Source organism: Hesperophylax consimilis, chromosome 4, assembly GCF_061612785.1.
Source record: "Hesperophylax consimilis isolate HC1 chromosome 4, BYU_Hcon_1.0, whole genome shotgun sequence".
In the NCBI taxonomy this organism is placed as follows: Eukaryota; Metazoa; Arthropoda; class Insecta; order Trichoptera; family Limnephilidae; genus Hesperophylax; species Hesperophylax consimilis.
In genome coordinates, this window is record NC_142839.1 from 14640484 (window position 1) to 14784662 (window position 144179).

The 144179-nt window shown below is 33.9% G+C and overlaps 1 protein-coding gene across 1 annotated transcript; it reads right to left on the reverse strand.

The window, feature by feature from the left end:
* Window positions 1–505: 505 nt before the first annotated feature.
* Window positions 506–89757, reverse strand: LOC149424254 (uncharacterized). The gene is made up of 7 exons (XM_089631237.1): window positions 89035–89757; window positions 72984–73290; window positions 28014–28287; window positions 26367–26531; window positions 3781–3857; window positions 2673–2774; window positions 506–1865 (listed from the first exon to the last, which is right to left on the reverse strand). The coding sequence occupies exons 1-7, from the start codon at window positions 89234–89236 to the stop codon at window positions 1433–1435; spliced, it is 1560 nt and encodes a 519-aa protein (XP_089487363.1). The 5' UTR covers window positions 89237–89757; the 3' UTR covers window positions 506–1432.
* Between the last annotated feature and the right edge of the window lie 54422 nt (window positions 89758–144179).

Sequence of the window (144179 nt, forward strand, 5' to 3'; positions counted from 1 at the left end):
TTCTCGTTATGTGTTCTATTGAAGTTCTGTTATTATTTCAACATAAGCCAGTTGTGTCACAGTACTTGGATGATCACAAAACTTCAATATTAACTAAAAATTGATGAATTGTTCAAATTCTGTAAAACAACCCGTACTTAGTTACAATTTTTAAAATGTCATCGGCTCATCTCGAGCAAAGGATTTAGGGAAAAAAACATAAATAAATTTAAACTCCAAATTCTAGTAATATACATAACGAACATTTATTTTGTCATTTATAACACTAAATTATCTAAATCTTTACATGTTTATGCAGGAATCATTTTTTGTTTCATTATAAATTACAAATAATAATATAATATATTGTATAATAGTTTTAATTAACGATTTAAATATTAAACATATATTCTTACCAAGCATTATTTACAGAGAGCCACTTAAACTTTCAATATAGAATTGTCTAATTGACAATATGTACAAATTACTTATTCTCTTATAAATACTTCTTACGGTTTTAGGTAAGTACACACACTGTGATATTTTTATGAAGCATTTATGCGCGTTGAACAATTAAATTAATTTATATTTGAATAAATTATTTTTTGCTGAGCAATAAGATAAATCAACATTCAGATGAAAACTATTAAGAAACTGTAAATATGAACACAAACATTAATTACTTTATTTAGTAGTGTGTTTTGTAATTGGAATAGTTGTAAACAATTTCGTTAATTTATTTTGTATGGTATAAATAATAAATATATCACTTAACATATTCTGTGTACGGCTTGGACTATACAGTTATCGTCTCGCCAAAAGCCAATGCAGTTAGGAATATGTATTGACTCAAAATAATAACACAAAGTAGGTTTTTCTGAGAATAGTTTACAATTATAATATTAAAATTATATCACGAAAAGTTAACTTAATACTGATGTTCAAAAATATGAGAATTACCTAACGAATTTATAGTTTTATATTACAACATTTAAAGCTAGTAGCTTTTTACACAATAAAATGTATGTACAATATAGTTTGGGAGATTTTTTCCGATTGTCGTCAGAGGCGCTGAGAACAACAGTGATGCAAAGACATACCGCTGATAGCTCCGTTGTAACCAATTTTTAATTATCATAAACAACGCATCATCAGAAAGAGATGCCACAACGGAGCTCTAAGCGGCACGATCATACTTTTTTCAATGATCACAAAGAAATCGAATCCGACTACATTTTGAAAAATCTTATTTACATTTTTGTAAATAATTTATCTTTGTTTGCATACAATATTATGCAGCTTTCTTTCTGACATTATCGATTTTATCATCACAAGAGTCTATTAAAAACATTCCTATTTATTAAATAAAATGTAGAGTTCAAGTCTAGACAACACAGGAGCGCCTAAAAGATCCTCGGCGCGTATCACAAGGAATCATCTGTAAGTAAGTGGCCTAGGTCGGGCTCTGGGGCGGCATGTCCCGGTCCGGCGACGAGGCCGGGGAAACACGATCAGACGTGTGCGGAGCGGGCGCGGGAGAAGCTCTGCGCTGCGGCGGATAGGGGGAATACCTCAGGGGCGCCGAGAGCGGCGGCGGCAGCGGAGGGTACAGCGGCCGGGGCAGCTGATGCGCCGCGAGACATGCCCACTGACCCCAGAGGGCGCCAGCCCCACCGGGCAAGCCGTACAAGCCGGGTAGCCCTGGTGCCACCATCTGCGCGTAGGGGCCTGCAGCCGCGGCCGCTGCCCGCAGGAAGAGCTGTGACCGCGCGGCCAGGAGCGCCTTCTCCTCGAGGGTGAGGTTGTTGTTGTGGGTGTCCAGCTCGAAGGGCCGTAGAGGGGCGCGCAGGTACTGCTGTTCAGCTAACATTGACTCCATCGTTTCCCTGAAAATATCAATAAATTAGTGATCATCCTTTTAGATTGCCATTGTCAAAAATGATTTTTTTAAATTTTACTTTATTTTCGATTCATAAACCATTTCCGCATAAAATACATTTAAGAAAAATAATAATTAAAGAAAAACATAACTTTATGAGTGAAATTGAGAGGAAAAAAAGTACTATCGATGACCCGATTGAATGGAGGTATCCTTTTTTTTTTTTTTTAATTAAGGAGAAAAAACAGATACAGATATCAATTGACAAAAATATATACGAAACATCAACTAGAGAATTTACCTGCATCCAAACATTGACAAAAATATATACGAAACATCAACTAGAGAATTTACCTGCATCCAAACATTGACAAAAATATATACGAAACATCAACTAGAGAATTTACCTGCATCCTGAACCTATATTTTACCTAGCACCTTGGGTGAACTTTAATAACCACTTATTAGGAACTATTGCTAAACTACACATAACTCAACGAAAAGAACCATAAATTATATTTGACTTTTACACTTTTGAAAAAAAAAACTTCAATAATTATTCAGACGAAGTTTCTTTTTGTACAAAGAACAAAACCTTAGTTATTTGTATATAAATGTAGATAAATAATGTTGTAAATAAAAATGAGACGAAAACAAAGAGTGGTTAGATTATGGTTGCTTGCTTAGGTGTTAGATGTTAGACTGAAGAGTTTGGAATGAAGAGCGAGCGCAAAGCTTGGGATTTAGGTGGTAGATAATCCAGAAGAAGAAGAAGCTCGGGCTGTGTAAGAAGGGATAATGAAGGAGAGCTTACTTAGGATAGCCTGGGGGGAGGTCTGGCCAGGGGCCCGGAGGCTGCGGGGGCCCGAGGGGGCTCTGCCACCAGGGAGGGCGGTAGCACTGCATGAAGCTTTCACTTGAAAATAAACAATTCACGAATGTGCTTTTAAGCTCTCAATAATGGCCAGCAGCGAAGTGGCGGGGTGGTGCATATTGAAATGGAGGAAGAGGGTCATCGGTGTGGGGAGGGCGGAAGCTTGAAATGATTTGAGACTATCGATTGCTTTCTAAGGGAGCGGATTTGTATGTTTACTTTTATGACTTTTATATCGAAAACATTTATATTTTATAAAAATAAATTAAACTTTCAATTATAAAAATAAGAGAAAAAATAATAAGAATAACACATATCTAATTATATTACGATTTTATGAATATAAACTGAAAAAAATTATAGGTGTTTGTGACTTGTCATTTAAGTTAATAGTTATTGTCGACCGATTTCAAAAAAACCTTTATTGTTAAACTTTCGTACGCACTAAAGTTGGGTTCTTCCAAAATCCACCATCACTTTTAGTAAACAAAAGAAAGTATTTCATAAATCTTTACTTTCTCATTACAGGTTATTATAAAAATTCGAAAGCTACGTGCGCTCATACGATTAAATTGCATTCTGTCTTAATACTTGCTCGGTTATATTGAGTAAATAAAATTCAATTTCTCTTCGAAATTTCGAGCAATCCTATTACTCTTTCTTGTCTCTCATATTCACCCAATCAGTTCACTCTCGTCTCTAATATGCACTCAATCAGTTCACTATTGTCTCTAAAATTCACTTAATCAGTTTACTCTTGGCTCTCATATTCACTCAATCAGTTCACTCTTGTCTCATATTCACTCAATCATTTCACTCTTGTCTCTCATATTCATTAAATCAGTTCACTCCGGCCATTATGATGACGTGATGATTTGTTTCGAATTTATAATCGATTAATCATATTAAGTTGTTACAAGTCGTTATAGATCTTATGTAGGTATATTATAATGAATGAAATTCTGATATTTAAAAAAATACTTTTTTGATGTTGAAAATTCTGCTCAAAATTAGTTATTTTTTATAACAAATTCGATGTAATATTCACCTTTCAAATTCCGTAAGTCTCGAAGAGTCTCTGAATCCTTTAGCGAATGGGTTGCTATCGATCTTCAATTTGGTTATCTGAAAGAAGGAAAAAATCTCCATTAAAAAAACATTAATTATTTTATTTTTTCTCTCATCTTTGTTCTATAAATACATCTCTTCACATAAAAAGTAGTAAAAGACGATACATAATATTATCCATTTAATAATATTTCCAAGTAATTCAAACGCGATAGACAATAATACATTTATGACGTAAACAAAACACGGTGTGGACTAAACTAAACTACGTCCATGTTAAAAGCAAATTATTCCAAAATGCGTTCATGTTTTCAAAATAGTGTTATTTTTCTTTTTAACAATCAATTGCTTTACTGCTTTAATGATTTTTTTTTCATTATTTTACAAGCCAAAAATAACGAATGTAACAATTTTTTTAATTAGCGCATGATGATTTGAAACAGAGTTTAATGCAAAGTGACGTTATAATTCACTTAATATTAGAGGTGAAACATCAGAAATCAGCATCCTACTGTCATTGACTGGCGGAACCAACATGGCGCTAGGGTGGGCCAATTAGGGCGGAGTGGGAGGCAGTCGCACCCCCCAACGCAAACAACGGGTGCGAGGGGAGTGGGCGGCTCTCGTTAACATCAAGTGAGAGCGGGAAAGGTGAGGGGTTGGAATTATTCCTTATATCACCGGATTTGAATTAGCCAACGGCGATAAATACCGCGTCAGAAAGGTCTTTAAAATATTGAAACGTACTTAGTACGGTTTGTAATTATACGGCTGGCTTTGATGGATCTATCGAAAATAACTCGATTGTGATGTTATCGAAGTGTTAATGTAAGTTCGGTAACCAACTTTCATTATGTATTCATGTCTGTTTCACCTAACGACGAATGTGTAATTTGTCAACACGTTTAAGACTTTTGAAGTGAAACTTCTTTACGCGCGTCATGCAATTTCGAGGACCGGAGTAAAACCGACTCATGACCGAAACGAAAATGCGGGTACCCCCACCACCGATTAAAGTTCATTTGATCTAGTCAAAGTTTTGAAGTAACATATAAATGCTTCTTAGCTCATCCCGACAACTGGCGTTGGTGGTGTAATGGTCAGCATAGTTGCCTTCCAAGCAGTTGATCCGAGTTCGATTCTCGGCCATCGCACATTATTTTTTTGTTTTTAACGCCTTTTTCATTCAATATCTTATTTTTTAGTAGGTCAGAACATTTTTTAAAAGAAAATAATATTGCAAAATAATAAAAACACTTATCTCACTGTGATAAAACATTACTCCGCTAGAGCGCGCTTTGCGTTATTGTGTTGGATTAAAATTATTATCTAATCCGTATATTATGATAATTGTATTACATTTATTTAATTAATTTATTTATTTTGATAATATGTAATAATTTACAGAAAAAAAAATTAAAACTATCTCCCTCTGATAAAATATCCGTTCGCTAGAGCGCACTACGCGATCTTGTGTGGGATTCTATTTCTGTACATTGTACATTATTTTTAAAAATATATTATATTTTGGGTGTGATGTAGGTAACATTATAAAACATAACAAGCTCTCATATTTTCAGAACCTACATAATATAATCAATTTATGCGGCTTTGCTTACAGTTGGTGCTCAGCGTGGTTGGCTTTCAATCAGTTAAGCGAGGTTCGATTCTCGGCTGTGGCATTTTTGAAGTGAAACCTTGTTGAGGTGGGGGAGCCGCTCACGAACGTTCTCTCTCTTCTCTTCTTTCCTCTCTCTCAGACACCAGCGAACTGCGCCACGCCAAGCATCAGCTGAAACTAGAAGTTTCACTTCTGTCTTGCGTAGGCTTGACACACCCACTTTTTTTTTTTTGAAAACAGTGTTCATTTAACTACATTTAAAGGCAGGTACATGTGTTTCAAAATGGAATAAAATTGTCGAACAGACAAGTATTGACTTGAAATGGAAGAAAACATCCTCAAACCAATGATTATACAGGGTTTTCCAATAAGAGGTGTTATTTTGGTATTCAATCGTAAAAGATCAATGGTTTCGTTACTTGTGTGGCACATAGTGCCGTTTTGTTGAAAGTAAACGTTGTTCAAATCAATACCATCCAATTTCGGCAAAAAAAATCATTAATCATCTCTCGATAGCGCAATCCATTCACCGTAACTGCTGCTCCAGCCTCATTTTCGAAAAAGTAAGGTGCAATGACTCCGCCGGACCATAAATCGCACCAAACAGTCACACGTTGAAGATAGAGAGGCTTTTCAACAATAACTATTGGTTTTTCCGAGACCCAGATGCGACAATTTTGCTTGTTGACGAAACCACCGAGGTGGAAATGGGCCTCATCACTCAAGATGATTTGCATTTGATTCACTCAAGTGAATTTTAATAATTTCAATGCGTTGTTGAAGCGTGTATTGTTCCATTTTTATTAATGGCGTAGTTTCTACTTGTCAAATGTCAAAAAATGACAGCTTCAAAAGTAACACCTACCGAAATAGCGGGCTATTCAAAATAACAACTCTTATTGGAAAACCCTGTATTTAATATTTAATTAACTTTCGATTTCAATAAACAAACGTATACATAAATAGGTTTTATATATATATAAAAATATAGTTACCTACATTATAGAATCAAGACGCACGGAGAATAGTGAATACGAATCTTTTATTTAAATACTGTTAAAAATGTGACTGCATGACAATTTCCTAGTAAAATATTAGTCATTCAGGATATATCTGAAGATGTGTTCACGCAGGTGCCCTTGTCCGGATAAATATAATGAACGAGATGAGAAACTATTATTATTTTGAAGAACACGTGTTTAGAATTCCTCTTAGCATATTCGTGCTTTATACTGATGCATAATTTGTTAAGAAATTTGTCAAATCGTTTTTTAACAATATTTCATATCAGTAGGTTTTCTTCGTGCAGGTATGAAGGTTACAACAGTAGTCCGATTAGCGGAACATTCCAATCTTAAATAAGGTCGCTAAATACTTAACTCTTTACTATTTAGATTTTCAGTTTCATTAACATAATTTTGTCAATATTGTAGTTTTCTTAAATGCACAGAATTTTTGTGCACAAATACATTAATAAATTGTACATCAATTATGTTTACTGATAAAATTATTATTAATTCCAATGTTGGGAAGTATATCTTATCTGAACGGAAAAATCTCAACCAGTTAAAAGGCTCAAATAATCTGTGTAACTACTTATTGCGAACATACTTATAATGCGGGTATGAAGGGTGTAAAACGGTTTATTTTAAATGGGACTTTTAGTTAGCCCTAATTTATAGTTAACTAATAATAATAAACAGTCATCTCCATTTATTTTTGGAGGGGAGAGACATTTTAAAGAGCATTTTAGTTCACCTCAATCAAACATCCCTTTAATGTATAATTTTTCATATAATATTTGCGCCGTTTTGTGATAATCACATTAAGGGCGGTGTGCAATAAGAGGAATGGCTGGGCGGCCTTTTTTGAGATTTGAGGCCAAAATATCCAGTACGGATAAGTGCGACCTAATTTATTTATGTTTTAAATTATAAAATATACGCCATAGAATAATTAATTTTTGATGATTTTCGAGGCAAATTTTACATCATTTTGTGAGTTAATGGTAATTATAAAAAATAAAAAAATTCCAACTCTTCTATTACTTGCAAGGTCATTTCAATTATAGTTTTTTTTTCAAAGGCCTCCGTGGTTGAAGGGTAATGCTCGCGACTGTAAATCCGGCGTGTGCAAGTAATTTTATCAAATAAATTTTCACAATTAATTAATTTTTAATAAAATATACCTAGTATATTTGCGGCATGTTCCAGAGCAGAATATGCTCTGGCTCGCATCGCCTTGCGTTACTTGAAATGGACCAGATCTGAATAGTTAGGTACTTCCCCATCTCCTTCCCCTACCTATCATCAGCTTCACAACATACCCCAATTGGGGATACCCCAGTCTTACTGGCTGTAGACGGTTGGAGCAGTTGGGACTCTTATGTGGTATTCACATAAAAAAATATTTAAAAGTTTTACAGATCATGGAGCATTTTTTCAATAAGAAATAGAAATTACAAAAAAAGTTATCAAGAAATCAATACCTCGGCGAAACCGGTTAGTAAAGCTAATTAAATTATAATTGACAACACGTAAATACATACAGTGTAAAGGAAATGAAAAATAATTAGGTTGCTAGTAACTGTGTAGTGTAAACCTATTTGAAACCGGGCCACCCCTAATTCACCCCTCTGCTACGCCAATGCTTCGAGTCCCCATAAATTAGGACACAAATTCCCCAACAAAATGTTATAAATCCAGGGGCGCATCCGTCAGCCGGGTCGCCCGGGGCACGACTCCCGGGCACCCTAAAATAACCCACCTCCTCGCTGATAGGTGTCAAAAAGGACTATTCTTGCACACCGTTAATATTTCAAGCCGAGAGTTTGTGAAACTTATCCGACTAATAAAGAGGGGCTAAAACTTTAACGCGGAGCGAGAATAGTCCCCTAACTCCCCTAGTTTTAAGATGGCCACTTATTCAGCGAAGGAATGTATTTAGACATTTGTTCTGACTGTATTTTGAAGTCTGCCGTCAAGCGGTTAATAAATGGCTACCGATGCCACACACACTGCGTACACGGGCAGCCCAAATGAAAGTGTAAACTTGTTTAATATTCAATTTAATTATTTATTTATTTCCTAATACGAATCACCATTATGTATTATTGAATAACGACTACGTGAAACCGTATAAGACCATGTTTAATAAATCATCTCATTGAATGTTTATAAAGTATCTTTCAAATAAAAGAAAGATAAATAGCTACCTATCACAAACTTGAGTAATATTCGTGTATTAATTATATACTTATTATTAGGTATTAATTCTATGGCACCAAGCAAAAACTTTTCAAGCTTGTGCATATTTTATTTATCCTAAAAAAAATACGCACAATTAAACTTTCAACAAATTGACTCTAACTATTTATATGAATACGGATTTCAACGCTTTTTTCTTATTGAATAACTATCAGTGTAAATTTGAAACAGACACAGAAAATCAAAAGGTAACGGTCGCAATTGGGACTCGAACCCAAGTTACCTCGAACCGTGACAGGCATGTTCATCTTTGGGAATGCTGTTTGGAGGATATTTTTATTGACATAAATGAGAGGAAGTTCAAGAAAGGAAGAGGTGTGAAAGGGGGGGGTTGGAATATAGGAGTCAGTATGGCCAGAAATGACGGTCATATGAATATATCTCTCCCAATGCAGCGCAAGACGATGAGTCGAGAGACCAGTTGTAGAGGTCAAAAGGTCTCCCTTAAACAGCCTCTCAAATTTCATAACGCATCAGCTCACTTTTTAAGAGTTCTTACTGAAGCAAAAAATCATATTTTTCTGCTGAATGCACGAATACAGTGAACCTTATAAAACAAAGTATTATATTATTTTGACAATAAAAACACATAAATTTGTTTTTGACCACTATTGTTTTATTTTCACTCTACCGGTTTTGGAAGAACCCTTCCTTCGTCAGGAGAATATTAAAAACTAACAAATTACAAATTTATGTGTTTTTATTGTTAATTATGATGAGCCACAAAGTGAATGCTTTTTACAATTACGTATATTATTTTGCTTTAAATGGTGTAAAGCTTTTTGATGTAAAGATCCATCAACACTCAACCAAGGGCAATGTTGTGTGTAGGTATCATTATTCATATCGATGTCACCTTGTCAACCAATATTTGGTGCTTATTCCAAAAGACCATTAATTAAGTACGGCACGGCGCCGTAAATCACCCATCCTAAGTTGAGCGTGTGAAATGGAGATTTCATACACTCAACCTTATACGCAACAGTCAATCATTAACACATCAGTTCACTAGTTCTCGTTAGTCCCTTAACGATAGACTCCCGTCTCATTTAAAAACTATCACTCTCTAACCCGCCTCACCTTATGTCCCGAAATAATCCTACACTGGGTGGCTTTAACAATATTTATGGCTGAATTTACATTTTTCCGCAAGTCATTTTAATGCAAAGCATAATTTCGACGGGGGAATTGATGTCTTACCGAATGAACGTTGACGTAAAAATGCCTCGTTCGTTATTTGTTTTTTTGTCGACTTTGCTAGTTAACATGTTTTCAGATGTTTGGTGCACATTCAGTTCGCTGAGTTTATTCGAAACATGATCCTATAAATACGTTTCCACGCGGGTAGCTGATAGCGGATAGCGGATAGGTACCCGGCACATCCAGACTTCTCAGTTCGCGTCTTCGTTGATTTATGCGCGTTTTATTGCCTCGCGCGGAACATTACTCACTATATCTATTGCCCCGAAATCATGTGCATTTGGTCCTTGTTGGTGTTTATACACGTATATAAACTTGTTTGCTCTGTTAATGTTGCAAAAAAACATGTGCAGAAAAGCAAACGTACAATTGTGCAGGCGGCCAAAAGTCAAATTAACTCCCGACCTGGCGTATCGCAATTTCGGTTTCCTTGTTCGTTCTTTTATTACGACCTTTCGCCCTTTTTACGCCTGCGTTCTTCGTTAGTTCCTATTTTGGCAGCCTATATTGATAATCTAGTAAACCCTTTCACCTTTTTGATCCTGTCGCAAATGTTCAATTTTATTCGATACAAAATCTATCTAGAACATTGACAAAAATAGCTTTAAAAATAACAATATACGCCCAATTATTTACTTACTTAGAAAATATTATTACTTAATTTACTGAAAACCTTTGACAATATGGCATTTAGTTTCCACGGCCATTTCTTGCCGGCAAGGTATTGCCGTGAACATTTCAGCATTTAGTACTTATTTCCTATGTTTACGTATTACCATGTCTTGCCGGTGAGTTCAAACGGCTACCAAAATTAGGACAATATTGTAAACTCAAATCTATTTCCTTCTCACTTTATTACGTATATGTGCGTCTCTGTTCATCACCTACCCGCTGCAAATTTGAACGCAATTAATATTAATAATTAATTTTCTGATTTTGTTATCCAGTTTGTACAAGTTTTGGTGGCAGGATATCGTTTTGTCGTGTGGTGAATTTGTCTCATACATTACGGCTATCTTGACGGGACATAGGAATATTTACGGCCAACATGTTGCCCGGCAAGACTATTGACATGCACTCATTAATTGCTGAGCAATAGGTAATAATAGGCAATTTATCTTGCTCGTTTACCAGCACATATTCCATAAAAAATAGGTATGTTCATAATCATTAATTCCTGTCCATATTTCAACAGTGTTCCTCCAGATTTTTGGTCTGGGCCCATTTAAGACGAAATTTATTTTCCCGGTTCTAATTATTGTGAATTTTCTTGTACCTTGGATACAACATGGTAGCCGAGTGACAATATCTCATCACAAGTGACAGTCATTAAAGCAGAAACGCTTGTCACATGACACTTTATGACGCTCGTTTACAAACATATCCGACTCGTTTTTTTCCGGGCCACAAAAAACGCGTCAAAATAAAACTATCACCATAGCGCCGGGAACGGAACGACGATGAAAGAATTTCGTTACTGTACAAAGTTTTCCAGTCTAAATTAAGCTCAAACAGTCAATTAAATACTTGCCTTAACGAAAACTTTCTTTCATGGGCATGGAGTGCTCCCTTGTTTACAATAAGACGTCTGCATTGGTAAGATTTTTGCTCGCATTATCATCAGATATTTTAAAATAGTTTCTATTGTGAAGTGACCTCGATTTTCGAGAGTGACTATATATTGATCGCCAGGTAGATACAATTTTTTGAGAATGGGAATGATTTCAGAGAACTAAATTGGTCGCATTATCCGATACAACAACAACAACTTCGTTTTAAACGTTACCATTTCTTTTACCATTTTAATTTTGACAGATTTTTGACAATTTGCACGGGCAGAGAATTAAGACCAAAATGATGAAATTGTAACATTTTTTCCTTAGTGCTTCCACACATGAGGCAAATAATTTTCCTCAGGGCCTACGTCATCTGCGAGGAAGGTATTTTTGATGAGGGGAATTAGTGGGACTTGAAGAGACGCATGTTTTAGGAGGGATGAAACATAGATGCCGGCAAATCGTTCCATAGCTGAGCTGTTGAACTCGAGAAGGAGTCGTAAAAACCACCCGTTCTTGTTTATAAGAAAACAAAAATACTCTTTTTTTTGACAGTTAAAAAAACATGATTTTGAAGTTCTCGAAAAATTGGCGGACTGTGAATCGGAATTATTGTATGTGTTCGAAAAAAGAAAAAAAAGGTTTTTTTTGCCACATGCAGGGGTCGTGCAATGCAATTTAATCCATATTGGTATCATAACGTCCAAAAAAATAAAACGAAATTTTAAATAAACATTTATCCGAAAAAAAAAATATATATTTGCAGAAAGACTTCATTTCGGCACTCAGTTAACCTCAGAATTTTCTGAGATCGTAACTTTTGTGTTTGCGGTCACGAAGAAATGGCCACATCCTTTGAGGGTATAACAGTTCCAAGAAGTGACCGCGGCCAGAGATCCCCGGAATACACTCCAGACCACTTTAACATTTCAATAAGGCTCTAAACAAGATCCTTGTTATTGTGACCGGCATGAATGTAACATGTACCTACATATTATTATTGTTGAATATCCGTGGCCGTTTGTGGTTCCCTCCCTTTCACCTTGCTTTACAGAAGTTGTAAAAGGCGGATTAAGTATTTAAGCAAAGGCGATGAGGACACAACTAGCACCTTTAACTTTTAATAACGAAAGAGAGGAGTAGAAAGATAAAAAAGCTCACTTTTTATACAAGGTAAGATTTAGTAACGGTAATTCTGGACTACTTACTTATTTTACAAATAGAAAGTACGAAAAAGTGTGCAATATAGTTGCGAATGATTAATACTTGAAGCTGACTTGGAAATACTGTTAACGATAGATGGGAAGGATGACCGAGATATTTAAAGAAGGGTAAATACAGGTAACTCCGTTAATGGAGGACTGAACGCGTTTGGCGCTATCAAAAATGTCCAGAAGACCGAAGGTCCACAATGGAGTACTGATAATTACCATGATATATGGCAGTAAGGCATGGAACTGGCAGAGGAAGAATAAAAGTAGACTGAATTATGTAGAAATAAGATCCCTGAGGTGTATGTGTGGTAAAACCATGTAAGATCACGTGAAAATGTGGAGATCTGCAAAGAATGTAAGGCTGATGTAAGTGTAATGACTAATATTAAGAAAGGGACCTTTTTTATGGTTTAAATCGTGGAGAAGCGCAATAATTAATATTTTCAGGTATTATATATATATATATATATATATATATATATATATATATATATATATATATATATATATATATATATATATATATATATATATATATATATATATATATATATATATATATATATATATATATATATATATATATATATATATATATTCATAACAGTTTTAAGAATTCCATTTCCCCCGATAAATATTACGTTTTGGCTGATTTTCGTCGTTTGTTGTGCAATTCGATAGAGTAAATGAACTAGATCCGCAAAGAATGTAAGGCTGATGTAAGCGTAATGAGTAAGATTAAGAAAAGGACCTTAGATGGTTTGGGCATGTAGAGCGAGTGAACGAAGAAATGGCAGCAAAAAGTCGGGGTCGGCGAGGAAGACATGGCACGATCAAGTGAATCAGATACTTAAGTCGGGCCATGTCAAGAATCAGAATAAAAGATGAGTATGTAAAGCCTTATTTGGTGGGAATTTTTCCCGTTTGAAATGAAAACGTGAATTCTTGAGCTTGACCATTAAACACAAAATCTATATGCTGAAGCAGAAAAAAACTTTCTAACAAAGAGCTCTGGCTTCATGAAACTATTTTTATCTCCATCATGATTTTTTATATGAATACCACACGAGAGTCCCAATTGCTCCCGACCGTCTGGAACCAGTAAGACTACAGTATTCCCAATTGGGGTACGTTGTAAGACTGACGGTATTGTGAGGGGGGAAATGGGGAAGTATCTGGCTATTCAGATCTGGTCACCTATTACTATTAAAAACCATTTCAAGTAACCTTTCAATTTCAATTTCTGTAGTCTTACACCAGGGCGATGCGATCCAGAGTATATTTCGCTCTGGAACATACCGCAAATATACATACTAGGGTTTTTCAATAAGAGGTGTTATTTTGAATAGGCCGCTATTTCGGTAGATGTCACTTTTAAAGCTGTCGTTTTTTAACACTCGACAATTAAAAACTACGCCATTAATAAAAATGGAACGATACATGCTTCAACAACGAAATTATTAAAATTCACTTGAATGAATTAAATGCAAATCATCTTGGGTGATGAGGCCCATTTCCACCTCGGTGGCTTCGTCAACAAGCAAAATCGTCGCATCTGGGGCTCGGAAAACCCAAGAATTATTGTTGAAAAGCCTCTCTATTCTCAACGTGTGACTGTTTGGTACAGTTTATGGTCTGGCGGAGTCAATGGACCTTACTTTTTCGAAAATGAGGCTGGAGCAACAGTTACGTTAAATGGATTGCGCTATAGAGAGATGATTAATGATTTTTTTATGGCCGGAATTAGATGGTATTGATTTGGACAACGTTTACTTTCAACAAGACGGCGCTACGTGCCACACAAGCAACGAAACCATTGATCTTTTACGATTGAATATCAAAATAACACCTTTTATTGGAAAACCCTGTATTTACTATCTTAAATTGTTTAATAACACAAATTAATTGAATAAAAATTTAATTCCACACACCAGGATTTGAATTTGATTGATTGCTAGACGAGAGTCTCATCAACAAACTTTAAAAAATCGTGACGCTATTTAGGTATATTGTATCAGCTATTTTTCAATTGTTAAATAAGAAAAAAATCGGGCAAAGCCGGGTAGAAAATTACTAAATAAATTTCGTTCCTACATTTCGAAATTGTCTTCTTCAATAATGTGTGACCAATGACCATATTAGTGTACTCCGGGTAATTTCCATTTCCGTAGGCGAGGTTTCCGTTACGTCTTCGCCAAATTATCGAATTACCGAAATTCGGCCAACTTTTCCCCTGTCAATTACCCAATTGAGTCGGATCACTTTACCTGGCCGCGCAATGCACGCTCGGTCAGCCGCATGTAATTACCAGGCATTACCCTTCACGTTTAAAATGTTCTTGTACTGAGTACTTACCTGGGTTTAAAAGTACTTTCTTTGGTAACACGTAGTTCACGTGTACTATATGCAGCTTATTTGAAAGGTTTTATTCAATACAAAGTTGGTTGGTTGGCGAGTTGCTGAAAACAATTGCAAATTGAATGTGTAGTTAACTTTGCAAGTCGGTTCTTTTTATCCATTCGTAGTGTGATGATTAAAAATCTAACTGTTGCTTGAAATAGTTTTGACTGTGACTGTGACTTTTATGACCAGAGCTGAATAGTTTCCGAACGTTCAATTTCCCCTTTCTTCAGCCCCAGAACATTGCTCTACGTGACATTGCTCACAAAAATGTTTAATGTTTTATTTTAGATACAACATTGTGATGTGTAATTAACAGAGCTTAGCAAAGTCCTGCATAAACTGGACCATTTGGCACTTGTGAATGTGTTGCGTTCCGGTTCCGGTTTAAGATGGTGGCCTTTTTGGATACTGCCTTTATTATCCCGCCATAGTTCGCGTGATCATGGTTCCATACAGGATTTTTTTTTATTTTTATGTTACACCTCACAAGAGCACCCTTTTCAGTACAGGCAGGGGAGCTATGGCGCCATCCGGTTGGGCAGTGTTATGAGGCGGGTAATAATCAATATTATGGTACCTACCGGCATGAAGAAAGTTTGAAAAAATAATGGATGGTAATCTGGAAAGCTCGAGGCAGATGGCGCTAGTGTGGTCGGTGGTCATTTGTATGATATGACAGCTATGTGATACGGTTTAAAGTATATTGTTTTAAGGATAAAGGCTTTTTAATTAGTTTATAAATACGTTGGTTAGAATTTCAAGGAGTTATCAAAAGAATAAATGAGAAATAGGGATTAACAGAAGTCTTAGTTTTCTGTACAAACACAACACATTTCAGATTGTTTTCATATGAACGTATGTGTCTACACATATTTTTAACCTAAATACAATTCAGATGATTTTCTCAGAGCCAGAATAAGTGAGATTAACTCAAATTTTCAAAGTGAAGTAGATACTAGTGTTTTTTTTAAATATTTATACAGGCTATTCAAATATAGTTTAACTCAAAATTAACTATGAGTCTTTTTAAAGCACAATTCACTTGTTTCTTATCAGGAGTCACAACTTGGAATCCTTCTATGCTTAGACATTCTCGAGCAGCACGAAGGAATAATATATTGAGGCATTTCAATAATTACCATAATTATTAATAAACTTTTGTAGAAAACTCTCTTCACTGAATAGATATAAACTTGGATTGCCTGCCGGCATGATCGCCAACTACACCAGCGCAAACGGCTGATTAGAGCGTTTCAGATTGACTGCTGACATGATCGCCAACTACACCAGCGCAAACGGCTGATTCGAACGTTTCAGATTGACTGCTGACATGATCGCCAACTACACCAGCGCAAACGGCTGATTCGAGCGTTTCAGATTGACTGCTGACATGATCGCCAACTACACCAGCGCAAACGGCTGATTCGAGCGTTTCAGATTGACTGCTGACATGATCGCCAACTACACCAGCGCAAACGGCTGATTCGAGCGTTTCAGATTGACTGCTGACATGATCGCCAACTACACCAGCGCAAACGGCTGATTCGAGCGTTTCAGATTGACTGCTGACATGATCGCCAACTACACCAGCGCAAACGGCTGATTCGAGCGTTTCAGATTGACTGCTGACATGATCGCCAACTACACCAGCGCAAACGGCTGATTCGAGCGTTTCAGATTGACTGCTGACATGATCGCCAACTACACCAGCGCAAACGGCTCATTCGAGCGTTTCAGATTGACTGCTGACATGATCGCCAACTACACCAGCGCAAACGGCTGATTCGAGCGTTTTAGATTCACTGCTGACATGATCGCCAACTACAACGGCGCAAACGGCTGATTCGAGCGTTTCAGATTACCTGGTTTATTTATGCCTACCAAGTGTCATTGCTTTGGACGAATTGTAATTCCTAATTTGAAATTTAAAAAAAAATGTCACCTAAAATATGTATCGTTTATAATTAAGTGCGTCGGTATTTCAGTACATACTAACAAATCTTATGATTTCATAGTAAATTTTGGTTTTGATTTATTAAGATAAAAAAATTAGAAACACACTTCTTTCGATGCGAGGCCCACTTGTTCACCGAACTACTAATAATATTAATAAGTTAAGTGTGTTATCTTCCAAGATATAATCTCAAAGAAATGTGATAATATTTATACGATGGGAGATCTTCAAGACAGCCTGTCTCAGTATTAATTACCAGCTGCTGACTACGCACCCCATTTTCAGGGCCGAATTTAGGATCTACCCGAGACTGATGACATATATTTTTTTTAAAACTGAATAGCATTAAGGTATCCAATACGATTTACTAACATTGCTATAACTTTGTTTATTTTATTTGTGGTTTTTGCAAAGGAGAATAGTTATCTTTATCCCAATACAATCATCAAATACATGTATTTTTAAATAAAACATTTTTAGAACAAATCAATCACATATTTTGTACATTAAAAATAAAGTAATGAATTTATTTAAATGACAATATATTTGATTCCTTCAACAATTCTTTGATTTTCCTATATCCATTTTTCTTCAGTATGATTATCATAACTCTATTTTGTAGTATTATTTTGCTAAACCATCTTTGGCTAATAGTAAAATGCTGCAACTAACTATTAAGGCGAAGCTCAATGCTGAAGCACTATTTTGATTAATCTTTATAACGAATTGGTGTATATTATGAATACCAAAAATATGCTTTAGATAAATTGAAGGTTTTCCTATCGCTTTGCTTGAGTAGAATATAAATAAATATATAAATTACTCAAAAAAAAAAATATAAATGCAAACTACTAAAAAAAATTTTTTTTTATTGAAATGTATGAACGAATAAAGGAAACAACTTTAAAAAAAATATTATAGCTAAAATTATCTGTGACAGTTTCACTTGATTAACTTTTTTGCTTTCTTATAAAATTATTTACAAAATAAATTAGAACCAGTTTTGTGCTTCAAATCAAACGATTCTAGAGTCCGTTTGTCAAGCGATTTTAATGCCTATTATCTACGATATAAGGTATACCAAGAATATACACATTTTTGGCTTGTAGGTTCCTCTTAACGTGTGGTACAACGATTGCTTTGTATTTTTTTTACTGGAAACAGTTGTTGCATTGTATTTAAAACACGGCATTGGTTCGGTAGCATTATAATTTGTCGGAATTAGTGTTAATATTTTGAGATTATTTAGGCTCTGAATAAAATCACGTTGGCTAGGCAGAAAAAATGGAAGAGGATTTTATTTATTATCATATACAATACAAATTTACACCTCTACATTATAGGTGGTATTAGTGAAAAGTTAACTAATTTAGATTGCACAAACATTGTGCTCTTGGTGGTCAAAACCTTCGAGGAAATGCTTTCAAAATTAAATTTTTTTAACAATTTCGTTTTGCTGGCCCATTGGCTGCAGCCTCGAAAGCCTGCACGTAAATGCGGTCCTGCCTATGTTATCCCTCCACATTATGTGCATGCTATATTATGTACCGGGAGTGTGTAAAGTATATTGTGATGTTCTGGGTATACATTATTTACACAGTAGCATTCAGTCGGCATCACATGTACAATGATATCCATCTTCCCCTCGGTTATTCTAACCACATAATACTTTTAGTAAATAGTGATCTTTCTGTACAGATTATCTCTAAGTTAAGTATCACTTACGTTTCATGTACCTAGTACGATCAGTACGCAATAAAAAGCTTAACCCATCGGGTTTAGACAATATAATATAATATTACGTTACATACAAAATCTCTCAAATATATTTTTTATTTTTTATTATTTAATTATCCTGCTTGACATTGAATTTAATATTTTTGAATATTATTATATTATGGTAGACTTTTAAATGCAAAGCGAAAGCTTGGTGTCCTCTCATTCTATAACCAAATGTCAGACCATAGTAAAAAATAGATGTAACGAGTTGGTGACAAATGTAGCACAATGTGACTCTACGCTCTTGAATGTTTCGTGACAAATACAGCAGTAAGTGGCCCGAGTATTTAAAAATGTAATTTATATACCTACGGACGTCAGGTGGGGATGCTTTCGTCGTTCTAACAGTGTCAGGAATGAATGATGCAATTTACTCGGAGCATCCTTCATTGAAATACCGGTAGAACAATGATATCAATCCCACCTGATGTCTGGGCTCCAAAAGTTGCAAGGAATGCTATATTAGAGCACAGGAATTATGTGGGAAAGCTGTCCTTGTTGCTGTTCTTGTTCTACCAGTATTCCAATGAAAGATGTTCCCAAGAACTAGGGTCATTGATCCTGAAACACGCAAAACGTGCGGGTACATGGGGTATATTAAAGGAGGTTAAATTTATCACTTGTGAACCGGCCACTTCTACGAATCGATATTGTGTTAAATAGCTCGGATGTGGAAGGATTTGTCGGCTTCTGTGTTTCTTCCCTCCTACAACATGGATCTCTTCAAGACCCGGTTTGTTCCTTTCCTTCCTCAAAAATACCCTCCATCACATAGGATTTGAGAGAAATAAATCCCCTGTGTGGAATTAATTAACTAAAATGTAAGAAATACTAAAAAATAGAAAAGTTGTAATTAAAAGTACTAAAACTGTATCATTTTACTATATTATTACGAAGTACATTTCTAATTAGGGTACATATTTTCTAAGTGAATTATATTGTGAAACCTATTTTAACATCGACTGATATTTGAAGACGAAAAATAATCATTGAAGAGTTTTATATGTTATTTTACACTTTTTTAAAAGACGCGAATCACACTCAGGGAATCATCATCGCTGTTAAGTCCAAATCCATCTTCTTCGCTCTCAGAATCGTCAACTACATCAAATACCATGTACTGCTCGTCATTCTCCACTTCCTCCAGGAGTTCCACCAGCTGAGAGACGGTTCCGAAGCCGAAAACCAGCACCACATTATGGACCTTATAACTATGTCTCGAAACACGAGTGACTATGTCCAACATCAGTTCGATAACCCACATCCTTGCACGATGTTCATAACATAAAGTACGTCCCCATTGTCGAGTTCTTCAAAATCTTAAAAATTTGACTTAATAAAGGCTTGAAATATTTATGAAAGTAATTATCTGGAATCAAACAAAAAATAAGATGATTTTTACGAAGCAGTTGATATTTATTATTGTCAGATTAAAATATTTTTTATGGCTTTTTCACATGTTACTAAAATAAGGGACAAACAAAATATGAACAATAACTGTAAGCCAGTAGCCGTTAGTCCTAAAAATAAACAAAGGAGAGATGAATGCCCTACTGGAACACTGAACAGTGAACAGTGGAGTATCTCAGGAAACAGTGACCCCAGGGCTACGACCGACCTGCCCAACAGATCACCACCTACAGCGTTGGCAACATTTAAACCGACACAAATCTATTATGGTTTCCCTGGTCAAATATTTTGGAAGACACCTTTTGTGAATGAATTAATTTATTATGTTTTATCATGACACCCTTTAAGAATGCTTCCGTCCCTTTCACCCGCGCACTGCGTGTGGTGGCCAGAGGAGAACCGCAGCAGTAAAGATGGACGAAGGTGTCGTATCGTCTCCGCATGCGCGCGACACGATATACAGAAATCACTTCTTTTATCATTGAAATTTGTCGAATTTATTTCGACTTGTGTATGCATGTTTTGACGCCTCTGGAAACAAAACAACGAAAAGTTCGGGTTCACCCTCTTTGTTGGAGCTAAGGCATCGTTTGTCATCCGATAATGTTCCGTGAAACTAGCCCGCGGCGCGTCCATTCAGGTGACAAAGCGCGCTGTTTGCCCGAAAAATGTTTTATATCCCATTTTATCATTGTCAGTGTGACTTTTATCAGAACGTGATATCTGTGTTATGCCATTCGTCGCATTCCAGCTCTCGGGGAAAACTCGATCATCGGCTTTAATGTTTTTGTGAGTCGTGAGAAACGAGTTATGGTTTCGCAATATCATTATTTGCAAAATACATTCAAGTCTAGGTACCCTTACAAGACAGATTCATTAAATTCGCAATTTAGTTCACTAAAAATTAAACAAGGCAATCAATCAAGTTATAAAAGACTTACGAATTTCAACTGAAAATAACAAAAGCTCTCAAATTTCTTTGAACAGCAATCCATTAAAACAAACCACTCAATTAAAACTACTTCTAAAACAGGCATAGAGTTCCCACTTGACACAAACAACACATTATAAGCATTCTTGAATGCCTATAAAAACACGATTCATTTCGAATAATTATTTATAAACTACTTGAATAGATAAATCCCCACATAAAGCTATACTTAGTGTCCGAGCTTGTTTCGCTGTAGAACGCAGATATGTAACAAAATATACCGGTATGCACTTGCTCCGGAAATGGATACGTATATTGGTTCCTCGAACAGATGCACGTGGAACCGCGCTGAATCCGAGAGCCGAGAGCCGAGAGCCGAGAGCCGAGAGCCGTGAGCCGCGAGATGGATGCATCGATAGAGGAGATGTGGCCGGGGCTGACAGCCTCCGGGGCTGCTAATCTATCAGAGGCTCCGGGGAGATAACGCCGGATACAGAACGCCGAGCCACCCCCAATCATTTCATCCGCCCAGACACAATATACATTCGAGTAGCAAGTTCTATCACTATAGATATTGACAGTCAGTACTTGGCTACATCGGTATGAGATATTATCCAAACCCGTAGGTGTTGAAATTATTGTTCAAGTGAACAATCAAGTCCTTCATTGAACCCAAAATATATAGTAAATGCACATATTGTGTTTTACGATAGTCAACTGTATAATACTTATGGCCCGTTTTCGTTGGTTTATGATTTTTTTTTTTTGAATTATGGCTAGATTAGCTAGGTACCTTATAAGTAGGTAACTTGTAATTTGTATACCTACACTATCTAGAAGAGTATGTTAAAAAAGTTGTTTCGCATTATCCAGAGTATTTTTTTGGTTACTTTGGATTTACACTGTGTAAATCAAATACAAAGAATAGGCAATCTCGGTAGTGTAATGGAATTAATGTAAATCGTATTTGTCGTAGACTTGGGAAATCGAGGGTCCGATTTCCAATAATATATTTGTATAAATAAATTAACAGAAAAGTAAGACATGATTAATACGCACTAAGAAAAGAGATAAAGTTGTCGAATTCCGCCTCACTAATGCATAAAATTAAAAATATGATTTCAACTTAATTACTACATGAAACAACTCTGTATGTCGGAGGAGGTGGTAAAAGATGCATAAATCTGTGAATTAATATTACCTGTGCATTAGTATTACCTGTGAATGAATTATATGAATAAATATTACCTTTGAATTATTATTATCTCTGAATTTATATTAATTAAGAATTGATAAAATTATTATTTACCTAAATAATATTAAATATCAATATTTTTCAAAATCAAAAAGTTTTCTGTTTATTGTCATTAAGTTGAATCAAATGATTGTTTTTTTTAAATGCGTATTAATAACGGTACTCGTAGGTAAATATTTACCTTAATTATCTGTGAATTAATAGTGAATTAATATCTGGGAGCTATGATACTGACTGTTTAATATAATAAATGTCTTTCAGAATCCTATTTTGTTTGGGAGAATTCGAACAATTCATCAAATTTAAACGTTTCATTCTGCGAAAGATTTTTTCAAGTTTTGTTCTTATTTTAGTTCTGTTAAGCAACTAACTTATAATGATATAATAACAGAACTTGAATAGGACTTTCACAGAACCCGAAAATGAACGTTGAAGTTTGATGAATTGATTAAATTCTCCGAAACAACCCGTCCTAAGTAAATGTTGAAATGTCAACTTAACTCATTAAAACTTACCAAATATCATCGATTGCAAATGAATATACAGAAAAACAATAGCAAGACTTGGTCCCCTCATTTTGAGAAGCCAAAGGATTTCAGAGGGCGACGATCGAGTAACTGATTCGCTTTTTTAACTATGTTTTCTAACTTTACCATTTTTATGTTTACCGAAATTCCGAATCGAATAATATGTCAAAAAGTATTTACTAAACAAAACGGAAGTTTTGAAAATCGACCTAAACAATCTTCAATGAAGTTAAATATTAATTTATAGTTCTTACTCGTTAATATAAAAACAACAAAAACAAATTTATGCAATCATTATTAATGTTTCGTTTTTTTGTTAATATTTTTGATGTTAGGTTACTGCAGCAAACGTGGAATTAATTTCAGCGTTTGTATAAAATCGAGCAAGCGGAGTAAATCTTTCAGCGGCATGAAAGATTATTATTTCTAAACGGAGTTGAGTTGTGAGGAGAGCTGTCCGCGAGAGTGATTAGCGCGCAGCGGTGGGGAGGTCGTGTCGCTGGACCTGTTCATCACGCATCATACCCTCGCCACCCTGCACGCCTCCCACTCTGATCTCCTCAACACTCTGCCACGACACTCCTTTTCATTTTTCTGCACTTCTCATAAGTCTCCTATTTTTGTTTGCCAAGAACCATTTCTTCTTACACTTAACTTTTGCTGATTACTCAACAACGTTTTCTTAATATAAATTTTGTGTTAATAATTGGAACTTTCGAGTTCATTCGTCACTAATCACGACCTTTGTCACTCTGCTCCTTTTGTCTATGCTCTTTTCAACACCCTACCACGATATATCTTTTCATTGTTCTGCATTCCCGAGGGTCGATTCCGGTTTTACTGAAGGATAAGGAATTGTAGTTAACAGTGAAATCAATGACTTTTTCGCTGCTATCTGAGAGAACTGGACATAGATTCTCGTTCTTTATCCTTAATTAAGGAATATTCTACATATCCCCTCATTTTAGCTTTGCCGTAAACTAGATCGAGTGAGATATCAGCGTAGCGATCAAATTTAACGTAAAATTCGTTCATAATTTTAAGGTTAAGGACAATATCCTCAAGTAGAACCTGAATCTCAGTCAGTATAAAATCCTTCTCAACACTGTCCCCGTTATCGTTTGCGGGTGATTGTTTTTTGTGAAAATTATTTCTTCGTGATTTAAAGTTAAATTAACACTGTTGTACTTTTCGGGGTATTTTTCGCCTAACATGCAATGAATAGTCATGTTTTATAACGTGGTACGATTTCAGTCCCAGTTCAGAAACATTTTAATAAATCTCGCTTGGAAGATCTTGATTTTGCGTAAGCTATACGATACTAAAGGGAAAAATGTATATGCGACAAAAACGAAAGAGCCTAAGAGGAGAGAGAGATTTCCAAGGAATATTACTATATTTTTCGTAGAATTTCACAGTGAACATTTTTGAATAAATAATACAATATATCATGGGGAGAAGGTAGTTTGCCGCGTGGTGTCAATATCTGTTTTATGTGAATACCGCTCAAGAGTCCCAACTGCTCCCAATGGTCTGGAGCTAGTGAGACTATGGAATGTCTAATTGGGGTATATTATAAGGCTGAAGGTAATGAGGGGGGGGAAGAAGATATGGAAGAGGAAGGTAGTGGAGTACTTCGCTATTCATATGTGGTCACCTAACACGGCTAAAGTCATTTCAAGCTACGTTTCAATTCTGAATGGTGGTCTTAAACCAGGGCGATACATACAGACGATATATGATTTTAAATGAATTAATTGTGAAACCGCGATTTGAACCCGCGACCTTCGGATTGGTAGTCGAGAGCCTTACCTCTCGACCACGTAGTCCGTCTTGAGCAGGATACCAAATGCAACAACGCAAAACATGTTTTAGATCTGTCAAATCGGTCGATATGACTGTGCAGTGTGCAGTGAACAGCGAGAGATGATTGCACTGCGCCATAAATACGTACACTAATTCATATATATTGTGTTGTAAACATAATGGAAAAGCATTTCTCGTGAAGAAATAGTTAAAGCCCAGCGCACACCGCTAGTAGTAGTTGTGTTGCGCCGTGTGTGGCCGCCGCCCCCGGTCATATATCTCGCTAAATTGTTTACGTCCTTGTGTTTCCTCGGGCCGTGGATAAACATATTAGCGTCACCGGCCGCATTGCGAGTTCGGGTCCGGGGCGGGCCATCAGCGCGCGGGTAATTATCTTTCGGCCGTTCTCGTCACGGACACTTCACGTCAACCGCGACAGGCCCTGATAAGTGCGATCCGTCATCTTTCAATGGCAGTTGACGTGATATTTGGTATGGTGATATTCATTGGTTTTGTCTAATTAAGTGAATTCTTGGAGATGCAACTGCAGGGTTTTCCAATAAGAGGTGTTATTTTGAATAGCCCACTATTTCGGTAGATGTTACTTTTGAAGCTATCATTTTGACATTTGATAAGTAGAAACTACGCCATTGATAAAAATGGAACGATACACGCTTCAACAACGCATTTAAATTATTAAAATTCACTTGAATGAATCAAATGCAAATCATCTTGAGCGATGAGGCCCATTTCCACCTCGGTGGCTTCGTCAACAAGCAAAATCGTCGCATCTGGGGCTCGGAAAACCCAAGAGTTATTGTTGAATAGCCTCTTTTTCTTCAACGTGTGACTGTTTGGTACGGTTTATAGTTCAGCGAAGTCATTGGACCCTACTTTTTCGAAAATGAGGCTGGAGCAACAGTTACGGTGAATGAATTCCGCTATCGAGAGATGATTAATGATTTTTTACTGCCGGAATTGGATGGTATTGATTTGGACAACGTTTACTTTCAACAAGACGGCGCTACGTGCCACACAAGTAACGAAACCATTGATGTTTTACGATTAAATATCAAAATAACACCTCTTATTGGAAAACCCTATATTTCAGCCAACTTCGTGGTAGGGCTATAATTGCAGGACTAAATTGATCCAACGACCATGTGACAATGAGTTAATACGAGTTTGTATTAACGTATTCAACAACTTCCGTATGTACCGTGTGTATGGCAACCAATTAAGAGCATTATACCAGTTTACAAGATTTCGACAGTCAATCTTGGTCATGACGGTAAACTTTTTCTAGTGCGTTTTCGGTATTCTGAATTTAATTTTGCTTCAATGTTTTATTATCTAGAATCATAATATTTTTATGATGTGAAGTATCTATTGTTTTATAATAATATGACCATGTTGATATTCTTTAATTAAAATACGTTAATTGAACTTTTTAGAGGTATGAAGTCTAATTCTAGTCATTACACATGACGATCCATAATAATAATATTTCTTTTGTAGCTCTATGACAAAGCCTGACTTTCAGTTGTATTTTCGAATTACATTTCTTCAGGATTCGGTCCCGTGCCACCAGCAATTTCACATTACACACCACAAGAAGAAGATACAATTAGGTTATTCACTTACCAACTGATTCTGATACGCAGTGACCGCCGTGAAGATGGACTCGGGGAAGATGAAGGTCTTGAAGTCCTCCTGCTCCAGGTCCGTGATGGGCGAGTTGCCCGACCCCTCCCGCCTCCTCACCAGGTGGATGCGGGGCTGGTACTTGTGCATGGAGTTCAGCACCAACTGGAATTCAACAATCATACGTCAATACTCATCACATGATTATTATTAAAACTCTCAGATAGACTGCTTTTTATTTTTTAAATCTTTGATGGTATTATAAACAGCCCTGCTTTACCTAGCATAATTATCCTTAAAAATTAGATCAAAATGGCCGAGTAGTTTGAGGCGTTGTCCCGGTAAGACAGATCCTGTGTTGGATGTTCAGTTGCGACCGTTTTTCTGTTTCTTGATCTATGTCGTGTATTGTTAGATTTATTAGTATTATCTTCTTCTTCAGTGATTAATATTACATTGGCGGGGTATAACTTTCAAAAGTAAAAAAAACGTTATTCCAAAAATTGAATGAAATAACTTTCGATGTATCTCCTCAATAACTACTTCAGAAATAGCATAGAGAAAGTACGACGTTAAATACCATTTAACTTCTCACCCTGGAAATGGGAATGGTAATACCAGGGCAGTTTATTTGAAAAAATTTAAGTTATTAGCCAAGGCACAACTTTGAAGGGATACTTCAGATCCTTGATTTTGTAAAGGCACCGCCAGGAAACTGTATATATAATGCACCTATGGAATTTTAATAGTCAATTGTACTTCGCGAAGTGGAGGCAATAAACGCCGAAGTGCTCCGTGCATATTTTAACATGTTTTACTGTTTGTAATATGCGGTAAGTCACCCTTTTAATCAGTGGAGTTATTCTATTACTTACAGTGTTCATTGAAACGCCACGTAAACCTGAGTTATTCTCTATTGGACGGACATTAAATACAGCACACAGCTATTACTGATTTATGTCAGTGGGCATCAACAAATAGAAAAATTGACCCCTTGTCCAAAACACAATGCGATGTAAAATAAAGCAACGAATTACTAAACATTTCAGTTACGGTTAAATTGCATGTGACTATAATAATGTGTAATTCAAATACCACATTTTAGATTTTAGGTCCTACATTAAAATAATGCTGGACTAAACATATTGTCTTCATGTTACATTTCAACAGCGTTTCGGTGATACAAAAGGATCATTATGGCAATGCTTGCTTTACAATGAAAAATGGGAAATGGGTGTGGGTTATAAAATATATCATTATTGCATTTCATATTATAGTGTTGGTTTTATATTGTGGGGAAAAAGCTCTCATGTTGAGAGAATAGAACAATGCTGGAGAGAAATTGTTTTATTCAATGACCACAAGTGGTGAGTACGATCAATGATGGGGAGGAAAGATAATCTTAAGGTCTTAATAGACCATGATGGAAAGGATGTAATAGGTACAGAATATTCAAAATATGGGACAAGTATATCTACTAGGCAACCGATGACAATTTAAACTATAACTGTGCGATACCAGATTGAAGAGATTAGCTCTCGCATAACAGGCTGAAATAAGTGTTATCACTCATCAAAAGTCTTGCTGGCCACCTCGGTTCGTCTCGCCAGGAAAGTAATTAAATGTAGCGAAATGTGAAGTCCTTACTTGTCCATTTTTATCCATCTCGTTGTTGGTGAGCTTGACCTTCTCGAAGGAGACGACCTGCTTGCGCAGCTGTTCGCCCGTGAAGGGGGAGTCGGGGTGCGCGTAGAGGCGCGCGGGCGCGGGCGGGTCCGCCTTGCCCGCCACCAGCCACGAGGATCGGTGGTAGGCGTAGCGGTAGCGCTTGCCGTCTACGGGCACGATGTCCAGCAGCACGACGTAGCGGTGGCCCGCGCCCACGCCGGTGAAGGACACGCGCAGGGTCGGGAACATCCGCCTACAGAATAAAATACGAACAATAGTTATAACAAATCATGTCTTTGATGCTTGGATTATTAAAATCAATCTAAACATAATGTTAAATGGTGTATGAAAAATGTTGAAATGTAAGGGAGAGGTCCCTGTATGAAGTGTTTAGGGAGTTCGAAAATAAGTTAGGAGGAAAATACCTGCATAATGAAGAAATCTTTTTAGTTAAGAAATAAACATTAATTATTTTTAGGTCACTTTTTCATTCGGTTACTACCCGCCTTAGCCCTCACTAATTTCGAATTTCGTATTTTTAACAGTACCTAAGTACTGAGTCTTATTTTTTAAGAGTTAAACAAACGTTCGAAATTAACTTACTAACGAGAATTGGTTGAACTGTATCCGAAATTACAAACAGAAAAGCTGTGCAAATTTCCTGACGCCACATTTTGTTTTTCGTGAACTTTTAGTGTATATTTTGATGCAGTCTATAAAAGCACACATATTCTCAAAATGATAACACGGAGAAAACTTACTGAAAATACTCTTAATTTATTAAAAATCTGGTCAAATTATTCGTTTTCTTGTTAAAAATGGGACTGTAGGCCTTCAACGAATGAATTGGCAGAGTTCCTAATAAAGTATCAGTTAAAAGCGAGTGTTTTATGAGAACGGCGAAACACGTGTTCATACAAATACTGATATTGATATTTACATACTGATATTGTCGCATTCCGTCATGATATTTACTAGGAAAAGAACACGTGTTCTTGATATATTCTGAATCACTAAAATTTTATCAGGAAATTGACATGCCAATTTCACGTACCGTATCACCATATCATATCGTATACCGTATCGCGCACATTCAATACTATAATCAATATAAATCTATCATAAAAACAATAAAGCCGTAAAAGGCTAACCCAATTATTTCACCAAGTCGACATTTTCAATAAACCCACCTTGGTCAAACATTTGTCGTTCAGTATTCATGGTTGACACCTCCCACATTAACCGTCTCCTGCAGGTGCTCTCACCACCGGGTCTACGTACTACAGGTCAGCGGACGTGACCTGCTCTGCCACCCACCGATAACACCCAACACCGCCTATTGCCACCTGATGCCACCCACTTCCACCCAATAACGCCTACTGGCTACCGGCTACCAGGTACCAGGGTGCCAGAATACGGGCGAGTGAGCCAGACGGGTGGTCGTAAGGAATTCTGTCAGCGATACGTCGGACATCAAATTTGAGATAGTTTATTATTTGTTGGAAGTTTGCGTTTAGAATTCTCAAGTTTCTACACTTTCGGAAGATGCCAAATGTCAGGGAGGAAGGTTATAGAAAGGGGGAATGGGGTTGCCATATCAAAAAGCCTACTGTGTGCTCCTTATTACGTTTATATCTATGTAAAAGTTCTAACAAAGTTCTTGACAGAAAGTTACATCATCTCTCTGCACAGTCTTCAGTTGTACTTATTTGTACCTATGACGCGTAATGCATAACTTATTGTTTGCCAACAGTATATTATCAGTGAAATTCAAAACAATTAAGAGATTGAATTCACAAACAGCGGATGATACACAGGAGTAATATACACGTAATTTCCATCGAATAAAAAAACTTTAGCTAAATGGTTCACAAGTTATAATTTTTTTTTTTAATGTGATACGGCACAAGAGTCCCAACTGTCCCAACCGTCTGGAGCCAGGAAGACTATGTCATCCCTAATCGGAAATATTGTAAGGCTGAAGGTAATTGGGAGACGAAGGAAATGGGGAAGAAGCAGGAGGTGAAGTACCTGGCTATTCAGATCTTGTTACCAAACATAACCAAAGCCATTTCAAGCAACATTTCAAATCTGAATTGTGGTCTTACACCAGGGCGATGATGAGAGTATCATCCACTCTGGAACGAGCCGTAATTGTACTATAATTAATTTAAATGAGTAATTTGTGCAATAGCACAAACTAATTAAGTAAAATTTACTTGCGCACGCCAGGATTTGAACCCGCAACCTGCATTTTGCTAGTCGAGAGACTTACCCTTCGACCACGGAGGCCGTTAAATATACTAGACATAGAACTTGTTTCGGGAAAGCGCTGATTTTTAAGTTAATTGGGGATTACATTTGACCTACCTACCACCTAACCTCACATAATCGTTAACTTTTTGAAACGATTCCGAATCTGAATTTTATATAATCCGATCTATGGGTTTCAAATGATTCTGGAAAATACGTAGCACCACAAAATCGTTAACTTTTTGAAACGATTCCGAATCTGAGTTTTATATAATCCGATATATGGGTTTTCAAATGATTCTGGAAAATACGTAGCACCAAAAAATCGTTAACTTTTTGAAACGATTCCGAATCTGAGTTTTATATAATCCGATATATGGGTTTTCAAATGATTCTGGAAAATACGTAGCACCACAAAATCTCTCAAGCAGAGGTGTGCGGAGAAAAGGCGATATCTCGAAGACATTCGCCGGGGCTCCCAGGTCATTGGATGGGAACGTGTCGGGACATTGGGGACATTCGGTGATATGGCCAGGAGTGGAGGGGAGGGGGGCGCTGTCAGCGGCGGAGGTGACAAGTGCGCCACTCGCGCTGATTGGTCGCCGCCCTGGGGTGGCTTCGGCGGCGTGTGGGCTGCGGGAGGGAGAGCGGGGGGTGGTACTGCCGGACACTAAGTGACTGCGTGATAGATGAAATTTACTCCACTCGCGGGAGATGAGTTGATGCCTGGGAACGTTTATGAATATTCACGCCATATTCTCACCTACAGGGTTGGAATAAAATATCTTTCTCTCTATCGAAAATTCAGTCATTTTTCTCATGAACAAATAAAACAATACTCAATAAAACTGGTAAAATGCTTAAACGACCACCCTGAAAAATTCCTGTTTATTTTCAGTTTTAAAGTATCTCAATTTCAGGAAATATTAATATCATTTTAATACTTGAGTATTCAGTTAAACCAGAGCAGAACGCATCCCGGTTTTGAGAAGAAAAACATAATTGAATAAGTACTGTAACCCGTTCAAATTATGAATGACAGAATTTGTCTTCAAGTATACTGACGAATAGCACTTAACAGGCGTATTTGATTACCAAAGCACCTAAAGATATTTGAAGGAAACTGTATTTACACTAGTGCAGAGTGTAGTGTGGTGTTTTCTTTTTTTTTACTCACTTTTAACCTATCCTACTTCGTCCCACTACAGAATATTTTATAAAAAAAGAAAATGAAATACAAACATGGAACATAATAATGACATGCTTCCATTCTTGCAACTTGCAATCCTACAAAGCCACTGATATAAAATATGAAGAAAAACGGTGTATTTATCCTATTATAATATAAAGAAATTTCTGCAATTTAAAATACTGCGACAAACGACCCTTCTAATAAAACACTGCAAATATCGTGCGATAAATGAATAGGGAACTGAACACATTAGATTATTAGGTATTCCGTCCACAGTGTACCGTAGCGCAGTTAGTATAAGGGCTAATCATTACCTGCATTTCTGCATTCAAAGAAACATTACACAACTGCTCTGTTATTTTATGTCATTTTTTAAAGTATCCATCATTAACTCACACTGAAAATTGGACGATAAAGATACTCGTACACCACGCGGTGGCTATGTTAATGACTGTACGTATCACGATTGATGTATTGTTTTGTCTAATATTGTTTATTCGATTCGTATGTACCTTTACTTTAATATTAATAAATGAGTGCAAAACTAGTCAAGTTATGAATAGGCACCGATAAGAGTACTTGCTTGTTTTTTTTTACTTTTCCATCGACGTGATGGGTTGAAATCATTAGTCACTTATAATAATTATTTGAAAAGGTTGATTGGCTAACAGATCAGATATATGAAATATATTATGATGTATGTGAAGCATAAAACTGGCAGAAGAAGGAAGAATGTTATTGAGAGCAGTAGAAATTAAATCCCAAATGAATGGTAAACCATGAATGAACACTAGACACAGTTAATAAAAAATTGTAAAGGACGCTTGTAGAGCGTATGTATGATAAAATGGTTCCACGATAACTCAACACAGTGACAATTCAACAGACTTTTAAAAAGAGATATAAAGTCATTAGAAGGGATGAAAAAAAATTTAACCCAACCTACTTAACCCAGTAAATAAAGTTTTTGTTTCATCACTTTCCATGACTTTATATAAATTTTTAAAGATGTGATGAATTATCATTGTGATGATTTATCCGGTCATCAATAAAATGAGTATCAGAAGATTATAATATGAAACCGAAGTGAAGATACAGAGTGATCAAATCAATCAAATTCATAGGTTGTGCACAGTTATACAAGTCCCAAGTCCTTGTTATATGGCGTTCCATACTCCTACTGTTCTGTAATTAAACAGCGTTCAGACACATCAATGCTTTATTTATTTTTTTGATGATAAAATAATATTTAAGAGACGAGGTTTTTTACGCATAACACAAAGGATAACGTATTATTTTAAAGGATTAATTATTAACCTGAAACACTTACATAAAATGAAAAAATCTTCACTCAACACAAACAAACACTCTTCATAAAAGCTTATATTTCATAAGAAAACAGCTAATGTTGTTCAGACCTCTGAATTGCACCAGAATTCCATTAACGGAAGCACAGCGTTACACTGCATAGCTTATAACACGTTCATACAATACCCGTGTTACATGTGTTAGATTAAAAATATAGTTACTAATGGGACTACGCGACAATTAGCGAAAGCCGCATGGGCGTCGGAGCGTTCATGCGGCGTCGGAAATGGCGCGAAGTGACGCTGGGCGCCCCCGACTCCCGCCATCCACCTCCTCTCACGGCCTATTGGCAGACGATTACAGGACTTGCGACCTCCCAAAATAACCGGAACTGATTTATCGCAGAAGGTTAATTATCCGTTGTCTTGAGAAGTTTCAATGGCGAACGGATGAACGGATGAAATGAACGGGATGGAGGGTGACAATTTGGTTAATGACTTGATAAACACGTACACTTTCATATCTAATTAAAACTCGCCGCATGGGAAGAACAAACAATGATATTTTCTTTTTATATTTAGATTCTGGGCTGGGTGAAATTCAACAAAAGCATTAATTATATTTCACTTTCTTACAAAACTAACGCAAATTAAAATTTCTTATTTTTGGTGTTCTTTATTGAATCAACAACAGCTATAACAAACTTGCTCAATTAATGTTATTTTCATACAAAATAGTCAAGAAAAGTACAAAGGCGTACAATTTATGGCAGTTAATGTTTTTTTTTCCTTTCTTTGCTTTACTGTGTGTATGATGTTACTTCATTCACTTTAACTAGAATTTAAATACAATATAATATTTATTATGATTGTTACTTATATAAATATAGACAATAATTATCATTTTCGTCGTTGTTTCACCTTCCTAAAGAAGAAAACGCAATCCTATATGTAATTCTTGAAAAATGTTTAAATTTTAAATTTTTTCAAAGATAATAAATAAATAATACATTATTCCCAATGAGTTAAATAAAACTCATTTCGTGAAAGACATCACTATACAAATAAAAGGAAGTTATTTTTATACACGAATACGAATTTAAAAGGATACAATGAAGAGTGTACATAGAATTTAAAACAGACTAGAAAGATTGAACAATATTTCCTAAATAAATTAAAAATATATATACAGATATCAGAGTGGTCCAAAGAAAGACTGTGTAACTGGTTAATAAAGCTATCAAAGAAATATATTTTAAGAGATTTTACCAATATTATTTGTTTGTTATTGGACATTTTAGGATACTAGGTAATGCGCTGTGTTGCGTATATGCAAAGTATTGTAAAGAGTTAATTTCAAATCTATTCGTTTGAGTAATAATTAAGAAATAAATGTGATATTTAATAATTTAATATTAAATAGATCGAAAAAGAAACTGCTCGTCTCGTGTGGTGAGTATTTTTATTGTAAATTATCTATGTTCAACTTTTTCTCCGACACAATTTTAAGAATAATTATAATCCCATTTACATCCGCCGCGTTGGACAACTTCAAAGGGAAACATACATCTGTCTTTCCCTTGTCATACACAACAACGAGACGTTTTTTAGACCGAATTAAAATAATTAATTGAGTTACAAGTATCCATCGCGAACGTTACTTTCAAGCGTCGCTTGGCGTTCCGACGCATTTCAAATGCGGCGGAGCATCGCGACGCATTTAATTCTGACCGGACGGCGTCAAGTTTTACAAAATCCTACAATAGAAAGGTACTTACCTTAGGATAGTGGGCAGCTTAACGTGATAGAAATGAGATTTACTTTTTATGCGGTGCTTTTCAGCGGAGTTAAAACTGAAAATGCGTACCAGTCATAAAATAAAGAAATGTCAGCGTAATCAATGGAAAACGAAAGGATTTTATTAGACATTGCTACATTTGAAGCAAATTAATCGTATAATGTTGAATCCGCAAAAGTTGCATACAAAAGTGGAAAAAATGTATCAGTTTTAGCTTGTCATTTCTATAATAAGTTTATTATAACCATTATTAAAGCCATTATTATCACGATGAATAGTAGAAATCGTTCTTTATGATATTTATAAAGGAGGCAATGGTTACACTTGGGTTACACGCATAGTTAAATTTTAATTTACTTTCTGATTCAATGGTGATGAAATCTAAAATAAATTATTTACTATTTGCAATGCATTAGTGGGCCCTTGAGGTGATTTTTCACAAAAACGGCGCTCTACAAATTATCCAATTATTATTATTATTATTATTATTATATTATGTACTTAAAATTTTTGAAAATAAAAAGTTTCACTGTCAGTAACGCTTAAAATGTGCTCAAACTGCTTTCCAAACAAACAATATTAAATATCAGACATGATACGTTATATATTAATAAATAAACAAATTAAAATTAATAAATTAATAAATAAATAAATAAATAAATAAATAAATAAATAAATAAATAAATAAATAAATAAATAAATAAATAAATAAATAAATAAATAAATAAATAAATAAATAAATAAATAAATAAATAAATAAATAAACAAATAAATAAATAAAAAAATAAATAAATAAATAAATAAATAAATAAATAAATAGATAAATAAATAAATAAATAAATATAATATAATATATCATGTCTCAGGCATTCAAGTCCTGATGACAACCCCCTCTACCGCCTACCCGTAGCCATTATTCACCCTCCTTGATGCGTCGGCTATAATTTAAAAAAATACGTTTGTGTACCTAAATGAGACTTTATAAAAAAAAAAAAAAGTGGGTGTGTCAAGCCTACGCAAGACAGAAGTGAAACTTCTAGTTTCAGCTGATGCTTGGCGTGGCGCAGTTCGCTGGTGTCTGAGAGAGAGGAAAGAAGAGAAGAGAGAGAACGTTCGTGAGCGGCTCCCCCACCTCAACAAGGTTTCACTTCAAAAATGCCACAGCCGAGAATCGAACCTCGCTTAACTGATTGAAAGCCAACCACGCTGAGCACCAACTGTAAGCAAAGCCGCATAAATTGATTATATTATGTAGGTTCTGAAAATATGAGAGCTTGTTATGTTTTATAATGTTACCTACATCACACCCAAAATATAATATATTTTTAAAAATAATGTACAATGTACAGAAATAGAATCCCACACAAGATCGCGTAGTGCGCTCTAGCGAACGGATATTTTATCAGAGGGAGATAGTTTTAATTTTTTTTTCTGTAAATTATTACATATTATCAAAATAAATAAATTAATTAAATAAATGTAATACAATTATCATAATATACGGATTAGATAATAATTTTAATCCAACACAATAACGCAAAGCGCGCTCTAGCGGAGTAATGTTTTATCACAGTGAGATAAGTGTTTTTATTATTTTGCAATATTATTTTCTTTTAAAAAATGTTCTGACCTACTAAAAAATAAGATATTGAATGAAAAAGGCGTTAAAAACAAAAAAATAATGTGCGATGGCCGAGAATCGAACTCGGATCAACTGCTTGGAAGTCAACTATGCTGACCATTACACCACCAACGCCAGTTGTCGAGATGAGCTAAGAAGCATTTATATGTTACTTCAAAACTTTGACTAGATCAAATGAACTTTAATCGGTGGTGGGGGTACCCGCATTTTCGTTTCGGTCATGAGTCGGTTTTACTCCGGTCCTAGAAATTGCATGACGCGCGTAAAGAAGTTTCACTTCAAAAATGAATTATATAACATCTTTAAAAAGTGCTTACATAATATAATATACATCCTAAAAATCCAACGAGTGACATTTCTACAATTTGCAAAACAAATGGGTTAAATTGTCCTCTTAACTCGCTACAAAAAATAATACGTTATATATACATAATAAGTGCAAGTTTAACATTATTTTCATTTATAATTGGTTTAAAATTACCAATACGAGAAAAATAAAACTAATTTAGTAAGTACATACTGGAACTTCCAAAGTTCCGTGCTTTACGATAGATAAATTACCCCATTTCTTAAACTCGCATACTTCTCTCAACTTTCGTCTATAGGGTAGGTATATATATAAATTATATTTAACTACGTTATAGTTTAGATTAGATGTTTTTTAAGTAATTGGCATAATTTGTAAAGCATAAACGTAAGAATAAGGCGCTTATACTTGCAAAGATTTCCTGCAGAAAGAGTGTTTTTTATAATATATAGGTAGGTACTTTACAAAATTAAAATGATCGATATAAACTTTTTTGTTTTAATGAAAGATAAATATTCTCGGGTTAAGAATAACCCAACACTGTTTTCAAAGCTCATTCTGCCGCCACTGTTGCTTGTGTCGTGATATTAGTGCGCCCTACTGTCGAATTTGGCAGCCATCTCTGGTCCGGAGCCCCTAAATACCTGAAAAAAACCCTTGACTCTGTGCAGAAACGGGCGGTCCGTTTGATAGATTCCCCAATCTTAACAAACGGACTGCAATCTTTAGAGCACAGGCGTCAGGTAGGTATGCTGTCCTTGTTCTATCGGTATTACAATGGAAAATGCTCTGAGGAACTACCGTCATTGATCCCTTCGGCACCGGTGCGTAGTCGGGATACACGCCAAACGCGCGCCCAACATTTGTACACGGTTGACATTTGTCACATGAGAACGGGTCGCTTCTACGATTCGTTCTTAAGTTCAACAGCTCGGCTGTGGAACGAACTGCCGGCCTCTGTGTTTCCTCCCTCCTACAACATGGGACTCTTCAAGACCCATGTTCACTCCTTCCTCTCCACAAAAAGACCCTCCACACAGCATCCCCAAAGATGACATAGGCCCTGAGGGAAATTATTTTCTTCAGGGCCTCCTGTGTGGAGTTAATGTAAAAAAAAGCCCCCACGACGCCTAGGTGGGACTCAGATGCGATGCCAACTCAGCCACTGACCGGCAACTATCACCATTAAAACCTGTATAGGTATGAACTATGTAACATTAAGATATTAGATTTAGCAGGATTTAATTCTTGACACTTGTTCCTCTACTCAGATACTGTGAATCACTAATAAATAATTTGCATTTACTTCAAATAGAAATCAGTCTCTGCATAAAAATGTTGACAAAAAGGTCAAAATAAAATTAAAATCATACTGATATATCTAACAAAAAAATACATGTTAACACTTTCATATTTGTCAAAATCAAAAAATATGTTTTATAAGAAAAAAAATATATAAAAATGCTTTGTGTAAATTTTTTAGTTTCGTAATTAAGACTAAGAACAAATTATATAATTTCCGTTCATAAAACAACCAAAAAATAATAACATAATTAATATTTTGGCTGTAACGCAATATTAATTGGGTGTCTGGCACTTTAATGCTGATAAGTTCTTGTAATTCGGGGTCTGATCAAAGGTCCGGAAATCATTTCATTAATTGGTTAGTTAGCCGCATCGCGTATTAAATATGTGGCAATACGATTATTCTGTCTTCAGTCTCTTTGTTTTTAACATTCTGTGTCATTTTAATTCGTGTAATGTGTCTCCAGTGAATTTCAGGGACCATTTCCTTCTTTCTGTTTCAAACGCGTCTAGCCGCTAGAATGTTATATTTTTAGTAGTTGTATTATTATTTGTTCCATGATCCTTCTATCCGTTATGAATACATATCCTAATATTTGTGCTTTGTCCACAAATTTTTGCCCTTTCAAAATAATTTTTTTTTAATAAATGCGTTTTATATATTATTAAACGTGTTCAATAAATGGGATTATACAGTTTTAAGTACCTACACATATTTCTGCATTTATGATTTCTGTGTAAGTGTGTTTGCTACTCAAGGAGGTAATGAAACTGATTATAATCTGTATTGATATCTCAAGACGTCTAAAACTTACAAAATTTTGTACACCTACCAATTAATTTTAAACACACTATGATACACAAATGTGAACATATGCATTCATAATGTGTGAGTTTGGGAGAACATCTATGAAGTTAAAAATTAAAATTTTGTTTCGGTAAATTTTTATAATTGATGCGTAGGATTTAGTATATGTTAACTATTAAGCAATGTATGATAACGCAGCCCTCAATGCAAGTAAAAATATTACTATGCAAGTATTCTTTGGAGTCATATATAAGAGCAGAATTTAATTCTGTTGCACCTTTAAGAAGGATCCTCTAGGTTCTTCCAAGCTGAACTGCTGAAGGATATCTCTGTGAACTTGCTTTGAATTCCGACACCGTCGCTAGATGTCACCAGCGCCGGGCGTCGCATTACAGCCAGCTCGAGAAGCGACGCCTATATTATAGCGCGAGCATCTCCGTCGGCGTCGCGAAGCACCCATGCAGTAAAAACTTTAAACTTCACACGGTCGCCAGAAATGCCGATGACAGATATACGCACGTCAAATGTGGCATTCGCGAGCATCGGACCGAGCCGAGCTGTCTGTATGCAAATGGAAGTGTTACTTTTGAAGATAATTCCGACACAATTGCTTTGGAAATACGAGAATGCAGCGTCGCGCGCCGGACGGTCTGTCAGAGTGTGAAATTTCTGAGCTGACGATTTGTTGGCCAAATTTATTTGGCATTTGAGACACATTTAAATTAGTAATAGGTTTTAGAAATGCACAAAAATAGTAATTTCATTTTTTTAATAGAGCAAAATAAAAATAAAACTGAATTTCCTCAGAATTACCAACTTTAAAATCTAATAAGGTATCTATTATTAAAATCACCGTTTTTCCAGTTTTGAAAAGTCAAGCTACATACTTTATTTTACTAACCAACTTTGTACGCTGTTTGCCGTTTGCGCTAAACACGAGAAATAATCGGATGGCTATATCAATATTAAATTTCACTAGAGCAATCTTTAACTAAAGTAATGAGGTAATTTCATAACCGTAAGTTAGTAGAATTCGATAACAGAGTGGCACTTGATTCATTTTTCCCGAACTAGGACAGTTCAAAAGACTTCTCTCCGACTCCATTGATTTTCCCCATTTTCCACTTCGTACAAAGTGTAACTTTACTAAAAATGGCGGCCGCCCTTCGCCTCGCCATGGGCGGGGGTGACAGATGAACCTCAAAGAGTAATTTGAATAACACTTGAGGGTTCAGATGGCGCCATTGCACATAATTAATCTTCCAGAGCGATATTAGATCCACTGGGGTGGGCGGGATCCGAGATGTCTGAAGTCGGCGGAGTAGGGCGGAAGGTCAGAAGCGATATACTCCCTAGTCCCTAGGCCCGGGTCTATAGACGGCGAGCAGTCGAACGGCTGATGAGAAATTTAATGGCTTTTTAATATTCTAAGAGCGGTAAAGTATCAAGGATTGTGTAAGAGGGAAATAAGTGACTTTTTCCATACCTACCTACCGACCGACGAATGAAATAATTACCTTACGTTAATTGGTATACAGAAAATCGTTGTATTAATATGTACAAATACCTACATCGTCTGTGAATTTCCAATTAATCTTTATCAGCATTTTTCTTGTTTAAGTAGATTCTTTAACGCAATACAATTGTTCGAAATATCCAAAAATAGTTAACGTAACTAAATAACTATGCATTATTTAGATACAGGGCAAACAAATGACATACATGGCCCTTTACTTTAGTTAAAATTATATTCATAAAGATGAACATTGAACTGTTTGTAGTACAACGTGGTTTAAAAAAATAACTCTTACGAATACCTGAAATATGTACAACAATTGGACAAAGAACTTTCAAGTACATTGCGACTAAAATATACAAATATCATTCTTCACAAAATAATACAGTATTCACAAAAATCTCAACAAATTTAATATCTTGACTAAACATTGGATCCAATTATAATTTAGCTACTAACACAAATTTAAATTAAAAGTTTTCTAATCCCATTATTTTTACGAAATACCAATACCAACCTGAATTACATAATTCTCTCAAATGTCTTTGCTTCCAACTTATCAAAAAATAGATCAAACAGAAATTAACCTCGAATATAGATACACATTTTTTCAATAAAATATTTGTAATCTAGCATGTCTCGATACAGGATATCCTAGTGAAAAAGAAGAGATACGCAGTAAAAATATGTGTAAACCCTATTTTTATAGATGTGCCTAATACATTGAAATTTTAAATAGTGTTAATAAGTACTACCTACATGAATAATTTTTTAATAGATATGAATATAAGTCAGGAAAGTGGAAAAGAAGATATTGATTTGAGATTGATTATGTTTGAAAGCATTAAACTGGAACTCTGCTTCAACGCATGAACACCGTATCTTTAAAAAGTGTACCATTAGAATTTAATATCTACTAATATTACGACACAGTACAATACAAGTTCATCAATATCTAGTAATATTACGACACAGTATAATACATTTTGATCAATATCTAGTAATATTACGACACAATATAATACACGTTCATCAATATCTAGTGAAATTACAATACAGTATAATACGTGTTCATCAATATCTAAAAATACGAAGACACAGTATAATACATGTTCATCAATATTACTTCGAAAGCACTCAAAATCAAAAATACTGATGTGGAACAATTGTTCGTATTGTTAAGTGGTGATTTCAAGAAAACTATTATTGGAACTGTTTATATTCCTCCTAATGCCAACATATCAATCTATAAAAAACACTGTGAAGATGTTGAGTTAGTAAAAACAAAATATCCAAATCATCAAATAATTATTTGCGGTGATTATAATTTACCTAATTGCAATTTCAACGTTTTAGACAGTAATTTTAATTCAATACCAGCAACCGCCTGCGAACGAGTAATTCTAGATATGTCTTTACTTTTTAATTTAACCCAATATAACCATGTACGTAATATTAATAATCGTGTTCTAGATCTAGTTTTGTCAAATGAAAGCAACGTTATTATAAATGAATCATTAGAGTCTATTCTTCCGATAGACAACCACCATCCCCCACTAGCAATACTTATCTCTTGTACTAAAGAAGGCAATCAAAATAATTCAATTCCTACGTATAACTTTAAAAATGCGAATTATCGGGACATAAATGATCGTCTCCACAAGGAAGATTGGTCATTTCTTAAGGAAGGCGATATTAATCAAAATATTGAATCTTTTTATTACTTGCTGGATAAAATTATTACAGATCTCATCCCACTCATTCATTTTAAAGAATCAAAATATCCGAGATGGTTCAACAAAGAACTTGTTCAATTAACTGCCCTTAAAAAAGTTTTACATAAGAAATATAAAGAAGACAGGTCTTTATCAAATTATATTGAATTTAAAAACGTTAGAAAAGATTGTAAAATCTTATCAAAAATGTGCTACAATTCTTTTATTAATAATGTTGAAACTTCAATAAATCATAATGTAAAGTATTTTTGGAACTATGCAAAATCAATGAAAAATAACAACTTTGGTATACCCGCCAACTTGGAATATGCAGGTAAAAAGGCCAAAGACACTAAAAGTATCGCTGACCTTTTTGCTGATTTTTTTAAAAGCGTTTATGAATGTGAGACACCAGTTTCTGCTAGTACAGTATCAAATTTTACTACTGATCATAATCTTAATTTATCTTTTATCCACATAGAATATAATGATATATTGACTGAACTAAAATTACTAGATCAAAGCAAAAGTGGTGGACCAGATAAAATACCTCCTGTATTTTTGAATTATTGTGCTACCAATCTGGCGTATCCTTTATATTTGCTGTTTAATCAGTCTTTACGAACAGGATGTTTTCCTACTAAATGGAAATTCAGCTTTCTTACGCCTATTTTTAAAAAAGGCGATAAACACGAGGTGATTAATTACAGACCGGTGTGCCTTTTATCAACAATTCCTAAAGTTTTTGAAAAAATTCTTCTTAAAAAAGTTATTTTCCGATTAAACCACGTCATTTCTCCTAAGCAACATGGTTTCTCTACTGGAAAATCTACCCTATCTAACTTGTTAACCTATCAAAACTATATATCTGATTCCATGTCTAGTAAATGTCAAGTTGACTCTATTTATACCGATTTTAGCAAGGCGTTCGATAAAGTCAATCATGAGTTATTGCTGAATAAACTCCATAAATTCGGTATAGGTGGTTCACTATATAAGTGGTTTAATAGTTACTTGACCGACAGATTACTGGCTGTTAAAATTGATGGCACATTTTCATACAAATTCACTGCTACGAGTGGTGTTCCCCAGGGATCACACTTAGGACCAATCCTGTTTTTATTATTTGTCAATGATGTATTGTATATTTTCAATGATGTTCAAGTGTTAATGTTTGCAGACGACCTGAAATTATTCAAAGCAATCAGAAACATTAACGATTGCCATATATTGTCAAATAACTTGTCAAGATTAATTATATGGTGTCGTGATAACCGCTTGAAACTTAACATAAGCAAATGTCAAATTATGAGGTTTCATCGAATAAAGTATCCAATATTTTTTGATTATTCCATTAACAACATGTCGTTAGTATCTGTCTCGGAAATTAATGACTTAGGTATTTGGTTTGACACGAAACTTAACTTTATCAAGCATATTGAAATAATAACCAATAAAGCTTTGAAAATGTTGGGATTTATTTTAAGGGTATCTAGTGATTTCAATAATGTAAATACTGTAAAAACATTATATATGTCACTAGTAAGGAGTCATGTAGAATACAATTCCACGGTTTGGTCCCCAAATTATGAGGTTCATTCACATGCGATTGAAAGAATCCAAAATAAATTTTTAAGATATGTAAATTTCAAAATGGGCATTCCTAGAGAAAACCTAAATTACGATAACTTACTTTGTTCATTAAATTTAATAAAATTATCTGATCGCAGAATTATTTCCGATTTAACCTGTTTGTATAAAATCATTAATTCAATGTTTGATACCCCTGATTTATTATATGTAATCTCTTTTCATACTCCAAGCAGGTCGGTTTCAAGACAGTACCTACCATATTATTGTAGCAATTCTATGTCAACGTCCCAATATCATACTCCTATGCGACGGATTCAACAGCTAGGAAACAAATACTCAGATGTTGTTGATATATTTAGTACATCAATTTCAATATATAAGCATACCCTATTGAAGTTTTTTTTTCATCGAGTAGTGGAATATTTGAATAAAGGTATTTAATTTGATTTGACTAACATATAATAATTTTGTCAACTGAAATAGAAAAAAATATTTTGGATTTTTTATATGTTGTGCCTGCATTCTGTGTAGATCAAATCAAGTTGAGTGATATTTTGACTATATATTTATTTTTCTGCAATTGTTTTAATAGTCGTTTCCTGCACTATTTTCATGTATAATTTCGTAAATATTTTTTATATATATGTATGTAAAAGCCTTAATAGGCGTGAAATAAATAAATAAATAAAATATCTAGTAATATTAAGACACAGTATAATACATGTTCATCAATACCTAGTAATATTAAGACACAGTATAATACATGTTCATCAATACCGAGTAATATTAGGATACAGTATAATTCTTATTCATCAATAACTACTAATATTACGACATAGTATAATACGTGTTCACTGTTCATCAATCAATCGAGATATTAATACGAAGTGTTATATAAATAATTAAATAAGCAACATAATCTCAATGTGGTTGCCACCCGCGTCTCTTAAAGGTGGTTTGTTAGTTTTCTAGCTTCTCAGTTTCCTAGTCACTAGTCTCGGTAACGAAGGTTGCATGATCGCCTCTCGTCTCACTTGCCTTCTTGGGGGGCTGAAGCCACCGGGCGGTAGGAGGGAGGTAGGTGGATTTTGCCTACCAACTTTCACACTACCTCTCCTAACGATCGTTGCCGAGACAGGCTACGTAAAAAATACTAATTACAATCAGATTAATGAGCTCACTTCGCATACTCGCGGAATCAAATATGGCAAAGTACTTAAAGTTGACTACAAATTTGAAAAATTATGAATATAAACAATATTATGTAAAGATATGTATTTATTGAGAAAATAGCTTCAAGTTTATTAGTCATTAGATTCGAGACGGCCTCCGTAGTCAAGGGGTAAGGCTCTCAACTAGCAATCCGTAGGTCACAGGTTCAAATCACAGTGTGCGCAGGTAAATTGTATTTGCTTAATTTGTATTATTTCACAATTTAATGATTAAAATAATATATGGTATATTTGCGGGACGTTCTAGAGTGGAAGATACTCTCAGTATCGCCCTGTGATAAGACCACCATTCAGAATTGAAACGTTGCTTGAAATGGCTATAACAGTGTTTGATCACCAGATCTGAATAGCCAGATACTTCCCCATCTTCCTCTTCCTTAACTCCTTTCCCTCATCTCTTTATTCAGCCTCACAGCATACCCAAATTGGGTATGCCATAGACTCACTGGTTCCAGACAGTTAAGAGCGTAGTTGGTGAGGTATTCATATTAAAGACAAAAATTTATAAAATATTAACATATCATTAATTCGATACAATACTCTAATAACGGGAGTTTGTTTGAGGAACATATTTTAATTAATTCGTAACGACAATATATGTATTTTAGAACGATCCCTACGGATGTAAATTATTCATATTTAAGATTAATAAAAATAGTACCTTACTATTTTTTTATGTAAATGGTTAGAAAATATTATAAAACGTTTTTAAAGAATAAAATTAGCAGAAAGCACCAGACAGATGTTTATATAGATGATGAATTAGGATTCCTCTTGAAACATCTGAGATTTTAGTAATAATTTCATCAGAAATAATTAAAATAAACCCCAAGTAAAGATCAATTTTCTAGGCCTGCTAAGGCAAAGTCGACTGTAGGTCCACCCATTAAGCCGGGCCGCGCGCCGAATATTTTTTTACACGACTAGGTCTTTGTCTTGTCTTAATAAAAAGGTTTGTGAAAAAACAATGAAAAAATCACTAAAATATTGTGAAAAAATCATAGTATATACATATATGATTAGATAAAAACAAATTTTTGAAAATCTCTTTGAAAATACACAAAATACATGTAAAAATGCATTGAAGCATTTGAATCAAACTTTCAAAAATAACAGTAGAAAATTTCTAAATAAATATATAATGTTTGGTAAAATCATTCCACATTAGAGTTAGTGAGAGAACCCGTTTTCAAGTCAACCCTATACTAACACTAGGCACGAGCTTACCGTGTGTTCCATTTTTCAGATGTCGGTAGCATTGCAGCACTTAATAATATAGCACAGTGCAAAAAGATTTCCCGAATAAATGATTGATAGTATCTTTAGCATCTATTGTTTCAATAACTTCAACAACCCATAGGATCATGAACGATGTACCTACTTATGTATGTATGATGATGAATGAATTAAGAAGTTCATATCTCGAGCTTTGTTCTCGAGAAGAATAGCTTTGACAGTATCCTCTAAGTGGAATATAAAGCTGAGAGCGGGTGGTGACGGGGTTGCCATGTGTCGCCCTACAAGTGGGGTGGTGGGTGTGGCTCAGCGGGTTGGGGCGGGAGAGGTTAGGCCCGTACATACAACTTTGTCGGAAGAAGTTTCAAATTACTTGCTGCTTTTACACGCCGTGCTACCCTGTCTGCATTTTAATAAGGCTGCCAGGTTCTTGCGAAAAGCCGGGTCATCTGAAAGTATTAGGTACCTACCTACCTGATGTATAAACTCATCTGAACATTTTGCACCGGAATGTTGTCTACTCTGAAATTCAATAGCTACGTAACTAACGTACCAGCTTTCAAGTGCTTAAGAAAATTAGATTTAGCCATCCTGGTTAAACGTTGTTTATCGTAGTAAGCATTTATTTCGTTTGCAACTCTGCATCTTTCACAAAAATATTATTTCGTATTTATTAAAATTCTGTAGGTATATAATTATTTTGTATAATTTAAACGTCTTATGTAAAGCAATCTAAAATACAAAATATTGTACCCGCTTTAAATGTGTAGGTAAGATATAACGAGTGGGTTATAAATGTTAAAACTAAGTATTAGCATTTTACAACTTCCAGTTCCTATATCAACAGTGTTTTGTCGTTAGCAATTTGAAGATACAAAGCGCACGTATTTTTTTTCATTTGTCAGATTATCTTTCCCATGTCACTGATTTTAATCACTCGTGTAATAAATGATAGTGGAGGCATTTTCATTACAAACTAAGGACCGAATGCTTAGCGGTTCTGGTACAGAGATGTCGCTGTCAGCGCGGAAGTAGGAGGGACCGGCGCGCCCTTCCGGAAATTACCTTCTTAATTGCGAATTAATGACACTTCAAAGCAGGCTCGATTATCAAGAGTACTCCGCACTCGTACTTTATCATTTTCACGTACTGAGCGCGGCTTTATTCTGAATTATAACGCACAAACCGTCCAACGATAATTATGAAGTGAGAAATTACGATACAAACTATAATCCCTGTGAATCATTAAGCAATTACACATTATTTGTAAAAAAATATATATTGTCTGGTTTATTTGAAGAACTCATTTAATTAAAAAAAAAACTTTTAAATCATACGTATAAAGTTGGAATGCAATTGGCATTAGTTATTTTGACTTAGATCTTGAGCAAACTGGAACTAATTTTTGTCTTAATTAAATTGAGATTTCATTGGTACGAGGATCAAAATAATGTATTTTAGATTCTCAAACATTATTTAACGCATTCATTAAAATCCCATGTAGTTAAGCATAGGTTCTGGAATCCCGTAAGCGTGAATGTTCTCATGAAAGATGCAGCTGAACCATCCGGTGGCGGTGGAAGTGACTTTAGGCCTAATAAAACATATCGCGGAAGACAGACACAATCGCAATGGCACAGTAGTAATTCTTCCGGGAACATCTAACTGCGCCTTCCCGGAATCCTTCTGAATAATGACTGGGAGAAGTGTTCAGAACTGCGGGAATAGTTCAGTGTTGATTTATTGTTCTAGGAACAGCGTGTTGACTAGGTACTTCAAACCATCAAATGGACTTCCTGCGTAAGGAGAGAGCTGTTGTTTTAGTGAAAATGGTTTATTTGTATTGATTTTGTTACCCTGCGTGAACTTTACTGCTCCCTTGAATAGAGTAACGGACTGTTTAACTGGCAGATTATTACCGTTTTCAGAATTTCCTAAACAAAAAACTGCTATTCCTGCAAGGTAAAGGATTTATGCAAACTTTAGAATATCCAAAGAAGCTTGTTTTAGTTACTATATTTCATTACTTACATGGAAAGATCGTTTAAAACGTTTGCACGTGTTTAATGTTCATCTATTAACTGGTTAGTAAACGTGTGTCAAAGAAAACAGAATTATCTCGCTGCTATCGTGAGTACTAGTTGTCACTTTAATTTCTCTAAAAAGCATCTCGCTGTTAACGACGTGACGAGATGGGCGAAACGCGTCCCCACGCGGACATTCCGCCATTCCGCCGTAAGAAAGCGTTACATTTTCACGAGCGAGTTTTCCGCCCTAAATTTACTTTGTGTCAAATTTTCGCGAACAACTTCTCGCCGAGGGCGGGCGTGGGAGGCACTCGCCTTATTACACGATAGAGGAATTTGTTATTCGGCTGTCGTAACCCGCTCGCTGTAATTTGACGTTAACAGAGAGTAAACTGTAGCCGCGGAAGTTTGCGAATGCCTTTAATATTTTATTGTCGGCGCGGGGTGACGGCTAAGGCTGACACCGCCCCCTTTCCCCGCACCGCCACCACCCCTCCCAGCCAACCAACCCGCCCTGACGTATTTCCCCCATTTGCATAATATGCTAACCGAGGACGTTCTAATGAAAATCCCGTGTTACTGTTTAATATCATCTCTAGGCGAGTTCATCGAGTTTCTGCGAATATTGGACGCCACGTTGAATGGCAAATTTGAAAAGGGATGGAAAATTAGAACGTTTTTCAAAAGTTTTTTAAACTTTCTTTTTAATTTCAGTCAAATTTAAATAAAATTAACTTCTGAAATCAGGAAGTTCAAAAAACTTTGCATGTTCTCAAAAATAAGCCGTCGGTGTCAGTTATTACCTACCCTTTAATTAATCATATTTTATGAAGTACAAACCATCGTACGCCATCGGGATACCTAACAAAAATGACTTTAATTCCGCAAATTCTACAATTTTAACAACTTAATTATTTCAAACACTAAAAATAAACTATTTTTCTATGTCGTTTTAAAATACCCAAAGGTATGATAGGTATATAGGTACGATCTTGATACCTAGTCACTTACTAATAAATCAAAGTACTTAGTAGATTAAATTGATAACTAAATCATAAACTTGTCTAATGAAAGACAGTCAAGAATTAAATACACTGTGGATGTGCTTTTAGATTTATATATTTTTTTATTTATTATAATGTACACAGCCGAGAGGGGGTTAAAAATAATTTTAAAAACACAGAAATAAAAAAGGCAATATGTAAACATAATAATATATAACAAAGAGAGTTATAAAAAAAAATAATAATAAAGTTTGAGTCATGAAGGCAAGTTAAAACAAAAGATTCAAAAAATATTGAAAAATTCTGGAAGAAAGCGCAACATGGCATTGTAACCCAAAAAAATCACGAAAAACATTATTTAATATCAAAATAAAGTATTTTTATTGTTTCCATTTTAGTTTTATATATTTTTCACACACTACCCCAAAACCTTTTTTTATCTTATCTACTGTTTGTACTTCAACATATATACTTGCTAGATATGTGTACCCATCTGTACGTGTTCCCCTTAAATATTAATACTCCAGGTACATTATTCTAATCCCCTAAAAAAACTTCACATGTCGACGAAGCTCGCTTTCCTAAAGCACGTAACACTACCTTATTTGACAGGAAACACCCCGTCCGCTGGGCCTGTTACAGAAACGTCAGAGCATATCACAGTTCAACGCGATTTTTTGCTAAAGGCTTTCTGGCCGATTAACGGTTGTTATGTGGAATGGGATGATTTATTGATTGGCAAGTGGAGGCTGTGTGACCGTCAAATGAACTTTGGATACGATAGTCCAATTCTCACCCTTTAAATAGAAATTCTAACGTGTTATTCACAACCTAACAACGTAGAATAATTGTTACAAAAATCAAACCTCATGTTCATAATTGCACGTTGAATAATATATGAAAATGGATATTTTCTGATCAATAAGTATGCGTACCTATAATTTTTAATAACACTTTGTCTATATTGTGAGGAACGAAATATGCAATATATTACCTAGATAATTATTTAGGGTTACATTGATAAAGACAAAGATGAGGAATACGACGAATTTTAGAAACTAACAGTCTGAAAGGTGCAGTGTAAAGATTACCCTGATGATAGCCAATTGACGAAAAGAAAATGAAGAGTATAGATTTACTAATTTAAATCATAAATATTAATCTTATACCGGCTCCTGAATGGCATTTACGACCGTTTCAAATGCACTTTTTAAGGGAAATCAAACCTTAAAATCAATACCTCTCGTCTGCTTACGAAATTGGAGATGTGTTCATCAAACTAATAAAGCGAATTAATTATACATAATATGAGGAAGGTGTCTCTGTTCTCACTATTTGAATGGTATTGTTTTTTGCCCCGCTAAAATGAATTATATTCCAGCCGCCATTATGAGAACGCCCACTAAATAATGCCAAATATTCCGGTAAGTATATAAAGCGTGATTCTTTGCATGCTTTTATGATAATAAGGATATTGTTTCAAATATTAGATGACGTGATGATGGTCGCTATACAAAATGAATATACCAACATATAGGTTACTTTATCACATTATTTTTGCAGTACCTACAACACTTTTATAAGGTTCTTTTTTCGTAAGAATGTGTTTCGGTTGAATCCGTTTGAAAAATGTTACTCAATATAGTTTTGTCTCTTCGGAACATAATATAATAACATGCATCTGGTAAAATTCGCACGATATCATGGTTTAGTCTCTTGCCTCAAGTATTATAAGATTATGACGCAGTTTCCTATGTTTTCCATATTCCTACAAACCCGTAAAAACTTAAGAGGAAGCAACAAGCAAAAAATGTGTATATTCTTGGTATACCTAATATTGTGGGTAATATGCATTAAAATCGCTTGACAAACGGAGTCTAGAAACGTTCAATTTCAAGTACAAAACTGATTTTTATTTTTGATTTTTTTTTGTCACAGATAATCTTAGCTATAATACTGTATTTTTTTAAGTTTTTTTCTTTACGCATTCATATATTTCTATCTAAAAAAAATTTTTTTTAGTGGATTGCATTTATATTTTTTATTCAGTAATTTATTTTTTATTTGTATTCTACTCAAGCGAAACGATAGAAAACCTTCAATTTATCTAAAGCATGTTTTTCGGTCTACAAAATCTACAACAAATCGTTATAAAGGTTAGTCAAAATACTGATTTAGCATTAAGCTTCGCCTTATTACGCCGCGTAGCTGTTACGAAGCCGGTACGAATTTTGGTCTACGCGCACCGCTACGCTATACTACGAATCGGCTGCACATTCAGTCCATTTTAAACACACGCGTAATACCACCTATATTATTTATAAATGTATTTTAATGTAATACAACTACAAAAGTGTTGTTCGTCGATTATCTCCTCCGAAAAACTCAATAAAACCGATAGCAAAGTTTTATGTTTACGTTCAGATTTTGACCCAATATATTTCTGTTTTCTTTTAAAGTATCGCGCAGTTTTCCATTCCGCAATAAGCTTTTCCCAACAAAGGCAAAAAGGTTAAAAGCAGCGTTTGCCAAAACTAAACAAAACACTTTGCGAGATACCACTTTGTCCCAACCAACCCTTACTACGGGGGTGTGCTCAAAGCAATGGCAGACGTTAACACTATCTCACTCCGTCTTCATTGGGAGTGAAAGAGACGTAACGAAAGCCAAACTCCTTTCAACCCGGTATAATATGTATCACGCTATATACCTACCATTTGGGCAAATTGTACTGAACAAAGGAAAAGTTGGGTGAAGCGCACCGTAACTTTATGGGCGACACCAGCAGTTTGCTCAAGATGAAAGTTCAACCCAAAAAGATTAAAATATAATTTATGTTCACGCCAAACGGGGGAGCAAATGTTTATTTTGCATTTTTTCGCCGTTTGGGTTTTTAACGAATGGGACTGAAGATCTTCCAAATTTTTAAGGCGAAAAAGCTTTTCGCGACATTAAACAACGTGGAAATAAGCGTTATAAAATTTCAGCCAAACATAAATTCAAATTTCTCGACTTTGTACACGACGTAGGTTTGAGCATTTGACTGAAGAGTAATACATTTATATTGTGTAGTTAATTATATGGGTAAGTAATAATTTATTGTTTTTTTGTGTTGTCTTTGACATTGAAAGCTTTTTTTTGGTGTCACATAATTGTAACTCTGTGACCGCCAAATGTCGCGCCAACAAGAACGGTAAAGCATAAAAAAACCAAATAACATATTTATAAATTTCTAGAGTCGTGTTTTTCTAGGGTTTTGTTTTATTTATTTCTGGAAGCGGTTTGCAATCGTCCAGCTCTAATAAAGTGGCAGCGCTGATTTTTGTTTTATCGGCATTTCAGTGCATCAATTGGTCCTTTTGGCGCCAGTGCATCGCAGGGAGTCGTGGTAAACGCGCTCCCAGCATCCTTATATAGTTTCAGCATTGGAACGAGTAATTTTAAGAACTCTTAATCGTAATGTTTATCGTGACAACTATAGAATCTCCTTCCTTCTACAATATTGATTTCTAAAAGAGTTCCAAAAAGATTTGAAACAAGCCAGCAAAAAAATATGTAAGGGGATGGAGAAAAGAAACCGAATGTTTGGGATGTACCTACCTATCAGTTCTGGTGACTTATCATCGTTAGAGCTATTAAAGAAATATTTCTGTAGTAGTACCAGAAAGAGGTCGTACGTGACGTCACGGTTCTAGTATATTTTACCTTGTTCGTTTTCATACAAGACGTTTGAGAAGGAAGAGGACAATTGTCGATGAAGTACGTATGACCTCTCTCTGGGACCACTAAATTAGTTTGTTTACTACTCATGCTATTATTGTTATTCATTGGTGTTGTCGACGATGCCCATTGCGAAGTTAATCCACATAATTAAAACTACTTCCAAATGAAGGTTTTCGCTTCTTGGTGTTCTTTTATTGGTTTCTAGATTTTAATATGAATATTTGCTGTTTTAATTTTATTTTATTTGATTGATATTATGTATTTGAATGAGTTGATCACCATGAATGAAAATGACCTTACAAGTAAACATACTTCCCAATGTTGCTTTATCTGCTTGCTTGTATTATTTTATTTGTTTCTCGATGTTTTTATGGCTTCTAAGTGTTCTTTTATATGATCGGTAGCGTTGTGATTCCATGCAACATAAGTAGATATAAGAATAAAAATACCTCCTAATGACGCTTTATTTGCTTCTCTATTACTTTGAGTTGCTTCTTAGTGTTTTTTTATTTGATCGGTAGCGTTGTCATTCCATGCAACATAGTAGATATAAGTAAAAAATACGTCCTCGTGATGCTTTATTTGCTTCTCTATTACTTTGAATTACTTCTTAGTGTTCTTTTATATGATTGGTAGCGTTGTCAGTCCATGCAACATAAGTAGATATAAGTAAAAAAATACCTCCTAATGACGCTTTATTTGCTTCTCTATTACTTTGAGTTGCTTCTTAGTGTTATTTTATATGATCGGTAGAGTTGTCATTCCATGCAACATAAGTAGGTATAAGTAAAAAATACGTCCTCGTAATGTTTTATTTGCTTCTCTATTACTTTGAATTACTTCTTAGTGTTCTTTTATATGATTGGTAGCGTTGTCAGTCCATGCAACATAAGTAGATATAAGTAAAAAAATACCTCCTAATGACGCTTTATTTGCTTCTCTATTACTTTGAGTTGCTTCTTAGTGTTATTTTATATGATCGGTAGAGTTGTCATTCCATGCAACATAAGTAGGTATAATTAAAAAATACGTCTTAATGATGCTTTATTTGCTTCTCTATTACTTTGAGTTGCTTCTTAGTATTATTTTATATGATCGGTAGAGTTGTCATTCCATGCAACATAAGTAGGTATAATTAAAAAATACGTCTTAATGATGCTTTATTTGCTTCTCTATTACTATGAGTTGATTCTTAGTGTTCTTTTATTTGATCGGTAGCGTTGTCATTCCATGCGACATAAGTAGGTGTAAGTAAAAATACCTCCTAAAGATGCTTCATTTTCTTCTCTATTACTTTGAGTTGCTTCTTGGTGTTCTTTTATTTGAATCTTAATGTTCTTATATTTGGTTTATGTTCTTTTACTTGATTGGTAGTGTTAGGTTGTCAGGTTCGGTGTGAGGAAGAGTCGCTAGGCGGTGATGGCCCCGTTGATGGATTTGCGCAAAGCTGCCGCGAGCGCCGATTCGGTTCGTGCTCCGTTTCCTCTAATGATCTCACGTGTCTTGGCGTTCATGGGATGCGCTTCAAGTGTCACCGAAATGAAGATGTAGGGCTTCTCACAGCTGCGGTGGCAATATTAATGCCCTCACACTTTGGCCATTGATTAAAACATCGTTTATTATGGCGAGCAGCTTTATTTTTATTGTAATGGCGGATATTACAAACCGGAGAGGTACTTTCTTAACCTCATTTAAAATAAATATCCATACATTCAATTATGAGAACTAAAATGTAAAAAAAAGCGGTCATAAATGTTTATGTTACTAACTATCTAACTAACTAACCATCACGCTGTGTTCCGCAGGGGTAGGCAGAGAGGACGGACCGCCAAAAAAACTCGGTCTTGGCACACACTCCTTGCCTCATTCACATTTGCATTCATCTTACACTCCTTCCTTCGTTCATTCGCTCTACATGCCCAAACCATCTAACCAGCCCTTTCTTAATCGTACTCATTACGCATGTATCAGCCTTGCATTGTTTGCGAATCTCTTTCTTTTACTCTATCAAATTGCACAACAAACCAAGAAAAACAATCAAAATGTAATAATTATTGATTTACATGGGAAATGGAATTCTTTAAACTTTTATTGTAAAAAATATAAATTATTGCGCTTCTCTGTGGTTTAAGAACATAAATGCACAATTGTTGTTTTATTTTATAGACGGACAAGTAATAGTCAAAGTGCCAAGTAAAGAAAACCATGTATTTTAGTTGAACTGGAAAAAGGCTTGGTGAACAAAATAAAGTTCAATTGATTGCCGAGCTTATATCAACATTTTCAGTAGATTCTTTGTATTGTTTTAAAAATCTTTTTCCAATTCATTCAATTTAAATAATATTAAATACCGATAACGGATTTTCGTAAATACGGGAAATTGAAATCTGATAAATAATTTCCATTGTGAAATTTTGTTTTCCGATACGGTCAATAATTTCAGCGGATAATTCGACATTAACACAAAATTAAAACTGGCCGATGCGTAGGATTATTTCAATCCGCCATTTGCCAACGCGCCAAACGCTTGGGTTAAAGAACTGAACGTGATGCAGCTGAAGGATGAAAGATTGAAATCATTAAAAGGACTTAAACAAAGAAGGCCACTCTTGAAAACAATGTTGTAGATTATTTGATTCGATGTATTGAAACCGTATGAAGGAGATATTCTCAAGCAATACAGTTCATTTGTAGAAAGTGTCCATTTATTTATTTTCACATTACTATTTGATGAGAATTGATAAACTTTCTCCTTTTATCACCTGGAAAAGCATTTCTCAAAAGTGATCCATTATAAAATATAAAGATACTACCATTAGATTCACCTAACAAATAACCAATGCCAAATGGACCCAATCCATCTGAGACAGTGCCCACCCTCTGTCTGTTTGACCTGTCGGTGGTTGAGGTGACAAATGCGTCGGATATCATTTCCTCGGCTGACTAAGTCCTCCATCATTGCAAAAGAAAAATCTTTCACTTTTGATGATGGCAGTAGAAGATTTAAAAAAAATATTATTAGGTTATTCGTAACCCGGGTATGTTTATTTTTCTATTTAACAAAAAAATTGTTTGAATATTTGAGTAAAATCTCTATAAAGAATAGCTGATAGTGACGATATGATATTGTTGACAAGATGTTTCACTTGTTAGCTAGATCACGTGAAGGAATAATGAATGGCGAAAAAAAAATTGTTTTGAAACAGCAAGATAGAAGAAGGTGGAAAAGTCATCATCTGGTTTCCATCACCAAATAACTACGTGATTGATTATATGGCCGTATTGCTAAAATTGACCAAAATACTAAAGAAAATTTGGGGAGAGGTCACCTTTGACTATGTGTAACAAATCAACGTTAAATATTTCATCACAATCCAAACAGATTCGCGGCATTTCATTAGGTACCCTTCGGATATATGCATTTGGCAACACTGGCGGCTAATGAAGTGTCCAAGTGAAAAGGAGGCGCGCGCACTGAACGGCCGCTAAATTTCCTCGACTTTTAATCACGCGTCCCCCCCCTCCCCTTCACTCCTTCCTTCACTCAACCCTTCACTACCCCTACCTCTTCCCCGCCCGCGCGCGATTGATGAAGTCAGAGTTTCAGCGGATAATGAAGCCGGCCATCTTTTCTAAAGCTTGGTGTACACTTAGTTTTCTGACGATTCCGAAGGAAGATCTCCTATTTTTATATAAAAATCAAAATCACTATAAGTATACGTTTCATATTAAACAAATATGACAATGACAATACATATTTATTTAATATAAACTGTATATATAAATATATCAAAAACAGTAATTGCACGTCACAGTAATTGCAAGCTACTAAATCACAAAAAAAAATTGTATGGATTGAAAAAATACTGTGATAGTATAGCTTTCTTGTACCTACATTTCGTAAACATCGTTAATTCGGTTCCATAATAACTCAACACAGTGACAATTCAACACACTTTTAAAAAGTGATATAAAGTCATTAGAAACGATGAAAAAAATTTTTTTTAACCTAACCTACTTAACCCAGTTAATAAAGTTTTTGTTTCATCACTTTCCATGACTTTATATAACTTTTTAAAAATATGATGATTTATCCGGTCACCCATTAATTCATATATTATAATATAATTATCACATCTAAATAAAATACTTGAATTTGCTATTTTTGTGGTTTTCTGGATCACTTCTCTATTTTTCTCTATTTCGAAAAATCTCTCTAACGGTGAGCTCCGGTGTCATGAAATCGACACGCTTTTTTCAAATATCGGATGCAGTCTCGCGAAACTTATTAAATATTCACTTTATTGCCAAAAATAAGACAAGAGGCCATTTTGTTCTTTACACTATTTATATATTTTTAACAACGGTAGCGGTCATACACTGCTCGTACGGTAACAATTTATCATAGCGCTTGCGGTCCGACGTTCTAGCATCTGTTTTGATTTTTCGCTTGACGAAAGAAATATTATTGAATCTCTAGGTAGTCAAATGGCGTCTGGCGCGACTAAAATTTTGACGCCCCTTGTGAAAACCAGTAGACGTCTAGGAATTCGCATTTCGTCATTATATTTATTAGGATTAACGCAATTGCATTAACACCGTTCCGATACATTTATACTAACAGTTTGTTAGAAAATGTCCTGCCATCACGCTTTTAACAGGATTTTAATAAATCAGCAATACTCATTTTAGTCCGTGTAATAACGCAATTCGAGGATTTTCTATTATTTTTGTTGGAACCTTACATTGGAAATACATTATTTATTTCTTCACATTTTTCATAAAACGGTTAGGTATACATCAACATATAAGAAAGAATATTACATTTTTTTAAAAGAACGAAAGGAATTTCCAGGTTACGAATAACCCGACAATATTTGAAAATCTCCTCTTGTGTTGTAATGGAGGACTTAGCCAGCTGAAGAATTGAACACACGACGCCTGGGTGGGATCCAAACGCGATGCCAATTCAATTTGCGATACATGTAAGTATAACAAGATTATGGGGGCAGTTGTAATTTTTGTGATATTAGTACCAACCAATCAGATTTTTATCAGGATCATTAAGGTTTTTGACGCACTATTATGATAATTATGCGCTTTTAAAATGAAATAATTACGTTAATGCTATCCTTACAGTTTTATCGCATCCGTCTGCACCGAGCTTTACCCGCCCGATTGCGATTCCCGAAATGAAAGTTTCCTCGCCAAGAATCTAAATTTCATCGCAGACCGAGAGATGTGTGGTGTGATGTTGCGAACATTATTTCCGTTGAAACACACTTACTCGTGATGAAGGTGTGGGGAACGGGTCCCGCCACCTCGCTCAGTAATGAGGCTGGGTCCATTTTCAAATTTGCAGGAGTGAATCGGAATTCAGAGTAACGTTGTAACTAACTTATCTCAGCTGTGGAGGAATTTGTTTCGTATAGGTAGGTAACTATCATGCGAAATATTTAAGGCTAAGCACTACACAGAATCGTAAAATTAAGTGTTTTCGATTTACAGTTTTGATCGTTTAGAGACATTATAGATACTTTAATTGAATACTGCCAGAATAACAATAATTGTGAATTTATTTATTTTAAGTATTTTTATATGGCAAATTAAGCTCCTTTGGAAAATATTGTATAAAAAATTAAAAATTGTCCTTAAACTTCGCAAAATAAAATAAAACACACGTTTTATACATCAAAATAGGCGGCGCGTGTACAAAAAAACTAAATATAATAATGATTATTATACAAACTACCATATGTATTCCTCATTGCCCAAATTACTTATTGAGGGAAATAATTATACTGAGTCAGTGGAAATCTTTAATTTATCACTTAACGAATACAAAAGATTGTTACTGTTTATATATAACCTCTAAAAATGGCGTTAACAAATAAATACATAAATAAATTACTGTTATAGTGTATTGGGTTCAGCAAAGTGCTGATGTAATTGAGAAAACACATCGTAGGAACTATGTTTACGTAAACTTATTGTCAACTCGACATTACGTAGATAAAGGTATAAAGTGGAAAAATATAGTTTTTCGTTCGAATTTTGCAAGATAACGGATAAAATAAATCGCAACGCCGCGAAAAAGTGAATCCGAAAGTGCGGTCTTTAAGGACTGACTTTAATATCATAAAAAATACTAACTTCGGTTGACTGCACGTCCTGCGTAACTCACGTAATGAACACAAATTAGCTTTGAATAAAAGATTATTTTTCAAAATTGGAACTGATCATCTGAAAAATACGGAAAAGGAATAGCGAAGTAACTATTTGCAAAATAAAATTTTAATAGAAAATTATTTTGATTTGTCATTGTGTCATTTTCCAAATTTTAACTGATCTGTTAAGAATTCAGACTATTCCGGGATTTGTAAATACGCATAGTTTGGGGCCATTTTTACACAAGACCCACTTCTGGATATATATACGACGTTCAGATATTGCTTTTTAGGTGATTATAATAAGTGCATATTTGTTGAAAATTGACAGTATTTAAATTATTTTCATGTTGTTTGCATGTGAATAGAAACAGTCGATACCAGTCTATACATATACCGTTAATCTAGCGTATTGAAAAATAAAGTATCTAAGATATAATAATAATGATATACATACAATTAACTTGTATTACATAGTTGTACAACTCTCTTCTTTTACACTAACTTGTGGAAAACATCGTTCAGGTTATTGATTTTACTAACCTGAATGATGTTTTCCACGAGTTAGTGTAAAAGAATATAGTTGTACAACTATGTAATACAAGTTAATTTTATGTATTTTTCATTTTAAAAACTTATATATTTGATCTTACTAACTTAAACGATATTTTCCACAAAGAATATATATAATGATATAACATAATACATTTGATATTGGCATTTTTAAAACTTGCATTATTATTGATCTTACTAACCTGAACGATGTTTTCCACGAGTTAGAGTAAAAGAATATAGTTGTGCAACTATGTAATACAAGTTAATTTTATGAATTTGGCATTTTACAAACTTGTATATTTGATCTTACTAACTTGAACAGTATTTTCCACAAGGAATATATATAATGATATAACATTTGATAGGTATTGGCATTTTCAAAACTATTATTATTGATCTTATTAACCCGGAACAAAATTTTCCACAAGTTGAAGAGTAATAAAATAGTTGTACAACTATGTAATAGAAGTTAACAGTTAATGTTATGTTATTGGCATTTACTACATTTTTACTATTGATATTACTAATCTTAACGATGTTTTCTACAAATTATAGTAAAAGAAAATAGTTGTACAACTATGTAAAACAAGTTAATGGCTGGTAGTCAAAGAGTGTTAAAAAATATTACAAATTTAATTTGAAATGTATTTGAATTAATTATCTTACACAATTCGGAGCTTTTTGCTCTTACAAAATTTCGTACCTTCCTACAAAATAAATATTTTAAACAAAAATAGACCAAAGACATCTTAATTTCTTGTCGAGACTATGAGCTTCGTGCTGAAATTCAACTTTTTGGCACTAAATTAATCTGAATATATTAGGTACCTATCTACGCGAGCGTTGGAAGCATTAATTTCAGACCTGTGATATAAATCAAAGTATAGTTTCACGTGAATGTAAAAGAATATTATGCTCTACATTACTTGCAGTAAATGTGGTAAAATCTACACGGAGAATGGTTGGTATACGACTACGAGTATATTATGTACCTAAATTGATTTTCATTAAATATACTTTATTTTATTTTAATAGAAAAATATACAAATTTTGACGTATTGAATATGTAGAATCTAATTATATGTAGAATCTGATGGGAAAATAAACACATTGACAGTGAAATTGAAAAAGATTATTTTTAAATAATTAATACTTTTTCTAAGAATCACTAAATAAATTAATTTATAAATTTTATCGTGATTAATTTGAGGTTTTTACGCCGTGTTGCGTTTTCAAGGGAGACAATGTGTTTTTACTTACCGTGGCCGAGTACTATTGGACATTATTATCTAAAATCTATCCAAATCATATATATATATATATATATATATAATGTAAAAGTATTCGTATTTTTAATGTTCATTATAAAAAACCCAATACAAGCTTCATTAGTGAGAAACGGGAAGAGGTTACAACGAAACTCGTGGCTGCACGACTCTTATGTTTCAGAGAATTTGAACAATTCATCAAATTTCAACGATCATTTACGGGTTCTGTGAAAGACTTATTCAAGTTCTGTTTTTATATCATTGTAGGCTAGTTGCTTGACAAAACTGAAATAAAAACAGAACTTGAAAAAATCTTTCACAGAACTTGAAAATGAACGTTGAAATTTGATGAATTGTTCAGATTCTCCGAAACAACCCGTCCTAAGAATTTTAAAAATGGAAACACTTCCGAATCGAAATGTTGCGTCTTTTAAAATGATTTTTGTCATTTTTGGTGAGCAGATGTGGGTATCCAGTTCCCAACCTTCCTCTCAGAATAAATATAATGGACGAGATGCGATAATATTATTATTTTGATGAACATAATCGAACTTTACTGATAGTTACGAAGCTTCTCAAATCACTGGTTATACGCCTCTAGTCCCGTTTTTAACAGAAAAACGAATAGTTTGACCAGATTTTTAATATAATAGCTATATTTTGTATCAATAAGTTTTCTCTGTGTACTTCTTTCAGCCATAGGGCATGTCTTAATTGGTGATGCACAGTACCGGACAGTAGGAAGCAGCTCAAACTCTTTTGAATTGTTCATAAAAAAATTACATTTTGAAAGAGTATTGCGCAGCAATACATTAATATAATTTTCCATTTGGCTTAGCCAAACAAGGCACTGCAACAAACAAGAAATAACACAACACATGTGTGCAATGTGCATTCTACAGTTCGGGTACACGAACAAATAAAAGGACACGTGACGCTTCCAAGTTCTCGGTGCAAGATGTCTGAGAACTTGGTTGAACAGTGAAGAGCGAACACGCTAAGCTGCTTTCGTGGCATTAGCATTGCGGCGGCTTAATGGATACAGTTACGGATAAACGTATGGAAAATTGGAAGCTGATACCGTCACACGTTGCGTTCAAGCGCAAACTACCGCTTCTATGTAATCACTCCCTGCGCCCAGTGGTGGCCACTAGCTTTTTACGCACTAACTAGAAAGCTAAAGTTGTAAAAAACGTAGATTTTAATGTTTACATGACATAACATAATAGTGACAAAACAGAACATTGAAGAAAGGTGAATGATGAATATATACCTAACCTAACCTCACGCATTGCGTTCAAGCACAAACTATAGCCATGGTTTCATTGCAAACCAGAACAGTGACAAAACAGCACATTGAAGATAGATGAATGATGAAAACATACCTAACCTAACCTAAAAAAATATTTAATTATGTTTTGTTTTACCCGGTTTACGTTATCCATATCATCTAAAACTACTGTGGCTAAAAATAAAATATATTTTAGTTTATGAAATCAGTTATTTAATTGAGAGGTAGTTTCGTTTTGATAAGAGATCACTATTCTGAATCGAAACATTGTAAAAAATGGTTTTAGCTATATTTATTTTCCCTTTCTAAAATCCAAGTATCTTTCGAGCTTTGTTCCTTGCTTCGTTATCAATGTTGTAGGAAGGAGGAAAACAAGAGCTATCAAAGAGTCAAAAAAATAACTACCCGTTGCTACAAATGTCTTCCAGTAATATATAATCTCTGCTCGTTAGGTATTCAAATATAAAAATAAGTAATAAGTGTGATTTAGACTTACTCGTATGTCTAAGGCATGATTATGCCGACATATAAATGAATTTGATTTGTATCTCATCTTTTTAATCACTGCCTTCCTAATAATAACACAGTGTAAATAAAAATATTATAAATTCTACCCACAAGAGTATATTATTTGATTACCCTTCAAATATAATTTTCACAACAGCATCTCAAAAGAACTATCGCCACAATAAGTACCATAAATGAACCACTCACTAGATCAATATCTTCGGGTTTTTAGTACTGAGCCCATGGGTCCTAATGTTTGCCATAGATCGTAACTGAAAAATATACGCCACTACTACACATACTCACCATCGACTAGGATAGAAACTATAAAAAAGGCGTAACCATAGACAATATAATTCTCATTCGAAGCCAATCCCATTCACTAGCCTAAAATTTTGTTCTGAGATGAACAATCAACCTGTCGTAAAAATAAACTAAAATGACTTAAAATCCTTTAAATAAAGGAAGAACATTTATAAGATTATCAAATATGAAATGTTTTTTTACGACAGTAACGAATTTTGATATTTCTCTGCTTTTAACAGAAAAATGAAAAACACAGAAGATTTTTGTATTTCGTAATAAATTCTTATCTATCAATCCGTATTGACCATTTGCGAAAAAGACTAGGGTACTCCTTAAAACTCGGAAACCGGTGTTGAATCGATGTATTGTCCGTACATCCTTTCACATCGCACTTAACATTTTTTTGACATTTTCATGTTTTGACAGCGGCCTATAAACATGCATGAAGTTCGCACTGGTTTGTGGAAAATATACGTCACAGATACACAGCCATAGAGATTTACCGTGTCTTTTTTTCTGACTCACTTTTTTCTCGGAGTTATACCCCCCTGATAAGTACCTACGGATTAGTAATCAAACAAAATAATTAATATTGGTTGCGGCTTGGTTGCATTTTCAAAATTGGAACCGATTTTGTGAAGAATTTAGACAAGCGTTAAAATGGGTGCCTACCTATAACATAATATTTAACTTTCATTTTCAAAAACTGATGGAACTGTTGTGTCAAGAATTCAGAATAGAGATAAAGCACCTACCCTAAAGTATCTTTAATATTTGAAATGTGTTTTTGTTTTTGCATTCATTTCTTGGGGTAAATTTTCTCAAGAAAAGTCAAATATTACGATTTTTTCAAAGGTCTGCCCTTTTCCTATTGACGTTTTCAAGAAAGCATTATTTAATAACTAACATGTTATCCCGTAATTTTCCACGGGTCTGCGCTGGTATATAGGGTGTCTGGGGACAAAATGCGCTAACTTCGGGAGGTGATTCCACATGAAGTAAAAAAGATAAATAGCTTCGAAAAAAGGTATTTATCTTTTTACTTGTACCATCATGTAGAGTCATCCCCGGAAGTTAGTTAGAAGCGCACAATAATCAGTATAATCTTACAAAAATTCTGTAAAATTATTTTAAAAAAAAAATTTTAAATTAAAATTTAAGTTTTTAATATTTGTCTAAATACAACGGTAAATAAAATTGAATAATTATGAGACCCTCTTTGTTGTCCCGTCGTAATTTATGTGCAAAATCCACCATCAGCGCAAGCTGCTATCAATCCCTGTGTCGCATTACATCAGCAAACATATTAACCGAACATAATCTCACAAACAATAAAAATATTTACTGATGGAATTATCAGGGGAGACATGATAAATCGTCGGGATCCTCCCGAGATATTAGGGGATCAAGTGGGACAGTCAACCGTGGAAATTATGATACATTGCTAAAAGGGACGAGTAATTGGTTTTTTGTTACTTTATATGCTTTGACTTGTAGTAAGCTTTTTGTTATAATTAGGTACCTAAAACCTAGGCCGCAGTAATTAATATTTATTTGGTAGATACTAAACTATCCAAAGGAAGATATTAAAATAATAACGATACAATTGTGTTCTTAAATTGAGCCAGAATAGATTTTTAAGTAATCGTGTAGGCTGAATCTCCACGTCGAGAAAAATGAGTGGGATTGTTAACTTATTATTAAGAATCTCTTCAAATTATTGGTAATCCTGTAATAACGGGATATACGAATACATACATACGACGTCGCAACACGTGTTCGAAGAAGTGTTCGAAGAAGTGTTCCAACGGCGTGATAATATATATATGTTGCAAAATTTACTAAAGGTTTATCAAAAACTTGTTATTTCATTCCTTAAAGGTCTGCAATCCCGTTTTTAACTGGATAACCAATAATTTTAAAAGATTCTTAATAAATTAACGATGCTCATTTTTCACCAATTTGTTTTCAGAAATTTGTTAAATTTGTTAAGGCCTGAGTTCAAATCGACAAAGAAGTACCCTCTTACTAAAAAAAATGTTATAAAATGTACGCAACTGCAAAACAACCATTTATCCGACATTCATGGTTTTTTTATCAGTTGTGCAAAATTTAAAACACTTTTATTAGTAAGGCCTGAAGAATTTACTGAGGATGAAATGGGGGCACCAAAATAACTTATCGTAGAAAGGAAGAACAAGAATTCGATTCCGCGTTATTAATGAGAGATTACAACAAGAAAATTGTGAGTAATTGGTCCTACAAATAACTGGTTGAGCCGAATGGTATTATGATGAAGATAGTTCTTCTGAGCACCATCCGTTGAAATACAAGTAGAAAACACTGCTTTTCCACCTGACTTAAAATATTCTGTTATAAAGAAGAGTTGCTGAGAATCATACGGGTTTTTTAAGAAATCAATAGATTTTTTGATAAATCTAAGAACTCCACACCAGTTTTTTCATTAATTTAAGGCTCCAGACCGCAGGTAGGTACCTTACTAAAAGACTCGTCAGTAGAACTAAATAATAACAATTTAAGACAATAAAATCCATACTAAAATACATAATTCTTTCATTCATCTATATTCTTTCCACGGACTCAATGTACCAGGATCGCAGACTACAGCCAGCGGTCCTCCGGTTCAATACAAAGCGGATTAGAATTAAGCCTCGCCTAATTTGTCCAAATATCTCGGGCGGAGCTATGACACTATCTGTCGCCTGCCCTGGAATGGATGCGGCTCGGGGCTTAGACCATTTAAAACGGACAGATTATCGTAATAAAGCGGCACAGGGATAAGGGAGTCGAGCAGGGGTGTCAAAATTTTTATTTAATATTTTTTAATGAATTATTTTAAATGTTTAGTATTCTTAGTTTTACGTGGATGTCGCTTATACAGAGTATAACCATACAAAGTGTATCAGAACGTAACTGACAAACTTAAATCAATGAGTTTATTTGGAGAACAAAATGAATATGGCAAACAAAAAAAACCTTTCATATTTCTTGACTGGTCACTCGGCCGAGTTATTACCTAACTACCCATCACTGCTCTAACTATACAATTTACTTATTCTTGTAAAAAATAAAAACAAAAAGTCACCGAATCAAAAATGTCACCCTATTAGTACTAAAAATATCCTCGCAAAAGTGTTGCCCAAAATCATGCTGCGAGTTCTGTTGATCGATATTTTTGAAAAAAAAACTATAAAACTTGTGTTAAATTTAAGGTTTTCTTTTTAAATATTATGGTAAATGTTACATTCTTATTATTTCAGAACATACTGAATTTACGACACTGCCTTGCGGGTATCTTCGGATTGGCGGGGTTTCACTGCATGTTATATTTGAATGTGATTATATTAAAAAAATATACTTGCTAATCATTATTTTTACAATAACTTAACTAGTAAAACCTCAAATTTTAATATTTAATTATTGAAGACAATATTAGCGATTCTTAAACGAAAATTAGAAACAGACAAATCAGAAAAACATACGGTCGCACTGTCTAGGACTCGAACGAAGGTGAATTTTCTGTTTCAAAATTGTGTTTAAGCATCGCTAATATTGTCTTCAATAATTAAATATTATTTATCATACTAGAATTTGCATAATTTGCCTTATCTAGTTGGAAAAAACTCTAATCCCATGAATATGTGTTCATGTTATAATGTTGGATATTTTTTTTTAATAAACACGCGAAAGTTTCAATTGCTTTAAAAGAAAATATTTGACAATATTATGGTTGGAGGAAAAAAAATGAGTTCATTGCAACTTCTCGCATTCTATTCTAGTGCAGTAATTAATTACAGATTGCACTCAATTTGGTGATGACAGGTTTACTGATAACCAAGAAAAATAATTATATGTTAGTTTAGTTTAGGTGAAGGTGATTTTTTCTTCGAGTTCTGTTTTGTCATGGTCACTGAATTTGACACTTAACTGCAATTTGGTAATTAGAAACAGTTATTTTAAAAAAATATGAGGCTAAATTTTTGCCACCCCTGATGGCTTCTTGTGTTTTAGCATGCCCGCCAAATAGATGGGGCCGCTGTGCAAACAGTCGGGGGAGGCTATTGTGGTTGTTGTCCTCTCGGAACGGATTGTTTTATAGCTTTAAATCTGAACACCCTCCCCTTACCACCCTTTCCATCCAGCCAGTACACCCACCCCACGCATATCTCTTTGTATCCCCATTAAAATATACTTTGTTACACAACGCGTTACAACGTTTGCAGAGTGAAGGGTGGTTGGTGGTAGGTACTTAGCTAGAGTTGCTACCCTTAAAGTGTGCCCTCCATTGTCATCTGGCGAACCTGTTTACAAGTCAAAACAATGTGATAGGTTTACAGTGCAAAGTGTAAAATTATTATTATTTTTTTGTATTTTTGGAATAACTGTGAGTAAAACCTTAAGTTGTAATATTTAATTATTGAAAACAATACTAGCGATTCTTAAACAATAATTAAAAATTAATATAAATTTGAATATAATTCTTGGTCCTAAACTATCCGTATATTTTTCTAATATTTCTGTTTCAAATTTTCGTTCTACGTTGTTCTAATATTGTCTACAATAATAAAGTACTATTTATCTACGGATATTAACATATTAAAAATTATTTAAAATATGGAGGAAAATAATAACTTTTGAACCGTTTGAACACATGTCATGACCTGGTGAAAAAAGACTAGGAAAAATATTAAATAGATGATAATTAGGTATTTATTGTAATCAAGTTTAATTTATAGAACTTACACACATATATATATATATATAAATATTTATTTTACTATTTAAAAAAGAATCACTTTAAAAACAGTTCTGCTGTTCAATTATTATTAAGCGTGACTTAAGCCGTATTTCAAATTTTTATTTTGTACTTTTATACTTTTGTACATGGATTTTTAATGATCGCTGCATAAAAAAAAATCCGCACATGCAGCATGACCAGGTGTATTACATATGCAAATCAACATTGAACAAATAAAATATTTTCACTGAATAATTTTCATGTGCCAGCAAGTAAGTACACGTATTGGGAAATATCTTCTCGTGATTTAATTATTAATATCTTCTCGTAATATTGACATTAAAAATGTCAAACAGTGAGAATCCTTATTACGTGTGCTATTATCGGAAATCTTCAAAACAAGTTTAATTATAATTAATTAATTAATTTAATTATTCTCTAAATATATGTATTTGGACAAATGTGTTTTGTTAGAAATAAAAAAATAATAATAAGGTTCAGAATTAGTTATAGCACCTATTCGTATTTCTCGGCTGGAATTAAACACATTCCCTTGATAATTTATATTTATCTTGCTAACAACTTATAAATTTAACGTTAGTACCCGGAAGGTACTACACGGAGTTTATAATGCAAATATTAATACAAAATACTTAAATTCTTTAGTATTATTAACAGGAATATGAAATTATTAATCGAAATCACGGTAATTTCTCTTTGCTTTTTCAGCTTAACGCCGTTGTTGCTGCAAACAATGAATCTATACTCATTCTAAGCACATAAACAGTGCACTCGCGATAAAAACCACAAAGGTACACCTATGAACATTGCCACCGCTAAGTAAATTATATATATTACATTCCAAACCCGAGGCATTTATAAGAATAGTTCGCGCTTATTTTAACATTACTAACCTAGTGAATAAAACTGTAAGAAATGATTTACAGGTCTGGATGGGAAAAAATAATCAGCTATTACATTATTTTGTCTTCCTTTCCACTTCCTTGTCACTACAAGGACTATGGATCTAGATATTTATATCAATAATATTATATGTCTGCATGTTAGATAGCTTTCTATGAATTTACGCATTTAAAACATAGGAAAACAAACATTCCACTGGGATTGAATATCTACAATCCTGGTACGGGATCGTCGAGCGTATTTAAAACCCTTAATCAAAGGACTAAAAAAATCACCCTTAAAAAACAAAGTTTTTTTTACTATAATACATCAATTTTCGACCTAGTTGCGCCATCTTTTGGGCCGGCTAGTAGTCAATTTAAATTATTGAAATTTTCGCACAAGTTCTACCAAAAGTGAATAGATTGTATTATCATCGACGATGAGTCTATCTGTCGAGTTTCAGCTCGATCAAGAAATGAATCGAAATTCAAATTGTAAATTATTTAAAAATGCATAACAAAATGAACATTCGTAAATCAACTAAACAGTTAGGTATGTGAAATTATTCTCTCTCTATTTTTGTATTCATAAATGTATGACCTTCGAATATTAGTGTTGACAAAAAGTCGTTCTTTTTGGTTAAAATTATAGATCTTATTTGAAAAAATAACGGTGGTACAAATAATAATTGAAGGAATTTTTAAGAACATTTTGTTATCGCGACATAAAATCCAAGAATCCCGGGATTAAAAATAATACCCGTGTTTTTACTCCACAGCATTTTATGCTACGTATATATATATGCGAGCCGAACTGCCGAGCTGAACCTCAGCTTACGTGAAAGGACCGAAGCAACCGCAAATGGCGCAAAACGACGCATGCAGGTGCTTCGTTCCTTTCCCGTAATTCGTGGCTCGACTTGAGTTTCGGTTCACAAATGTATACGCACCATTAGGTAGGTTATATCTCTCCACGATATGTAAAACACCCATTCTCAGACATGTATCGTGTGAAAGTTGCAGATAACCCGAGCAAGCGCTGTCAATTCGTCACGTCCAAGTAACAGTTTAAACTGGAGCGTCCATCGCCCATCGCCCATCGTGCGGATAAGATAATGTATGATAAATGCTTTATTTTTTACAATAATAATTGCGGGCTGTAAAAAAGATAATTCTGATTTATTTGACAAAGCGCCGTGCAATTTGGTACGGCGATCAGGCCGCACACGCGGGGCGAATCGGATGCACCCCAATCGCTTCATCCCCCAATTTGCGTCATATGGAAGAGAAATCATCGGCTCACTATGTAATTGAATTCTAGTGTTTTATACATTTACTCAGAATATTAAAATGAAGTCATTACAATGCAAGTATTATCGCAGATTACGACAATTATTGCTATCGCTGGTGTTAATTTCAAATTCTCTGTGTACGGAGAAAACTTAATGATTTTTAATACTGTAAATTTATTAAAAACGTAATGAAATTATTCGTTTTCCTGTTAAATATGGGACTGCATTAAAAGAGTTCCTAAGAAATTATAAGTTAAAAGCGAATGTTTTATGAGGACGGCGGAACATGTGTTCATAGAAATACTGACATTGATATTGACATACTGATATTGTAGCATTTCGTCATGATATCTATTAGGAAAAGAACGTGTGTTTTCGATATATTCTGAATGACTGCTATTTTATCAGGAAGTTGGCGTGCTGTCATTTTTTAAATAGGTAGCCATATACTATATACCTAATTAACTTACATTCACGTCGTTTTCTTTCAAAGGTCTGCGCAGAGGATTGTTCGCCACACGAATCTGTCTTGATATATTATACTCCTTGCTTAATCATACATCGTCTCATATGTTTATACATTTCTGTTACTCCGACCCGACGTAAGTATTTGATTTACTTGTCCCTGCCTTGCCCTTCTCAGGCGTTCTTGACTACTTCTTCAATTCGCATGTATGTACGTTATGTATTCTCCTAACACTGCTTTCTTCGTCCATCCATTCTATTGTTTCAGTTGCTTGTTTTCTTATCATTAACGAAATGGTGCAATTAAATCTATAACTATTTGTTAAATAAATAAATAATGGTTACATTTGCCTACGCATTATATTCTTCTTTCCAGATCCATCCGTCCGTTTATTGTAATAATTATTTATCGTCTTCTTCTTTTCCACGTGTTAAGTTAACTTATATATCTGACTTTGGAAAACTAAAAACATTCAGTCCCACATAATTCAAGTTAACGTGTCCATTTAGACAACAATGATCTGATATTTAAATCCTCGACGCGATGCAGCCAATGTAATCCAAACAATTACCTGCGCAACATTTAAACGGCCTCGCGTTTTATTACATCACCGATACAACATTGATTTACACAAACTTGCCGTCAGGATTCAGGACAACCGTTTAATGGCTTTCAAACCATAAAAAGAAGCAGAGATATACCTGACAGATGCTAAATTCAAATGGCTATTCCAAGGAACCTCACCGTGTATAATGTATACTCTATAACTGTGCATCGGGCCCCTCCAAATAAAAATACATTGTATCATATCCTCTCCCAAATTTCCTCATGAAGAATGTGGGTTCTTCGTTTGGGCCTTCGAAAACGGCTTCGTCTCCCAACCCCTCATTGAACAATGGTAGACAGTGGTTTGTATGATTGATCGACAATTGTTATCGATCGACTGCGCGTTTTGTCGAAGCAATGAGATGCCGACTGACACGTCAGTAGCCACTACCGAGACTTGCTAAGGCTGTTTTTTATTCGTATTATTATTTATTGCTCAGCGACGCGCTGTCGGCCGTTAATTGATAATCGTCTACCAAGTCAACAGAGATTAAAATCCTCTTATTTAAATCATTAAAAAAACTACGGTAGTAAATTTATAATAATAATTGTTTTTAAAACACTTCAAACCTTGGATATAACAATCATACCTACATACCAAGAAGTATCAGAAAATCCCTTCAATCGGTATTTATTGAATTGCAAATGCTGATTGAACTTTTGATTAACATTGATTGATATAAAGACACGTTTTATTATAAATTCAAGTGTTGTAAATCAAAGCCTTAATGATTTTTTTGTTGCAAATTCAAATGCACAACATAAGTATATATTTTAACATGCTTTATAAAACGTTATAATTTTTGGTTTTCTAAATGAAATAAAATTTATGAATGATGATTACTCAAAATATATAAGTTAATTTGTAACATTGAGTACCTTATTAAAAGGCCAGATTGTACCAAGAAAAAATATAAGTTAATTAGTAACATTGAGTACCTTATTAAAAAGCCAGAGCGTACCCAAAAAATATATAAGTTACTTTATAACATTGAGTACCTTATTAAAAGGCCAGAGCGTATACAGAAAATATATAATTTAATTAGTAAAATTGAGTACCTTATTAAAAGGCCAGAACGTACACAGAAAAAAATGCATTGAAGAAGTTTGTAAATGCAATTCGCTGAAAAATACGATGAACAATAATTATTAACTCCGATATATTTATTTGAAACATTCTGGGTAGTTGAGTAGGTACCTACCCAGTTAAAAAGGCAAGGTTTACCTACCTAGAAAATAATCAAAGATTTGCATCGATGAAGAAATAATCTGTAAGTTTATCAGTGTTTCGACTGTCTGGCTATTGACTACTTCGATCGTCTCGTTGGAGGAGTATTTGAGGGCTGTCACTAGTTTTACTGAGACGTGACCCATGGCCCAGCCCCCGTGGGTCCGGAGACCGTTGTTGCCCGACCTAGGCCTGACCCTGGATTATCAGACCAGTAACAACAATCAATCCAAGTCCGCTACTTACAAGTTGTGTGGCCCTACTATTGTTAACGCGTGAACATTAGCGAATAATAAACTATTGCCGATTTTTTATAGCCCGTGAAGCGATTGTTTATAAAAATGTGTCGGTTTCGGTTTGCAACTTTAATGGGCTCGTGTTTAATGACATTTTGTATTTTTATGATTGATAATTGAAACGTGTACAAGATATTCCATGGGAATAAATTATTTTCTTAGCCAACTCAAGTCATTGTTGTCAAATTTTAATATTCGTTTGTTCGAAATCTTAAATCTCCGAAAGTTCTTTGATTTCACCGATTGCTCTGAAGTTTTGACATAAAGTTGCATTCCAATACGGGTGTGTTTTTATATTACCTATATTATATTGGGTTCCATGCTAACTCAACACAGTGACTATTCAACACACTTTTAAAAAGTGATATAAAGTCATTAAAAACGATAAATTTTTTTTTTAACCTAACCTAACCTAACCTACTTAACCCAGTTAATAAAGTTTTTGTTTCATCACTTTCCATGACCTTATATAACTTTTTAAAGATGTAATTAATTATCATTTTGATGATTTATCCGGTCACCATTATATTGATAATATCACCTTTGACATTTTTGAATAACAGCACCATCTGTTGGACGTAAAAGAGCATAACGCGCAATCCCAGGAAAGGGAATTAAATTATAAAATGTCGTGTACTGTCCTACCTTCCAGTTTTCGTGATGATCATCTCCGTGCCGAGTTCATTGAACTTGTCCCACAGATCCTTAGTCTCTAGGTGGCAGTGCACGTGGCGCAGCTCCTCGCAGCTGCAGCGCTCCTGCAGACGGGGGTCTCGCGGGACGGAGGGCGCAGGCGAGGCAACCGGCCGCCCTCCGCCGCGGGACCCGCCCGCCTCCGAGGTGGAGGACACGTCGGCCGGGGACTCCCGCCCTTCCTCGGAGCCCGTCACCGTGATGGGCGGGGAGGGAGAGCCGCTGGCCACAGAGGAGGCGGTGGTAGAGGCGAACTTATCTGCAACGAAGAGATAAATCAGATTACCTTTCTGTCTAGTTCACTAAGGAGAGTGAGAACGTTACCCTGAAGATTCGTGGTAAACCAGCGGCAAACTTATATACCAAGGTCACAAATAAGATATTTGGCTAATTACCCCAAGAAATAAGTTTAAAAGGAAAAAAATACGAATATATATGATTGATTTATTCTAAAAGCTGTTTTTAATAACATGTGTGTATAGGTATTGAATCAAGACTCAGATAAATATATACCTATTTGAAATACCATAAGTAAATAAATTTATTAGTGGACAACTTCGGGAGCCTTATTTTGCATGAATGTCCATCACCAGATTTAAAAAAGGTTATATTCATTTTTTACACCTGTTTCATAATTTATTCATCGATGCATCTATTTATGGATCTCTCACATATATATATTAGAAGTAAGGGATTTGGGTCATCATTTATTATTAATATGAAATCGCTTGCACAAAAGAATCGAAAGCAGCGTCCACCCATAATAGTGCAAATCTCATCTACGCACAACGCCGCGGCGCCCCACATTTGTTTCTATCTGCTCATCAAACGCTTTCATTGGAAGACCTGCGACAACCGGCGCACTTCCATGCCATATCTCCCGTTATTTATATTATCTTTGATACCACTATTAAGTTAATACTTGGTAATATCTATCTGCGTTCGACCCAGCATTACATGATGCACGAATGGAGGTCTCTCTACTTTCTACACTGTGTGAATGTAAATAGCTGAATGTAAACAGTTGCAAACAACGGACAAAATTGTTGAAGTGCCAAGTTCTTCGAGTACAATCAGCTCTTTAACCATTGGAAGAAGAAAATTACTTGGTATTAACACGGTTAGACTAAATGTTACCTGGAATTTTTTTTTTTTGAGATTTAAAAAACATATAAACAGGGTTTTCCAATAAGAGGTGTTATTTTGAATAGCCTGCAATTTCGGTAGATGTTACTTTTGAAGCTATCATTTTTTAACATTTGATAAGTAGAAACTACGTTATTAATAAAAATTGAACGATACACGCTTCAACAACGCATTGAAATTATTAAAATTCACTTGAATGAATCAAATGCAAATCATCTTGAGTGATGAGGCCCATTTCCACCTCAGTGGCTTCGTCAGCAAGCAAAATTGTCGCATCTGGGGCTCGGAAAACCCAAGAGTTATTGTTGAAAAGCCTCTTTTTCCTCAATGTGTGACTGTTTGGTGCGGTTTATGGTCCGGCGGAGCCATTGGACCTTACTTTTTTGAAAATGAGTCTGTAGCAACAGTTACGGTGAATGGATTGCGCTATCGCAGAGATGATTAATGATTTTTCATGGCCGAAATTGAATGGTATTGATTTGGACAACGTTTACTTTCAACAAGACAGCACTACGTGCCACACAAGCAACGAAACCATTGATCTTTTACGATTGAATATCAAAATAACACCTCTTATTGGAAAACCCTGTATTAGTGACAAGTCTATGTTTTGATGGTTATTAGAATATACCTACCGCTAGATCAATATTTTTACTAGTAGTAAAACTAATTATAAATATATTGAATAGTGTTTTTTTATGCAATAATTATAAATGTATGACATGGTGTTTTTTTTTTCAGTTAAGTGGTTTCAGTTTCATACTGATGCCTTATTTTTATTACGATTGATTTTTGACTTTATCTACTTTAACAAATATAAAGATAGGTAGATACCTCAAATACACGAAGAAAAAGGTAATTATCTGCCAACTGCCGTATTTTCGAGGTTGCTGGTAATAATTTTTACTCATACGCAGAATAGTACATAAGTAGCTGGATACTGTCGAGAATGCGTTACTCATTCGACTTTTATTATTGAAATTAGATCTTAGATGATCACTTATTATTAATGTATTAAATTTAAAAAAATACTTCATAGACACCTGTGATCATCATCCCTGCTTTTGCGTATGTTCGTAGGTACTTTTGAAGGAAAATAACTTTTTTATTAGTACCTACCTAGTTTTTAAGTACCTACCAACATATTTAATTGCCAGGTAAAAACTTAAAAATGTCAGAAATCAATGGTTAAAGTAATCAAGTACGTCCCTTAACACCCTGTATTCTCATATTTTAACTCAGCATCACGTTCGTTGTTCAAATGCATGGTGAAAATAGTTTTGTATTATTGATCGATGAAATGTTGACAATCTATTAACTACATAATGCTGTAGTAGATTGTCGAATTTTAGTTAGTGATAAGATAGAGCTTTCGTTAACTACACTTATAAATATTGTGATATTTATAAGTATATGAAATAAGGACGGGTCGTTTCGGAGAATTTGAACAATTCATCGAATTTCAATGCTCATTTTCGGGTTCTGTGAAAATTTTATTCCAGTTCTGTTATTATGTCAATATAGGCTAGTTGCTTGACAGAACTGAAATAATAACAGAACTTGAAATTTTTTTTCACAGAACTTGAAAATTAACTTTTAAATTTGAAGAATTATTCAAATTCTGCCAAATAACCCGTCCTTAGGAAGGATTATTCATTTAAACATTCATTTTGGCAAGTTTGACGAGCGAAAACACCCTCCAGCCTAACCCCTATTTTTTTTGATTTTGCAAAAGCATATCCTCGATTCAATAATTGGTTGTCATTCAACTATCCAAATGAATTGGTATTCAATAACTACTACGAATATAATGGAAATCTATTATGTTGCCCAAAACAGAAATAATAAAATCTTGGATTTCGTGTCAAACTGTCTGCCATATCAGATTCTGACATTTGGAAGATTATCAACATGGGCGGTTTCGAGGTTTTCAATCAAATGACGTATTTCCAAGAAAGGCATTCAGCATACAAAGCCAATATAATAATGGATGTTAACCTAAGGAAAAAGTTTCATTTTGTTTTTACGTGTACCTGGGTGTATATTGCTTCTTGGTAGATAACCAAAACATAAAAGCAAAGGATGAAAATGCAGGTAGGTATCTACAGTTCATTTCGAATTCAATTCGCCTAAATAAATCACACGCTCATTTCGCTTTCCTGCAAAAGCAATGAAAATAAGATGCACCCCTGCTCAAAATACGTGAAAAAATTAGGGTTGCGTGCGCCCATTGCATTTTTCAAACGGAATATTTGATACTTTTCTATCGTTTTCGTTCAAAATGTTGGGAAATTTGACAGTAAATGTCAATCAACTGCTTTTGTGAAAATATTCGCCTCCAGGGTTTTGTCATTGCCTGTACGGTTTTTTTGCACTTAAGTTTGTAACGAAAACTGACGTCGAAGGTACCCTCTAAATGAGGGGACCTATGAATGAATGATATATATAATATGAACCTAATCTTGCCCATTGGGCCAGAGAGTCAGAACAAGAACTGAAATCAAATCGTATATTCATGGCGTCGAGCAATCACTCAAATATACCTACCAATACTATCAAAACTGTAATGAGATTAAGTCAAATGGAAAATTTATATTTATATTATTTTAAAGTGTATTCGGCAACAAAGAAAGCATTCAAGCATGTCATAGGACGGGTTATTTCAAAAAATTTGAACAATTCATAAAATTTCAAAGATGATTTTCATGTTCTGTGAAGGTTCTATTCAAGTTCTGTTATAACATCATTAGTGGCCAGTTGTTTCACAAAACTGAAATAATGACAGAACTTTAATGAAACCTTCACAGGTTGTATTTGCATTTGAAGAATTGTTCACATTCTGTGAAATAACTGATCCTTAAACTCCTTAAAATTGTTTCTTTATGTGAAGCAAATGTCTTCATATTATGTAGATATTTTCCCTGACAAGAAAAACTTAATAATCTTTACGAAGATCATCAATCTCTATGAAAATATGAAACAGGGAGGCACAGCAAACACAAAGGTAACAAACGGTCACAACTGGGACTTGAAACCAGATCCTCTAGTCTTATCGGGACGAGTAAATGTTTTACCTCGAAGCCGGAATCAAAATGTCTAATTTTTTTTTTTTTTTTTTTATTAAATATCAAAATAATATACAAAAATCAAAAAGTCCCAATAAACTACTTTAAAGTAGTTTGTCATTGGGTGCTTTTAACTTAAACAGATTATATCAAATGTATACATTCATATCATGAGAGGTGTAATACAATAAAAATAAAAACAAAAAACAATTAAAGCGTATGCAGTTAGAAATAGTTTGTATTAGAGTCTAGTACAAACTGTTTCTTTCAGCTAGCCAATTTTTCAACAACAAATTTCTTTTTATATTTGTACATTTTTTGATTTCTGCAGGTAACATATTTAAACAATTTGGTATCATGTAGTCTAGCGTTCTTTTTCCATATTTGTTTACATGCTTTGGGACGATTAGTCCTTCATTTAATGTAAATCGAGTATTGTAAGTGTGTTCCAGTCTGTTTATGTACATAGGGCTATTTATGTGCTGAAAAATTATTTTATACCACATAATTGCTCTTACCGAGAGGATTTTCAGATTTTGATAAAGGTGTGGAACATTATGCCTTTGTTCATATAAACTTTTATGAGCTAATAATTTAACAAGAGAATTTTGAACTGCTTGAACGTGATTTATATTTGTTTTAGAGGAAAATCCCCAAGCTGTAATTCCATACCTTATGATAGATTCAGCTAGTGATAAATAAATTATTCGAAGTGTGCATATTGGAACATAAAATTTTAATTTATATAATCTACTAATAATAGATCTCAGTCGTTCACAGACTTTATTTATCTGTAAATCCCATTTGAAAAAACAATCAATAATAACACCTAAATAAACATATTTTTTAACCAGTTCAATATTTTCACATGTACACAACGCAGGGATACCAACATGTAGGCAATCTGAATTGTGTGTTTTAATTTCGGGTATAATAGTATTTACCTTGGCATTGGGTGATCTAATGTGTATCAATTTAGTTTTTTTTGCATTTATGATTAGGCCAGAGTCGTGAGACCATTTTAAAAGTTCAATGTAATCTTTTTGTAAAAGTTCAATACATAATTGCATATCACTGCAAGAAAACACCAATGCAGTATCATCCGCGTACACAAAGTGTTTTACATGTTTAAAAATAAATTTAATAAAAGATACATAAATTATATATAAAATAGGACCTAATATGGAACCTTGAGGAACACCTGCTAAGATTTTTCTTTTTTTACTTAATGTGTTCAAAAGCTTTATTTGCATGCACCTGTTGTTCAAATAATTTTCAAATAGTTTTAGAAGTTTCCCTCTTATTCCTATGATTTCTAGTATTTTCAACAATTTTTTATGGTTAATAGTGTCAAATGCCTTGGAATAATCTATAAATAAGACTAATACATGATGTTTATTATTTAAATTATTATTTATCAAGCTGGCAAACTTTTGAAGTAGCACTTCAGTGCCCTTTTTTTTGGAATCCATATTGGTTAGTATCAATAATAGAAAAGTCTTCCAAATATTTTATTAATTTAATTTGAATGTATTTTCAAGAATTTTTTCGAGTGATGGCAAAATACTGATTGGTCTATAATTACCCAAAATGGTGTGATCACCTCCTTTATAAATGGGTCTGATAATACTACATTTACAAAATGGGTTATAATTGGACCTAATGTTAATATATGTTTTTTAATATCGCTCATTCTGATATTATCGATTCCAGGAGAAGAGCTTTTAAGTTGCTTCACAATGTTTTCTATATCAGCAATTTTAGCCCTAGGTAGGTACATGCTTTGAGGCATCTCCTCTGGTTCAAACCCAGTTGTCCTGTGATTACATTTATGTAACATATTGCAAACATTATCAGAGAAATAATCAACAAAGTCATTTGTTACGCTTTCTTCGGTCCGATCTTTCATCAAATATTTGGATGCAACTTGGTCACAATCATTTTTACATTTCTTTCCTAAAATTTGATTACATTCGTCCCATGTTTTTTTTGAGTCTTGAAATATATTTTTGAATTGTCTGAAGTACTAACATCTCGATAAGCTCATTTATTACAGCATAAGTTAAAACATTAATACTATGGAGCTGAAAATAAAGAATGTAAAAAATCAAAACAAAAACAACAATTATTATTGATAAATAAAATAAAGTATTTTAATTAGATTTTTGAAACCCGGGTGTAGCCGGGTAATGGAAAGTAATTTGTGTTTTCTTTTAACTGCACCCTATTAAACGAAGCCATTGGGACTATGGCATTTCCAATGCGGGTACGCTTTGAGGCTAAAGGGTGCGGGGAGAGAAATAATGTGGGAAAAGTAAGGTGCGGAAATACCTTTCTCTTCCGATCTAGCCATTGAAGACGTCTAAAGCCATTTCATGTTAGGTTTCGAATTTTAATAGTAAATTTCAAAAATAATTTACAATACCTACGAACCCGCAAATTCTGGTAGTTGTTGTGGATCACCGCTCGACCACGAAGGATGCCAAAGCTATTTTATTTTTATATACATTAATCATGAATGACTTAGATATGTCAAATAATTAAAATTTAACCATATAATGTGTAGATACCTTATCGATGTCTTCACTACCTACCCACAGGTAGTGGGTATCCAATACCCCGAGAGTGTGGGTACGAGAAGTGTATGGAAGATATTTGCGAGCATGAATATTTGATACGGCGCTAAGTGCGGCGGGCTGAGGTGTTAAGCCCTCCTATACAAGCACGAGTCTTTTACATATTCCCCTAATGTTGGGCGCGCATACCACTCTAGCTCGTGCAAACTCGCTTACATTATAAAGGCCAAGAGTGGAAAGTGAAAATTATCGAAAAACCATTTAAAACAATTAATTCAAATTGCTGGATACCTAATAAATATATATTAGATGTTAATGTTGGTAAAAATCGTTGGTTAGGTACAAAAATTATAATTAGTGACAAAATTTTTTAAATGATTCATTTTTGCATATTGTCTTTAATTCAATATTTTTTCTAAACCTAACACACATTTATCGGTTAAGCACTCAAATATATCGGTTAAAAACACAAATATATCGATTAAAAACATAAATTACTATTTTATATAATTATTCAAATATTTTATTTTGAAACATAATGTCCATACATAGTTAAATAGATAGGTACATCGCTCTGATTATAGATCACACGGAGAAAACTTACTGATGTGAAATATTGTTTATTTTTTTTAAATCTCGTCAAATTATTTATTCCCCTGTTAAAAACGGGACTGGAGGCTTACAACAAATGATTTGACAAATTCCAGAACAAACTATCAGTAAAGCACGAATATTTTATGAGGAAGTCGGAACGTTCTTCGAAATATCTAATAGTATATAGATATATTCTGAATTACTAATATTTTACTAGGAAACGGTCAAGCAGTCACATTTTTTAGATAATTTTTTTAAAACATCCTCACTCATTTTTCTCCGTGTTAGATCAGCAGCGTCATATTGAATGGCTTTAGCCGTGTTTGTTTACCAGATCTGAATAGCCGGGTACTCCTACACATTCCTTTTCCTCATTTCCTTCCTTCCCCACTACCTTCAGCCTCAGAGCATACCCCAAATGACATCAGTCCGTTGGGAGCAGTAGGGATTCTTGTGAGGTGTTCAAAAAAATGTATCTGAACAATCTTCACCTGCAGACTATTGAAAATTCAGTGTAACTTCCCCATATCAGACACGTAATTTCTTAATTTTATTCAACATCTTCAATCGAATAGTTGGCTGAAAACATTCGGGACTACTGACGTCACCAAAATATAAATATGCCTATAAGAGAAATCACTCTTATAAAGCATTGTATCACTCGTTCTAATGTGTTATGTTACCTATCGCCACTATGCGAGAAATATCCATCACTTTTCAATCCAATCGGAACAATCAAGAAACTGTACTCGCATGTAATCAATATTGATCACATCGCGAAGAAAAATAAGTATACCTACGATAGAAAAAGGTATTTTGAAAAAAATTTTACTATGCATTTTAAAATATTTTTTTGCTGCAATAACCTTTTTGGCGAAGTGTTCCTCTAGTTTTCCTTGTCCTCGCGAGACGCGGCTGTAAGTCCTAACGTCCGTCCAGAATTTATAGTTATAGACTTACGCGAAGGGCCTTACCCGAAACCAGGTGCAAATTCAGACCAGGATTTGGCTCACTCCACTGACTAGACCCGGTAAGCAAAAAGGGTGTGAAAATTTACCCGGTCCGTGTGAGTGTGAAAATGGTTTTTGGGAAAATTTATATTAAATACGAATACCTACGAGACTTAGTCCCCTTAGTGTTAAATGCATCTAATTACTTTAACATTTTGGGTAAGTACTGAGCAGGATTCTGTTTTCTGAAGTAGAACTGTCTGACATGAAAATTGCAAAGTTTTTTTTTATGTGGGTAGATAAATATATGAATCAATAGAGTGAATATACTTCACTGAGATAACGCTCGTAGTTTCACTGAACTAGATCTAGTGGGCGTACTTTAGCTGCCGTTCAAATACCTAGCTATTTCATTCGTAGACACACATTCTTTGAATGGCTAACTTTTTCATAAGCGGTGCTACTTTTTATTTTCGATGAGTATGAATATAACGTGTCTTATATTTTATAATGTCATTGGGGTACAATCACTGTTACTTTTCTGGGTGCAATATCATTTCCACAGTTGGTGCTTTAAAATATCATTTTATCTGTAAATATATTCGACAAAACGCCATATTGTTTATTTTTGTACATATAACAATATTAATGGTAAAAATTGTAAAAAGTTGTATAGACAGCCCTGATTTAATTAACTTTATTGAATTTCACATACCTACGAGAGCTACTCATTCCAAAAGCTCGCTTGTACCTAGATTACACAAAATTACCAATATATATACAGATGTGGCGGGTATATTTAACTACACGAACGGTAGGTACAAGAGGCTATACTAAAATATCTTTTCAATCAATAATAATTAAACCTAAGTATATTTTTTCTCATTTGGTATATTTCGTACGTACATATATCTCCCACTTATTCTTCTAGAGCTTGTATCCATTTTTTACTTTCTGATACCATTTTACGATCAAATACCATATTTTTATTTATTTATTATTATTTTTATATGCTTGTATACTGTGATGTGCAATTATTGTTCAACGGTTTTATAATAAATACATGTTAATTAAATAAATAAATTATTTCTTTAACATATATTATCGTGAATTACTTTTAAAACTCTGATTTTTTTAAATATAAATTGAATTTCAACATACAACTACTACTTATTGGATATAAAAACTGTTTTCTGAATTATTTTTAATAATTAGATTTATTCTTGGGATTCCGGGAGTTTTAAAATATCAAAACCCGTTAGTACCTTTTGGTACAATTGTCTTTCCATTCTAAAGATCTCAATCGCGTGAAAATAAGTTAAAATAAATTATTAATTACATTTTCAGGATTGAGGTTTATGGAATTATTTGTAAAGTTTGATAGACCTTACAAATGGAACTGTAATTTACACTCTTCAGTCTCATTTAAAATGTATATTGTTGGCACATGAAGTAAGTGGTTATAGCATAACGCCTTCTTCAGGATTCTAACTATCGAATTACGAAAGCAAATGCAATTATATTTACAAAGGAATGTTAAATGAATTATATTGAAAAACGGGTTTTCTTGGGAATATATCAATAAAAAATAATATAACATAGTTAGTTTAGTCCCAAGTGCGCTTTTGCACGGAGAAAAAATATCCTGTTAAAAATGTGATGCCATGGATGCCAATTTCCTGATAAAATATTTGTCGTGTTTTTCCTTATAGATATCATGACGGAATGTAACAATAGGTATTAGTAAATCAATATGAACAAGTGTTCCGCCGTCCTCATAAAACATTCGCTTTTAAGTGATACTCTGTTAAGAACTCTTTCAATTCATTCGTGGTAGGCCTGCAGTTCCGTTTTTTAACTGGTAAATGAATAATTTGACAAGATTTTTAATAATTTAACAGTATTTTATACCAGTATGTGGTAGATACACGGTACCTATTGATATAGAGATAGGTGAATTCTTCAAAGGTAATAATCGGTAGAGATTTCATATCTATATTCAGGTATTTACCTAAATATAGATATTTCTAAATACCACAGAAAACTGAATTATGTAATATTAGCTTCAATTTTTATGTGGAAACGCTTATTCAATCGAACATTATCATTTTTAACAGATCACGTGATATTTTTCTGTAAATTTAATTTTCACCCCGGCAGAAATGTGATCATACTGTCTGGCGAATACGTAGGTATCAGAATCGTATGTCTATATTGTATTTATTCAAATCGATTTCCATAAATTGGTTTCCCCGGTATTCGGATGCCATCTGTTAAATCGGAAACAAAGCGACGCTGATCCCAAATTAATTGTTTCGTCGGCAAATAAATAAAATTATTTTAGCCCATTGAGATTGATTTAACTAATCTGGCCGTATTGGGAAAGTTGGGACACACCTAGCGACTGTGGATTTAGGGATTTGCGTTGTGCAAATCTGCCGGCTTTCGTGGCTTACGTCAGTAGGTATTATTTTAGGTTCTCGGTGATTGTTTTCGGAAAGGTAGATATGTCTATATTTTCACTATGGATTTAAAAATGATCTAAAGGTGAATAAGTAGAAAGTGTAAGTATATTTTTAACTATGTACGTGTATAAATTATTAAATTCCTATTCAAACTCTTAAAATCTTTACTGTATAAACAAAAATATAAAGTACCTAAAAAGGGTAAAACTTACTGATATGAAATATTTTTAATTTATTAAAAATCTAAAAAACAAATTTCATAACGAAATAACAGTAGGTACCGCACGAATATGTTACGAGGAAGTCGGAACACGTGTTAACACAAATAAAAATAAATTCGCATTTTGTCATCTGCCACATTTAACAGAATGGTGATAACAAATCCGTATTTATTAAATTTAACCAAATAAACAAAAAGTTTAAAAAAAATTCAAGCGTAGGTATATATTAATTTAGACAAGTGTAAATATCTCGAAGTAAATAAGATTCACCACAAGTTTAGTCTGGTAGTGTTCAATTTAGTTATAGGTACCAATGTGTTCAAAATATTCGTTTAATATGTATGTAGTTACATTCAATTTGTTGAGAAGGAATTTTATTCTTTATTTCTGAAAGTTAATACGTGTTGGTGAATACGTATTTAGTGGATTATGTTTCCACTTTGTAACTTTTTTTTAATAATTCAACTAATTATTATATTAATAATTAAGTCAATCGGGACTAGAGGGGACTAAATGAGTATGGTAGGTACCTAATCGACTGAATATATCAAATATCGTGTAGGTACTTACCTAATGTGAATCAAAAAATGTAAAGAAGCTAAATTTGTATCTACCTAATTATCTAAAACAGTTTTTACAAATATATTATTTTAACATTGAATAGTAAAAATAAATTGTATATTGTCCTCTACGCAACACGGAGAAAATGATGATTTTAAAAAAGTGACAGCATGCTAAATTCCTGATAAAATATTAGTCATTCAGAATATATCGAGAGCACGTTTTATTTTCCTAATATTTATTTTATATTTGTATGTACTCGTGTTCCGCCGTTCTTATAAAATGTTCGCTTTTGACAGATACTTTGTTTTCTTTCAATTCATTCGTTTTAGATGTGCAGTCCCATTTTAACAGGAAAATAAATAATTTGAATAGATTTTTAATAAATTAACTGTATTTTATATCAGTAAGTTTTCTCCGTGTAGGCTTTCGTCTGTGCTGTGGAGGGTTTTTCAATGGTAGAATTTTTTCAGTTCAATTCAGCCCCAATAAATCGGCGTTTATTCAAATATAATTTTTACATTTTCTTAAAAATAGTACAACAAAATTAGTTTTTACAATAATTAATATTTCATACTATTTATTTGTGTGCTTTACGTTATCTACCTCACTGATGTAACCTTTTCTGACAATGAACAGTAAAAATATTTCCTTAAGGCGATGCACTACGTCGTGTAATATTTTAAATTGAGCCACTATCAATAACAACCCTTACGTAGATGGCGATAAGGTTTAAATTCCCACTTAACACCATCCGCCTGTTTTGATTTATGCAAGAAAAAAACATGGCCAAAAAGTGCTTTTTATTTTATTTTGTGGATGTTCAGGCATAAATATTTAATTTTTTCCGATCATTTTATAAATAACTTAATTTTCCACATTATACAATAAAATAATAACCGAAAAGGGTTCGTAAGTGGGAGATTTTTAACTTTAAACAGTTTTCATAGGCCTCTACATTATTTTTTTCTGGGCTTATAAAAAGACTTAAAAAGATCTAAAAAATACTCGAATATTTCAAAGGCCAAGATATATTCTACTCGCAGTATTTAATTAAAGCATCTGAAACATTTCTAGGTGACCAAATTTTCAAACCAAAAACACATGATTTTGCATTACTACGTATGGCATTGCCTTAATATTATTGACAAATTTAGAAAATTCATATATTCAGATAAATATTTGAAATAGAGCAGGGGGAGAAAGAAGGCTAACTGATGGTCGAAGAATAAAGCTCTCGACTACGAATGTCGCGTGTTCAAATCCCTAAGACTCTTTTATGCTGTAGGTTTTTAAACGTCAAATAAAAGCGATACTTCCTATGTAATTTAAAGCTAGCGCAATGAAAATATAATTTTAAAGCTAACTTTAATAGATAGGTACCTACCTAGTAACCTTAATACAACACACACAAAACTATAAAAATCTTGTAACATTCTCTATGTAGATAATGATAATTATAAAAACTGGATCTCTTTGCATTGCATGTGATCTACACATATCTACTATACCCAGTGGCGAACATACCTTAAAGCCTGACAATCTGTGCCTACCCTAAAAAATCTAACTATAAAAAATATGTGACAAGTTTCTGATCAAAATGTTTTTTCTCAAAAATTTAGGAAGTTAAGTTATTCAGTTGGTAATAACAATAAGTGAAAGATGTTAATAAAAAGGCTATCTTTTAAAATTAAATGCGAAATTCATACATGAACTAGAAGAACTACACATAGACACAGACCTTTTGTCATAGAGCGATACACGCCACTGCATACATTTACCTACTTTTATTGTAACCATATAAACATGTTGCAACATACGATTCTGGATTTTAATTGTAAACACAAATATATTTTCTCAGATACAAATTTATTCTGATTGTTTCTATATGTACCTAATATACATTATATAGGGGAAGGGAGGGCAAGATGGAAGGCTTAACTTTGAGATGTAAAAATAAAATATAAAAACATAATATATTAATCCTTTATTCTAATAACTCTTCAGAGAGATCTTACATGCTTATAAAATAGAGTTATTAAAAAATAATTTAAATTGAGGATAAAATCTGTTAGGACTCATAAAATAAAAACAGGAAAAATTTCATCTTGCCCTAACCCCGAGGGCAGAATGGAAAGCTTATAAGGACAAGATGGAATGAATATGATATCCTTACATTTTACAGTTGACACATAAAAGACAACCGCTTTATATGTCTGAATATAGTTCATGTGCCCAACCACAACACTCTGGACACTGTACCCAGTACCCAGTCCTCTGTAGAGTTATTAGAGAAGTATTTTTTAGTGTTACTTTAACTCTTGCTGAAAACAAAAACCATATCTACATATTCAAACAAATAAACTTCTTCAATTTTTCCTTGTGATGTGTTAGAAACATACCTACTTTTAATGTAGACAAGAGACGTAAAACAAACCAGCGCCATCGACTTACATTACAATTTATGCATATTGGCGTATTATTAAAAAGTGAAATTATTATTAATTAAAAATAAACAAAAATAAAAATGATGATTATGAAAAAAGATACGGAATTATGTAGATGGTAACTATCTATCTGGTGTTTTTGTAAAAGAAAGACAAATATTCCTGAGTTACGGACAACCTGACAATAATTTGAAAATTTCCCACTACCACCAAAGTAAGCGTTAAGGTTAAACGCAACGCTCGTTGTATTCTACGTGTTCACAGATGGCGTTAATTAATTAATTTTGTTTAAATACGCTTTTGCAAGGTATTGCTTTACAGTATTAAGACAAATTATTTGTTTGCGCCCTCATATACGCAATATGAATATGAATAAATAGTTTTGTCCATATAAAAACTCAATTCTATCGAGAAAGGCATAAAAATACAATATTGGATTGAATCATCGGTAAAATATTGTATTTGTGTGCCTTTCTCGAAAGAATTAAGTCTTTAAACGAACAAAACTATTGATTCATATTCATATTGCGTATATACGGGCGCAAACAAATGATTTGTCTTAATATTGTAAAGCAATACCTTGCAAAAGCGTACTTAAACAAAATTAATTAATTAACGCCATCTGTGAACACGTAGAATACAACGAGCGTTGCGTTTAACCTTAAATGTTTTTCGTGACGCCTGGGTGCGAACGTAAAGATACCAACTATGTACTTCTACAAATAAGTTCTAACAGACGAGGGTTAGATATTAAATAAATATGTGTTTTAATATTATTATTTTACGTAGGTAAGTTTTTCACCTGTAATGCTCACATTTTGAAAAATTCTCAATCGAAACTTTATTATAGCAAACAAAAAGATAATTGACCACGTATTATTGCGAAGAATTCCACCACACGAAAGTCCGAAGATTCAATCTTCTATGAACGGAATAGTAGTTTGAAGATGTGGCGATCTGATTCTAGAATCGTCTCTAAATTAGTCTATGTAGGTGCCCTGTTGCTTTTAATTTTCCTCAAATGTTCTTCAATCTGTCTAGAAAATTGTATACACTTAGCGGTTTTTGACATATTATGCCAAGTTTTCAAAAACATTTTAAGGGATCGCTTGCGATTATGTGCCAAATTTATAGAACCTAAAAATATGGGACAAAGGTGAAATCTAAATGGATTCATTAGCTTTAAACAGTAGTAAGCAGTTTCATATGTTTCCATATTAATATTTTGAGGAATGGTGTTAATTAAATAATATTGTAAATGTATATATGACACCAATCGCTCAAGTGGTTAAATAGTTTTTTTTTATGAATAACTAACGTAGTTGTGTCCCTTTTCCCCAACTTACTACACTGTTAGGTATTTTTATTATTTTTTACTCCATACAAACTTCCAAAGAAAGTATTTATGATGAAGCTAATGTACATGTAAAAAATTGAAAAATAATGTGTTGGTTCCTACTGTCAACCAAAATTATATTTATTTTTAGTACTGGCATCACTAGTAAATTCACTTAAACATTCAATTTACATACGACATCATTCACAATAATTATTTTATATATATATATATATATATATATATCTATTAATTGCAATAACTCCAGTTTAATGGATTTGCTTTGAATTTCGGTGACATATTCAAAATTGAAACTGTTTATTTGACAAATTAATACAAGCAATAAAGTATTATAATTATAGAATTTTAATGGAAAATAATTTTAATTATCTTTTTCAAAGTTGGGATTATAATATCCCGTGATTTTCCACGAATCTTCACAAGTATATAATATTATATAAATTCTTACAGGATTTTTTTTCTGTACTAATCTATACCTATAACAATATTACAGGGTGTCCTTTGAACATATTGGGCTACCAAATCCATCTAGCGACAGGATGTCTAACTATTCGGGACTTTGGTTATATTGAGTTTTTCTAACTAGATTTATTTGTTTAATTATTTACTCACCATGAATACCGTAGTGGCCCTCCGCCAGTGGCGTAAGGCCGTCTCGCGGGGGCCTTCTCGGGGCCGGGGCCCCCTGGCCCTGGCGGTCCCTGGCCATGATGGCTGCTATGGAGAAGTCAGTGGCGCACGGCCGGAGCGTACAGTCGTCCTCCATGACGCCACGGGCCCCCCTCAGCTCGCGGTAATAACGCAGCTCGTTCTGCAACAACATCAAGGGGGCACCACTGATCCGACGGATTGATGCGAGGCACCCGTCAAATCCACTCAAATGGACTTGACTTCCCACTAAATTCTATATTCAAATAAAGAACTTAGGGGATAAAAGATTTTAACCGTGTGTTTTTGAATGTAGAATATTTTACAATTATTTTTAGTACTTGTCTAATGATATTTTTAACCGACTCAAGATAATTTTACACAATTAATCACTAAATCACAGCAAAATTTGCAAAACGATTGCAAAGAAATTATTGTCATTCGATCAAACGTCATCATTTTAAAGAAATGTCAGAAACTATAACATTCAAATGACACTTAAGTGACACTTTTACACGTTTCTATGACACAAGCTCACGCGATGTCGAGAACGTCTAGATTGACTGAGATGTCTCAACAAACATTTATTGTTTTCTGATAGTTATCCTTAAAACGATCACTGTCTCTAAGTCTCTTAAAAATGTACCCTTCAATAAATCTGTCAACGATAGATACATCGATAGGTAGATCCTCACAGTTATTTCTTTCTTTTTTAGATTTTCACTGAAATTACGCAAATTGTAAAAAACAACTGATGAGAAATATTAAAAGTCATTTTAAAAGTTTTCTAAACTTTTTTACGAAAAATTTTTGGACACAATTTTCGTTTGTTTTGTATTTATATATCACAAGTATGATCATGCCATCTTCATAAGTGGAAATATTTTCGAAAATTTTTCCAAATTCAAATTTGAAAAGTCGTGGAAAAGTCCCGTAGTGCGCGCGGCAAACTCGTCGAATTTTCAACTTCGAATATGACCGTCGGGTTTTCTCGCCACTTGATTCGAACCGCGGTAGCGAGCGCCGCTGCCAGTGGCGGTCGGAGCTGTGCCGGACTCCGGGCGTGGGCCCACGTGCTCGGGCCCGCCCTGCCCCCTCCCGCGAGGGCGGGACCCGGGCGGGACCGCCCTCAGAGCGCACAACACAGCCGCACCACTTTTCAATGAGTGTTTTTTTGTTGTTATTGCTGCACTCGGCTCGCGGCATGATTGGGAATAACGTGGATTATGAGGAATTTATTGTATGAGCGGTTTTGCGTGTCACGATCTGGGTAGGGATGAAAAGGCACAATCTGGATGTAAAGAAATGTTTTGATCATTTCTTTGATTATCTAATTATTTTCAGGTACATTTTTAATAGTTGGTAGGTAGGTATTAGGTACATGTAAATCACTTTACATGGATCCCTGTTTGTGTAGCGGTGTTCTGTATTAGTTGGAAAAATAATTTTATTTTATAATAATTGGAACAAAAAAATATTTAAAAAATATCGTGGAATTGCATCGCGAGTCTAAATTTAAACGAATTTGGCTAATATCACTAAACACTAGGCAACATCGCTAGGTAGGTACTCAATTTCTTTGATTTGGGCATTTACGGGGTAAGAGGGGACTGCGAAAGGGAGTTCCAATTAGTTCGAAAAACTTAATTGAAACATTCGATGTGCACATTTATGTACATAGATTCAAACGCGTATTAATTAAAATAATTTCCTCTACCTACGTACAAAATCTACTTATTTAATAACATTAAATACAATAATTATTTTTAAAAGGAACTTCCTGGAAATGTAGGTATGTTTTTATTATAATGGAAGTTTTTTTAAACAAATATAAATATAAAAATACACAACAAATACAACCTGACAATTTTTGAAAATCTCCTACTACCACCACAGTAAGCAGAAAATGTTGCTTGTGCTGTGATGGAGGACTTTGCCAGCCCAGGAATAGAACACACTACGTTTGGATGGACCTAAACGCGATGCCAACTCAGCCACTGACCGGTCAACTAGTTTCACTAAGTACTTTGTAAATATTTAAAATAATGCATGTCAATTTCTATTTATTTATTTAGAATATCGAGGAAGATTAATTATAATAATGTGTTATTAAAAGGCAAAAGTAAAGTCACAATTACAGAAAAGTCAGAAAGTGTGAAAAAATGATGACCTGGGATACATTAGGAACTAGTCTAACATAAATGAGTGATCCTCCATCACACCACATTTTCAAGTCTTATCTGAAATTAGGTCCTACCCACTGTAAGCCATGTTGAATTTCATATTCATATTCATTTGAAATATATTTTACAACAAACCTTTTGCCTAAAGTACGAGTGTCATAGGTATTAAAACAAATATAAATCGAAAACAATGACTTAGGGTTTCTAGACTTCAGCGTATACAACGCTATTGCCTACAGCCGGACCTGTGATTGAACACTCAACCCATTTTCATAAAAGAACACAGAAGGTTTCTTTTCTATATAAAACTAAACATATTAATTATTAATTTTAAAAAATAAGTAGGTAGGTTAGAATAGGTAATAATTTTTGGATGCCCATGAAATAACAAAACTTACAATGTTATTAATTAACTGATAAATGCATAGGTAACAAGGACATAATTAAATCCGTGGGGGGGGGGTAAGGGGTCGAATCAGCTTCAGTATTGTACGAAAAAGGGAAAAGAAATACTGCAATCGTGGAAAATACAACAATATTATCTATCTGCAAATATCATTCAAATAATATGCTGTGGTAAGTAGATGTCTCTCGCTTACCGAACCCTCCCTGTGAATGCTATAGCTACGCCCTTGGTTGGTAGGTAGTACCTACCGTAGCCGGCATTGGTCTATGACCTAAGGTAGATGTGTAGTTTACCGATTTCGTATATGAAGGTTGTAATGAATATTTGAAAACACTGATTGTTGTGGCCAGCTGAATAAATTACCATACCTAGGTACAAGTTCCATACGAACAAGGAAAAATGCGTTTTGACCAGAAATTTGTCACGTTTTTGTTATTTTTTAAATTATTTTAATGATTTTTTTTCTGATACCTTCCCAAAACCATAAATAATATTTATTTCAAAGCCAATACAGGGTGAGTTTTATATTTTTGATGATGAAATCGATTTCAATAATCGATACGAGTGCGTAGATATAATATATTTTGAAATCAGATAGCTTTTTAAATGTGCCTAATTTGAAGCTACATGTTTTATGAAAATAACTGTTACTTGATGATTTAAGTTCTTCAAATATGATTTAAGATTTTCACGGCCAAAAGTATTTTTCTTATTAGTTTTTGGGGTGTTATGCCGTGTTGCGCTAACTCCTTCTTTAAAATAACACATCTGCCCTGATGATGGACACTGCAATGCTGTCCGAAACGTTGGCTAAAGAAGGAGTTAGCGCAACACGGCATAACACCCCAAAAACAAATAACAAAAAAGATTTAGGTTCTAACTAAAGTTCACTTAGTTCACGTGGTAACAACATTCGCTCGAAAAGTAGTTTGGTGTTTCAAATACACATCTTCAAAAACTGCTAATTATTGTGATTAAAGAAAAATACAGGCCAGCTCTTACTCTTAATAAGTGGTCAAAATACTTTCTCCCGTAAAACGTTGTTACAAGTTTAAACTTATCGTTTCAACCAGAAAATATTTTTCAAACATCATAACGATGGTAATATTAATATCCGGCCATCTAAGTAATTGGTTCTTACCTATTGCACCTAGCAGATTGTTAATTGTTAATTCAATCGGAAGGCCCCAAGCTTCGTCATGTTAATTACACTAGCAGAATAATAATAATACGTAACACACAAAACCAATATAAACACACATCACTCACAAACACACAAGATTATTTTCAATGTATTATTTTTTAATTTTAATATATTATTATGTATTTTTAATTTTAAATGTATTATTTTCTCTTTAAATGTATTATGTAGATTATATTTTCATATTATAAAATGAAGGCCTCAGCACGGGCAAGCCACCCAGTGAGGCCTACATTACTGGAAAACTTAAAATGTAAAAAATATTGTACCAAATAAAAAAAAAATAAAAAAAATATCGTGGGCTAACAGATTATTAACAGTTGCAATTTTCAGCAAGTCATTTTGGAAAAAATCTTACGTAATTATTGGTTGGGAACCAAATATAAATTATATTTGTTTATATCTGCTTAGTCCGAGACCTCGTTACAATTGATTAACTTAGATTTCTAAGTAATCGAATTGATGAATTAATGAGCTGAAACTCGGCAGAAAGACTCGTTATCATTGACAATGCATTCTATATATTTATTCATTCTATATATTTATTCATTCTATATATTTATTCATTCTATATATTTATTCATTCTATATATTTATTCATTCTATATATTTATTCATTCTATATATTTTGATTTCAATCACGAGGGCATATACGCATTTCTCTGAAATTGAATAACCTCACACCGGTATACGAAATGAACGTCGGTCCTATCCGATCGGCATTTGGCGAGGTTTTAAGCGCGGTTGTATCCATTCCCTGGGAAGGAACTTTACAATCTCTTACAAATTTTTTTTAAGTTTTAAAAGAAATTTTCAACAAGATGATAAAAAAATGTTAAGGGTTGATTCTTTTCTTCTTTATTTAGTTTAATATTGTTTATTACAGTATACAGGATTTTTCGACCATGTTGTGGGAGGCAGTTTTTTTATACAGATCATTTAAAATAGAGCAGGACAATAAAGCATAGAAAGGATAAATACCAGATGAAATAAAATAACATTGAAATGAAATAACAGTAAAAGTTAAAGTGTGTAAGGATGTTATAAAAATAATAAAAGTATCAAAAATGAAGAAAACATTTAAAAACAATGTCACAAGTTTTTGGAGGTCAAGACACATTTGAGATATTTTATTTTATATAGGTAACCTTATAAGCTAACGAATCATTAATATGTCGGGTAGGTACCTCCAACACCTTTTTAATTTTTTAAATTAAAACATTTTTTAATTAAGTGACAATTTTTAAATTCGGATTTGCGTTATGTACATAATTTATTCATTTTTTTATTTATTGTTTCTTTACATTATATTTTTTACGTCAGAATTTTTAACCTCATTAGGACAAGCCTGTGCTGAGGTTAAGATTATATATTGAGATAATAATATTGTTAAATTAATGTTTCTACAAATCGGGTACTTACGTGGTACGTATCATTTTAATTCCATCCAATTCATTACAGTATAATGTATTATACATGTAGGTTGACCATATATTGATATTTTTATTATAAACAAACATAATAAACTATTGATTTGAAAAGGACCAGAGAGAAGGAAAAAATACATTATAAATGGACAAGGATGAAAAAATATACATATACAACATAATTTGCCATTAATTTAAAAGGACAAAGATGAAAAAAAAAATGTTGGCAATCCTCGGCTAGCACAAATAATTTAAAATTCTTTTTAAAAGTACCTACACAAGGAGTTAGACGACTTTATGTGTTCTGTAAGGCTGTTAAATAGAAATGAAGCCTGATTCAAATAATTATATGACCAAATGAAGATTTAGGACGGGTTGTTTCGGAGTATTTGAACAATTCATCAAATTTCAACGTTCATTTTCAAGTTCTGTGAAAGATTTTTTCAAGTTCTGTTTTTATTTCAGTTTTGTCAAGCAACTAGCCTATAATGATATAATAACAGAACTTGAATTGGACTTTCACAGATCCCAGAAATGAACGTTGAAATTTGATGAATTGTTCAAATACTCCGAAACAACCCGTCCTTAGTGTACATATTAGGATCGAATTTGTCATTTGTTTCTCGAGAGTTTCTAAAAACAATAAAAGTTTCATATTTTTATCCCGAAGATTTTAAATTAACGCCGATAATATTTTTCAATGTTTTCCAAACATAAATTTTGATTCACAACAATTTTATCTGACAGTACTTGCACAAAACAGATACCAATTTTTTTGTATCATTGTAATCCTAGTGAAACCGCAAAACAGCTTGAGAAACTTTACAAATTTTGGTTTCTTCGCTCCGTCTTAACCGCTATTCCTAGGAGTGCGACAGAGACGGCGAGCTCTTAGTTCGATCCCCTGGAGAGTATCGCTGATACAAGTTGCAACCAGAAAGACAGGTTTTTTTCGTCTTTGTTTAACTCGGGGGGCGGAACCGGGTGCTGCCTTGGGCGGGGTTAGTTAGAGCGGGACGGAGAGCAGTTTTTCAAGACCCGTAATGAGTAATGACATGTATGATGAACTCGGTGGAGACCGAGGGTAAAAGCTGATCTCTTTGAAGTCAATAAATAGTATTTGATTTCAAAATTTGAATGTATTATTCTACTTCTCTTCAGGTGAAAGACGAAATTTCATGTTATTTTGCACTGCTGAAGATAAGTTGACATAATTATATTTAAAAACTTTTAACAATAATATTATGAACCCTATGTGTTATAAACCCTGTGCTATTTTATTTTAAATTATTTTTATTTATTATTTGTTTTATTTGGTTTTAAACCCAGCCGGGCTTTTACATGGATTTTAAGAACACAATATACCTAGTGATATATCGAGAATTATACGCAAAGTTTAGTTTTTAAACAGTAACATAAAATAATAAAGAAACTTGAAAAATAATGTAAGACAAATCACTAAAACTACATCACCAACGCTACTATAATTTGTAGTATTCAACAAAGTGCTGGGATAGATTAAGTTCAATTCTATAAAAGGAGTCAGCAAATATAGCAACAGTACCCCCAGACTTGTTGCCCAGATCACGCATCCTATTGGTTAGTGGGTGTGTCTGATAGTTGGTTGTGTATGCATTGCAGAATAATGTTATATTTTATCTTTTGTTCCTAGTCGGCAAATGGAATTAAATTGAAAGTGGCGATGATGGCAGGGCTGTCAATTAAGTTATTAATGACTCTGTGTAACATTTTTAAAACCTTATTAGTTATATCGTTAATGTATGTAATATTTTCTCACTGTTATAAAACGATACATTATACCTAATACTAACTGACCTGTACCCAGCGTTGTTCGGGGTTGTGATTAATTTCGAGTAAAGTTTTGACGTTGTGAATTCTAAGAAAAAACTCCAATTTTTTCACTTTCCATAAATATAATAGGTATGCATGTATTATATAGGTATTTAAACCTTCAAAAAAATTATCTAAGTGGTTTAGAAGAACTAAGCGGCCTAAGCGCACAAACAGACTTTATTTTGTACTATTTAAAGATAAAAAATCTTTATATACTTATTGCGCATATTAAATGTATTTTATTAATATTATTTTTTTAAATTATGATTAACTAAGAGAGAACGATATTAGCTATGCAGGGAGATACCTGCTATGTGATATTGCCACCATCGCGATTTTTACATGTAAATTGAATGAAACGAGATTTCAATACATTTCTTAGGGCCGTAATTTGGCAGTTCTGCTGGGTTTCACTGATAATATATTGGAAAATGTGAAAAAGTTTTAATAAAATCCCTTTTACGATGGAAATATTACATGCTTTTCCATTCGTTGCATTCACAATTAATGCGAATAGGTTTAAACATTTTCAATTATTTGATAAGGGTTTATTGTTTGTTGCAAAACATTACGAACTTGAAAAATAAAATATGTTTTGGATCAAAGTAAGTGTGTTAATATCACTATATCGCCACGTGAATCTTTCCTAGTAAGACAGACATCATATCTATTATTGCCTTCCTATAAATATGTAGTACCTACCTACGTATTTATAAAAACAAACAATAAAGATTGCACACGTGTTCTGTTATAAATACTTGTGAAAACAATGAATTGTTTTCAATCCGCATAACTTCATAATGTGCGTTATGTAAATTATTGATTTATTTAATATCAATAACAATCATTGCATGTCTCAGTATACAAGTAAAAGCAAATACAGGGATAATTTAAAAAAAAATAACTGTGGCATTTGATCGTAAAATGACGACAGAAAGTATAACATTAATACAAGCTCTAGAAGAATATAATATTAGGAGATACCTAAATGTATATACAAAATGTAATATACAAGTTTAAGTAGACTTAGTAGGGTAAATTATCATTGCTAGAAAATGTATAATATTATAGCCTTCTTGTACCTTCCGTGCAGTGCAATAGATCCGCCACATCTACACGGAGAAAAATTAGTATTGCTAATTTAAAAGAGGGAATTGCATGCCGTTTCCTGATAAACTTTTAGTAAATTCCTAATATATCGGAATATGTGGTAATGCACATGTATTTGCTTTGATACTATACGATGACAAAATGCAAAAACTATAATTTTTATGACCACATGTTCGACATCGTGATAATAAATTTGATTTTACTAAACCTTTGTCAGGAAACCTATCATTTCATATATAGAATACCAATAATTTTACCAGATTATTAATAAATTCGTATTATTTTATATAAGTGAGGTTTTTCCGTGTAATTATTAGAGTAATAAACTACCTAGGCGTCTACTGGTTTTGACAAAGAGGCATCAAAATTTTACTTGCGAATTAAATTTTACAGATTCAATAATATTTATTTCGTCAATCGAAAAATGAAAACAGATGCTAGAACGTCGGACCGCAAGCGCAAAGGTAAATTGTTACCGCATGAGCAGAGCAGTGTGTGACCGCTGCCGTTGTTAAAAATATTTGTGAATTAATTGTTTCGTTTTATGCAATCGAGCCGCATGTAGATTGCAAACCTCGTATTAGTCATACCTATTATATCAAATATCTACCAAGAAAATTAAATGTTGAGAACAGTTGTTGTACAGAATTTGAACGATTTATCAACCTGGGAGTTTGGTTTCAATTTCTTTTAAAGTACTCTTAAAGTTTTGTTATGATTTCAGTTATATAAAAGAACTGGTCGATAATGATATAATAACAGAACTTAAATAGAACCTTTACAGAACTTAAAAATAAACTTGACTAACAACTGACTATTAGATAGATTCCTAAATATAGACTAACAAATTATCAGTTTTTCTAAATAGTGGCACTAGGCAACGTGGTCGAAGGGTGTGACCTTTGACTACGAATACGAAAGTCGAGTGTTTGAATCGTACGCAAGTGTGTTCAATTAATTAAATTGTATTAAATTATCTCTAAATACTACAAAACAAAGTCGCTATGATAGTTTGATACTATCATTTCTACCGTAAAATCGATGTTTTCAAATCAAGTTGTAAAAAAATATTTGCAGGTGTTTACAATGCTAACGTTAACCGTATGAGACCATCACAACCTCAAAACCTTACCACAAACTGTAATTAAAATGAAATGCTTCCTTCTTCTTGGCTTTCTATCATGCACAAGAGTTTCTTTACTATGGTCATAAAACATTTTTTTTAATTATTGAAGACAATATTAGCGATTTCTAAACGGTCACATCTCCTAGATACGGTCACATCATCTAGGAGATGTGACCGTATCCTTTTCTGATTTTTCTGTTTCAGATTTTCGTTTAGAAATCGCTAATATTGTCTTCAATAATTAAATATTACAATTTGAGGTTTTACTCAATAAAGTTATTCAGAAAAATAAACATTTTTTTTATATATTTTCTAAAACTTATGTACAAATGTAACTCGTTTTTTAAAAAATTACAATTAAAATAAATTATTTTAAATACCTAAACCTTTAGTATTAGATTGCTCTAAAGTACGTGAAGTACCTACACACTACGCAGCGTGCTGAGTTAGACCAACGATTCATATCTCATCCCTACTATAGGGTTTTCCAATAAGAGGCGTTATTTTGAATAGCCCGCTATTTCGGTAGATATTAATTTTGAAGCTGTCATTTTTTAATAAAAATGGAACAATACACGCTTCAACAACGCATTAAAATTATTAAAGTTCACTTGAGTGAATCAAATGCAAATCATCTTGAGTGATGAGGCCCATTTCCACCTTGGTGGCTTCGTCAACAAGCAAAATTGTCGCATCTGGAGCTCGGAAAACCCAAGAGTTATTGTTGAAAAGCCTCTTTATCCTCAACGTCTGACTGTTTGGTGTAGTTTATGGTCCGGCGGAGTCATTACGATTAAATATCAAAATAACACCTCTTATTGGAAAACCCTGTATAACACCATTTCCAGAAACATCCCCTCTATTTGGGGATTGTATCAAAGCCACGCTTAAATATACTCGTATGTGGAGTTGTACAGATGTACAATAGCGGGTCATCTCTACACGATACAGCCATACAGCAGTAACCTATTGTAGTTATTGTCCACCGGGCCGGCCAAATGAATCCGCTTCTGTGGTCGGCTGTGTCTTCGGATTTTCCAATTTTAGTTGAGTTATGGTCGCCGAATATTGGCTGTGGTGTTCAATATCACGGCTTCGCCATTCTTAATAGCCACGCTAGGAAAAGGGATTTTTTGCGGTACATGAGACTGGGATACAGGCGGTGGAAAAACAATAAAAATATTACATACAAAAAGTGTCAAATTCAATGGATAATCGGTTGAACTGGGCGTTTCTAGGCGATATAACACATTATCTCAATGCATAATTCATGTGGAATCATATCTTAATAAATGCATATAATTCACCAACAGGTCATATCTATAGACCTTAATAGGTATCAAATCATAATTATGCCTTTTGTAGTAGGTATATAAATATAAAGGGCCTTACTAATAAATGAGTTTTAAACTTAACACAGCTATAAAGAAAACATTAATGTATGGTAAACATTTGTTCATCATTTGTGTTAAATTTAAAACATGTTTATTAAACTAGCTTTCGGATAAATTTAATCTAAATAAGGTGTTTTTACACTATAATATATCATTTTCTCTCTAAAAAATGGGAAACACGAAATGGAGAATAAATATTACAATTATTGTTTTATAATTTGGTGATTAACCTCTCAGTGTCTTGCTTTTTATTCAATGTCTATGGTTTATGGTTTATATATATATATATAAACCATAAACTTATTATATATATATATAACTATATAAATATTATATATATATACGTAAGCAAATAATGCTCAAACATGTTTCTGTTTGTAATAGGAAAATAAGGTACTGTCACGCCCTTGTTGAAAAAGAAAAATTTTCAAAGTGGAAGCGAACCTTATAAATCATTTAAAATTTATTTATTAACTAAGCCAAATCTAATGTTTCGGATTTCCGATATCAGTTGCTTGATAATGCCTAATAATATATAAATATAGGTATCAAATAACGTTAAATTTCCACAGAAACAAAATAAAATTAATAAAGTTGGTGGTAAGTAGGCAGGTAGGCTAATCAGTTTGTGGGATAATTTTTTTTTTAATGGCAGCTTACATTTAAATTGTAACGAAAATTGAGATCAATTTAGGGAGTAGGCAATGATTGAGACATTAAAATTATTTTTTCAAATTTAAAATTACGCAAATTATAGTGAACCTCAAGAAAGGAGTATAAGAACATTGAGGTCTTATAAAACTCAACAACATCATTAACTCCACACCAATATTATAAAAAAAACAGAAAATTTGTTCAAATCCAGCAATTCTTTGCAGCTAACGACGACTTACCTGAGTTAAAATTGATGCCATGATAGCTAGATATATCCGTTAAATTATTCAAATATAAAATCAGAAGTTATGTCATTCCGTAGATAGAATTCTACAAATTTCGACAAAATAATGTAATTCAGGCCACAGGCGGACTTGAGCCAAAGGCGCCTGTAGAAAAATGAATAGATACTACTAATTTCTTTAGAATTTCTTCAAATTATTGGTTATCCGGTTAAAAACGGGATTGCAGGCCTTTAACGAATGATTGCACACATTAACTGATAAACTTTTAGTAAATTACGAATATATATAGGGAAGAAGTTCTGGGAAGGAAACGTTTATGAGGGGTGGATAGGAATCTGGAGGTCCATGTGACCAGAAGTGATGGACGATGCGATGGATATTAGCACGATGAACACGTGTTCGAACAATTTATCAGCGCCATGGCATATTCGCGCCAGGATCGGACGGCTCTAGTTGCGCCTGCACATTGCCAGCCCTGACTCAAGCGAAGGCGATAGATATTAACTACTAGTTTATTAAAATAAAATTACATAACTGAACACTGGATACATGTATTAGGTATCTACCACATAAAGAAGAAACTGAAGTATATTAAAAAAATACCAAAAAGTTATAATAATATATATCTACTGAGTTACAGTGGCGTGCGGCGCATAAATGCTGAAAGTAAAAATAAAATAAATGCTGTGCCTAACCAAAGAAAAACTAAATATTAAAAGATAATTTTTAAAATACGATCGATTTCTGACCAAAACTTATTTTTTCCGTTAATTTGGTATGTTCAATTTTTGACAAGTTTAATTCAGTTACAAAGTACCTACGGTAGATAACAAAATAGCGAATTTCAAATATACAATGGACAATAATTCTCGAACTTGAAAAACAGCAAAGTGCTTTATTAGCATATATTTTTTCAATAAAAATGAAACAATTCCTTCGAATTGTGTTCATCTGCTGTTAGGAGTTATTGCAACTAATCTTCGGTTATGTCAAATGTTTGAAAAATCGATTAGTACACTCAGGCGTCCCAAGCGGTTTCAATTCTTTGGTAGCTAAATCTTTCATTATTCATTAACATTTTCTGCTTATATTCATGATAGCAGGAGTTTTTCAGATATTGTCGGTTTATTCGTAACGTGAAAATGTTTGTCTTTCAATAAAAGAAACAAAAAAAACATTTTAAAAGCTACTGGCTGATTTATTAAAATCCTATGAAAAACGTGATGGAAAGCTATTTCCTAATTTTTTTTGTACATTCAGAATACATCGGAACGCGTGTTCATGCAGCTGCTCTTATCCTGATAAATATAATGAAGAAATGCGACAGTATTAGAATTTTTATGAATACAGTTTCCGACATCCTAGCAACGGATTGTTTGCTAGGAAATCTAGGAAATGCTACGGTTGGACGAAATTGCGAAAATATTAGAATTTTTATAACACATGTTCCGAGATCGTGATAATACATTCGATTTTACTAAACGTTTGTCAGGATACCTACAGTGCCGTTTCTAACAGGAATACGAATAATTTGATCAGAATTTAATAAATTAGCAATATTTTATATCAATAAGTTTTCTCTGTGTAGGAACCGGTTTTTGATTTTGGTATAGGTAAGAAGTATTCAGTTTATAACATCCCCCATGGTACGGAGTTCTCGTGAGTAGCACCCTTTGTGCCTCGCAGCGAGCATCGAGTGTTGACCAATGACATTCTCACAGTACCTACCCTGGCAACGTGTTCCGGAGACGGCCAACCGCGCCGCGATCCAATATCCAGATATCCGGTTCCGCCGCCATTCTTTATTGTGCCCGTTGTATTGAATTGGTATTAGTATTGCCCTCCACTATTTATACTAAGTACCAATACAAAAATACTCAATACTCATACCTTTACAATACACCGTAAGTTCACACTAATATATGCCAAAGGTTCCAATACACCGTAGGTCCATACTAATAAATTTACCAAAGGTAACCAATGAGCCACATGCATAAGTAATTTTATTCGGATTTTTAAAAATCGCGGTAATATTTTGAAAATAATGCATTATTTACAGTCGAAATAATTGTATATTCTTAACTAGAAAAGTGTTATTTTTAACCTTAGAACGATGAACACTTGAACAGCCATTTTATTTGAGTCTCCTTGGCCCACTGTTGTAATTTTATAGGGTGTTTTGCTGTTCCTGTTGTCGTTGAACTGTCAACATGCGTCACTATCAAGAACCGAAATCAAGGATTATTTTTAACAGATTTGATCAACAATCATAGATTATAATATTTTCGCTGAAAATAATTTAAAAAGATAAATCAGAGAAACCTTCCCGGCTTACGAATAACCTGACAATATTTGAAAATCTCCTACTACCAGCACAGAAAGCGGAAAATGTTGGTTGTGTTGTGATGGAGGACTTAGCCAGCCAAGGAATTAAACAAACTACGCCTGGGTGGGACCCAAACTCGATGTCAACTCAGCCACTGACCGTTCATTATAAAAAAACAAAACTTAGCTTACGATTTTTCAAAACAAAAGTGCTGGAGCTTAAATCGTGAAATCCTAAAACCGAGCTAGTGAATTTATAAAAAATCAGTTTATAGTTTTATAAAACAAATTAACAGCATACAACTTCGGGATATTTTCAAATGACATCGTCATTAGCTGAAATTTTTTATGAACTCTAAAGTGTTTCAAGCGCAAGTGATTCTGTTAAAAAAATTATGCACTTTCTCACGGCATACAGATGTAAATCGCATATCAAAAAATTCCAGCTATGTCGAAATTCTAATGCTAGCAACGCATGAACGGTTCGAGGGCGGGAAAAAAATCTTGTCTCTAGTTCACGAATGGTGTTTCAAAATTTATTGTTCCCTTTCGTATTCCCGGTAGACTTTTTTTTCACTTTAATTATTAAAGTTATTGAAAAATGTATGCCTAAAGCTCATTCACCATAGGTCCGTAATACACCAAAGCTAGTCCAATAGATATTGTGGGCCGTTAGTTTTTATCAGTCTGTCTCTGGAACGCTTGGCTCAAATTGAAATTTGGAAGGGAAAAGATTTGAGGTTGTTTTGTAATAACGGTTTTGATTCAATTACAAAGGTGGTAAATTAATGTTCCGCTATGTACTTATACTTCTACCATGCAACATTACAAATTTATAAAAACAATATTCAAAATAAAATTGCACCCTTTAAAAATAACCGATATCTTAGACAAACGTCCATACTTCCTACTCCTAAATGTAAAAAACAATAGGACAGTTCAACCATGAATATCTCGGAGTTAAATTTTTTAACTCATTACCAGAAAAAAATAGAAACATGAATGCAAATATAAACGAATTCAAAAGCCACCTTAAAAAGTATTCCGAACAGTTGAACTGAATCATATCAAATATAAACCAATATAACAACACCCCCATACACACAAGCCCTGCTTATTTATGGGGGTACATCAAATACTTATATTATGTAATTAATAACTGTACTATATTGTGTAATGTAATTCGTGTATCTTTTTTTTACTAATAAAAAAAAATTTAAAAAATAAAATGTACGTTTTTTGCAGAAGGAAAATATTGCATTTTTATAACTTTCCTACAGTCCTTTCTATAGTATTTTTATTTTATTTTAGTTTCATATCTTTGTATCGAATGTGTTGTAAATCGATTGTCAAATGACACAATTTTATTTATTTGTTCAAGAGACGGAGAGAGAGGCCTGCTAAACATATTTTATAAATTTGATCAAGTATGATACTTGTTACAAAAAAATATATTATTCAAATGTAATGAGGTTTGTTCTCAATACAATGCAAGTTATTGTTATGATTACTACACGTAATATGTGTGTACATATTAGACAGAAAAGAACTGTTATAAGTCTTTGTTGTAAGTAACTAGCTAATAATCTTAGTTATAAGCCACTATCAATAAATGGAAGTTATAGGTTTAAATGATGAAATACAGGTGATTTTTTTATTATTTTTGAGTTGATTTTCTCACGTTAAAGGCGCCGTAGAAATTATGCAAAAATTATTATTGAAGTGAAACTTCTTTACGCGCGTTATGCATTTTCGAGGACCGGAGTAAAACCGACTCATGACCGTCACGAAAAACCGTGATCATTTCGCTATAGGAGCCTAGCCAATATTATATACCTAGTTTAGGTCACTCTCCAAACTCAGCTTCGCGGTCTAGAGGCAGAGTGCCCGACTCTCGTCGTGAAGAACCGAGGTTCGATGCCCGCTTTAACTATTTTTTTTTTCTTTTTGTGATTTTTTTAATACGAGGAAAAGTGATAAAATGCTCTCGTGCTGCGACTTTTAGATATTTTGACTATATGATATTTTGGTCGAAATATAGCTTAAAAATCGAGCCGGTAGAGTCGCTCGGTATTTTGATTAATTATTTTTATTTTCAATTCTCTATATCTCGTAGATATTTATAAACCAAAAATCCTTAAATGTGCATATCTTTTACATAACCGGTTTTAATATAAGTACATGTAACTGACCTATTTTTAACATCCGGCGGAAATTATAACTGAATAGTGTTTTATCTGTCTTCAAAAACGTGATATTCTATTCAGTTTTCAATAGGCCGTGTAATATGGTAGTTATTATTTTCCAAAGAATTCATTATATTCAATATTAAGAATCTCTTCAAATTATTGGTAAAAAATGACGCTTGCTAATTTATTAAGAATTTTTTCAAATTATTGGTAAAAAAATTACTATTTCTAATTTATTAAGATACTCTTCAAATTATTGGTAAAAAATGACGCTTGCTAATTTATTAAGAATCTCTTCAAATTATTGGTAAAAAATTACGGTTACTAATTTATTAAGTATCGCTTCAAATTATTGGTAAAAAATGACGGTTGCTAATTTATTGAGAATCTCTTCAAATTATTGGTAATTCCGGTTAAAAACGGGATTGCAGTCCTTAAAAATTAATTAACAGATTTGCTGACAAACTTAGTTTCTTAGTAAATAACGAATATATATATATATATATATTTTTTATTTTATTTATTTATTTAAACGCCCATTGGGCTTTTACATACATTGTTATTAGTGTTATTACATTAACTATGTGACATTTAAAGGTTTACGTACATATATAAATAAAATAGTTATTATATCTGTAGTACATAAATGTTTTACAAATAATACAGAATACCATTATGGAGAACAGTTTTTTTTTTTTTTACTTACTTAGAAAAATAAATTAATTGAAATTAATCAGCATTTATAGGGACTTAAAATCATATTCGAATTGTTATTTAAATTACAATATTAATTTTGTAAAGTTAAAACATATATATTAAAGTTAAAAAGTCATAAAAGAAAAGAGTGAAAAAACAGAAGCTAAAAAATGGGTTTTTCACTATGGAGTGGAGAAGTCATACATTTCAGCAAAGTGTTTATGTAGATTTCGTTTAAGCACTGCTACGGAATCTCTAAATATATCAACAACATTACCAAATTTATTACCAAAATTTTGTATTCGATTTAACGATATGTGCGCTTGATAATTAGATTTGAAATTGTCACAGAAAAAGGTGAAATTTTGTCTCGTATTTTTGGAAGGTACAAATAATTTTATTGTGGCAAGAATTTCAGGGCTGTCGATTCTATAATTAATAATTTTATTTAGTAGAACAAGGTCGGAGATAATTCGCCTATCTGATAGCGTAATCAGATTTAGTTGATGCATGAGTTGGATATAATTTATATTTTGGATTGGAATATTCAGTTTAAAGTTAATAAATCTTAAAAATTTGTGTTGTACCCTTTCAATATTGTTGGAATGTACTTTATAAAACGGGGACCAAATAGGCGAATTGTAAATATGATTTAAGATTTTCACGGCCAAAAGTATTTTTGTTATTTGTTTTTGGGGTATTATGCCGTGTTGCGCTAACTCCTTCTTTAGCCAACGTTTCGGACAGCATTGCAGTGTCCATCATCAGGGCAGATGTGTTATTTGAGGTTGTGTTAAAATGTGAGCTTATCTATGAGGTTGTGATACCGTGTTGCCAGCTCCAACCCTCTGAGCTAACATTAACGAATCATTTTTTTGTTTAAAGTGGTTTTCTTCGTTTAGCTGGATACACCTGGATACAACGGATACACTTGTGGCTTCGAAAATGTAAGATTTTATTTTGACACATAGCTTTTCATGATATATATATATATATATATATCATGAAAATCCGAATATTTTTGCATAACAACGAATTTTTTTTGTATCGTCGTGATATATTATCAAGGTAAATCGATAAAAGTTCTTCACTTTATATTTTAATAATAAGGCCTGTTAATTTACGCTATACGACACGATTTTTCCCGAACGAATAAGACCCAAAACTGAACTCATTTATCCAAACAATCAATATTTGTTTTTATTTATCTATCTCAACATTATTAATGACATGTCTCATTTCGTTTTTTTCAATATCATAATGTTGGTAAAATTTATATATTATTAAGTATTCTGTTGGTAGACACTCAGGGAAATACGATATATTTTATTGTTAACCATGATTGATCAGAGTCCCAATTATTTGTACAAGAAAACCCTAGCCTGAATGAACAAAGATAATATAACCATATAAAATGTTACAATTTCTTAAAAGACGTACCTAAACGGAAAAAAATGACTCCGTTAATTTATTAAGAATCTCTTCAAATTATTCGTAATCCGGTTGATGAATGAATGAATTAACAGGTTTCTTGGTAAACTACGTGCATTTGCCTTGATAATATGTATTCGGATTTTTATGAATACGTGTTCCGACATCGTGATAATATATTAACAATTTACTAAAAGTTTAGGCGTGCAATCCCGTTTTTAACCGGATTACCAATAAGTTGAAGAAATTCTTAATAATTTAGCAATACTTATTTTACTCCGTTTGAAAGTGGGGAAGAGGTTGGAGAAAAGAAAGAGTAATGTAAGGGAGGAACAAACCTACTCGTACATAGATTTTTAAGTGTACAATATTCTAAGGGTGTTCGACCCCGTGAACTCTTTCAGAACCAATATGCTTACCCTTACTACGAAGATCATCAAATCTCCGTTTGTCTAATTCACATGATGCCTTACATCTACCGTTTTCATAATTGTTTCCAACATGGTTCTCGCGTCGTTTAAAACGCCATAATTTGACGCGACACGTAGGCGTTAGTTTTGAAAACGATAAAATGGGCTTTGCGCGAGATTCGCGTTGCGTGTCGCAGCACATAATGGCTGCAATGGAACCCCGCAGGACGAAAAGCGTGTCGAGGCGGGGACCAAACCCGCCACCATATCATTAAAACTTGCTCATTAGTCCCACAAAGCCTACAGCACACAGCCTACCGATAAGTCGCCATTGCTACTGATAATTGCCCAACTCGCTTGTTGAAATGACTGATGGATAAACTACGGAGGAAATGGCTTGGGGCTGTGTGGACTGAGGCACCTGGTTCCCTCTTATTCCCTCTGGCACTCTTCATTCAGTGAGTAAGAAAATATTGTTTACACAATCTCCTCACGCGTCATATATTTCTGTTTTTTCTTCAGACATGCGCAAATAAGGAATATTTGAATTTCGCAACAATTTTGAAAGAGTACCTGACCTATATTGCCCGCAAATGTATCTCAACATCCCCAATTTGAGGAAGTTTCTAAGACGCGTAGAAGAGAGAGGAAGAAATGGAAGAAAACTTTAAATAAAATTATTATTTTTCTTGTTAAAAATGGGATTGTAGGCGTATTGTGGAATTTTTGTGACGATGTCCCAACACGTATTCATAAAAATCCCAATATTTTTGCATTTCGTTTTGATGTTATTAAGACAAAAGCAGGTGGATGAATACGTGTTCTGATGTTTTTACGAATTAACCAAGACTTTATAAGGAAGCGGCTTTAACACGATGACTAATAATTTGAAGAGGTTTTCTATAAATCAACATTACTCATTTTTCTTCGTGTGAGGAAGAGAAATGTTAGATTACCTGATTGTTAAGATGTGGCTACTAAAAGTAGGTCAAACTATTTCACACAATACGGATACTGAACGGTGAATAAATAAATTTCAAATCAAATAATGTACATAAATACACGGGTACATATTTGAATAAACAATAAACCAGAAACTTATACAAACATTCATTTTTCCCACGCCAGGTTATGAACCTGCGTCGTCTTGGTGCCAAGGAGCTTATCGCTCTGTTTAGAAAGTCGTCAAGATGAAATCCACCTTGAAAGCAGTTACCTAGTTCTCTAATAACCTAATGGTAAAATTACAATGTTTTAAGACCGCAATTTAAACTTTGACCTATCATTGTTTAAATTAATTATTTAAATTATAACAATTAATTATTTAAATTATGACAAATTGGGAGGCGGGTATGGGTATAACCGCATAGGAAACATTTGTTGGAGACCTCTGCTGTACGTCACCCCAAGTGGGTGACTTAGTTTTGTGACTTAGCATTGATGCCCGGGTTCATGGGGTGAGGTTTGTCTAGGTATTGGCAGCGGATGCGTCTGCATATCTACTGCTTGGCAGGTCGGATCGGGAGACACTGGTTGAGGAAGACCCTTTGACCTCTCCAACTGGACTCAATTATTGACCAATCACCTTGCACCGCAGTGGGATAAATGGATTATTTCGTGCGTTACTCCTGGACACACTGACCCTCAGATTCCTACCCACCCCTCAAACCTGTTTCCTTCCAAGAACTTCCTCTTCTATATTTCTTTAAAAAGGCCCTCTAGACAGCAGCCCAAAAATTACTTTCCTTGGCGCCTCCTGTCTGAAGCTAATATAAAAAATTCTACTCCAGACTTCAAATGATCATCCTTTTCATTTTCGTAATCAACAGTTTAAATAATAGAATTTTAATTAATACTAGTTGACGTGCATCCGGCGTTGCTCGGGGTTATATTTATTAATGACTTGGAATAGAGTTTTGGGGTTATGAATTCTAATCTACCTGTAAATATGTGCATTTTTAAGATGAAATTATTATTCTTGTAAACACAAGTATTTTTTTTCACTTGATCGCGCCATGTCTTCCTTGGGCTTCACATTTACATAAACGTCATACATTCTCTTTACACATCTTTCATATTACGTACGCCTCATTTTACTAAAAATAATTATTTGATTCATGTCTTCCTCGGGCCTCTTCGACTTTTCTACCATGCACTTCGTGTTATATAATAATAATAACATGGCATTTATATAGCGCAGTTTAGTGTCATTTCACTTCAAGTGCGCTTATAACAAACTTAAAAATGGTAATTCAGTATTAGTGGTTCTTAATTATTCCTACAGTGTGCCTTACCCAATACAGATCTAATATTATAACACTAAATACACTTTTTATACAAAGTGATGACAAAACTTAGAATAACAATAACAGCAGGACAGGACAAAACAAGAATATTAAAATTAAAACATAATGTAAAACAGGAGGCAGTGACTTCCCCAACGTACTGTTAAAAAATACATTATATCGGTTTTAATTCAGCCACGTATCTCATTCCAGTGCAGTGATAATACGTTAAGGGGGTATTTCACTATCTCTGATTATGTTCTGACCAAGCACGAATCAGCGGATTAGTCATTTTTTTCGTTTTCACTATATCTGAATAACGTTAACGCTCGGGTTAAAGTTCGATTTGACTAATCAGTGCTCGAACTCCACGTTAGGCGCTATTCCTCGAATCAAAGATGGCGTCAAAACATTCCGAGTTTAACAGCTAAGAAGTGAGTCGAATTTTGTTGAATGAATTTGAATGCTTGTATGATCCATCCTGAATTATTTGATTGTGTTCAAAAAAAGAAACAATGTATTAATTCGACACGAATCTATCTAAAATGACCTGATAATCAACATAACATAACCAAAAAAATGCACACTTCGCGGTGTGCGGACTGTGACGCATGACAGCCGTGGCAGTAGATGGAGTAACTGCAAACATTTTGCGATGTTGCCAGACTATTTCGAGTGTTATCTATCCGGAAGCTCGAAACAATGGTGAAACGGTCGCCGTTGAATAACGAAGTTATTCTGATCTTTAAATCCAGCCAACGAATAGCTAGTCAGATATTTAGCCCGACATAATGAAATACCCCCTAAGTCTTTCTCGAGCTTCCCAACTTTTTCCACCATTCAAATCACTTTTAAAATACTCCTTACACTAATAAAAACATCCCTTAAAATTTTCACAGAAATCGGTCAAGTAGTTTTTGAATCTATAGGGGACAAACAAAGACACATTTATTTTTATATATTTAGTTTATGACAGGGTGGAAAGCGTTTGCAAAATTCATGTACCTAGATTATATTATAGATAACCAAGTAATCTATGAATGTACGTATTGGTCACGATAATAATAATAGTATTTATTATGTTATACATTGTTAATTCGTTATTGAAATAACATCGCATGCGGATAGCTGCATTTTTTTAGAAAATTGTACAAAAGCGTGTTTTAGATTTTTATCGCTTTATCCCTCAACGCTCCCATAGATAAAATATCACAATGTGATGGATAAATATTGCAATCCTAGATGCATTTTTACCACATTTATTGCTGTGTAACACGAAATTATCTGCAAATCAATAACACTTTTAAAAATAAATATTATTAATACACTATCGTACCAACCTATCAACAAATCCACTTTTGATAAAAATTAGGTATGCTTACTTGGTCAGATTTCCAATAAAGAATGACTCTTTTATGAGGTTTATAAAAACGTGGTTATGTTTGGTGTGCAGTGTACAGTCCACCATATTAAAGGCATGCAATTCCCAATGCGGTTTCAATAATACAAGCACTTTTATATTGGTAATATATGTGTAGGTACTTATCGATCGAATTATTAGTTGATTCTTAAGGCGAAGCTTAATGTCAATTCACTATTTTGATTAATCTTTATGACGAATTGGTGTACATTATGAATACCAAAAATATGCTTTAGATAAAATGAAGATTTTCCTATCGCTTTGCTTGAGTAGAATACAAATAAATAATAAAAAAATACTCAATAAAAAATATAAATGCAAACTACTAAAAATAATATTTTTTCAGTAGAAATGTATGAACGCATAAAGGAAACAACTTTAAAAAATACAATATAATAGCTAAGATTAACTGTCACAGTTTCACTTGATTATCTTTTTTGCTTTCTTGTAAAATTATTTACAAAATAAATAAAAACCAGTTGATTGCTTGAAATCGAACATTTCTAGACTCCGTTTGTAAAGCGATTTTAATGCCTATTACTTACGATATAAGCCAAGAATGTACACATTTTTTGCTTGTAGTTTCCTCTTAAGTGGACAATACACGGGTGCATTTCATGCTCGATTATATTTATAAGGGTAATATATAAGGGCTTAAATTACAATAACTTTTCCCGAAAAAGTACTGACTAAATCTACCCAAAACTTCTTGAGCAATCTAATTCCGTCTACATTATTATGTACCACGAATTAATTCAGTAGAATTTATTTACACATAGGTTTTGTCGGACTTAAAAACCTTAATTGAATGGGGTTTTCCTCATCTTCTCGTAAGGCCACCTGGTCCCCTTGGGGATGGTTGGTGGTGGTGAGGTTGGACCGGGAGGGAAGGGGGTGGGAGACTACAATATGTCATATCCCAGAGGGATGGTCCCGCCTCACTAATTGACCGCCCACTTTCATCAAAATAAAAACAAAAGAACGGTTTCGCGAGTAAATAAATCTTCATAATTTGAAGGGTCTTCCTTAATTTTCTTGGAAATTACTATACTTTTTAATTGAGAATGAAATTGCTTCATTAAAGAGCTAGAGACCAAAAAATGGGGATTTCCTGAGTTGATATAATAGATATATAGATATATATTAAAAATAGATATATGTTTAAAATTTGTAATGATTTTTTTCAAAGATTAACAACGTAGACATGTTTAAGAGATGTTTTAAAGATTTGCTCTGAATTCTGCTGCGCTCTAATCTAATACGTCTTAAATTGGGAGGGATGCATCCCTCAGAGAATTTCCAAAGGCTTACTCACGTAAAAAAAATATCAGGAAACCAGTTTTTGAATTTGAAATTGTTAACTTTATTAATAATAAACATTCACATATACGGAGAAAACGAGCATTGCAAATCTCTTCAAATTATTGGTAATTCGCTTAAAAATGAGATTGCACGCTGTTTCCAGATAAACTTTTAGAAAATTCCTAATATGTCGGAACAGGTGTTCATGCATGTGCATTTGCCTTGATTATATATAAATTGAAGAAATTCTTAATAAATTAGCAGCACTCATTTTTCTCCATGTAGGTACGTTGATGTACCATGGCAGTGTTTTTGACATCTTAAAAAATAATATGTACCTAGTAGATAAGTGCCTTTGGAAGGTTTTTTGTTGGAAATCTCCTCTAAGGAAAATCCGATGACACTATTTTCTTCAATTTAGTATTAAATAATGCATAGAATGTTCAATACAAAAAGAAAACAAACTCCGATCCTTGTCAACATTGTCTTTGCAATTTTTCCACAGAACCTCTTTATGAACAGTCCTTTCAGTACGTGATTCGTCTTACTCATCCCAGTTAGTCCAGGAGTCACATCCCATTTTCACTACTGCCCTCAGCCCATTAGGCGTGGAGAATATTCTCCGTCCTACCCTCTGCTGGGCGGGGGGAGGTGTGGGAGGCTAATGAGGAGGGAGGACTCAGGGGACGAAGGGATCTTAGCCAGAAATTCAATTAGCGGGCACGTGATTCAGTCCCTTGCAGCGTGTGTGACCTGAACTGTTACAACTGTCATTCTCTTGGGTAAGAAGAAGCTCTCTCGGTATTCGGTATATATCTTTATACCTTTTATATTTATTGTACATGTTTGTGTTTTAATCAAATTTATTGGATGTTGGCTTGAAATAATAAGATTTATACCTCGATTAGTATCTACATAGAAAGTCCATCGTTTTATTTTCTTCTTCAACGCCTATGGTTTTCCAAAACTTCACCGTAATGAACATGAACTTTTCTTTAAAAATTAATATATCATAAGGCTTATTTCACACGAGCGCTATACTCTCATAATATAATATGTGAGCTTGGCCTATTTCACCATATCGCTTGCCATAAATTCCTAACAGGAATGTATGATATAGGCCAAACCCAAATATATTATGAGAATATAAGTCTCGTATGACTTGAATTCTTTTAGCTTAAGAGCCACTATAAAAATAAGAAACATTTGTGATGGGCTATGAACAATTATTAGTATGAAACCGCACTTATAAAAGTGTGGCTAACATCGTTCACCCAACAATATTGCAATTTGCGTCTACACACAGCGGCGTTCCGCATTGGTTTCTACCCAGGCACCAATATTGGAGAAAATTGACTTCCGCACTGTTATAAAATTCCTTACTAAGAAAGGAAAATCAGTTCAGATCATACTGGAAGAGATGACATCCATTTACGGGGACTCTAGTACAAATAAAACTATGGTTTACAAGTGGCATACCCTCTTTAAACAAAGCAGAGAGTCGCTTGAAGATGACCCACGGCCAGGAAGGCCTATCGAGGTGACCACTCCGGAAATTACCTATTCAAAAAGTCGAAATATTAATAATAGAAGATGCCCTACTAAAGAAAAAACAGTCCGCAGAAATGGTTGGAGTATCAGATACAACTATTTTCAAAATTCTTCTCGACCATCTTGGCATACCTAAAGTTGTAACCGTAACAATCACGCTGTGGGCCATTGTAACATGATTAGCAAAAGACAATGAGGATCGCTTTGTTATTGAATGAAAGAGGTACGATGATTAATATTATATTTATTCAAATAACAAATAGAGGTAGAAACTCTGAAATAACAAGTTTAGCATGATCTCAAGGGGTGTGCGACAATTCGAAGAATTGATCGCACGGAAGGAATTTTTAAATAGCAATAATAGTTAAAAGTGTGACATTGTGTATAACATAAAATATTCGACCTGATTCACCGAAATGGGCGCCATACAACTCTTAGAAAAGAATTGTAAATAAGTGAGGGATTGACATGATGACAAGCGATTAAATATATCTAGCTATGTCCGCCATCAGCGTCCCCCGTGAAATATGTCGACTGAAGCAGTTGCTCGTATCACATCAGTTGGCGCGACCTCTCCGCAAGGCTGTCCGATTGGTTCTGGCTTTCGGAAATTAAGTCTTCTGCTTCCTTCTGGAAAGGCCCATAGAGCACGAGTCCCATAGACGAAGGCGGTCTTGGATGGAGTTTGTTTAATTTTGTCTTAAGACGGCAGCGGGGCTAAATTGAACTGCTACAAAGTCAGCGCAAGATGGTGTTCTCGCCAATAACTTTCATTGGCTCCTCCTCTTTCACAGTCCATGCAGTTTGGTCGTAGCTCAGTGGCATATTGAATTTTTTTAGCATAGTAATTTCACTCATGCGCTAGGTCATTTTTGTGGAGACTGTGTGGATGGTGTTTTTAAGAAAATAAATGACAGGAAGTTCAGGAAGGAAACATGTTTGAAGGATCGGTAGGAATCTGAGGGTAAGTGTGTCCAAGAGTGACGGACTTATCAATTTCTCTCACTGCGGCACAGGGCGATGGGTCGATTAAGTCCTGTTGGAGAGGTCAAAGGGTCTCCCTCAACCAGTGTCCGATTCAGCCTGCCACGCAAGTAGATGGGCAGACGCATCCATCGCCAATAACTAAACAACCTTAAATCCTGGAACCACTAAATCACCAATCGTAGCATACCTCGTGTTATGACTGCAGAGCTGTTGGTTGTCCAATAAATACTGTCTTTAGTGGTTGGTCTTCAGTCAGTGAAAGAAAACAAATTAAAAATTTAGAATTTCAAGAGTTTTGAAAAAAAAATTGTTATAATATTCACTTTTCATACTTGGCGAAACTGTGACAACAGCACTTTAAACTAATCTGAACGAACTGACTCGCCCACTGTCTCTTTACGTGTGATCTCTACTCTCCAATAAGAACTAAGGATACTCGACGGAGTAACAAAGTGAATGCGGCCGAGCACTCAGCATGTGTAATTCGACCATAAAAACAACACGCGCTATTGTTTCTCTATCTGCACAGACAGAGTGAGCTACAGCAACGCGTGGCGGGGCACAGCTAGTAATGAAAAAATATTCACATACTTATTTGTTTATTTTCAGAGGAAAATATAGCAGTATATTTTATATTTATAGGCAGCCATTTTTAATTATAAACATAAGAATATGATTGGGATTAGCTCGAGTTTTCCGTTTAATATACCTAATTTTAAATCTGCGATTACTTTATAGTATATCTGTATAATATTTTTTTCGTCTAATGGAATATATCGCTGAATTACAGAATCATCTAATCCATTTAATCATACACCTTCCTTCAAGCTATCCTAATAGGTGCCCAAGGATCCCAAATCCCATACAAGGATTTCCTAAGCCCGGGGAGTTGGTTTGATTTGTTGGGATTTATGTGTTGCCCCCTCCACTCTTTCTTTTTCCACATTGTCCGTCTAGCCTCCCCTTGGGTCCCTCACTACCCCAACTGTCTCTAGTTACCAACTTACGTGGTAATGGTCGGTAGACCAAATGGAACTAAAAATTTATTTTATTTTAGTTTTATCAAAAGCGCATAACGATTTTTTGTTCAATCGAAATTTGAATCTCCCGAAGAGACTGTGGTAAAATTAATGATAACTAACTATTGCAACTTTCCTCAAAGATATTTTATTTAAGACTTTACACGGAGAAAGAATACTGATTTGAAATACTCGTACTATTAATTTATTAAAAATTCGGAAAAATTATTCGTTTTCCTGTTAAAAACGAATTCATCCCCAATCGCTTCATTTCCCAATTTGCGTCATATGGAAGAGAAATCATCGGCTCACTATGTAATTGAAATCCAATGAGTGTTTTATACATTTACTAAAATTAAGCCATTACAATGCAAGTCTTTTCGCAGATTTACGACAATTATTGCTATCGCTGGTGTTAATTTCAAATTCTCTTTGTACGGAGAAAACGTACTGATTTGAAATAGGTACTGTTGATTTATTAAAAATCTGGTCAAATTATTACTTTTCCTGTTAAACATGGTACTGCAGGCCTTCAACGGATGAGTTGACAGAGTTCCTAACAAAGTAAAGGAAGTCACCAGTCAAAAGCGAATGTTTTATTAGGACGGCGGAACACGTGTTCATATAAATATTGACATACTGATATTGTCGCATTCCATCATGATATTTATTAGGAAAAAAAATATCTGTTCTCGATATATTATGAATGACTAAAATTTTATCAGGAAAGAAGATAATTTTTCTTGGCGTGCAATCTGTTTTTTAAGGTCCAGAACTGCGGTCTGACTATCAAAAAATCCTAAATTAGTTGGTTCTAAGATTAAAGGATTTCTCTAAAAAAACTAGCTTATAACTCGTGTGGTAGTAACTAACATTCTAAACAGCAGTAAATCTTTTTATTCCAACAAAACTCTCCATCGGTTAGATCTGATGTCTTGAAATTTACCCGCCCATTTATTTGTTATATCAAAAAATGTGTAAAATTTGATCATACAGTAATTATAATAAACCCTAAAATGCATTCTACCAACTAAATAATATAGTCCTTTAGCTAAGCGCATATTAGCTGAGCGACAACTAAGCTAAGTTGATAAGGTTCCTACGCTTTTTCCTCTACCTCGACTTGATGTGTCAGCATGTTTATCGAAAGTAATTAAATTAAATCGATCGCTAATTGTATTTAGTTGGCGGATTTTCGAATTCCCATTTCATAGCCCCACTAACATGACTATACCTGCGTTAGATTATAAGGTAGGCGGCTTATAAAATACTCCGTGACCGAAAGCTTCAATTACAGGGCAGGCTTAATACCGCGGTAAATTCGTAAATGGTCTATGAAATCTCCATTATGTCAAATTAAATACCAAACAAACTTCACAATTCATTTCGTATCGTGTTTCTTGCTCGCACCTCGGCGCTGGTAATATTAAAATAATGACGTAAGTATAACAAATTAGAAGCTTCGGATCGCCGATCAAATAATATGTAATTGAAAAGCATAAATACACATTGGGTTTTTTTAAGCCGAGATGTGACTGCGTGAATGTGTTTTTTTTCTTTTATTTTAAATATGAAATTACTATGGTTAAATGAGGAAACAGGCTTATTTAATAATGGACGGTGATTAGGTACCTACGTTTTGAAATTTAAGATGTTGTCATCTTGTATTCGTGGAAAATAAAATTCTGCATGTTCTCAATAACTATAATAAACTGTTTGTAAGTCGTTGAAGGAAGTCATCAAGTGGCCAGTCGGACATTGTTTATCCTATTTAACATAATGTCGAAATCGAAACGACGTAAGTGACGAAGCCATGCATGAAAATATAGGACGCGCGGCCCTGGTGTATTGGACAGACATACGGTTGAATTTGCTCTAGCAAATCTCTATAATAAAGTAGGAATCTTAACGACATAAGTGATTTTTGTAATTTGACGGACCTACGGTCGAATTTGCCTTGGGAAATTGATTTTTCAGTGAGGTTTATTTTAATTATTTCTGATGAACGTATTACTAAAGTCTCAGATTTTTCTAGAGGAATCCCACGGGAAATTACTAATTCATCGTCTAGTAAAACAAAATTTGGTGCTTACCACTAATTTTATAGTTTAAAAACGTTTTATAAAATTTTAAAATGTTTTACATATATTATTTCAATGGTTGGGTATTGTTTTTTTATCTTAAATATAAATAACATTTTAACATTATATCCGTAGAAATCGCTCGAGAACTCGTTGAAACTAATTCAAATGTGAGACTCGAATAAACCCAGTTATTAAAATATTATGTCGCCTAAATGGGAATATCATTATTTTTCTTTCAACAGATTTTATTTTATTTGTAAAACGGCTTTGATTTTGGTTTCGTTACTAACAAAACTACGACGATATCACTTGATAATTCAACTCTGGGGAGAGCTAAATTAATTACACATTCAATTTGCTGACTTAACTGTATTATACAGGGTTTTCCAATAAGAGGTGTTATTTTGATAATCAATCGTAAAAAATCAATGGTTTCGTTGCTTGTGTGGTACGTAGCACCATCTTGTTGGAAGTAAACGTTGTTCAAATCAATACTATCCAATTTTGACCATAAAAAATCATTAATCATCTCTCGATAGCGCAATCCATTCACCGTAACTGTTGCTCCAGCCCCATTTTCTAAAAAGTAAGGTCCAATGACTCCACCGGACCACAAACTACACCAAAAAGTCACACTTGAGAATAGAGAGGCTTTTAAACAATAACTCTTGGGTTTTCCGAGCCCCAGATGCGACAATTTTGCTTGTTGACGAAGCCACCGAGGTGGAAATGGGCCTCATCACTCAAGATGATTTGCATTTGATTCACTCAAGTGAATTTTAATAATTTAAATGCGTTGTTGATGCATATATCGTTCCATTTTTATCAATGGCGTAGTTTCTACTTGTCAAATGTTAAAAAATAACAGCTTCAAAAGTAACATCTACCGAAATAGCGGGCTATTCAAAATAACACCTCTTATTGGAAAACCCTTTATATGTTTGTTTGCTGAGCCGATTGTATTATTCGATTGGAGAAAATTAGGTTGACTTGATTTTTTCTTTTTAAAAAGGTGATGTTTGTTGGATTGGAATCTTGGTTCGATGAATCTTACAAATAAGACTATACAGCTTACGGAACAGTGATGAATAAACTTATTCATTAGAAACATTCGAACTTTTAACGCATACGTAATAAATGATTTTTCTTTACTTTTCATATAACTGAGTAGGCACATATTTACAGGTAAAAACCATTAAAAATTTCCAACTATATACGGTTATTGGTAATAAAATTAAATGCAATTTGATTGTCATTATAATAACCTTCATCGATGCAAGTAATATAAATGAGTCTTCTGTAAATGGCCTAACCACAGTTCTATAATGCCTTTTGGAAGGCGAAACAGCTTCCACGCGTAATAATAATAATCATTACACAGCAAAACTTGCTTATAAATGCACTGCATTTTATAAGTTAAATAATAATACTTTTGACAATATAAAAGAAACACTTAAAATTAAAATGGAGTTCTGCTAATTAAAATCCGTAACAATAAATATAAATATTCAATTTGATTGTAAGAAATTGAAGATTAAAGTGTGGAAGAACCGATATATTAGCTTGAAGCCAGGGAATAGAATGGTATGAACTAGAGAAGACTTATTATGTATCTTATCTATAACTTAGTTGCAATTCGTTTATCTATTCCCTAAATTTCTATCTATCTCTTTATGGCTGATGTCCAGAATGAAATCAATTTTATTAAGGTTAAACGCAACGCTCGTTGTATTCTACGTGTTCACAGATGGCGTTAATTAATTAATTTTGTTTAAATACCCTTTTGCAAGGTATTGCTTTACAATATTAAGACAAATCATTTGTTTGCGCCCATATATACGCAATATGAATATGAATCAATAGTTTTGTTCGTTTAAAGACTTAATTCTTTCGAGAAAGGCACACAAATACAATATTTTACCGATGATTCAATCCAATATTGTATTTGTATGCCTTTCTCGATAGAATTGAGTTTTTATATGGACAAAACTATTTATTCATATTCATATTGCGTATATGAGGGCGCAAATAAATAATTTGTTTTAATACTGTAAAGCAATACCTTGCAAAAGCGTATTTAAACAAAATTAATTAATTAACGCCATCTGTGAACACGTAGAATACAACGAGCGTTGCGTTTAACCTTAAGGCGAAAACATTCAGAAAAATCTTTGTAAGATTACAGATTTCAACTGTCATGTACCTACAGGTGCAATAGGTAGGTGTTTGCCCGTGGAATCGATTAGTAGCCGATTGCAGGAAAGCAGCAAACGGCCAGGCAGTAGGCACTAGGCAGTAGTAGGCAACAACACACGGGCACAGGCCACTGGACAATTGACGTGAGGAACAATGCCCCATACATCATGCGGCTGGTCAGTAGCGATCAACTGGGCACAGGGCAGTGGTCAGGCTGGGTGTAGCCGCTACCCAATACCCACTACATACTGCCTACCACTAGCCCCATGCTTCGAGCTGTATCGTTTTCTGCGATTGTGCAGGGTGTCTGGGAATTCGTGTCCTATATGTGAACTCTGCTGAATGCGCAAGAGAAAACTGTGTGCTAGTGAAAGAGCGGCTTGGATTGCTCTTAGCTTAAACCCACAGCGTTTTTTTTTTTTTTTTTTTTTAGGTGAAAAAACAGATACAGATATCAATTGACAAGAATATACAAAACATCAACTACAGAATTCACCTGCATTCAAACTATTTCTCACGAATTGACTTAAACAGCAGTTAAAAACATTTACAAATATTTTGACTTATAAATAGGGGAAAAATATATACATTAGAATATTATTTTACAAATAGATTTATGAAAGAAATGCGCAATATCCTTATAAGAATTTATAAATTATTTTTGAAAAAATTTAGAGGGTAAAACAAAAAAAAATATATATAAAAAGATAAACATAAATTTAAATAATAAAAAAAAAATATATATATATATATATTCAAAGCCTTGTGATAAAGAATGAGAAAAAAATAATCAAAACAAGATTTTCACTTAACAATTATCCATTTATTCTCCACATGGCCTCAAAAAACTATTTTTTATGTATTAGGGTTAACTTATTGAAGTTTTTAAACCTCATTATAACATTTTTATGACTGTCAGCTTTTGATTTGGTTACAACTTATTAGTCAAATAAAAGTGGCAAAATATAGGAAAACAGTAGATAATAACGCTAGCCTTTCTCAAAGCCACGTATTAGATCTATAAAAATTACCGAATGTAATAATGACGTTGTAGCTCAATTGTTAGAGGGACTTGTCCAGATAAGACTAAAGGATCTGAATTCGAGTCCCAGTTACGACAGTCACCTTTTTATATTAGTGTATTCGTCTAGTTCATATTTCGTTGATTGTATGTTGTAGTAGCCTCCAGACACCGAGTTCGGTTTCTTTTGGGTTCCTCCTCGTACATATCTCTTCACGGATTGCCACTTTCCACACTTTCAAACACACCCACACATACACTTGTCACCCGGTAATTATTAAACATACATAGATACCTCAAATAAATAAAATATTACAGGGAAACATACCATACCCACTATGAAATATTTAATATCTGTAAATTGTCTCACCTGTAACCAATGTATGTAGGTTATGTTTTGTTTCCATAACATAAATAAATTAATGACCAGTAATTACGATTTATTACGAGTAATGCCGCTTTTCTTTTTTTGAATACAAATATAATGTTTTTTTTTAATATATTTTGTATCAAATCCCAAACAACCTATAGGTGTGATGGGGGCCCTGGGGTAGAGCGCGGGCGCCGGGCTTCGTGTGCGGTCGAGGGGCGCCGCTGGAAAATGTTGCCAATTTTATGGACCCTAACTTCAATGTTTTAATGGAATCAATTTCACATATATATTAAATATGCTTTCAATAATATTATTCGATTTATTGATTTATATTGGTTCCCAAACACATTTAAAGCACCCATCGACAGATATGTTGGTAACTTCTTCATAGTAGAAACGTATTATTATTATGAAAAGCATTGAAAGAAACAAATACGGAGATGAAGTTATGAAGCTAGTTATAATCTTAGTTATAGGCCACTATTAATAAATTTAACTTTAAGAAGTTACTATTTGCAAGTCTACGTGAGAGGGTATATGTTATATATATTATAAATTAAGTTATAATTTCTCGTTCTTGAAATAATCCTTATTATACATTATCATTATTATTAAAGCTGTCAAAATAATATTTATATAAGCGTAATATTTATATAAGCGTAATATTTATATAAGCGTAATATTTATATAAGCGTAATATTTATATAAGCGTAAAATTTGTGGAATGAGCCGAATAAATAAAAATCACAATAGTTATATTCCGAAGCATTCGTAAATACTATAATATAGATATCTAATAGGTTTATTATTAAATCATGCAGGAATAAGCTAAGGAATAATGCACTACGTCGTGTAATATTTTAAATTGAGCCGCTATCAATAACAACCCTTACGTAGATGGCGATAAGGTTTAAATTCCCGCTTAACACCATCCGCCTGTTTTGATTTATGCAAGAAAAAAACATGGCCAAAAAGTGCCATTTATTTTATTTTGTGGATGTTCAGGCATAAATATTAATTTTTTTCCCGATCAATTTATAAATAACTTCATTTTTCACACTATACAATAAAATCATTACCGAAAATGGGTTCGTACGTAGGAGATTTTGAACTTTAAAGCAGTTTTCATAGGCCTTATACATTATTTTTTTCTGGGCTTATAAAAAGACTTATTTAAAAAATACTCGATTGTTTCAAAGGCCAAGATGTATTCTACTCGCAGTATTTAATTAAAGCATCTGAAACATTTCTAGGCGACCAAATTTTCAAACCAAAAACACATGATTTTGCATTACTACGTATGGCATCGCCTTAAGTCAAAACAATATGAATAAACACCACTAAAATCTTCCTTGGAAATGAGCAGTGGCGTTCTTCGTGTGGGGCCAGCTCCCAGCTCTGAGCTCCCGCCCATCTCCCATCCTAGACTGGGCAGTGAACGTACGGAGCGGAACAGATTGATTATATTTACCGGCACGGTGGGGCCGGAGCTATCTCGTACTGAGGGAGTGTTGTTACTCTGATAATCTGATGGTTGGTGTGAGAGATGTGACTAATTCTATCTACGGTCTGAGGCTCGTCAAGGGTTTTGTAATATTATCTAGTTTTGGCGAGGGACTCGATTCTCTACGATAAATTAATGTAGGTAGATACTTTATTAAGTATCACTCAAAACGTTTTATTAAATATCTACATCAGAAATTTTTCAATTCCTCACTAATGTTTGTAATAATTTTAGTTCGAGAAATTAAAAACACCACATTTTACGACATTTTCTTATTTTATAAATTTAGATAATAGTTTCACCTAAATGTCAGTAAAAAAACTCGGTAAAAAGTAAATTAACTGTTCTTCAGTCCAAACTATCCACAACCACTAAAGGAATATGAGTTGAGTGATTGACGATCGAGTTGTAAATTTCTCGCCCTCATTTAAATAAAAATCATAGCTCTGAATTTTAATACCGAGACATATAAACTGATTATAGTGATATATAGAGCAATGAATTCACCTAAATTTTATCGTTCATCCTATATTTAAAGAGTCGAAAATGGCATATTATGGCGTGTGATCACTCAAGACGTTTTGCAAACTCGGTATAAAATGCCGAAAATCATTGAGTGATTAAGCCCCAACTACGCCGAGTACACAGCAGCTAGGTATATTGTGTAAAACCTTTTTTGTATGCGGAGTCATTGAAGGCTAGCAGCATCATTCGTGATGTTTTCGCTGAGAACCCCATCGAACCACAGACATCTCAAAATATGCAATTTTTTGGAAGGTATTTCACTGAGATATATGCTATTTAAAATTGGCTTGATGATTTCATCACCTCAAAACCATCGAATTTCTTCATATTATTTCTCCATAAATGTTATTCATTGGCAGTCGCTCCTTTATTGTTCTAATTCTCTTCCATAGAGTCCGTCCACTTGATGTAAAATATTCATAACACTGTTTATAACGCAAATAAATATTTTGTTCTATTTTCAGATGCCTACAATCATAACACGACTCTATGGAATGTGTTTTTTTTTATTATTAAAATATATTTCTGTTTTTTTATTTCAACATATGACATTTTCTTATCAAGAGCCGTTTCGTCCATTTTTATTATTTAAGGCTTATTTTACTAAATCTATTACTGTACATATCTTAATGCAATTAACCATGTATCTTTTGTATATTGTAGGTATCCTGCAGCCTAACCAGTACGAAGGAACATTGGGAGTCCTTACGAGAGCCTTGAAGGAATAACCATCTGTTACCAGGGTGGGGAAGCAGTGGATAACCTCCAGTCCATCTTCTTCTTCCTCGGAAAACATTTGTCGGCGTCCTATCATCTGGAATTCTTTGCACGTGTCCAGCCTTTCGTACTCTTTAGGACCTACAGATCCTGGTCTCATGCTCTAGAAAATGAAGGCTCATTACTTTCAGAACATTGGAAGTCAATTGACCACACCACACGATCAAATATGTCAAATGATTTGAGATTTTCACGGCCAAAAGTATAGTTATAGTTTAGCCAACGTTTGGGACAGCATTGCAGTGACAGCAGACACTGCAATGCTGTCCGAAACGTTGAAAGAAGGAGATAGCGCAACACGGCATTATACCCCAAAAACAAAACACTATAAACATGTCAAATGCTTGAACGAATCACGTCAAGAGATGGAATAACAGAAGAGATGTCCATCTGTGAATCCGGATGAAGCAATGTGTGCCAATGTGTTCGACCCTCTCGAAATAGCTAACTGGTTATTTATTTTACATTTCAATCAATTTTGCAATTATCAATCCATAATTGTTTCATAAATACTATTTCATGAACCCTGGAAGCGTTAATCGTCGTTACTTCCGCCATTGAGGCATGCCAACCACCACTTTATACGTTACTCTGCACTCTGCCATCGCTGCTAGGCGTAACTGTTAAATGTACTATCGTATAATATTATCATATCCGCTGACAACGGCCAGAGTTGGCTGCAAACGGCCATGGACCAATTTGGGATTCTGCTCGGAGTACAGAAGATGAACCGGGCGATTAATCGATAATTACACGTGAAATGTTCGAAGGGGACCACCGGCGACTTGTTGCGAAAACATCAAACATAATAAAATTATACCGTGCGATACTATCGAAATAATAAAATAATTGATTTTAATGGCAGCTATTAGGTCAACGCGATAAAACGAGAATCCACCATTAATAGTCTACAACTATGGTAATGCTTCTCAATCTGTTGTAACCTTTGTTTCTTTTGCATGCATTGTTTATGAGATAGAATGAGAGGTTGCAATGGGGTTATCAGCGGTATGCCACAAGTGTTTTAGGCAGATTGTGTGGAACATTATTTGACTTTCTACAATCTTTGATTGCATGTTTCTCAAGATATTTCGTAACATATATATTTTTAGTACCTTGAATCAGCGTGTCTCAATCAAGTTGTAGGTGGGTCATTCCCCCGAGCTTGTCAAAAAGTGTTTGCGTGATTCATGTTAAATATTGAATATATTATTAGCATAAGTGGCTTTAAGTTGTGGCATTACTAAATAACCAACTATGTTTAAGGTTTTATTTGAAAATCTTTAAAACTTTCCTAAATAATCAATATTTTGTGGTACAAAAATCATTTCTGTGGACTGATTACAAAAATCACTGCTGTGGATCACTAATGATCCATGTATGCATGTTTGTCCCATGCAAAATAAACACACTGTTCAGAAACAGTACGAAAAAAGAAACAAAGATTCTGGTCATTCTTCTATTGGAGGTTGACTTCTCTCTTCCCACTGCAGCCTCAACTGTAACCAGAACTGCTCTAGTATACTCCATTCAGAGAAACCCTTATTAGATATATCCTATAGTATAAAACCATTTGATCAGAACTACTCTTGTATATACCATTCGAAGAAAACTTTATCATATACTATAGAAGGCATAAAACAATTTGGTCAGAACTGCTCTTGTATATACCATTCAAAGAAAACCTTATCATATTCTATACTAGGCATAGAACCATTTGGTCAGAACTGCTCTTGTGTATACCATTCAAAGAAAACCCTATCATATTCTATAGTAGGCATAAAACCATTTGGTCAGAACTGCTCTTGTATATACCATTCAAAGAAAACCTTATCATATTCTATAGTAGGCATAAAACCATTTGGTCAGAACTGCTCTTGTATATACCATTCAAAGAAAACCTTATCATATTCTATAGTAGGCATAAAACGATTTGGTCAGAACTGCTCTTGTATATACCATTCAAAGAAAACCTTATCATATTCTGTAGTAGGCATAAAACCATTTGGTCAGAACTGCCTTTGTATATACCATTCAAAGAAAACCTTATCATATTCTATAGTAGGCATAAAACCATTTGGTCAGAACTGCTCTTGTATATACCATTCAAAGAAAACCTTATCATATTCTATAGAAGGCATAAAACAATTTGATCAGAACTGCTCTTGAATATACCATTCAAAGAAAACCGTATCATATTCTGTAGTAGGTACAAAACCATTTGATTAGAAAAAGTCTCTTTGCCCGTCGCCCCACGGGTCGGTAAGCAATCGACGTAAACCGAATGCTGCAAGACCACGCGCAGAAAAGTTCCACACTGAACTGCCCTGCAGACCGTTACCTTACTGGAGCGAATTTAATTTTCTGCGCAGTGTCTTACAGTATTTGGCTTATGTCGATTGCCTACCGACCTGTGGGTCAACTGGCTTACGTACATGTGCAATGGGTCTGGTTTAGACCCAAATTGAAAATCTTTTCCTTCACTCAGCTTCTCCCAATCTTCTATGTTAGTTTTGTGAACAGTAGACCTCGCTTAAAGAAAAAGAACGTTGTAATTTTACTTTATTTAATAAACAAACCAAAATTTCTTATACAATAATAAGAGTTATTAGTAGGTACTTAGAGACTACCAACTTACTTGTAGGATTATGCTTTTTTTAAAGAAACGTTACTATCTCAATGACTTATATATGATAATATTTAAATAATGCTACTATGAAAGTCCAAATAAACACGACGATTTAAACTACAAACTAATTTACAGAGAATAACAAACCTGGAAGTCAGCGGCATAGCTATATCATTCATATGGGGGGTTCGATCCTGGTGGCAGGCAAGGGCCTAGGGGGAGAGGGGGCTTTTCGAAAAATTAACTAGGGAGTTTTTTTACCTCTACTCGCTAAAACTTATTATTTCATCACATTGATAAAAGAGATGGCGCAAATAATATTTTTGTATTTCCAGGAATGTAATCTAAGAGTTATATTCCCTTTTTTAATACATAATTCCCCCTAACTCCTCCCCCTACCCCTTATAAATTTGATGAAAGTGGAATCTTACTTCCATGATAACAACGAAGTTCCAATGGTTATGCAACGGTACTTATCTAATAATAAGACACTTATATATTTTAGATGTAAGGTATTCATATTTAAGATCAATAAAAACAGGACCTTGCCATTAAAATATTTGATATAAAATGGTTTGAAAATTTAATAAAACTCTTTTTAACTCTTAAATCGGTAAGCATCAAATTTTATTTTTCTAGACGATGAATTAGTAACTTTCCGAAGGATTCGTCTAGAAACATTTGGGATTTTAGTAATACGTTCATTAGAAATAGTTAAAATATACCCATAGGAAAGATCGATTTTCTAAGCCTTCTAGGGCAAAGTCTAGAGTATTGTTTTGTTTTAAATAAAAATAAAAGTCATCAAGTTTATTTTCCACAGATCGAAAACACGATGCAATTAGTAACTATACCTTGCTTCATTGTGTCATTTTTATAATCGCTAGCAATTTACAACTCTCAAACAAAGCAAACAAATAATAACTGAATAATAAACTATCACAGCAGAATGTCGAATCTTAAAAATAACTCCACGATATCCAATAAACCCTGTTGTTTGTAATAACGAGATTCAATCAATTCTTCAGTGGAATTATTTATGATCCTACTGCTGAAAGTTCTATTGTGATCTCTCTTTCTGTTGAACGCGTCCCGCATAAGAAAAAGGGAGAAGTTACAGCAGAGCTCTCAGCGGTATGCCTCCACATGGCAATTTGGTTGACAAACAAGGTTACATGACTAGAGGATAGAATGTATTCCAAGTATGCAGCGGCATTTATCTCCCGTGAGACTCGATGGACCTCCTATTGTACTGGGTACTTTATTTTGGACCTCCCATTGTATGGATGGATGTGAACGCGGTCAATACATCACAAATATGGAGTAACAGATTCGTCCGCAGTGGCTCTCAATCTTATTTTGTTGAGATACCCAATAATTGTTTTTTACCTGATATAAAACATATAAGTGGCCTACGCATGACGTAATGGCGGCATACGTGGTCGCGGGGTAAAACTCTCTAGCAAGCTGGAGGTAGCGGGTTCAAATCCCAGAACGCGTAAGTAAATTTTGTTTGGTGGATTTGTACATTTGCAGCAGGCTCGCCCTGGTTTAGTACCACCATTCAGAATTGAAACGTCGCTTGAAATGGCTTTAGCCGTCTTTGGTGACCAGATCTGTACTCCTCCACCTTCCACTTTCCCATCTTCATCCCCTGAAAGAAAATAATCGATATATTTTTTTTCGCTAAGAGGTTCTAGTTACCAAAAAAATGTTATTAAAATTGCCTAGTGAAATCGTAGCTTTATTTGTGCGAGTTTTAATGCACGTGTTCAGATAACATCCGAGATGCGTTGGGTAGGTACCTACCTGCATAGTAAAGCGGTTATTCATTTGGAAATATGTGTCAATTATTGTTTTAAACATAAAAGATATGATTTGAGATTTTTAATCAATTGTAATTAATCAAACATATGCCATGATGATGAAAATTGTAATGCTGTCCGGACCGATGGCTAAAGAAGGAGGTAGTGCAACACGGCATAATATCCCATAAATAAATCTCTTTAAAAATAATTTTATTTCAAAATTAATATTATTTCTAGAATACAGAACATTAACATTTCTGAACTAAAATCAAAATTATTTTAAAGGTGTATTTATACGAACATGTTGTAAGCCAAAAAAAATTATAATTTTTTTGTAACTCTTCTATTTGGATACAAATTTTTTCATGAAAGGTGAAAAGTCTTTCATGAATTATCACCCCCTCAGGTTTCGCGGTTTGAGCGTTGATACGGCGTATAATTAATATGTAAGTATTTATAAATACTTACATATAAATAGTACCGGTTGAAATATGTAGGGTTAAGATTGCCATTGTGATAGCTAACCTCCGATAGGTAATGGGACCAGAGAGAGACGAATAGCATCGATCGCTACATGATCAAAAATCACCCCTATTATGTAATTGGATAAGGTATGTATGTTTGCTGCATATAATAAATAAGAACACTAGAAAGCTTTCCATACAAATTTGAATGTAAAACACTAGATTACTCCATACAAATTTGAATGGAAAACACTAAATGGATTTCCATACAAAATTGTATGGAAAACATTAGATTGCTTTCCATACAAATTTGAATGGAAACAAATGTGGCCACTATCTTATGTACCATTTACTTCTAGACCATTAAGCATGCAAAATATCTCTATTACACTACTTGTCTCTCATCGTATATCACCATCCCATTTGAATTCGTTTACCATACAAATTTGAAGTGAAATGACACTAAACTGCGCTATATAAATGGCAGGTTATTATTATTATTATGGAGAAACACAATATTTTCTTAAATTTTCTGTTATAATTTTTCCAATTTTCAGCTTGTTTATATATTTAATCCATATGTTTACACTCCATACAAAATAACTATATTCCTTTGGTTACTAAGAAACAGGCAGCCATATAGTATTGCAATTTAATGTATATATTCTACATAAATATCATAATTAAATAAATAAAGGTCCAATTGGCCAGACTTTTGGATCACGAAATACACTCGCATGGCATTTATTGTGTTCTTATTTGTTCAAAATCGGCAGTTCGAAAATTAAAATTAAAATTGTGCGATTTTCGGAAAATTGTGCAACACCATATATTTTCATTTCAAAGATAATATACATTCGCTTAAGTGTATTAATCTTCACATTAATGTAATAATTATTTTTAAAACAATTTTTTTTAAATACGATACAAATAATAAGTTATATTATAATTCACATAGCCCGCGCAGGTTTGTTTAACAATTCAACCATAAAGGAATGATTTAGCTTCGACCCAGTGTGAGTCCGCGGGGCCGGCAAGTAACATTTGTCAAAACTTTTCGTTCTGGCCTAATATGATGGAGACAAATGGCCAATGTGTATGGAGCCACGAATACATTCCGCAAAAGGAATGTCCGAACCGAATAATTATATGTAGATTTAATATTTTATTATGTATTATTGCGGCACTCAATCAAGGAACATGTATTTGATAAGACAAATTGCTTAAATTAGTATGTAATCTTTTAGTACCTTGGTTTTGATTTTGTCGGGTTAGGTCTTAGCCTATATTGGACTTCGACCTACGTATGTATTCAATAAAAAATAACATTGTTAACATACCGATTGCTATCCCTAATACACAAACGCAATTCAGGCATGCTAAGTCTATTCTACAGGTATTTCAATCTAGGAGCATTTATCCCCTGTGTACCGGTCCACGTACGTGAAACTCGACGTACACAAGCGGAACACCCGTTCAGAGATAATGTTGGCTTCGTGAGAACGGGTCCTTTCTTCGTTTTTTAAGTTTTTTGTAATTCGACTTGTATGGAACAAACTGGCATCTGTTTTTCCTCCTTCATATATAATCCGTGCCTTTTAACGGAATAAATCACTGTACCCTGGCATCAAATTGCATAAAAATTAAAATAGGTATCATTTATAAAATTGATTATTTATTTTGAATAAGAATAGGTAATTACCTAATATTATTAAAATAAGAACAATTGTTGCAACCATTTGCAACTGCCCTAAACAGTCCTGATAACTTTACTGATGACTTCTTATGACTAATGATCATAAATCATACAGAATATAGATGACAAAGATAGCGTAGGTATAGAGAGCTTCCCACAAAGAGTGCAATACACATAGCATTACATGAAAGCAAGTTAGTATTGATCGTGCCGACTGTGATGTCGATGATTACCTTTTGTCTTCGGCATGCAACAATCAATCTGAGGACCTCCCCGAACCAATCGATAAGCAAATACTCCCATGGACAACGTCCCATGGCTATGACACGGATATCAATAGTAAATATTCGGTCGGTTAGAATTCCTCCACTGAGAAGAATGCCAAAATATTGCTCATGGTATGTTTGTATTCAATTAGTCTGTGAACGTGTTTTTTGCCAAATGAAATCCGGCTTTATTCTCGTGATCTATTTTTTAAATAAAATAATGTATACATTAGAACATATTATGTACATTACATGGTACATAATGTATGATACTTGAACCTACTTAATGTGTGTATTTTACAGCGTGGGAACTTTGAACTTATCATCAATCATCTGAACAATTTTACACACCTAGAGCATGTTTGTGATATTATATTGTTTCATTTAAGAAATACCAAAACTATAGATAAAATTTCATTAGAAGGCCCATTGATTGAATTAAAACAACGATCATTGTTCACAAATTTTTATAATCTTTATTTAAATCTAATACATCTCTTGGCCTTTGAAATAATCGAGCATTTTTATAAGCCCAGAAAAAAATCAAGTATAAAAATCTTGTACCTAGGAAATCCTTTTCGGTTATAGTTTTATTGTATTATGTGGCAAATTAAGTAAACATTTAAATATTTGTCCCTGAACTTCGCAAAAAAAAATAACACACTTTTTGGTGATCATTTTTTCTAGCGTAAATCAAAATAGGCGGGTACATAAAGAGTGTATTATTGTTAGCGGCCCGATTCCAAATATTACACGAATCGCGTCAAAAAATTATATTTTCAAATATAGTATTAGATGGAAGTTGTTTTTTTTTAGAATGCTGTGTAGGTACCTACATTGTACTTTCTGACCAAGGTGGTCATCTGTTGCAGAGAGACTGTTCGTACCCTGTACCCGCCCGCATGGCGCATATTCCATAGCCCGTAACCCGTGGCCCGCGTTCCCTCAACCATCAGTCAACAGTATCGGAGATGTGACAGACTTATCAGGTGCGATCGGTCCGTCGCAGCGGGCCACCTCTCGCTGATCCAGATGTATCCCAGCTCGGGACGGTCGGAATTCGGTACACAGGGATCTGTACTCATTCCTTCATGACACGACTTGTATAAAGGTATGGCTGTTTTCAAGGTGGGTGTCATTTGAATTCATAGTTGCTAATTTAAATGTTAAGAATTTACAATCCTGCAAATAAAGTTAGCCTCCTACAGATAGATATAATATCGATTGATGATTTCAGAAGCAATTTTTTGTAAAACTTATAATAGTTTCACAAAACCATACTTATTTCAGTATTATTTTTAAATATGACGTAATTTTATAGCTGCAAAACCACGGAGTTCTAATTACAATACATGTACCGTAGCACCGACACTAGTGTTCGTTTCTGCAAGGGATCGTCATGATCAAATGTTTTAAAATTTGTCACTTACCAATTATTATTTGCCACTAAAATTCAAATTAAACTCGTATTCTATTTATTTTTTTATTAATAATTTTTCTGGTACATAATATATTGGTATAATTTTACAATAAAGGAAACACTTTATTTTTATATAAACAGTTAAAAAGTAAACAAGAATACGTTTAGCAGATTAACCAAAAAAATCCCACATAGGCATCGCCAGTTCGTGGGTATACTTGTGTTTATTAATAGTTAAAATTTTACTCACATACATACATTATCTTTGTAGAAGATTAGAAAATAAAATTGAAAAAATTAAAAATCAGTGTTTACTGAATTAAAATTCAAAAGAATATTGCATACAGTTTTATCTAGAGAGTGTCCGAGGGTAAAGTGCGCTAACTTCGTGAGGTGATCCCATATTATGGTGGAAGTAAAAAAGATATACATAACTTTTTTTCGAAAATCTGTTCATTTTCCCACTCAAAAACATTTTTTCCACCAAAGAATATTTATTTTCCCTTACAAACAATTCATCTTTTTTACCCAAAACGTACCTTAAAACATCATAATTGAAAAAAAACGTTTTTTTTTAGTTCTAAAATCATGTAGAATCACCCCCCGAAGTCAGCGCACTTAACCCCCGGACGCCCTGTATATAGTAATAAAAGGAAGAATAATTTCTACATCAAATCAGTTCTTTCTCATCTTAAAACAGATGGAAAACAATTATTTTAACATATGTATCTTCAACGCACTCCTCGTAAGGAAAGTCAGATTCTATAGTAATAATTGCACTTTGCAATGTGTGACAAATTAGTACATCTTGTTCAGTACAACTATTTCATAGAAATTTAATATAAATTATGTAGCTACTTACAACTGTTCTTTATTTAGTTTACATTCATTTATTGCAATCACTTTTAATTTGAAAAACTGCATTTTAATTTAAAAAGATTATATTATATTTTATCAAAATTATATTTTTAAATATTATTCACTTTATTAAAATACTTATTTGCAAACAAGTTCTGCTGTGTAAATATTATGACGTGACAGCTTTTTCGCCTTCTAAATACAGCTCGTAATAATAATTACACAGCAGAAATTAAAGATGTTTTTATGTACCTATATATATTTTAATAAATTGAAAAGTAATACTTTGAATATAAATGTAAAATAATAAAGTCATATTAAAATTAAGTTCTACAAATTAACTTGAAAACAATAAATAAATATGGGAACATAATTAATTTTTTTTTACATTTATTATAACTGTGCGTTTGGATAACTTGGCAATTCATTTATCAGTCCAGATGCGAAACAACATTATACAAAACTTTTACAATAATGACATCGTACTATAATATCACAGTTTCTATGGTATTGTTTCCTAATAAATTGCCCCCAAATACCACAATTTATATTTTAAAAGCCATTAATGCAGTATTACCTGATAAAGGTGTTGTGAATATATCTCAATTGGCAATCATTGTAGGTATCATCTTCTGAGAAAGCAATAAATAACATGGGCACACTTCTCAAGGCATCACCTGTCTTTTCATCGTCCTGTGGGTCGTGGGCTGACTGAGTAGTCCTTTAGTGATCCTTAAATGGTGGTCCATTTGTTTTGTCTACCGTTGATCTGTTAAATGCTTTATTATGCTATCGTTATATCTTTGTGCTTCAGAACTCTCGATCGCATCTGCCTGGTATCGTAAATTTCAGTAAGATTCGTCGTTTTGAAATTAGACAGCCTTGGAATGGACGCATTTGGTTTAAATACGGCGCAAATCTATTAGTCCAGTCAGTGGGGGATAAAAAAGGGCTCCACCTTGCAAAAGGTTAGGTAGTAGCGATTTTCACATATGTTGTTAAGATTGGGACTCTAAAGAAAAAAAAAAGTTTTCGACCTTGGGAGGGTCGAGCTCGATCCGCCATCTTGGATTGAAGGTGCCAAAATTTGTTTTTTTCAAAATAATTGTGAAGTGGTCGTTTTTACAACCAAATTGTTGAATGCAAACTTAAAGACAACTAAATTACCTACATTTTTTGTATAAAGTTTTTTTTTATAAGTCTAATAGGTAACGAGTTACAGCGGTTGAAAGAAGAAAATTTTGACAAAAAATTGTAAAACTCCAGTTTTCTTGATAAATTTTGTACGAACATATTACACAATATCATTTTAACGTATTTCTACGTTACAATATACTTATATAGCATCATCCGTGTGCTCGATGACGTTGATTTGTTATAGTGGGATCCTAGTCTACAGCTGACTTGGCAACACTGATTGAGTCCTGGTTACAGGACGTTGCCTGGATGCTCGGTCACTCAGTGTGCTCGTGCGCAAAGGTACGAAATCATCATTTTATGGTGTTTTCGAACAACTTCCAGAAGGCGTGCAACTTGAAGGTAGCAAAATTAATGTTGTAGATGGAGGATATCTTTTACATAAAGTTGTATGGAATCGGAATGATTATTTTGGGTCAATTTGCGAGAAGTACGTTCACTATGTAAGAAATCACTATGGATCATATGCAGTCATTGTTTTCGATGGATATCCGCTTGATGATGGTGAAAAAAATACGAAAACCGCAGAAAGACTTCGCCGATCGAAGAAGCACATGTCTGCAGATGTTCTTTTCGATGAAACAATGCCAGTTCAAGTTTCACAAGAACGATTTTTAGGCAATGAAAATAACAAAGTCCGTCTGATTTCGATGCTTACAAAGCAATTTATACAGGATGATTTTACAGTTAAGCAGGCTGAAGAAGATGCTGATGAGTTGATTGTCAATACTGCGATTTCCTTGTGTTCATCATATGACGCTGTTTTCATTATTGGCGAAGACGTTGATCTCCTAGTTCTGCTGACAGCATGACAGCATTAGCACCACAAAAAATAGTATATATCTTCGCAAACCCGGTAGAGGCAAAACTTTTGAAAGATTGTATTCCGCGAATAGTGTGAAATACAAAGAGGCGGCTGAGAATATTCTGTTTTTTCATGCCTTTAGCGGCTGCGATACAACATCGTCCTTATTCAACCAAGGAAAAAATAAATTTTGTTCGCTTGTGCAAAACGACACAAGACTCAATGCCATGATAAGAATCTTCAAACAACATGATGCAACACCAGAAGACATAACAGTTGCAGGAACACGCTTTCTTGTTGCTTTATACGGGGGTGACATGGATAAGGAAACCTTGGAAGAAGTCCTCTACAAACGTTTCGCAAAGTCGACAACAAAAAGCAAATTCAATCTTGCCTCTTTGCCACTAACGAACGACGCTACACGGTACCATGCATTTAGAACGTACCATCAAGTCCAAAAATGGTATGGAATCCAAAAAAATCCAGAAAACTGCGCCTGGAAACGTGACATCAACGGGCTTGTTCCAGTAAGAATGACAAAGAAACCAGCACCCGAGACTTTATTAAAATTTATTTCATGCAATTGTAAAAAAGGATGCGGCGTTGCATGTAGCTGCAGGAAAGCTGGATTGAAGTGTTCTATTGTATGTGGGTGCTGTAATGGTCAAACATGCCGAAATTCGCCAGAGGTTCACATCGATGTCGAGGACGAAGAAGAAGAGATTTTGTCAATGGAAGCCCAAATATCACAGGCAATGAGTTAGATGATGACATTGATGACGAAGACTGTTATTAAGTAACATAATTTATAGTAACATAATTCACAGTAATGTAACATAATTTACTGTAGCATAACGCTGGTATATCTGTGGAGTTGACCTACTGGGGATACCACAATAAAAAAATGCGCAATGTTCTCTACCTCATGGTGGTGTGGAAATGAGTTAGCAAAATTATTATAATTATGTTAAGAACAACCCGCAAAAATTACAAAGTTGGGAATTTCATCACTTTTTTGAAAAATATTCACATTTCCGCCACTGTAACTCGTTACCTATTAGACTTACAAAAAAAAACTTTCTACAAAAAATGTAGGTAATTTAGTTGTCTTTAAGTTTGCGTTCAACAATTTGGTTGTAAAAACGACCACTTCACAATTATTTAAAAAAAAACAAATTTTGGCACCTTCAATCCAAGATGGCGGATCGAGCTCGACCCTCCCAAGGTCGAAAACTTTTTTTTTTCTTTAGAGTCCCAATCTTAACAACATATATCAAAATCGCTACTACCTAACCTTTTGCAAGGTAAAACTCCCCACTGACTGGACTATATTGGCATGTATTTAAAAAAAACTTATAACTTAATTACTCTGACTAAGGTGTAGTGGCTTCGAAACCGGTCGGCTGCACCTTATATTAAATTGAAATAAGGCGGTTTAAACAAAAAAAAATATTTAAAAAAAATAAATTATTTTGTATACAGCCGCCTCCAGTTTTTATGATGACGTAATGTATTAATTATGTGTCGTATAATCACTAAGTTTATGTTTATCGTTAAACGTGTACGTAATAAATGTTATAAGGTCACCCTTGTAATTTTTTACGTTTTTAATGACATGTTAAAATGACAAAAATGCAATAATTGACAAGATAAAATGAATAATTTATCGTTTGTTCTAAATATGTCAAACGTGGTAAAAACACACCATTAAATGAGTTAACAAGTGAAAAATGATAATAAATACATGTAAAATCAGTTTTGTTTTAATTTTTTAATTTATTTTCCATTTAAAATCGAACATACTATTTTCGGTTGTGGATCTGTCTATGAGAAATTGTAACTTTCAATTAACTCGGATTTATTTTAAAACTGATTTTGCCAAAAATTCAGACAAACGATAAGATAAGTATCTACCTACAATACCTATTTTTTTTACCGTAAAATTATTTTTTTCTATATTTGAAATGTGTCTTTCTTTCTTTGATTTTCCCGAGGTTAAACGATTTCAGATTTCGTTAATTTTGAAGGGACTAGGATTTAACATTTTTGAGAAATTGAACAATTAAAATTTTGAAAAGCGATAAATTTAGTCGAAGTAAAACTGTTAGCTGTTAACTTTCTTGTCGAATAAATTTTAAGCATCTACTGTCAAAAAAATAAATAAAATGTGTTTCAGAGCACGCAATCTAACCAGCGACCACCCCTACTGCCTGCATTCATGTGACAATTAAGTCCAATGCAAACACACTTCTCTCGAGGGGTAGATCTGTGAAATAACCCCGCAGGGGGTGTAGCCTCACAAAACGCTTCAAATCCCAACCAGGACCATTGTCCTTGGGTGATCGATCTTTTCCACTTCATTATGGCAATGTAAACGCCTAGAAACGGAACAATGCGGCCGAAATGCATTATCACCATACCGCAAATCAATTCACTATCTGTTGACCCAAATGACATTGTCAAAATATTGATTGTTAAACGCTGAAAGAACCCACTTCACAATCAATGGTAATGTTTTATTGTTGTAAATAAACACGACCAAACTCTAACATAGTACATAATAATTACATCCTATGATTGATTCGCTAGGATGAGATCATTTACAACCTTTACACTATTTTGTCGAATCATTTCACTCGAAAAGTGCTGAATCATTGAATATACCTACACTTTTGTGAAGTTTTCAAACGTACAAAACAAAATATTTTGTTTGTCAAAGGAAAGTTGTTTTATGTTTACCTTTTTATATAAAACGATGTGCAGTCAGCAATAGGCTTGAATCCTGAAGTTTCTTTTCATCCTTTGATCCAAAGGATGTCTTTCTTCAAATTGCAATCATTTTCCTTAATCGCTGTTTAATGGATAACAAGAAACATGTTTATGGTTCGAGAAATTGACGAGGTCTTCGTTACTATTAAATATCAGCTGTTATGGAGGTGTTGCTTTCAGTTTCTCTTTGATGAAGACGATTCAACTAAATAAAATTACCTTCATTTAAATTATGCTGCTAAGATGTTTCCGGTTGCTAATATTTATTACCTCGTCAGCTTGGGCGTTGTGACTTCGATTCTTCTTCAAAATTAGTCATCCAAATAGAATAGAACATAATTTTTCAAAAATAATATTAATAGCACTTGAAGAGCGATTTACAAAGACCACCCTTCACCTTTTCACCTTAAACACACAAAAATACACATTTCCAAAATAGGAACTAACCCATTCAAGATAACCCATTGTAGATACACGGAGAAAAATGAGTATTGCTAATTTATTAAGAATCTCTTAAATTTATTGGTATTCCGTTAAAAACGGGATTGCAGGTTCTTAAATCTCAAATAGGTACCCTGGTAAACTTTTTAGTAAAATACGAAAATTGTATCACATTGTGTTTTTTTTGTTTTTTTTATTATCAATATTTTTACATGTGTTTTTCGATGTCTGTCTCACTAGGATATACCTGTGTCGAGACAGACGTATTGTATACATAAATTAGTGTTTACAAATTATTTGATATATAAAAGATTTCATTCCATTAAATTACAATGTCAAAATGATAAAAAATAATAAATTATAAATTGATTAATCAGCACATAGTTGGAGTACATACTTATGAAGGGGTTTTTATAAAATTTTTGATCTTGGATCTATCTTGGCTGATGATCGAAGACTTGGTGTCTGTTTTGTATTTCAAAAAAAAATTGTTCAGTCTTATGGCTAGTGGGAGAGCATTATATAGCCTTGTTGCAAAATATCTAAAATTTCTCTGGCCAAATGTTGTTTTAGCGAAAGGGATTTGTAAGAGATTATGTCCTTTAGTTCTAGTATCACGAGCAGTTTGGACATTGTCAAAAGTGGTTTTGTGTTTGAAGAGGAATGCTAGTATGTTTTTGGCATAAAGTTGCCTAATGTCCATAACACAGATTTTCCTAAAGATTTCATCCGAGCTGCTTGTAGTTTGAGGATAATCTTTATTATAAGTTTCTGAGCTTTAGATATTGGATCAATGGCGGCAGCGTTTGCTTCTCCCCATGCTATGATACCATACTCTATTAAAGATTGACAAAGTGCATAGTAGATTGTTTTGAGCTGGTTTAGGTTGAGATAATTAGGTTTAGGCTAAAAGATATTTTATTTGACTAACACATAGTAATTTTGTCAACTGAAACAGAAAAGAATAGTTTGGATTTTTTATGTTTTGTGCCTGCATCCTATGTAGATCAAGTTCAGTGATATTTTGACTTTATATTTATTTTTCTCCAATTGTTTTAAATAGTCGTTACCTGCACTATTTTCGTGTATAATTTCGTAAATATTTTTTAAATATATGTATGTAAATGCCTTAATAGGAGTGAAATAAATAAATAACTAAATAAATTATCAAGTCAAATGCAGGTGTATAAACACGTGTTCCGATATGTTAGGAATTTGCTAAAAGTTTATCAGAAAACGCAATTTTCTTCATGCAGATTAAACGAAGCTTTGCAAAAAAACTATGAAAGCTTTGAAAAAAGTTGCAGATAAAAAATATTATGAATACTTTGTCAGATTTTTGGTACTTAAGCTACTCTGAAATAAGATTTTTAATTTATCAACTCTTTAATGCAACATTTAGAAGGCATGAGTAGGTATGTAACCATATCCACATATGTGCTGAGTGAGTTTGGGATCATGTGATAATTCCATCGGTACCTGCATAAATATTCTCAGGTTTTTTTATGTTGAAAAACTATTAAAAATGTTGAATGAACGCAGCTCAATGGTTGGATAGTGTTGTAATAGGTATACTAAAACTGAAAACGAAATAAATCTAGTTATTCGATATATTGTGACGGTTATTAATCAAACACACATAAAAAAGTCACTTTTAACAGGTTCGGATAATTTACACCAAATTACTTTGAACGTGGCGTGACCGCGAAACTCATAACAAAAACCTTTCTACGATCCTAGAACACACGACCGAGCAGCTTTTATACAATAAACGTCAGCCGTTAAACATCTTGAACGCCATCAATATCGTGTTATTAATGCCCGTTTAAAAGTTTTATATCCTTTAATGATCAAGAAAAGTGTACGCTTAGAAAAAGTTATCATGACACGGCAAGATGTAAGACGGTGGCGATTAACAGGGGAAAAAAATATTGTCTCGAGTAAGTCGGGAGCCGGTACCGCCAGATGGGGCCACTTCAAAGGGAGGCCGAAGATATGACTCCAGTGGATGGATCCAGCCTCGTGTAAATACTGTTCACTGCAACAGGCAACTCTGGGTAAACATCTGAGCCAATAGGCGGATATGCGGTCTACTTTACTGCGCGTAGATAAAAGGGTTGGAGCGAAGACACGTCAGCCGATCGTCAGTGGGAGCCGATATTTGAAGTGGTCAGGAGTATAATCACCTCAATAAAATAATAATGAATCGGGGGTCTTATGTTGGTATGTTTTATTCACTGCGGTTGGATCAACAGTGGCTTGAGTCTTGTAGATATCGGAGATTGGGCGGCGAAGCTTAACCTTCTATTGAAGTCGATATTAGTTTCGTAAACAATCAAAAACGTAGGATAAATGAATCGATGTCGACTTAATATGAGTGCTTGAATGATTGTATTTTTTGTTATAAACAAGGCGTAGGCAATGAGGATCATCCCACAAAAGCGATGGAATATCGCGTGCTCTTTCAATAATAATAATAATAATAATTGGATGACATGTATAGCGCCGTTTTTGTGCAAAATCACCTCAAGGGCGCTGTGGGCGATGGCAATATGCCTATTTTATAAAATCCTGAAAGTTCACAAATCTAACAGGTACAAATACAATTGCCTTGCTTTCTAAAAGACCACGCCGGAGAATTGAAATTTCGTCTTGATGGATTAATTATTTGCAAATCAATCCTACGATTTACAACAAAAGATGCCTTATGCCTACCAGGTAAGTACAAAAACGTTATTGTTTACAATCGATGTGAGGTACATTTAATAAACAATACAAGTCAAATATGCAATATGGATAATCTCAGGAAAGTAACTAGTTGTTCTCACCATGTATTTCGAATAAAATAACAGCAAAAGTCAACACAACAGACAAAAAAAATTTCATGATTTTTGCAGAATGTTTTATTACAAACAGCGAATGTTGAAGTATGCGCAATTTAATTTACGATAGCAAAGAAATCTTTAATGGCTTTAATTTAATCCGTAAAACAGACGAAGAGATGAAGTTGTTATTAACCGCGGTCTTTGATAAACAACCGCCCGCTTCAAATTATTCAACTTATACAAAAAACTTAACAGGGACCGATAGGTAAAGTGGATAGAGGAAGCTCGTTTATGCAGATAAGTAGGGCCTATATTGAATGTTCCGTACTCAACTTAGGTAGTACCCATGCAATATTGTTTGTAATCGCTGAGTAGGAAGGCCTGTTTCCTTTATCTAGTCGCTGGATAGAGGGGAATAGGCTGGATTCCAGCGATAATAGTTTTGTATGGACAACATCACGAAGTATACAGAACTTAAGACGAGACAATACCCTAGAATAAAGCCTGAACCTTAAAGGTGTAAGTGAAGCAGCCGTGAACAATTATATGCGACACGTGGCCCTGGTGTATTGGACAGACCTGCGGTTGAATTTTCCCTATCAAATTTCTAAAATAAAGTGGGAATCATAATGACATAAGTGATGAAGTCGAGTAAAAACATTTTTGGGCGCACGACTTTGCCCTAGCAGGCCTAGACAATCGATATTTCCATAGGGTTTAGTTTAATTATTTCTGATGAGCGGATTGCTAAAATCTCAAATTTTTCTAGAGGAATCCCTGGAGAAGCTTCTAATTCATCGTCTAGAAAAATAAAATGGTTCTTAGTGTAATTTTATAGTTGAAATACGTTTTATAAATTTTTCAAACCTTTTTATATAAAATATTTTAATGGAATGGTCCCGTTTTTATTAATCTTAAATATTACTTACTTTCATCCGCAGGGATCCCTAAAGAAACATTTGAGATTTTAATAATACGTTCATCAGAAATAATTAAAATGTGAGCGTCGAGCAAGCTCCCGTTATTAAAGTCTTATGTCGTCTTAACACCTCGACTCCGGTGATGGGTCTGGTTTGACCCAGTGTTTTAAAAAAAAAAGATTTTGCCGCAAATATCTCGTTTAGGCTAATTTCCTTTTGTCTATTCTTTCATCAAATATTTACCCATATTTCGACTCAAAAATGATTAAAATCGGACACGTTTTAAAAAAGTTATAAGAATAATTGTGTTTAAAAACACGCAAAAACTCATTTCTTCTCAGTTGAATTCGAGCAGCCGACGAAACAGCATATCTCTCGCTCTGTCCTTCCGTCTTTGTCTCTCGCAGTCCCGCGCAGATGCTGTCAACCATTCGGGCACATTTCTAGTATGGTGATTTTTGTTTGTGACTTTGTTTTAATTTTTTTTTTCGTAGCGTACGAACGCAATGGCAAAGCAAAATTATTTATCTGATAATGAGATCAAAAAGCTACTTAACAGTTCGAACAGTGAGATCAGTGATGATGGCGACTTGGAATTCGAAACATTAGATCCAGAATTTGAAAGTGATCCGGAAGAAATATTACTAGAGGAAATATCTGAAAGTGGAAATGGAAGTGATAATGAAGTTAGTGTAGGAAATTCGAATGAATCCGTTGCAGATCAACATTTATACGTGTCGAATTCCGGATTCCAATGGAATTCTGCGCAACCAGCCAGCTTACGTACCAGAAGCCATAACATTATTTCTTCTACCCCTGGATTGAAAAACGGTAGCCAGAACATAGTATCCATCAGAGATGCTTTTGATTTGTTTATTTCAAATGAAATGGTGGAGGAAATTATTGAAAATACGAATAAATTCTGTCAGCTCAATCCGAAAAATTCCAGCTTTCCTAACATTACGAAGACAGAAATGTATGCATTTTTTGGAGTTCTTTTGGCTTCAGGAAGAAATCGCGGCCGAAAGTTAGAACTAAGCGAACTTTGGACTACCGAGGATTTATTCCGGCAGCATTTTTTCCCCTCCGCTTTATCTAGAGATCGCTTCCGCTATATTTTTAGCAATATACGTTTCGATGACATTTATTGAATGATATAATATATCGATGAATTATTTTTGTGAATTTTAGCATTTTTAATATATTTTAACTAATAAAAAACTGTTAAACTTTTTATAATTGGTAGTGCTATATAATTATTTTGCCGCTGAATTTGTAATAATAAATCCATTTGGTGTTTTGTGTATGTACCTATATAAATTTTA

What these genes read in the sequence shown, in the direction of transcription:
- LOC149424254 (XM_089631237.1), bottom strand. Translation starts at nt 89,236, where the DNA reads ATGTTGTTGCAGAACGAGCTGCGTTATTACCGCGAGCTGAGGGGGGCC. An exon ending in ACTGGCGGAGGGCCACTACG is followed by an intron (nt 73,291 to 89,034) that starts GTATTCATGGTG and finishes TCTTCGTTGCAG; the next exon opens with ATAAGTTCGCCTCTACCACC. An exon ending in CTGCGTATCAGAATCAGTTG is followed by an intron (nt 3,858 to 26,366) that starts GTAAGTGAATAA and finishes TCCTTCTTTCAG; the next exon opens with ATAACCAAATTGAAGATCGA.